Source organism: Mesoplodon bidens (genome assembly GCF_964165515.1).
Source record: "Mesoplodon bidens genome assembly, chromosome: 11".
Classification (NCBI taxonomy): domain Eukaryota; kingdom Metazoa; phylum Chordata; class Mammalia; order Artiodactyla; family Ziphiidae; genus Mesoplodon; species Mesoplodon bidens.
In genome coordinates this window covers 34,965,144-35,109,322 of record NC_138167.1, presented here as the reverse complement: position 1 = coordinate 35,109,322, position 144,179 = coordinate 34,965,144, and the positions used below count along the sequence as shown (strand labels likewise).

The 144,179-nt window shown below is 37.2% G+C and overlaps 1 protein-coding gene across 1 annotated transcript; it reads left to right on the top strand.

Moving 5' to 3' along the window:
• The first annotated feature begins 63,668 nt into the window (after positions 1 to 63,668).
• Positions 63,669 to 131,700, top strand: LEMD3 (LEM domain containing 3). Its single transcript, XM_081249226.1, has 13 exons — positions 63,669 to 65,990; positions 97,740 to 97,777; positions 102,211 to 102,277; positions 104,561 to 104,628; positions 118,155 to 118,234; positions 118,321 to 118,466; positions 119,414 to 119,515; positions 119,624 to 119,726; positions 120,632 to 120,810; positions 126,078 to 126,159; positions 128,984 to 129,089; positions 129,196 to 129,274; positions 129,483 to 131,700. Exons 1-13 carry the CDS (start codon positions 64,037 to 64,039, stop codon positions 129,644 to 129,646), a joined length of 3,168 nt encoding a protein of 1,055 aa, XP_081105352.1. The 5' UTR covers positions 63,669 to 64,036; the 3' UTR covers positions 129,647 to 131,700.
• Positions 131,701 to 144,179: the final 12,479 nt, after the last annotated feature.

Below are 144,179 nucleotides of genomic sequence, written 5' to 3'. Positions count from 1 at the left end.
TGTGAATATTTTAATATTTAATGTAACCTTAAAATATTAATAGTAGCTATCTCAAGTTTTTATTTTCTCCTCTTATTTTAATTTTCTTTTTGCTTGTTTTAATTTTATTTGCTTGTCATTATTTTCTAACATTTCTATAACAAAAAAGTTACTTATATATCGAAAATTATTGCTAAAATAGTAGCTATGGACCCTTGTGAAAGGAATGAAGGACACTAACAGTCACATTAGTCACTTCTATATAAGAGGCATTAGTTTTATTAATTTACTCCTCACAAAAGTTCTGTCAGGGGGTCACTATGCATATTCATATAAGAGGCTCAATGAGGTTAGGTACTGTGTATAAGGTCACACAGCTAAAACTCCGCAGAGCTAAGGAAATACCTCAGGCAAGTTTAACTCCAAGTCTGTGTCCATGTCACATACAGCTTATGACTGTGGCCTTTTAAATTATTAAAGAGTCAGGTCCCAATGAAGTCCCTAATTAAAATTCCTCCCAGATAGTCTAGGAAAACATTCCCTGTATGAGAAATTGTGTCAGGAACGAAGGCATTGAGATATGAAGTAGGAGCTGGGAGTCGACTGAGAGATAGACAGAAAGGTTGGACCCATCCAGTAATGTAATTTTCTCAGGCAAGAGACAGAATTGATGAAAAGGAACTCAGAATACAAATGTGTTGTTTCAACAATAACTGGGTAGTTCACGTGAAAGCACTTTGTAACCTGCAAAGCCCCACTCGTAGCTGGTATTTTATGAGTTCCAGCAGCAGTGGTCTGAATAGCCAAGACTCAAGGCCTGGGTGCAGAGCTGCTCGCTCACCTGTATGTCTGAGGCCATCCTCAGGACAGAGGAGTGGGAGGCTTTTTTTGTTGTGATCACTGATCTCTGAAGTCTCCAGAACACTATGAACCTTCCTCCCTTGATTCTTCTCTCCAGCTTATTTGCTAATCTGAGTTCTAGTCCTTGACCCATTCCTACATCCAGGAAGTCATCACAGACACAGACATCCTAGAACACAGACTCCTAAAGCAATGGAAAATTCCATGGGTAACAGAAATACTATGTGAAGGAGCTTCATTCAGAATAAGCCTCAAAAAAGCAGCAGGAGAGTTTTGACATAGAGCTTTGGTGATGGCCATTTTGCCTAGAGCAGGGGCAGACACACCATTCTCCCTCATCCTTTTGACAGGGTTGTTTGGGGGCCAGTAAGAATGGGGCTGCTACCACCACAAGGTAACCCTCACCCCTTCCTCCCCTAAGTCCTTCTCTATCTGGTGAGGTTGAGGGATGGCAAAGGGGTGACGGGTGGGGGCAAGACATCTACCACGTGGGAAAAGGAAATCTTGCGTGTGATACTTTGTAAACATTTTAGAAAAAAATTTAGGTGTGCATTTGGCAATCTTTCTAAACAAACACACCAAAGATATACAAGGATATATATCATATATATGTACCAAAGACACATGTAAAAGATATATGTACATATATATCTTCATCTTTACAAGGTTTCTGTATGCATATAGATACATATCTCTCTATATATGTATCTATATATCTACAACCATATCTAAATCTGTATCTCAGGGATATAAAAAATATTTAACATTAAAAGATAAATGATATCCTGAGGGAAAATGTTGGGTTAAAATCCTTAATGTAAGACAATTCATGCCAAAATTTTAAAAGAGACAGATATCCCAATAGAAAAATGGCAAATATGGGCAAAGCTCCAGGTAATTGACATACACATACAAATAAATTAAAAACTATGGCCATTTAAAGACATGGAAACAACCTAAATGTCCATCGACAGATGAATGGATAAAGAAGATGTGGTATATATATACAATGGAATATTACTCAGCCATAAAAAAGAATGAAATAATGCCATTTGCAGCAACATGGATGGACCTAGAGATTATCATACTAAGCGAAGTAAGTCAGAAAGAGAAAAAGAAATACCACATGATATCACTTACATGTGGAATCTAAAATACAACACAAATGAACCTATCTACGAAACAGAAACAGACTCACAGACATAGAGAACAGACTTGTGGTTGCCAAGGGGGAGGGGAGTGGGGAAGGGAAAGATTGGGAGTGTGGGATTAGCAGATGCAAACTATTATCTATAGAATGGATAAACAACTAGGTCCTACTATATAGCACAGGCAACTATATTCAATATCCTGTGATAAACCATAAGGGAAAAGAATATGAAAAAGAATATATATATGTATAACTGAATCACTTTGCTGTACAGCAAAGATTAATACAACATTGTAAATAAACTATAGTTCAATAAAATTTTTTTAAAACTATGGTCGTTTAACATTTTAAGATATCCAACTTCACTAGTAATCACAGAAATACCAATTAAAACAATCAGATATTTCCCTTTACCTTTCATTAGAGGGAAATGATTGATAGCATTCACTGTTGTTGAGAGTAGGAATTGGTGCATTCTTTCCAGAGAGCAATATGGAATCTCATATTGATGTTTTAGATAGGCATGCTCTTTTTTTTTAAAGCAGGTTTAAAAAAAAAAATTAATTAATTAATTAATTTTTGGCTGCATTGGGTCTTTGTTGCTGTGCATGGGCTTTCTCTAGCTGGGGCGAGCGGGGGCTACCCTTCGTTGCGGTGCACAGGCTTCTCATTGCGGTGGCTTCTGTTGTGGAGCATGGGCTCTAGAGCGCAGCTCAGTAGTTGTGACGCACAGGGGCTTAGTTCCTCCGTGGCATGTGGGATCTTCCCGGACCAGGGCTCGAACCCGTGTCCCCTGCATTGGCAGGCGGATTCTTAACCACTGCACCACCAGGGAAGTCCCAATAGGCATACTCTTTAATAAAAATTTTTACTTCTGAGAATTTATGAAATAATTAGATATGCGTAAAAGTATATGAATAAGAATGTTCTTGACAAACTTTACTATATTAAAGAATTAGACATAATTCCCATCAAAACTGAACAAACAAGCACACAGTAGAATGCCACGATGTAAGTTAAAATGGGTTCTAATGGAATTTGTTGACATTAAAAGAAATCCTCATTATTTTAAATGAAAAAAGCATGAATGATTGTGGTATAATCAAGAGTATAATTACAGAATGGTTTAAAATATGTCTATGCATGTTAACATATTTGTGTACATCTGGACACTACTTATGTTAACAGTGATTAACTCTATATGATTACATTACTACAGATTTTCACTTTATCTTGTTTAGTTGTATTATCTAAATCTTTTACAAAAAAGCTGTATTAATAAGAAAAAGTAGTAAAGCTAGTTCGCTGTGAAAAATATTTAATGGCTTTTTTTTTTCAAGCAAAGAGATTGAATCAAAATGTCATGTACCTCAATGAATGATGACTGTTTTGGAGTCTGCCATAGCATTATGTGAGGTTAGCTATCAACAATCTTGATTAAAATCAGGTTTTACTAAGACCGCTCTCATTTATGCAAGAATACCAAGGGATTACATGCTGTTTGGAGCCTTGTTTACAATATATTTATAGTTCCCACAAAATTTCACCTTTTCTTTGGGCTTTTAGTGCAGCTTGGGAGGCAATGTAGAGTTATGGAAAAAATGTGGATTGTGGAAACAAGACAGCCTCCTACTTCTCCACACCCCACCAATTGAATATTTGAGGACACTTTGTTTGATTAGCTACTTCAACTCAGATTTAGTTTAAGGAATGCTTCTGGCACTTTAACGCGTCTGATATACAATAGGTACTTCATGAACCTCTGCAAAATATACACTGAAAGACTTAATGCAATATTTGGATCCACATGGCTATGGTTGGTTCCCTCTTGTAAATTACTAGCTTCTTCCAAGTTACTACAGGCTGTCTGCAAAAATGTACTCTTTACAGAAGTTATTCTAATGGCACAAATGCCTTGAATATTTATTACTAATTTACATGAAGCCATATAACTTGTGCCCAAGAGGAAATTTTGCTCTGCGCTTTGGTTATGGCAATAAAAACTTTACCATTGGGCTTCCCTGGTGGCGCAGTGGTTGAGAGTCCGCCTGCCGATGAAGGGGACACGGGTTCGTGCCCCGGTCCGGGAGGATCCCGCATACCACGGAGAGGCTGGGCCTGTGAGCCATGGCCGCTGAGCCTGCGCGTCCGGAGCCTGTGCTCCGCAACGGGAGAAGCCACAGCAGTGAGAGGCCCGCGTACCGCAAACAAAACAAAAAGACAAAAAAAAAACAACCCAACTTTACCATTAATAGACAATGGGGGCGTAGGTCTAGCTTCATCATCTGTGCAACCCTAGCAGCATCAACTAGCATCTTAGAAAACACTGTGACTCTAAAAACTCTTCTCACATATGAAAAAATTATCTTTATAATTTAAAAAAACTTTTCCCAAGGCTTTTTATAAAATATATTGTGGAAGTTGCCTTATTAATAACTGATAATCACAATGAGGGTTGAATTCTTCTATCTTGCACTCATTCTTGAGAATACTCAAGTTTCCTGAGGCATTTTTCTCTGGACCATCTGAACATGATACATATTCTTTCTGTTCATGGGAATAATCACAATCAAACAATGCCAGTTTATGTGACTGGCTTCATTTAGGTAAAATACTGAATAGCATTTGGCCTGTAGTAACCTTTAAAAATATGCACTTGTGAATTTTCAAAAGGACACATTCAAAATTTCAAGGGAGATCAGTTAATTGTGAAAGTAAGACCTAATGAGGGAAAAATTCCTTGGCACAGTTAACACAAAATAGGAAATTAATTTGGGGCAGACAAATCTCAATTTTGTCACTTTCAAGTTGATCAGGTCCTCAGAGTCTGCTTCAGGATAAACAAACTCAAAACAGAAGTGGGATAAACCAAAATGATAATTTGTTAATCTCCAACAGGTGGAATCTATTTTTGGAAACTAGAATGCAAAAGTCAGCATTCCAAGACTTCCCTTTCCTAGTCTGAAGGTATCTGCAGAATTCACTTGGTAATCACAAGATTGGTGAACATTGATCCCAGCTGACAGTATTGGATGGCATGAGAGTTACTTCATCTTGGCCAGTGAGTTTCAACTGCCACCCACTAGGAAGCATTTTAGAAATGCCTTGTGGGGATATTTTTGATTGTTACAACGACTAGAGGGCACTTTGGGCTCTTACAGGGTGTGGGCAGGGATAGTAGATGTCCTGCTATGCACGAGACAGGACCACACATGAATTGTCCCACAGTCTACACATCTTTTGATGACCCCATTGGAGATTCATGTAGATGAAAACCTGTTTATAGTTATATGAACCTAGAAACCTAGCTGCATTTTACATACAAACATACAGTTTTTAATATACACTGAATTTTCCAGAAATGCAACTACTGGGAATAGTAAGATTCTGTGAAAAGTAAGATTGTACTTGGTTTTGCTTGGATCTTTACCAAGAATTATCCACGTTTTGGAAAAATCACATCACACCTCTGCTTTTCTCATTTTCCTGTACTTTTATATATAATAGCTCTGATCTTCTTACTTCCCTTGAAACCAAACTTTTCATTAAAGTAGATGCAAGCATCCATTTGGATTCTATTTAAGGATCATAAAGGGGGAATAACAGAAGGCAGCTTTGGGTCAGTCTGTAAAGTCTATGTACTATGTGATTCCATTTATATGACATTCTAGAAAATCAGGGAATACATCAATGGTTACCAAAGGCCATGGGTTTCCAGGATGGTTTAATTACAACAAGGCATCATGAGGGAATTTCTTGGGGGGCAATGTTAGCTGTTCTGAATCTTGACTATGGTAGTGATTACTATATGACTGCATGAATTTGTCAAACATTATAGACATGTATACCAAAAAAATTGAATTTTACTGTATATAATTTTTAAAATGTTTAAAAACTTGGGGAAAAAAACCACAAATGAAACACAGAAAATAAAACAACCAAAATGGTAGTGTTGGGTCTTAGTGTTGAGAACCACTGAACTAGGCCATAGACACTCTGATGATATTTATGCTCCCACAGTTCACATCTCTAGTGACTGAACTACTCATTCTCATCACTCTCCTGTGAATAGTGTCAGATATGTGGAGAGATATAAGTTCTTTTTTAATAGGATTCATGACAATGAATGAACTATAGCTCAATCAAAGCCAGCAAGTTATTGGCAGTTAGGATTAAAACCTAGCCACTATTTCTAGTGAACATTTACTACACCATACTGCCTCACTAGTTTTGTGCTTAAATGGAAGAATGCTGTGAATTCTTAAGCTTTTCCATTCATTGCTATATTACAACTCTAAAATAAAATAAAATAAAGTAAAATAAAATAAAATACCAGGACTCACATTATACTACCTCCTGAGTTTACTAAGAATGCAAAAAAAAAAAAATGCTTTTGTTTCCTAGAAGAGAAGTGTACTAAAATGTCACTTCTACTGAGAGAAAATACAAGTCTCTTGTATTTTTATAAGGTGTTTACAATTGGTCAGCATTTTGGCTGGGGTGTTAAAGACTTTTTGCCATTTAACAGTATTTATTCTGCAGCCTTCTGAAACTGCTTTGGGGAATTTTAACATGTAGAAATGTTTAGTTCACTTATTGTAGGTGATTAAAATGGTTAAGGAAGGAACATTACCTAATAAATGCCTTAATTTGGATAATATCCAAAGAACAGATGTCAAAATGATGAATTACTAGCTTTTTAAATTTTCTTGCCTAACAACTATTTAACCAATTAAGCTATATGAATAAGTAACAAGAATATAACATGTAGATAATCATTAATTGATACTTGTGCTAAGAATCTGTAATTCATATCCAGTATGCTGGCTTTCTAAAAGAACTAAATAAATGCCACTTTAATAAATTTGCTTCACAATAACTGACATTGGAATTGTGAATTCAAATGACGTAAAAACAAAAACCAAAATGTACCTCTATTGACTGTAAGTTGAACCATGGATTTGAAGTCAAGATGAAGGTTCCAATGCTCACACTGTACATTCTAGCATCTGTGGCACACCATCAACCTTCAAGTGGCACTCCTATTTTAGTTACTCATAATTGTGGTCCCATCCACCATCAACTTAAAATTGGAGGGGTGGGAGTGGAGGTGGAGATATAGACAAAATAAGGTTGACCATGAGCAGATAATTATTGGAACTGAAACTTCCTCTGATGCTATGATGGAGTAAATGGTGCCGAACTTGTCCTCCTATTGCAAACAACTAGAAAAGTGGACAAAATATAAGAAATGTTTGAAGACATTGAATGATAGGAAGTGTTAAAGTTTGTAAATCCTAAAAGAAAGGAGACAAGTTATTTAAGCTCAATGATCACTCTGTTTTTCTGAAGGCACTTTCCTGACTATGGAGTAGGGAGAGGGAATCCAAGCACAGCAAGGTGGTCTCTGAGGAGACAGAGATGGAGGAGGCCGAGGCAGCTGGAATTTGTGAAGCAAAGAACTTAGAAGAAAGATTATGGGGGAAAAAAGCTCAAGAATTCTTCATAGAAGTCTCCTTGAGTAAGTTTCTGAATACTAAGATGAAAATCCATAGGGGGAAACTTCACAAGGCTGGTTAAGAAACTACTCAAAAGCAATAAGCTGAAAAGTTCCCAGAGCTCATGCAAAGCAGGGAGACATTTGATTTCCAACCAACCAAACTGTAGAGACTTCGGTGAACACTGAGGCACTTGGTGGAGACCCCAGAAGGATAATCCTTTAATGGTAGGGTTAAACTAGCTCTAGAATAAAAATTACCCTAGATCGACTCTAATGAAGCTTAACAACAAGAGTCAAAAGGATCAAACTAATCTGCAAGTAAGTTAACTTCCTTCAGAACAGGACTCAACACTCTCTAAAGAAAAAATTTTAAATCCAGACATTTGAAGCCTAAAATTCATAATGTTCAGAATCCAATAAAAAATTACTAGGCATGTAAAGAAGCAGGAAAAGGTAATACATAAACCAGAAGACAAATGAATCAATAGAAAAAGATCAAGAAATGATAGAAATGATGGAATTCACAGATAAGCACTTTCAAGCACTACTTTAAATATGCTCAAGAGTTTAAAGAAAAACATGAATATAATGAGGAGAGAGATGGCAGCTATAATAAAGGTAAAATTGCTGAAAACAAGTGATAAAGAAAAGAATCTTTAAAGCAGGCAGAGAGTAAAAGACACATTACTTATAGAGGAATAAGCTTAAGACCTCTTTAGAAACAATTCAAGGCAGAAAAAAAATGGATTTTACAATGCTGAAAGAAAAAAAGGCAACCTAGAAAGCTATATTCATTTAAATGTCCTTCAATAAATTAAAAATGAAATGAAAACTTTTAAAACAATAGTTGAAAAAATTTGTCATTAGAAAATTTGCATTACAAGAAATAAGAAAGGAAGATTATACAAGATGGAACTCAGAAAAGCTAAATATGTGGATAAAAATAAAATAATATTTTCTTTTAAAAAATTTTCTGGGCCTCCCTGGTGCCGCAGTGGTTGAGAGTCTGCCTGCCGATGCAGGGGACATGGGTTCGTGCCCTGGTCTGGGAAGATCCCACATGCCGTGGAGCGGCTGGGCCAGTGAGCCATGGCTGCTGACCCTGTGCGTCTGGAGCCTATGCTCTGCAACAGGAGAGGCCACAACAGTGAGAGGCCCGGTACCACAAAAAAAAAAAAAAAAAAAAAATTTCCTTAAAAGCAATTAACTCTTTGAAGCAAAAATAGTATTATGAAGTTTATAATGTGTAAAAGTAAAACATATGACAGCAATAGTACAAAGAATGAGAGGGAGGAAACAGAGGTATAGTCTTATAAGGTTCTTCAGTATATGTGAAGTGGTACAATATTGTTTGAAGGTAGACTGTGCTTAGTTATAGATGAATGTTGTAAATGCTAGAAAAAACACTAAAAAATAAAACAAAGAGGCATAGTTAACAAAACAATACTGGAGATAAAACAGAATACTAAAAATACTCAATTTAAAAGAGGGGGGAAAATAATATAGAACAAATATAACAAGTAGAAAACAAATAGCAAAATTATAGACTTAAAGCTAGCTATATCTTTAATTACATTAACTATAAATGTCTAAATACCCCATTTAAATAGCAGAGATTGTCAGATTGGATTTTAAAAAGGAGTATTCAACAATGCTGCTTACAAAAATAGTATTTTAAATATAAAGATTCAGGTGAGTTAAAAGAAAAGGATCGAAAAAAATGTATACCAAGGAAAAACTATTCATAAAAATAGAGGCATTATTAGTATCAGAGAAAATTGACTTCAAGATAGTGAATATTAGTGATAATTGTTGAACCTGGGTAATGGATATATGCCAGTTGGTTATACTATTCTATTTACTTTTGAATATGCTTGACAGTTTTCAAATATAACATTAAAAATTGAAAGAAGAGAAATATGTGTTAAAACAAAGTTTTTTTTTTCTGTGTAGACAATATACCCATCCCTTATTTCACTTACCCATTTTGAAACAAAAATAGCTTATGCTGTGGGTTTGCATTACCAGCTTCAGTACTATAGAGATATACTTCTTCCTTTTTCTATTACTTTAATTTCTCCTAAAAAGATTATAATACATATTTTTGAAATAAAGATACTTAGGGATATTAGAGAAGGTTAATAATTCCCCTGGTGGATGTGGATATTAGGTTCTGGAAAGTTGTGGATGGATTTCACTTTTATAGAGTTCCCAGAGTTACTACATATTTGGAACACTGTATTGCAATGCATATTTTAGAACTATTATCTTCAAAGCCTCTAGAACAGAAAAGAATGTTTTCCATTATTAACAGAATATTTTTCTTTTTCTTTTTTTTTTTGCAAAAAAGAGAAGCAATTTGAAAACTGCCAGATTGAAAATGGCATATAATTTACATAACAATAAAACATTTTACAGAGAATTGCTATAAATGGCATTTAGCCCAGTATAGAAAAGATTTGTCATTTAACTTCCATCTTCTCCATTATTATTTATCATCCTTACAGGAGTTTCAGACAGTTTATCACAGGTAGACATAATTTCCAATCTCAGACAAGATTTTGTAGATAAGCATTAAGCTATTTTTCTCATATTCACAAGTCTATGCATATCCTTCCCTAATTCACTGGGTAACATTCAATAAATTTCCAACAGAAACTGAAGGATAATACTTAACAGAATTTTACCCATATATACCACCTTAAACATAAAGCATTTTTTGTTATAATGTTTATATCTTATATTTTTATGAAGCCATACTTACACATGGTAATACACTAACACTTATTTGTGTCAAATACTTTCATGAACACAAACGTGGTTTTATTCATTTTAATTTATACCCGACTGTTTCAAGAGAGATTTTTAAGTGGTTTAAAAGATACATTGAAGCTTTGTAGTATAGTCTGAAGTCTGGGAGCCTGATTCTTCCAGCTCCATTTTTCTTCCTCAAGATTGTTTTGGTTATTCAGGGTCTTTTGTGTTTCCATACAAATTGTGAAATTTTTTGTTCTACTTCTGTGAAAAATACCATTGGTAGTTTGATAAGGATTGCATTGAATCTGTAGATTGCTTTGGGTAGTAGAGTCATTTTCACAATATTGATTCTTCCAATCCAAGAACATAGTATATATCTCCATCTGTTTGTATCATCTTTACTTTCTTTCATCAGTGTCTTATAGTTTTCTGCATACAGGTCCTTTGTCTCCTTAGGTAGGTTGTTCCTAGGTATTTTATTCTTCATCTTGCAGTGGTAAATGGGAGTGTTTCCCTAATTTCTCTTTCAGATTTTTAATCATTAGTGTATAAGAATACAAGAGATTTCTGTGCATTAATTTTGTATGCTGATACTCTACCAAATCCATTTATTAGCATACTACAAAGCTACAGTAATCAAGACAGTATGGTACTGGCACAAAAACAGAAATATAGATCAATGGAACAGGATAGAAAGCCCAGAGATAAACCCACCCACATATGGTAACCTTATCTTTGATAAAGGAGGCAAGAACATACAATGGAGAAAAGACAGCCTCTCCAATAATTGATGCTGGGAAAACTGGACAGCTACATGTAAAAGAATGAAATTAGAGCATTCCCTAACACCATACACAAAAATAAACTCAAAATGGATTAAAGACCTAAATGTAAGGCCAGACACTGTAAAACTCTTAGAGGAAAACATAGGCAGAACACTCTATGACATAAATCACAGCAAAATCCTTTTTGACCCACCTCCTAGAGAAATGGAAATAAAAACAAAAATAAACAAAGGGGACCAAATGAAACTTAAAAGCTTTTGCACAGCAAACGAAACCATAAACAAGATGAAAAGACAACCCTCAGGATGGGAGAAAATATTTGCAAATGAAGCAACTGACAAAGGACTAATCTCTGAAATATACAGGCAGCTCATGCAGCTCAATATCAAAAAAGCAAACAACCCAATCAAAAAATGGGCAGAAGACCTAAATAGATGTTTTTCCAAAGAAGATATACAGATTGCCAGCAAACACATGGAAAGATGTTCAACATCATTAATCATTAGAGAAATGCAAATCAAAACTACAATGAGGTATCACCTCACACTGGTCAGAATGGCCATCATCAAAAAATCTACAAACAACAAATGCTGGAGAGGGTGTGGAGAAAAGGAAACCCTCCTGCACTGTTGGTGGGAATGTAAATTGATACAGCCACTATGGAGAACAGTATGGAGGTTCCTTAAAAAACTAAAAATAGAACTACCATATGATTCAGCAATCCCACTACTGGGCATATACCCTGAGAAAACCATAAATAAAAAAGAGTCATGTACCACAATGTTCACTGCAGCTCTGTTTACAATAGTCAGGACATGGAAGCAACCTAAATGTCCATCGACTGATGAATGGATAAAGAGGACGTGGCACATATATACAATGGAATATTAGCCATAAAAAGAAATGAAATTGAGTTATTTGTGGTGAGGTGGATGGACCTCACTACACTCTGGACTGTCATACAGAGTGAAGTAAGTCAGAAAGAGAAAAATAAATACCGTATGCTAACACATATGTATGGAATCTAAAAAAAAAAACAGGTTCTGATGAAGATGGGGCAGGACAGGAATAAAAACACAGACGTAGAGAATGGACTTGAGGACATGGGGAGGAGGAACGGTAAGCTGGGATGAAGTAACAGAGTAGCATTGACACATATACACTACCAAATGTAAAATAGATAGCTAGTGGGAAGCAGCTGCATGGCACAGGGAGATCAGCTTGGTGCTTTGTGACCCCCTAGAGGGGTGGGATAAGGAGGGTGGGAAGGAGATGCAAGAGGGAGGGGATATGGGGATATACGTATGCATATAGCTGATTCACTTTGTTATACAGCAGAAACTAACACAACATTGTAAAGCAATTATACTACAATAAAGATGTTATAAAAAAAGATACATTGAATATAACTGGATGGCATACATATTCAAGCCAGGGATTCTTTAAAGTCTAAATGAGAACATATAATTTGTGTCTCCATACAAATTTTAAGATTTTTTGTTCTAGTTCTGTGAAAAATGCCATTGGTAATTTGATAGGAATTGCATTGAATCTGTAGATTGCTTTGGGTAGTATAGTCATCTTCACAATATTGATCCTTCCAATCCAAGAATATGGCCTATCTCTCCATCTGCTTGTGTCATCTTGATTTCTTTCATCAGTGCCTTATAGTTTTCTGAGTACAGGTGTTTTTCCTCCTTAGGTAGGTTTATTCCTAGGTATTTTATTCTTTTTGTTGCAATGGTGAATGGGATTGTTTCTTTCTCTTTCTGATCATTCGTTGTTAGTGTATAGGAATGCAAGAGATATCTGTGCATTAATTTTGTATCCTAAAACTTTACCAAATTCATTGATTAGCTCTAGTAGTTTTCTGGTGGCATCTTTAGGATTTTCTATGTATAGTATCATGTCATCTGCAAACAGTGACAGTTCTACTTCTTCTTTTCCAATTTGTATTCCTTTTAATTCCTTTTCTCCTCTGATTGCCATGGCTAGGACTTCCAAAACTATGTTGAATAATAGTGGTGAGAGTGGACATCCTTGTCTTGTTCCTGATCTTAGAGGAAATGGTTTCAGTTTTCACCATTGAGAATGATGTTTGCTGTGGGTTTGCCATATATGGCCTTTATTATGTTGAGGTAGGTTCCCTCTATGCCCACTTTCTGGAGAGTTTTTATCATAAATGGGTGTTGAATTTTGTCAGAAGCTTTTTCTGCATCCACTGAGATGATCATATGGTTTTTATTCTTCAATTTGTTAATATGGTATATCACATTGATTAATTTGTGTACACTGAAGAATCCTTGCATCCCTGGGATAAGTCCCACTTGATCATGGTGTATGATCCTTTTAATGTGTTGTTGGATTCTGTTTACTAGTATTTTGTTAAGGATTTTTCATCTATATTCATCAGTGATACTGGTCTATAATTTTCTTTTTTTGGAATATCCTCATCTGGTTTTGGTATCAGGGTGATGGTGGCCCTGTAGAATGAGTTTGGGAGTGTTCCTTCCTCTGCAATTTTTTGGAAGAGTTTGAGAAGGTTGGGTGTTAGCTCTTCTCTAAATGTTTGATAGAATTCACCTGTGAAGGCATCTGGTCCTGGACTTTCGTTTGTTGGAAGATTTTTACTCAGAGTTTCAATTTCACTACCTGTGATTAGAGACACAAAAGACCCCAAATATCCAAAGCAATCTAGAGGGAAAAAAACAGCTGGAGGAATCAGACTCCCTGACTTCACACTATACCACAAAGCTACAGTAATCAAGACAAAATGGTACTGGCACAAAAACAGACATATAGATCAATGGTACAGGATAGAAAGCCCAGAGATAAACCCATGCATATGTGGTCAACTAATCTATAACAAAGGAGGCAAGGATATACAATGGAGAAAAGACAATCTCTTCAGTAAGTGGTGCTGGGGAAACTGGACTGCTACATGTAAAAGAATGAAATTAGAACACTCCCTAACACCATACAAAAAAGTAAACTCAAAATGGATTAAAGACCTAAATGTAAGGCCAGACACTATCAAACTCTTAGAGGAAAACATAGGCAGAACACTCTTTGACATAAATCACAGCAAGATCTTTTTCAACCCACCTCCTAGAGTAATGGAAATAAAAACAAAAATAAACAAAGGGGACCTAATGAAGCCTAAAAGCTTTTTTTGCACAGCAAACAAAACCATAAACAAGATGAAAAGACAACCCTCAGGATGGGAGAAAATATTTGCAAATGAAGATACTGACAAAGGATTAATCTCTGAAATATACAAGCAGCTCATGCAGCTCAATATCAAAAAAAGAAACAACCCAATTAAAAAATGGGCAGAAGACCTAAATAGACATTTCTGCAAAGAAGATATATAGATTGTCAACAAAAACATGAAAGGATGCTCAATATCACTAATCATTAGAGAAATGCAAATCAAAACTACAATGAGGTATCACCTCACACCGGTTAGAATGGGCATCATCAGAAAATCTACAAACAACAAATGCTGGAGAGGGTGTGGAGAAAAGGGAACCCTCTTGCACTGTTGGTGGGAATGTAAATTGATACAGCCACTATGGAGAACAGTATGGAGGTTCCTTAAAAAACTAAAAATAGAATTACCATATGACCCAGCAATCCCACTACTGGGCATATATCCAGAGAAAACCATAATTCAAAAAGACACATGCACCCCAATATAATAAGTAATAATGGAATATTACTCAGCCATAATAAGGAACAAAACTGGGTCATTTGTAGAGATATGGATGGACCTAGAGGGTGTCACACAGAGTGAAGTAAGTCAGAAAGAGCAAAACAAATATGGTATATTAACGCATATATGTGGAATCTAAAAAAAATGGTACAGATGAACTGGTTTGCAAGGCAGAAATAGAGACACAGATGTAGAGGACAAACATATGGACACCAGGGGGGGAAGTGGGGGGTGGACGTGCTGGTGGTGGGATGGATTGGGAGATTGGGATTGACATATATACACTAACATGTATAAAATAGATAACTAATAAGAACCTGCTGTAAAAAAAAATAAAAAGTGTAAAAATAAAAAAAGAACATATAATTCACTCTGCTGCACAAAACCTTGCAGAAGCCTCCCTTCTGTCACAGGAAGAAGTTTTCAGTTGCTTACATTATTCACATTAGTGGTTCTCAATCCTGGCTGCATAACAGAATCTCATGGGGCTCTTCTGAAACCTACCCATGCTAAGGTCCTAGCCCAACCCATAACATCAGGGCTGGCAGCATCAAGCTGGGGCTTTCCAGGAGATTCTAACATGCAGTCAGTGTTCAGAACATTTGCTTGTACCCGACACATACACTCTCTACCTCTCTGACTTCTACAACTTTTCCCTAGCTCATTTCAGTCAGCCACACTGATCTTCCAACCCATCCATCACACTCCCTGCTCAAGGTCTGTATATCTACTATTCTCTCTGCCTGAAATGTTTTTCTCCTAGACAGCCACAGTCTTGCTCCCTCCCCTCCTTCAGGCCTTTGTTCAAATTTGTCTTTGCATTGAAGTCTCCTGTCCCCCCTGTTTAAAGCCATATCCTCCTCCACCCTGCTCTGACACTCCCTGCTTCATTTTGATCAGTAGCCTTTATCACCATCTGACATAGCTTATGCACTTAATACACTCTCTCTTCTTCTTATCTCCACACTCCCCAAAATTAAGTTCTGTGAGCAGAGATTTTGTCTATTCTGTTCACTGCTATATTCCCAGGACCTAGGATCATGCCTGGCACTTATTTGGCACTCTATGTGTATTTGTTGAATCAATTAAGAGAGAGAGAAAATAAAAAGCCCTATATAGGAACCCTATGTGTTACATATTTTACAGTTAACCATTACCACAACACTAGAAAATAGATATTGGTAATTTTTTCACAGCTTCCCTCCTTCTAAGGTCACACCCCTATAATATGGTATAGAAGAGATACTTCATTGGACTACCATGTATTTTGCTCCTTGTTGCCACCTGAAACTCCAAATTTATTGTCATTGTCACATGATGCTCTTAAGCTCCACACAAGTATCAGGAAGAAGTGACTATGGGGTAGGCTGCACTTCCTATGCTGGCTTTTTCTTCCCCACTGACTCACTTACATGTAAGAACAGACAGGTCAGACTTCAGTGAAGTCTTGGGGAAGGAGAGGGTGTTTACATCAAAGGAATGCAAACATAGACTTAAATACCAGACATCTCTTTTCCTTAAAGTTCCTTTTGTTTCACCCTACAGTTCCCACTGGCTAGCTTTCTCCCCAGGCTCCAGCCTTGTTCTCTCACCTTTTTTCTTCTCTTCCCTCCCTCATGTTCTCCCTCATCTCTAATCTGTTTACCTCTCCATTAAGCAGAGTTTAGGTAAAATTTCCCCTTTCAGTACATGCTCTGAGATCCCACTTGCACTTCCCAATTATTGTTAATGTATTTTCCTAAATGAAAACAGCTCTCCCCCACCTTGGGAAGAACTATGGTGAGGGCTGTAGAAATCATTTCTCTCCATTAAACATTTTTATATATAATGAAGGGAAAGAAAGAGGTTAAGGACTCATCCAAGGTAAAATATCCAGTAATCAGGATTCAAACCTAGATCGTCTGTGATACCTGTATTTCTTAGTGTTGATGACAAAAGAATCCCGTGTTAGGCAAAGATTAGTGTAACCATTTCACAGAGGAAGATACCATCTCACAGCAGTACTACCTTGTTCATTCAGCCTTGTTTATAAATGTGGGTCAACCCATTATACTTGTCTTTTCATTACACTGTAATAATAGCTGTAATACCTTACATTGAGAAAACATAAGTTTGATTAATATAATTAATAGAACTGTATTAGTTAATATAACTAATATATCTGTAATATTTTATTTTGAGGAACTAAAAGTTTAGGGAGATATATAATTATAGCCAACAATTATATGGTATTTACCAGGTATTAAGCACTCTTCTAAGCATTCTACATGTGTTAGCATATATAACTCATATAATCTTTGTGATGACTCTAATAATAATGATGATTATCCCCACTTGACAGTCAAGGTCACACAGCTAGTTAGTGATAGAGCTGGGATTTTAAACCAAATAGCCAGGCTCCAGAGTGTTTGCTCTTAATCTCTCTGCAGTATAAGGAAACCATCCCTACATTCTGACTCCACCCACACATGTTATTCTACATGCTTTATATATGTTAAAGTTCTCACTTAATCCTTACAAAGTCCAGTGAGGTGGGTACTCTTACCCACATTTTACAAATACGGAAACTAAGGTTCATAGTTAAATTATTCATATAATATCATGGAGGAAATAAAGGGTAGGGCCAAGATTTGAACCCATGTCTTATTTACTATACCATATTCTCTTTTCAGAATATATAGTACATATATGAATGTACTTATACAAATACATACACACCACATGGAATCTAAGTTCTCAATGAGCTTACCTGTTAAGAAAAAAGACAAATATATGAACTTCTGATTTTATTTTTGATTTAAAAATTATGATTGGAACCATGTTTTCCCCTTGACCTTGAGGGCAAAGATGATGTCCTTTTTTTTTTTTTTTTTTGCTGTACACGGGCCTCTCAGTGTTGTGGCCTCTCCCGTTGCGGAGCACAGGCTCCAGACGCGCAGGCTCAGCAGCCATGGCTCACGGGCCCAGCCGCTCCGCGGCATGTGGGATCTTCCTAGACCAGGGCACGAACCCGTGTCCCCTGCATCAGCAGGCGGACTCTCAACCACTGCGCCACCAGGGAAGCCCTTTTTTTAAAAAAAATAATATGCTTTTTTTGGTCACACAGCACGGCATGTGGGATCTTCCCTGACCAGGGATCGAACCCAAACTCCCTGCAGCGGAAGCACAGAGTCTTAACCACTGGACCTCCAGAGAAGTCTTTTTTTTTTTTTTTCGGTATGCGGGCCTCTCACTGTTGTGGCCTCTCCCGTTGCGGAGCACAGGCTCTGGACACGCAGGCTCAGCGGTCATGGCTCACGGGCCCAGCCGCTCCGCGGCATGTGGGATCCTCCAAGACCGGGGCACGAACCCGTATCCCCTGCATCGGCAGGCGGACTCTCAACCACTGCACCACCAGTGAAGCCCCAGAGAAGTCTTGATGTCCTATTTTTGTCTGTATCCCTAACACTAAGCACAGTGCAAATGAGTGAAATAGAAATGTTCATTCCAATGAATAGGGATTTACTTCTTAAATCATGAATATTGGAATAGATGGACTCCTCTAAAAATGACTTTTTAATGCTTTCAGTGTGATGCAAATTGGAAGTGACCATAAGTATAAGAGATAGTGTAATATTTGGCAGATGTTTAGATTCACAAATGAATTAGCTTTAGTTATTCAGTATAGTTCATGGGATTCAGCCAAATGGTAAGTCTGAAGTAAAACAGGCTCTGAATATGGGGAATTTGGTTATAGAAACTGCTCTTTGGGTTATGGAGAAAACTGTCATAGTCAAGAGATACTTTAAGATTCTGTGGGTGATTTACAAAAGAAAGGGGATAATAAAACGGCCTTTGAACAAAAGGTAATTTCAACCTGGAAAGAGTGCCTGGAAAATATTCTTTGAAGGAGAATAAGGGCAATGTACCTAGGTGGGTTTCTACACTGGACCATGCTGGAAAGGAGCTAGAATGGGGTGGTAGGAACTGTGGTCAGCAGAATAATGGCCCCCAAAGATGTCCATGTCCTAATCCCCAGAACCTCTGGATATGTTACCTTACATGGCAAAAGGACTTTACAGGTGTGATTAAGTTAAAGATCTTGAGGTGGTGAGATCATCTTGGGTTATCCAGGTGGGCCCAATGTAATCAAAGGGTCCTTGTAAGTGAAAGAGGGAGGCAGGAGAGTCAGACTTAGAAAGAGATGTGAAAACAGAAGCACAGGTTGGAGTGATGTGCTTTTTTTTTTTTTTTTTTTTTTTTTTTTTGCGGTATGCGGGCCTCTTACTGTTGTGGCCTCTCCCATTGTGGAGCACAGGCTCCAGACGTGCAGGCTCAGTGGCCATGGCTCACGGGCCCAGCTGCTCCAGCGGCGTGTGGGATCTTCCCAGACCGGGGCACAAACCCATATCCCCTGCATCGGCAGGCGGACTCTCAACCACTGCGCCACCAGGGAAGCCCTGGAGTGATGTGCTTTGAAGAGAGAGGAGAGGACCACAGGCCAAGGAATGCAGGCAGCCTCTAGAAGCTAGAAGAGAAAACAAAGTGGTTTTTCCTCTAGAGCCTCCAGATGCAACACAGCCCTGTCTATACCTTGCTTTTAATCCAATTAGACCCATTTTGGATTTCTACCCCCCAGAACTATAAGATAATAAATTTGTATTGTTTTAAGTCATTAATTATGAGGCAGTTTGTTACAGCAGTGATAGGAAACTGATAGAGAATCCAAGCCAAGCCAAGAAGCCAAGTTATAAGGTTAATAAATTTGATGGTGTAAAATTTCCATATATCCAAAATAAAAAACAAATGACAAACTGAGAAAGATACCTGCGACAAATATGACAGGCATAGAAGAAATCATCTTAGTATCGAAAAAGAGCTCTATCGAATTAGAAAATGTCCTAATGGAAAAGTGGACAAAGGACATAAATAGATAATAACTAGGAAGAAGGCAAATGGCAACAAGCATATGTTTTAAAAAAATTATCTCATTTTAAACGAAGAATGCAAATTAAAACACAGCCAAGATACCATTTTAAATTGACAAAACTGGAACAGACTTTTTTTAAAACTCATATTCTGAGTTAGCAAGAATTCCACCAGACTGGCAGTCATAGCCACTGCTGGTAAAAATGTTTAGTTATGAGTACTTTATGAAAAAACATTGCTAATATGTATTAAAAGGAATAAAAATGTTTACCTTTTTGCCCCAGTGGCTCTACGTATAGGGATTGGCTGGTTTTTCTCCTTTGGTCCCTCCATGTCACCACTCCACCCTTTTTGGTCCTACTCTATGTTGTCTAGGGAAAGATCCCTGAGCTCCCGGTGCTTTCTAGCTTCTAGTTGGGTTTAGTCAGTGAAAGCACTGAAAGGAGAAGAGAGGACAGAAAATGAGAGATCTGGGGACATTTATTTCCCACCACCTGATTCCTCATGGCTGCCATGGTTTTGTGGGCAACTTTGTTCCTTAAAGCCAGTAGTTCTCAAACTTCAACACATCAGAATCATTTCCAAATTGGAAGGACAGGGTAAGGCCTGAGAATTTGCATTTCTGATAGGTTTCCTGGCGTTGTTGATGCTACTGGTCCGGGGATCACACTTTGAGAAGTACAGCTTTAAGGCCACGGTTCCTTGTTACCCTAGTTGCTCAGCTGAGCCCTAGTTGCTCAGCTGAGACTTTCTTTGTGAGGCAGTGACACTATAGCCATTTTCTCTCACTGGTTAGGCATGGGAAGGGTGTGTTTGCCAGTCCCTGAGTGCTTCACAATTCCTTGTTGATTCTTTAACCCTGCCCACACCTCTTGTCATCAGTCCCTTCTTGAAAGTTTCTTGAATTAAACATTTGGAATATGCCATCAGTTCCCTGCTAAAACCCTGGCTGATATAGGGATTTATCCTTGAGAAATAATCAAAGGTGCAGACACAGACTTAGGGGCAAGAATGTTATTTGCAGCATAATTTACAACAGCAAAAACATTAGAAACAAGGTGCATGGCCAACACAAGGGAAAAGATGGAATATGAGGCAGCTATGAATGGCTAACTGCATAATTGTACTGACTAACCTAGGGAATGCTCATAAAGCAACGTTTAAGTGAGAATGAGATGTAAAACCATACTTAGTGAATGTCCACAATTTTTATAATTTTGTGTGGATGTGCTTGTATAAGGTTTGAATTGAGATGAAATTGGAGAGAGTAGTTTATTGAATGAGGATTCGATTTGCCAGTATATTTATATTTTTCTGATTGAATGTTTTGAACCACAGGTGTAAATCCAATTAATAGGGGGCCCAGGTTTGATCCCTGGTCAGGGAACTAGATCCCACATGCATGCCACAACTAAGAGTTCGCATGCCACAACTAAGGAGGCCACCTGCTGCAATTAAGACCAAGCACAACCAAATAAATAAATAAATATTTTTTAAAAAATGGGCAGAAGACCTAAATAGACATTTCTCCAAAAAAGACACACAGATGGCCAACAGGCACATGAAAAGATGTTCCACACCTCTAATTATCAGAGAAATGCAAATCAAAACTACAATGAGATACCACCTCACACTGGCCAGAATGGCCATCATCAAAAAGTCTACAAATAATAAATGCTGGAAAGGGTGTGGAGGAAAGGGAACCCTTCAACACAGTTGGTGGGAATGTAAATTGGTGCAGCCACTATGGAGAACAGTATGGAGGTTCCTTAAAAACTAAAAATAGAGTTGCCATATGATCCAGCAATCCCACTCCTGAGCATATCCAGACAAATCTGTAATTCAGAAAGATACATGCACCCCTGTGTTTACAGCAGCACTATTCACAATAGCCACGACATGGAAACAACGTAAATGTCCATCGACAGATGAATGGATAAAGAAGATGTGGTATATATATACAATGGAATACTACTCATCCACAAAAAAGAATGAAATAATGCCATTTGCAGCAACATGGATGAACCTAGAGATTATCATACTAAGTGAAGTCAGGAAGAGAAAGACAAATACCATGTGATATCACTTATATGTGGAATCTAAAATATGACACAAATGAACATATCTATGAAACAGAAACAGACTCACAGACACAGAGAACAGAGTTGTGGTTGCCAAGGGGTGTGGAGGAGGGAAGGACTGGGAGTTTGGGATTAGCAGATGCAAACTATTATGTAGAATGGATAAAAAACAAGGGCCTACTGTATAGTATAGGACATATTCAGTGTCCTGGGATAAACCATAATGGGAAAGAATATGAAAAATATGAAAAAGAGTATATATGTATAACTGAATCACTTTGCTGTACAACAGAAATTAACACTGTAAATCAACTATACTTCAATGAAGTTTTTTTAAAAAAGACACAAAGACCACTGTGGGATAGTGGAAAGAACGCAACTTGGGATTAAAACACTAGAATTTGATTTTAGGCTTTGTCACAACCACAATCAAGCAGTCCATGAAATCTGCTGCAAAATATATAGTAGAACATAAATTATAAAGCTCAATTATGTAATCAGGGAATCACGAAAAGCTTCTTCATCAGAGTCTGAATGCTCTGTGACATGCATAGCAAGTATGTGTTTACTAAGCTGGAGTTAACATTAGTCTATCCTTCTAATCCTTCCCTACTTCAGAACAGACGTGCACATTGTTCTCCCTGCATATGCATAATTATGAAAGTTTTGGCGTATTAGTTACAGTGAGAATGAGCATTCAAAAGCCAGAGCTGATGGTTAAAACAGAAGTGGCATTATTCTTAGACAGGAAAATGGGTATTAAGAGTCCCTGACTCTTAATTACAGTATGTTTCCATAAAGTAAACTGGAAAGGCTGTTTAGGAATCTAGCTTACAGAAAACAAGCAATCCCACAGTTGTATGAGCCAGAGATAAAATTATTTTTAAATTATATTATTTTTTAATTATACAACGGGAAGAAAGACAACCCAATAATGGTCTAATGGCATCAAACTGATAACGACTGAGGGATTCAAATAAAATATGAATGTAGGATAAACCTGAAATGCTGAATTAAAAGGGATATGAGGGCTTCCCTGGTGGCACAGTGGTTGAGAGTCTGCCTGCTGATTCAGGGGACACGGGTTCGTGCCCCGGTCTGGGAAGATCCCACATGCTGCGGAGCGGCTGGGCCCATGAGCTATGGCCGCTGAGCCTGCGCGTCCGGAGCCTGTGCTCTGCAGCGGGAGAGGCCACAACAGTGAGAGGCCCGCGTACCACAAAAAAAAAAAAAAAAAAAAAAAAAAAGGATATGAGCAACTAAGATGCGATCAGATTTCCAGTTCTGACATTTTCTTCTCTGATCACAGCATCCTAATCATCCCATTCTTTCACTCCTACTGAACATCTTATCTGTCCAAATAATAAATTCAAGTTTTACATTTGCCTGTTCTTTCAGCATAGCTACAGGCTGCAGCTTCATTTATCTCCCTACCCAATGTGATGCTACGCCAGTGGTGCTCGTTTGATCACTAGACTGGACTCTCTCATCGATACGTATACTTGTGCCATAGTCTGTTTGGCCAGACCTCGAGCTTAGGAATCTCTAATGTCTGTTTTCTTTGCTCATACTATGAAGCTGCCAAACCCAGCTGTAGAATCACAGAACTAATCTCGCCTTCTGCCTACAATGGTGATAAAGGACACAGTGAAAAATGTCTTCCAAATTCCCTCCTGATTAACCAGGAGAGTATCTTAAATGAGAAAACTCGTCTATGAACATGGTAAAATAAAAGATACAGTCAGATTCTGTTAAGAGAAAAAATAATCCTGCCTAACTTTCTGTGAAGTAGCATTGAAATATAAGAACCTTGTTCTTGCTCATTACTTGTTGCCACAGTGACCATGACTCAGTAACTAAAGGAACTGACGTTCCATTCATTCTGAGCTACCTAGGCCGTTTATTATCAGGTGAGAAAGCCATAGAATGACATTTTTAGGTATCCAGGAACACAGAAGCCAGATTGTCTTCCCAAATAAATGCCCTGAAGGCCTGCTTCAGAACCCTAACATATTAATAAAAATTTAGATTCAAGAAAACAAAAGTGGTGGCTAAAGGAATTGGGGTAATCAATAAGGTATGTTAAATATCTAGAGAGAAGTTGAATTTTTACAAATAGTGTATAAATTCGAAATAAAGTTACTTGAAACAGATGATTTATACTAGTTAACACGAAGACAGTGATGCAGTTTATGACTACAGTCTAAATGAAACCACCCCTCCCCCTACCACCAAAGAAAACACTGGAGAGAAAGGAGAAGCTTCACCAAAGGAAACCAAAGCCCTGGGTTTCACATCCTTCATAATGGGGAGTAAAGTTCTTATGTTGCTCTTGATTTTAATAATTAGATGGCAAAAGTATAAGAATGGTTTAACTGAAACAGGATGCTTTCCTTCTTAATTATTGCAGAGAATAAGAACAAACTAACAATCCATGTCTAAAAGAGGAAAGGGATTAAAACCCAGGAAGTATAAAATAAGATCTTTTAATTTTTCTAACAATTAAAATGGTAATCTACCTCTTTTTCTGCCCAGTACCTCTGCATTTTTCTGAGAAAAGAACCCCATGCCCCCATCCCCACTCTAACCATAGACTCCAAATGGAGATAACATCGTTTTACATGATCTTATGTACCTGGTCTAGATTATGCAGAAGTGAGTATCTGACTTCAGCTGGGTCAATCCTAGAACCTCATCATCCCCACCCACTCACCACCCAGTCCTGTATACTGGTTGAGTTCATAGGCAAATAGATTTTGGCACAAACTGTGAACATCATATTACTTCTCTAGGGTTTGTTCAACAGGACTTGTGCAAATGGTTTTTTTTTTAACTTTGAAGATAAAGCTGGGAAGATGGGTGGAGAAGTATGTGTGGACAAGAGTAGTCAGAGAGGGACTTCCCTGGCGGTCCAGTGGTTAAGACGCTGCGCTTCTACTACAGGGGGAGCGGGTTTGATCCCTGGTCGGCACCTCCAAAAAAAAGAGTAGTCAGAGAGAAGCAAAGAAGGGAGGTGGAGCTAGAAGATGGTGGTAGCCTCAAGTCTCTGGCTCAGGGGGTCTCTAGCTGCACTCTTGCCCTTTCTGGTTATAGGAGCCAATGAATTTCCATTTTGCCTAAGTTAATTCAAGATGAATTTCTACATCTTAAAACCAAATACGTACATGTAAGATTTATGATTATTAATGTAAATGAACTTAATATTTTTAGTAAAAAGTCAAAGACTCAGATTCCAATGGAAAATAAATCCAGTTCTAAGGCCCCTTTCTCACTACTTAACATCTTGAAATCATCTGGAATTCTACTTCTGGAAAATTAACTTTTACATTGTGTATTAATAATAAATTAGTCATAGTGATAACATTTACAGATTCCTTTATTGTGATAATTAAATGAGCTAATGCATGAAAAGTATTTGGCATGATGCTTGGCACATACTAATCCTTCAAGTGTTTGCAATGGTGAGGAGGATTATCAATATTATTATCACTCCACACAGAGCCCTTCTCTCTCTGCAAGCTCTCTTTTCGTGATCTTATCCTCAGCTTTCACTATCACAACTACCTGGATGATTTCCAAACCTATGTCACCTACCTGGACACCACTCCTGGGCTTCCTTGTTTTACTTTCAATTTCTCGTACAAACCACCGCTTAAATATTCCACCAGCACATCGAGCTCAACGCATCCAAATTAAACTATCTCCTAATTTCCTAATTCCTGTTAATAGAACAAGCATTCTCCCCATTCCCTAATCTGGAAACCTTTGGTGCCCCTCTTACCTTGCCCGCATCCCTCAGCAAGATAGTTGAGCCCAGTGCCTGGATCATGTAGCTGCACAGTCCATGCCGGTCTACTTCCCTATCCTCTTTTAACTTTAATACATCGTTAAGCCCTGTAAAAAAAAACTTTAAAAAATGACGCTGTGGGGCTTCCCTGGTGGCGCAGTGCTTGAGAGTCCGCCTGCCGATGCAGGGGATACGGGTTCGTGCTCCGGTCCGGGATGGTCCCACATGCGGTGGAGCGGCTGGGCCCGTGAGCCATGGCCGCTGAGCCTGTGCGTCCGGAGCCTGTGCTCCGCGGCGGGAGGGGCCGCATTAGTGAGAGGCCCGCGTACCGCAAAAAAAAAAAAAAGAAAAAAAAAATGTCGCTGTGTTTACCTTCCTCTTTATGACTCCCTCCTTCCAATGTATTACTTTTCACTAGTATTGAGTTAGACTCCTAGTTTTCCTCCTTATTTTCCAATTTCTTCTCCCATCTGCTATCCTTACAGATTAATCCTCCTCAAACATCGTGCCAATCATGCATTTGTTATATGTTAACTAATAGGTTCCTTGTTTTGAACATAAGTCTAAACCTGTCAACCATCATGCCAGGCTTTCTACTAACATGGGTCTCACCTACATCACCAACTGCAGCCTTTATGGACACTATGGCTCAGTTGACCTGGCACATGGACCTCTCCCTGATAACCCCAAACATTTTTGGAACTCTCTAGTTTTATCCTTGATATTTCTTCTGTCTGGAAAGTGTTCTTGAACCATCTCTGCCTGTCAAATCCTATCTAACCTTCCAGGACTTTGTCAGAAACCACCCTTGTCAAAAAGCCTTGATTCATGCGCCAGCTATGACTTGTTCTTCAAGCCACTGTAGCATTCTGTATGCCTCTGATAGTGATGAAAATGTTTTTCTTTAAAGATTTTCAGGATTTGTTATCTTGATCTTTTACCAGATTGTAAATTGTTTAAAGGGTTTTGTCCCACTTATCTTTTAATTTTCTGTAGGCCCTTGTTTGTATAGCATATTTCACAGAGTTGGTACTCAATAAATATTTGTTAAATTTAATAAAGATTGTACAATTTAAGACAGAAAAAATTATTCTGAAAGCATGACCAAGGTTTCTTAAGCAGACTATGTAAAATAAAGGCTTGTTCAAGTACAAAACCCTATTTACTATATGTAAATCTTTGCTTAGAGAATGAACTAGCTAAATATATCTCTGAACAACACAAGACAAGGCACACACAATTTTTATGGCAGTAGACCTGAAAGAAACATGTACTTTGCAGAGAAACCAGGCCACAGAAACACCTGTGGCATATGAATAAAGGTCTTTCTGAATATTTGATGAAGTGCCAGAGGTGCTCTTTGCACACAGCTTATTTAGAAATATTTGGTTCTCCATGTTACTTTTGTTAATACAGAGATAACAACAGCTTTCAAACACTACACCGTACAGCCTGAGTAGAGGTGAGAAAATAATGGAATATAGGGCTAGGAATGCAGATTGCAGCCGAATTGTGGAGGACCTGGAAGGCTGGTATCAGGATTTTATTTAGTAAGCAACCCATTGAAATTTTTTGTTGTTGTTTCTTATTGTTTGTGCTTGATCCTGTGAGCACCATCATAGAAATGTGCTTCAGGAAAATTAACTGCAGAGCAGAGGGTAGTTCGGATTAGAAAGAGAGCCTAGAGGTAAGGACCTAGCTAGTCTACTTAGAGTAGAAAAAGGTCAAATGCACTGAAGTGGCAGAAGTAATGGACAGGAGGGAAAGGATGCTGATGCAGGAACTATTACAAAGGACTTAGCAAGTGACCTGAAAACGATTACGATGATCAGGGTAAGGAGAAACCAAGAATAGCTCCTCAAGTTTTGACCCGAGAGTACAGACAGACAGTAGTAATGTGGGGAGAGAGGGAGGGGGAGAGAGAGAGAGAGAGGGAGGGAGGGAGACAGGGAACATCCTAGAGGAGCTGGAAATGTTAATTTTATTTCTTTACTCCTGTGAAAACAGGTTTTCTTCTTACTTCCCTCATTGTTCCTTCTTAGTCTTATATGTTGGTTTCTCTTCCTTTGTTTGTCCTTTAAAAGTTAGCATTTCAGACAAGTCACTAATATCTGGGCAATGCAAGCCAGTTAGAAACCTCTTTCTGTGTAGCAAATGGAATAAAATTTTAAAGGATTTATCACCTGCAGTATTGTTATTAGTGTAGGTAAAAGATATGTTAAAAAAAAAGATATGGTTATGTTCTCCTGAGGGAGGGGAGTATAAATTGGGAATTAGATTTTATATTTAGAGGTACATATACTATATACTTCAGGGCTTTACAGTCTAAATCGACTTTATTGATATGTACATATGATAAAATACATTCATTTAAGTGTATTGTTAGGTACATTTTGATGAAAGCGTACTCACGTAACTAGTACTCCAATTAAAATAAAGGAAACTTTGAACAAACCTTGCACCAGCCCAAATGCCTCTCTGCCACTGCTTTGGACCTCTGGCATCACCTCGGCTTGAAATGGACCCCAGCTGCTCCTGTTCCACTGGTGGATCCTGCACCTGTGCTAACTCCTGCAAACTCACCTCCTGCAGGAAGGGCTGCCACTCCTGCTGCCCCATGGGCTGTGCCAAGCATACCCATAGCTGTGTCTGCACAGCAGCACTGGACAAGTGCAACTGCTGCCCCTGATGCCAGGCAGATCCCGCTCCCGGATGTAAACAGCACTGCGTACAAATCTGCATTTTTTTTTATGTTACCCTAACCGGATTGCTGCATTCCTTTTTCTATAAAATATTTGAAGGACAGTAAGCTCATCTAGATTCTTAAAAAAAATTTTTTTATTACCCCCCAAATTCACCCATATCCCTTTGCTGTCATTTTCTCTCTAACGCCCCCCCAAACATAAACATGATTCTGCTTTCTGTCACTATGGATTATTTTTCCTGTTTCAAAATTTCAAATAAATGGAATCATATGGTATGTAATTTTTGTGTCATTTGTAACTAAAGAAAAGATTTCAAATGTCTCCAGATTGATGTACATTAATAGTTCATTCCTTATTATTACTGAGTAGTTCCAATACAATTCCAATTTCATTAGCTCCACTAAAATTTGTTTATATAGTCACCTGTTGATAGATTCTGTTTCCAGTTTTTGCTCATTGTGAATAAAATTATTAACATTCATTTTTTCTATTAACTTTTAAAAAAATTGGAACATAGTTGCTTTACAATGTTGTGTTAGTTTCAATGAAGTGAATAAACTATGTTTATATATATAATCCCTCCCTCTTGTACCTCCCTCCCCCCCCCACCGTCCCACCCATCTAGGTCATCACAGAGCATGGAGCTGAGCTCCCTGTGCTGTGCAGCAGGTTCTCATTAGCTATCTATTCTACACCTGGTAGTGTATATATGTCAATCATAATCTCCCAATTCGTCCCACCCTCCCCTTCCACCCCTGTGTCCACATGTCCATGCTCTACAACTGTGTCTCTATTCCTGCCCTGCAAATAGATTCATCTGTATCATTTTTCTAGATTCCACATATATGCGTTAATATACGATATTTGTTTTTAGTCTTTCTGACTTGCTTCACTCTGTATGACAGACTCTAGGTCCATCCACATCTCTACAAATGACCCAGTTTCGTTCCTTTTTATGACTGAGTAATATTTCATTGTATACAGGTAACACATCTCCTTTATCCATTCATCTGTTGATGGACATTGAAGTTGTTTCCATGTCCTTGCTATTGTAAATAGTACTGCAATGAACACTGGGGTACACGTCTTTTTTTTTTTAATTAATTTTTGGCTGTGTTGGGTTTTCGTTGCTGTGCCAGATATCTCTAGTTGAGGTGAGCGGGGGCTACTCTTTGTTGCGGTGCACAGGCTCCTCATTGCGGTGGCTTCTCTTGTGGAGCACAGGCTCTAGGGACAAGGGCTCAGTAGTTGTGGCTCACAGGTTCTAGGGAGCAGGCTCAGTAGTTGTGGTGCACAGGCTCAGCTGCTCTGTGGCATGTGCGATCTTCCCAGACCAGGGCTCGAACCAGTGTCACCTGCACTGGCAGGCAGATACTTAACCACTGCGCCACCAGGGGAGTCCCCCGTATGTCTTTTTGAATTATGGTTTTCTCAAGGTATACACCCAGTAGTGGATTGCTGGGTCATCTGGTAGTTCTATTTTTAGTTTTTTAAGGAACCTCCATACTGTTCTCCATACTGGCTGTATCAATTTGCATTCCCACTAACAGTGCAAGTGGGTTCCCTTTCCTTCACACCCTCTCCAGCATTTATTGTTTGTAGATTTTCTGATGATGCCCATTCTAACCGGCGTGAGCTGATACCTCATTGTAGTTTTGATTTGCATTTCTCTAATAATTAGTGATGTTGAGCAGCTTTTCATGTGCCGCTTGGCCATCTGTATGTCTTCTTTGGAGAAATGTCTATTTAGGTCTTCTGCCCATTTTTTGATTGGGTTGTTTGTTTTTTTGATATTGAGCAGCTTTTGGAGATTAATCCTTTGTGAGTTGCTTCATTTGTAAATATTTTTTTCCCATTCTGAGGGTTGTCTTTTCGTCTTGTTTAGGGGTTCCTTTGCTGTGCAAAAGCTTTTGTTTCATTAGGCCTTGTTTGTTTATTTGTGTTTTTATTTTCATTACTCTAGGAGGTGGGTCAAAAAAGATCTTGCTGTGATTTATGTCAAAGAGTGTTTCCTATGCTTTCCTCTGAGAGTTTTATAGTGTCTGGTCTTACATTTAGGTCTTTAATCCATTTTGAGTTTATTTTTGTGTATGGTGTTAGGGAGTGTTCTAATTTCATTCTTTTACATATAGCTGTCCTGTTTTCCTAGCACCACCTATTGAAGAGACTGTCTTTTCTCCATTGTATATTCTTGCCTCCTTTGTCATAGATTAGGTGAACATAGGTGCATGGGTTTATCTCTGGGCTTTCTATCCTGTACCATTGATCTATATTTCTGCTTTTGTGCCAGTACCATACTGTCTTGATTACTGTAGCTTTGTAATATAGTCTGAAGTTGGGGAACCTGATTCCTCCAGCTCCGTTTTTCTTTCTTAAGATTACTTTGGCTATTCGGGGTCTTTTGTGTTTCCATGCAAATTGTAAAATTTTTTGTTCTAATTCTGTGAAAAATGCCATTGGTAATTTTATAGGGATTGCATTGAATCTGTAGATTGCTTTGGGTAGTATAGTCATTTTCACAATATTGATTCTTCCAATCCAAGAACATGGTATATCTCTTCATCTGTTTGTGTCACCTTTGATTTCTTTCAACAGTATCTTATAGTTTTCTGAATACAGATCTTTTACCTCCTTAGGTAGGTTTATTCCTAGGTGTTTTATTCTTTTTGTTGCAATGGTGAATGGGATTGTTTCCTTAATTTCTCTTTCTGATCTATCATTGTTAGTGTATAGGAATGCAAGAGATTTCTGTGCATTAATTTTGTATCCTGCAACTCTACAAATTCATTGATTAGCTCTAGTAGTTTTCTGGTCTTTAGCATTATCTATGTACAGTATCATGCCATCTGCAAACTGTTACAGTTTTACTTCTTCTTTTCCAATTTGTATTCCTTTTATTTCTTTTTCTTCTCTGATTGCTGTGGCTAGTACTTCCAAAACTTTGTTGAATAATAGTGGTGAGAGTGGACATTCTAGTCTTGTTCCTGATCTTAGAGGAGATGTTTTCAGTTTTTCACCATTGAGAATGATGTTTGCTGTGGGTTTGTCGTATGTGGCCTTTATATTATGTTGAGGTAGGTTCCCTCTATGCGCACTTTCTGGAGAGTTTTTATCATAAATGGGTGTTGAATTTTATCAAAAGCTTTTTCTGCATCTTCCAAGATGATCATATGGTTTTTATTCTTCAGTTTGTTAATATGATGTATCACACTGAGTGATTTGTGTATACTGAAGAATCCTTGCATGCCTGGGATAAATCTCACTTGATAATGGTGTATGATCCTTTTAATGTGTTGTTGGATTCTGTTTGCTAGAATTTTGTTGAGGATTTTTGCATCTATGTTCATTAGTGATATTGGTCTGTAATTTTCTTTTTTTTGTTATATCTTTATACGTTTTTGGTATCAGGGTGGCGGTGGCCTTGTAGAACGAGTTTGGGAGTGTTCCTCTCTCTGCAATTTTTTGAAAGAGTTTGAGAAGGAGAGGTGTTATCTCTTCTCTAAATGTTTGATAGAATTAGCTTGTGAAGCCATCTGGTCCTGGACTTTTATTTGCTGGAAGATTTTTAATTATAGTTTCAATTTCATTACTTGTGATTGGTCTGTTTATATTTTCTAATTCTTCCTGATTCAGTCTTTGAAAGTTGTACCTCTCTAAGAATTTGTCCATTTCTTCTAGGTTGTCCATTTCATTGGTGTATAGTTGCTTGTAGTAGTCTCTTATGATCCTTTGTGTTCCTGCAGTGTCAGTTGTAATTTCTCCTTTTTCATTTCCAATTTTATTGATTTGAATCCTCTCCCTTTTTTTCTTGATCAGTCTGGCTAATGGTTTATCAATTTTGTTTATCTTCTCAAAGAACCAACTTTTAGTTTTATTGATTTTTGCTATTGCTTCCTTTGCTTCTATTTCATATATTTCTGCTCTCATCTTTATGATTTCTTTCCCTCTACTAACTTTGAATTTTTGTTGTTGTTCTTCTTCTTTCTCTGGTTGCTTTAGGTGTAAGGTTAGATTGTTTATTTGAGATTTTTCCTGTTTCTTGAGGTGAGATTGAATTGCTATAAACTTCCCTCTTAGGACTGCTTTTACTGCATCCTATAGGTTTTGGGTTGTCGTGTTTTCATTGTCATTTGTTTCTATGTATTTTTTACTTTCTTCTTTGATTTCTTCGGTGATGTCTTGGTTATTCAGTAGTGTATTGTTTAGCCTCCATGTGTTTGTGTTTTTTCGTTTTTTTTTTCCTGTAATTGATTTCTAATCTCATAGTGTTGTGCTCGGAAAATTTGCTTGATATCATTTCAATTTTCTTAAATTTACCAAGGCTTGATTTGTGACCCAAGATGTGATCTATCCTGAAGAATGTTCCATGTGCACTTGAGAAGAAAGTGTATTCTGCCGCTTTTGGGTGTAATGTCCTGTAAATATCAATTAAAGCTATCTGGTCTAACATGTCATTTAAAGCTTGTGTTTCCTTATTTATTTTCTGTCTGGATGATCTGTCCATTGGTATAAGTGGGGTGTTAAAGTCCCCAACTATTATTGTGTTACTGTCAATTTCCCCTCTTATGGCTGTTAGCATTTGCCTTATGTATTGAAGTGCTCCTATGTTGGGTGCATAAATATTTATAATCGTTATATCTTCTTCTCAGATTGATCCCTTGATCATTATGTAGTGTCCTTCTTTGTCTCTTGTAACATTCTTTATTTTAACATCTATTTTATCTGATATGAGTATCGCTACTCCAGCTTTCTTTTGATTTCCATTTGCATGGAATATCTTTTTCCATCTCTTCACTTTCAGTCTGTATGTGTCCCTAGGTCTGAAGTGGGTCTCTTGTAGACAGCATATATATGGGTCTTGTTTTTGTATCCATTCAGCCAGTCTGTGTCTTTTGGTTGGAGCATTTAATCCATTTACATTCAATGTAATTATTGATATGTATGTTTCTATTACCATTTTCTAACTTGTTTTGGGTTTCCTTTTGTGGGTCTTTTTCTTCTTTTGTGTTTCCTGCCTAGAGAAGTTCCTTTAGCATTTGCTGTAACGCTGGTTTGGTGGTGCTGAATTCTCTTAGCTTTTGCTTGTCAGTAAAGCTTTGGATTTTTGCATTGAATCTGAATGAGATCCTTACTGGGTAGAGTAATCTTGGTACTCTGGGTAGAGTAAAGTTTTTCCCTTTCATCACTTTAAATATAACCTGCCTCTCCCTTCTGGTCTATAGAGTTTCTGCTGAAAAATCAGCTGATAACCTTATGGGGATTCCTTGTATGTTATTTGTTGTTTTTCCCTTGCTGCTTTTAATATTTTTTCTTTGAATTTAATTTTTGTTAGTTTGATTATTATGTGTCTTGGTGTGTTTCTTCTTGGGATCATCCTGTATGGGACTCTGTGAGCTTCTTGGATTTGGGTAGCTATTTCCTGTCCCATGTTAGGGAAGTTTTCAATTATAATCTCTTCAAATATTTTCTCAGACTCTTTCTCATTCTCTTCTTCTTCTGGGACTCCTATAATTCGAATGTTGGTGCATTTAGTGTTGTCTCAGAGGTGTCTGAGATTGTCTTCAACATTTTTCATTCTTTTTTCTTTATTCTGCTCCTTGGCTGTTATTTCCACCATTCTATCTTCCAGCTCACTTACTCATTCTTCTGCTTCAGTTATTCTGCTATTGATTCCTGCTAGTGTATTTTTCATTTCAGTTATTATGCTGTTCATCACTATTCCTTTGTTCTTTAGTTCTTCTAGGTCCTTGTTAAACATTTCTTCTCGATCCGTGCCTCCATTCTATTTCCGAGATTTTGGATCGTCTTTACTCTCATTACTCTGAATTCTTTTTCAGGTAGGTTGCCTATTTCCTCTTCATTTATTTGGTCTTGTAGGCTTTTACCTTGCTTCTTCATCTGTAACATTTTTTTTGTCATCTCATTTTTTTGATGGGTGGGGCTGTGTTCCTGTCTTACTGGTTGTTTGGCCTGAGGCATCCAGCACTGGAGTCTGCAGGCAGCTGGGTAGGGCTGGGTCTTGGTGCCGAGATGAAGACTTCCAGGAGACCTCACACTGATTAATATTCCCTGGGGTCTGAGGTCCTCTCTTAGTCCAGTGGTTTGGACTCAGCATCCCACCACAGGAGCTCAGGCCCAACTCTCGGCCTGTGAACCAGAATCCCGCAAGCTGCATGGTGCCGCAAAAAAAAAAAAAAAAAGAAAGAAAGAAAGAAAAGAGGAAAAAAAAGAGCAGAACAAAAACAAAGAAAAAAAAAGCCGGAAAAGGCCTTGGCTTGGGGTGGGGGGTGGGGGGCGTGGACTTAGGTGGGGGCAGGGCCTAGGCTCAGGACCTACGTGGCTGGAAAAGGCCCTGGGGGGAGTGCAGGGGCAGTGCTTAGGCTTAGTGCAGATGGAGGGGGCTCTGGAAGGCGGGGGTTCAGGCCCTGGACCCCAGCAGACTCGCCAGGGCCCAAGTGGGCAGGGGAAATACTGGCTGAGTTCCCTTCCAATTCCCCAATCCCCCGAAGGTCCCTCCCTGTCCCCACTGATCCCTGCACTGTGGGTGGTCCCCTCTGATAGTGGGAACCCCTCCCCTTCCCCAGCCACCCCTTAGGGTTGCCAGTCTCATCCCACGTCCACTTTTCCTCCTCCCCTCCTTCCCCCTCACAACCTACCTAATCACATGGGGATTTCTCCTGTCCCTTTAGGTCATTAACATTCATATTTAAATCTTTGTGTGGATATGTTTCATTTTTATTGGGCAAATATATAGAAGTGGAACTGCTAGATTATATGGTGAGTATATGTTTAACCTTATGAGAAACTGCTAAGTTGTTATCCAAAGTGGGTGTACCATTTTACATTCTCACCAGCAATGTGTGAAAGCACTGGCTGCTCCACATCCTTGTCAACACTTGATGTTATCATTCTTTTGAATTTTAGCCATTCTAGTAGGTGTGTGGTTGTATTTCACTGTGTTTTAATTTGCATTACTCTAATAACTAGTGATGTTGTGCCTTCTGCCCTGTGTTTATTGGCCACTCATGTATCTTATTCTGAGAAGTGTCTGCTCAAATACTTTGCCCATGTTTAAATTGGGTTGTTTGTCTTCTTATTGAATTATAACTATTTGAGATACAAGTTCTTTATCAGATATATGTATTTGTGAATACTTTCTCCCAGTCCGTGGTTTGCTTTTTGATTTTACTAAATGTGGTCTTCAAAGAGCAGTTTTTAGTTTTAATGACATCTAAGTTATTGCTTTTTAAAAATATGACTAGAACTTTAGGAACTCCAGCTTAAGAAAATGTAAGCCTCAGCTTCAATTTGCTACCTTTCTGTTATTCACCTGGGATGCTTGAAAATTGCAGAATTAGGTTAGAATCTAGGTAAATCTTACAAAAGTCCATGAATATGACTTTTGTTTATATTATAAACACTTTTGTTTATATGAATAGGTATCATTTGTGGGTGTATGATATTCAATAAGCAGTGTACTAAACACTTCACATATAATGTTTCATTTAATCCTTACAAAAAGCCTTAGTGAAGAGGAAGCTTGGATTTTGAGTAATAAAATAAGTAGACTAAATGCTTAAATATTATCAGTGGCAGAACTAGAGTCTACCTGACTCCAAATCCCTTTGAACCTTAAATACTATGCAGTATCCTGTCTAGGAAATCTTTGTATATGTAAAAGTCATGAAAATATTTTCCTATGTTTTCTTCTAGAAGTATTACATTTTAGTTTTTATTTTTGTGTTTGTGATTCATTTGGGTTCATTTTTGTATATGGTGTGAGGAAGGATTGAAATTCATTTCCCCCGATGGATATCTAGTTGCTCTGTCATCATTTGTTGAAAAGACTATCCTTTCTCCCACTGAATTACCTTGACACCTTTCTGGAGAATCAATTGAGAGTTTGTGTGGGTCTATTTCTGGAACCACTGTTCTGTTCCATTGATCTGTATCTCTGCTCTTATATGGATACCACATTGTATTGATTACTGTAACTTGACAATATATCTTTGTGATATTGCGATATATAATAAGAAATATATATTTCTGGCACGGATCTCCTAAAACCCTTGGAATTACTTAAGTGTTGAGAGTTACAAAGGTGTCTTTTGTTATGTTGATGAGGTGATCTTTGGAATACCCCTAAATTACATAAAAGTGGGGGCTGGTCACCAGAGGAACCAACCAATGATGTGATTACAGGGTTGGAACTTTCAGTCTGACCTCAGGGAGGAGAGAGGGACTGGAGGTTGAATCAATCATCAATGATTTAATCAATCATGCCTATGTAATGAAGCCTCCATAAAAACCCAAAAGGACATGGTTTGGGAGCTTCTGGGTTGGTGAACACATGGAGGTGCCAGGAGAATCGTGCACCTGGAGAGAACATGGAAGCTCCATGCCCTTTCCCTATATCTTGCCCAATGCATCTCTTCCATCTGGATGTTCCCGAGTTATATCTTACTATAATAAATCAGCAATCTGGTAAGTAAAATGTTTCTTTGAGTTCCATGAGCTGCTCTGGTAAATCAATCAAACACAGGGAAGGGGGCCTAGAAACCTCTGATCTATAGCCAGTTGGTCAGACGTATAGGTAGCAACCTCAACTTGTGACTGGTGTCTAAAGTCCAAGGTTGGGGGGAGTCATTGGAACCTCCAATCTATAGCCAGTTGGTCAGAAGCACAAGTGACAATCTGGGCTTGCAATGGGCATCTGAATTGCAGGGGATGAGGGGGCCTGGGGGGTGTTAGTCATCTGTGACTGAGCCCTTTACCTGTGGAATCTGATGCTATCTCTGGGTAAGTAGTGTCAGAATTGAGTTGAATTCCTGGACACCTTGTTGATGCCAGAGAATTGCTTGGTATTGTGTGGGAAATTCCTCCTATCCAGTGAGCATGCACACATATGTCATACATTGGAATTGGGTCCAGGAACCCAAAAGAATCTTGAAGTCAGGTAATGTAAGATATCCACCTTTGTGGGTTTTTTGTCAACATTGTTTTGGCTATTCTAGGTCCTTTGTATTTCTGTATAGATTTTAGAATCAGTTTATTAATGTCTATTTTAAAAACCTGCTGAGATTTTCAAGTGGTGTTGGAAAAGTTGGGCAGTCCCATATAAGTCAATGAAATTAGAACATACCCTCACACCATACACAAAAATAAACTCAAAATGACTTAAAAACTTAAATGTAAGATATGACACCATAAAACTCCTGGAAGAGAGCATAGGCAAAACATTCTCTGACATAAATTGTAGCAATGTTTTCTTAGGTCAGTCTCCCAAGGCAATAGAAATAAAAGCAAAAATAAATAAATGGGACCTAATCATATTACAAGCTTTTGTACAGCAAAGGAAACCATAAACAAAATGAAAAGACAACCTATGGACTGGGAGAAAATGTTTGCAGATGATATGATCAATAAGGGCTTAATTTCCAAAATATACAAACAACTCATAAAACTCAATAACAAAAAAAACAAACAACCCATTTGAAAAATGGGCAGAAGACCTAAATAGACATTTCTCCAAAGAAGACATACAGATGGACAACAGGCACATGAAAAGATGCACACCATAGCTAATTATTAGAGAAATGTAAATCAAAACTACAATGAGGTACCACCTCACACCAGTCAGAATGGCCATCATTAAAAAGACTACAAATAACAAATGCTGGAGAGGGTGTGGAGAAAAAGGAACCCTCCTACATTGTTGGTGGGAATGTACATTGGTGCAGCCACTATGGAAAACAGTATGGAGGTTCCTCAAAAAACTAAAAGTAGAGTTGCCATATCATCCTGCAATCCCACTACTGGGCATATATCCAGACAAAACTATAATTCAAAGAGATACATACACCCCTATGTTCATAGCACAACTATTTCCAATAGCCAAGACATGGAAGCAACCTAAGTGTCCATTGACAGATGAATGGATAAAGAAGATGTGGCACATATATACAATGGAATATTACTCAGCCATAAAAAGAAACGAAATTGAGTTATTTGTAGTGAGGTGGATGGACCTAGAGTCTGTCATACAGAGTGAAGTAAGTCAGAAAGAGAAAAACAAATACTGTATGCTAACACATATATATGGAATCTAAAAAAAAAAAAAGGTTCTGATGAACCTAGGGGCAGGACAGGAATAAAGACACAGATGTAGAGAATGGACTTGAGGACATGGAGAGGGGGAGGGTAAGCTGGGGCGAAGTGAGAGAGTAGCATTGACATATGTACACTACTACCAAATGTAAAATAGATAGCTAGTGGGAAGCAGCTGCATAGCACAGGGAGATCAGCTCAGTGCTTTGTGACCACCTAGCGGGGTGGGATAAGGAGGATGGGAGGGAGATGCAAGAGGGAGGGGATATGGGGATATATGTATTCATATAGCTGATTCACTTTGTTATACAGCAGAAACTAACACAACATTGTAAAGCAATTATGCTCCAATAAAGATGTTAAAAAAAAAAGTGGAAACAACCCAAATTTCTGTCAACTGACAAATGGGTAAACAAAATGTCATATATCCATACAATTAACTATTATTTGGCTATAAAAAGGAAATTCAACAACATGGATGAACCTTGAAAACATTATGCTAAGTGAAAGAAGTCAGTCCCAAAAGACCACATATTATATGATTCCACTTATATGAGATGTTCAGACAGGCAAATCTTTACAGACAGAAAGTATCAATAGATTGGTGGTTTCCACGGGCTAGGGAGAGAGGGAAATTGGGATTGACTGCCACTAGGTATGGAGTCTCTTATTGGGGTAATGAAGATGTTTTGGAATTAGATAGTGGTGATGGCTGCACACCCTTGTGAATATACTAAAAAACACCGAATTGTACACTTTTAAAGGGTGAATTTTAGGGATGTTAATTTTATCTCAATAAAGCTTTTATAAAAAAAAAAGACACAGAAGCAACCTAAATGTCCATCAACAGATGAATGGTACACATATACAATGAAATACTACTCAGTCATAAAAAAGAATGAAATAACACCATTTGCAGCAACATGGATGAACCTAGAGATTATCATACTAAGTAAGTCAAAAAGAGAAAGACAAATACCATATGATATTACTTATATGTGGAATCTAAAATATGATACAAATGAACCTATCTACAAAACAGAAACAGACTCACAGACATAGAAAACAGATTTGTGGTTGCCAAAGGGGTTGAGGAGGAAAGGATTGAGAGTCTGGGATTAGCAGATGCAAACTATTATATATACAATGGATAAACAGCAAGGTCCTACTGTATAGCACAGGCAACTATATTCAATATCCTGTGATAAATCATAATGGAAGAGAATATGAAAAAGAATGTATATAAATATATAACTGAATCACTTTGCTGTATAGCAGAAATTAACACAACATTGTAAATCAACTTTACTTCAATAAAATAATTTTTTTAAAAAAACTGCTGAGATTTTGGTTGAACTTGCATTGAATTTAAAGGTAAATTTGAGGAGTGTGTACATCTTAATATTAAGTCTTCCAATTTGTGAACATAATACAACTCTCCATTTAATTAGGTCTTTTTTTGATTTACTCAGCAATATTTTATAGTTTTCAATGTACAAATGTTACACATATCTTATAAAATCCATCTTTGAGTATTTCATGTTTTATAATGCTTCTATAAATTTATTATTTTTATTATTTATTGTTATTAAAATTTTTAAATTTCCAGTTGTTAACTGCTTACATGGTGAAATAAAATTGAATTTTTAAAATACTGACCATATATTCTGGATCTTGATATATATATATACTTAATAATACTTCTAGTAGGTTTTTTTTTTTTGGTAGGTTCCTGATGATTTTCCTTGTATTAAATCATGTCATCTGTGAATAAGACTAGTTTTACTTCCTTCTTTCTGACTGTGTGCCCTTCATTTATTTTTCTTGCTTTAACACACTGGCTAGGACTTCCAGTACAACATGGGCATGATGTGGTGGGTACAGCACTTGGCATTTATTCCCACTTCCTTCTAGTGTGACCTTCTGTGCTGAGTAGATGGAAAGCTAAATACTAAGTTTCCCAGACTCCCTTGGCATCAGAGTTCTACAGTTGGCTAGATTCCACCAATTAGATACACCTACACACATGAGAAAATGTGAAGCTAAAGTGGAGGTCCTCTTACTGCCGCTTTTGGCTGTTTACTGATGACAAACAGAGTCATGGAACTGTGGGGTTTTCGGCAGTGTCCAGTCTCCAGTTTCATGGCTCTCAAGAGGTGGTAGAATCAGCTTCCTGACCCCTGGATTGCAGCTACAGTGTTTTGTTGGTTGGTTGGTTGGTTTTATTTTGTTTTTAACTTTAATAGTCCTAGTGGCAAACTCCTGATTCCCCACCTTCCTGCTTATGACAGAGGAGGTAATGCCACTGGGAGATCAGTTTTGTGATGTTCAAGGACTCATTCCTGAATCTCAGCTTATAACTCAGTCTTCCAGCCCTTCCAGTGATTTTTTTAAATGATCTAATTCTTTGTAATAACTCCCTTTCTGTTTAAAATACTTCAGGTGGCATCTCTTTCCAGCACTGTGATACACACAGTCAGGAGAGACATTCAGCAAAGGTTTAAACAAACAGTAATCGGCAGATGTGGAAATAAACAGCCAGTTCAGGGACAGAAATTAAGACCCTGGAGAGACAGGTGTGCTAGACGCAGTCTCTATCAAAGAAAACAATGCACTACCCTAGTTATCAGGGAACCAGAATCAACTTCAAGACAGGCTGTGCTGCAATGCAGCATGTGTGTTGAGTTGGTAAACCTCTGCCCTGGGGCTCTTGTGGCCCTTGCCATTCCCTATGCCTAGGAACAAGTTTGATCCCAAATTGCTGGGCAAGATTATACCTTTAGCTCAAGGTGAAGCTATCTCAGCGATAACAATTAGAGAGACGCAGGGACAGGGCAATAAGCAGAGTAGTTTAAAGCTTAAAAGAATAATTTCAAGGTGAATAAAAGGCAAAGGTATTTCATAAAGTATTTAGTATATGTATGGCACTCATTACCCCCAAGATGTGAAATAGATATATATATTTATATGTATTTTTCCTCATATACCATTAAGAATTGTAAGTAGTTAGACAAGTCATTGAGCCCATTTGTCATCTAATTTAGAAATCCCCTCCATGTTACTGACTAATGGTTATCCAGCTCTTGCTTGAATAGTTAGAGTGACAGAGAGTTCACTATTTCACAAACCTGGCTATTCCATTTTTCTAATCATCAGAACTTTATTTTTAATGTTGGATACCAAATCATTTCTCTGTAATTTTTTCTGTCTCAGGGTAAGCACATGGTCTTTTGCTACTTATCTCTGTTTCAAAGTATCTCTGTATATCTCTCCAGAGATAACCATTCCCACTCACAAAAGGCCTCAATTTCCTTTTAGGAAATCATATCTCCTCTGTTGGTGTATGGTTTTTGGAAGAAAAAAACCTGTGTGCCTGCCTCCCACTTTGGAAACAAAGGGCAAATCTTTCCTTTCCTCGCCCTAATAAAACCAGCATAAGTATGTGTCCTAGGTTTGGTCAATTTTTTCTTCAGTTTTTTAATCTTAAGAGAATGTGGCATGAATTAAAAAAAAAGTTAGACATCATTCAGCACAGAGGTAGTATGCCAACTACATGTGCAGTTATGAGACAGTGGCTTTCAGCTTCCAGATCAAGTTGTGTTACCCTGGTTATTGTTCATCTCAGAATCTGGCTCTCTAACCTCAAGTCTAAGCACTGCCAATAGCCTCCCAATGGTTTTATTATCTTTTAGAGTTTCTGTTGCTTGCAAGTCAAATCTCTAACCAAAACACTATATATGAATGAGTGGGTAGCTTTTTTTCCCTGAAGTGTCTAGTCGCTGCTTAACTTAGTTAGGGACAATTTGGTTGCAATAGACAGAACCCACTCCAGCTGACTCAAAAAATGAGTTTTTTTGAAAGAGCACAAAGAAGCCTCAAGGCACTAAGGACAGGAATTCAAGCTGTGTCCAAGGGAACTGAAGCAGGGAAATGGGAAGTCAGGCACTGTGGTTAGTCTTTCCATCTCTCAGGAGTCAAGCGTTCTCCTTCGTATTTGTGCCTCTCTTGTGGCTTCACTGCCATTTTCTACACATGTATTCTGATCTCTATTCTTGCTGGGTTTCTGTTTAATCACCTCATATCGACTGTTCATGATCTTTTAGCTTAACATACAATCAGTGACTACAACCCTATGTCTCTTAGTTCAGATTATCCAAGGGAGAAAAATGTGCTCTCTGGCTGCTCTCTGGCTGGCTTTGAGTTACTCACCTTTAGTCAAATCAGCTAGGGAAGAGGTAGGGGCAGGTTAACTGTATATCCCTGTAGAGGCGGTGGATGTGGCAGGTCAAGGTAGAAGGTACTGTTGGGAGTACCTGATAAATGGAATGATTGGTCTGGTGTGTGTTTGATGGGTAAATGCTCCCCACAAGGTCAGATACTTTGAAAAACTGTAGCCTGGGAATTGGAAGTTATCCTTTCCTAAGAATCATCCAAGATTTCCTACTCATTAAGAATAATCTTTCCACTAAAGGATACCTGCTTGTTTGTTTGTAAGTAGTCATACTGATTCTAGCCACTAGTTGTTGCCCCCGAGAGGCTGACAGAGACCCATAATTTCTTCTTATTCTCTGTCATATTCTAGGATTTCTCATAGTGATGTCCATGGACCATCTGCATTAGAATCTACTGGGAAGTTTGTTTAAAATGGAGATAGATTCTTGGGATTCTCTCTAGATCTACCAAATCAGCATTTCTGCAGGGGTAGGAGTGGAAGGAGCTGGCCATCTGCATTTTAAACAAATTCTCTAGGTGATTTTCAAGTATATTAATGTTTAAGAACCACTGAGCCAGAATATAAATTACTTGAGGACATGGCACAGTTAGTGCATCCTGTTCAGGATTAAATGCCTTACACATTTCCTGGCACATAAAAGACACATACAGATTCAATAAACTATCTCTTACGTCGACAACATAATTCTGATTATATACAAATGTATAATAACAGTGATAAGGCTTAACTTAAAATTACTGATTGAATCATAAACTCTTGATTATATTACAATACCAAAATATTTCTATCAATTACTAAGAATACTTGCAAGGTGTCAAAAATCAGCCAATTATTGAAAAAAACAAAACAAAACAAAAACTCCCTGCAAACAGAAGTCCAGGACCAGATGGCTTTACTGGGGGATTCTACCAAACATACAAAGAAGAACTTATACCAACCTTCTCAAACTCTTCCAAAAAACTTGAGAGGAAGGAGCACTCCCAAAGTCATTCTATGAAGCTGCCATGACCCTGATACCAAACTACACAAAGACACTACCAAAAAGAAAATTACAGGCCAATATCTTTGATGAATGTAGATGCAAAAATTCTCAACAAAATATTAGCAAACCAAATCCAACAACACATAAATAAGGTCATACACTATGATCAAGTAGGATTCATCCCAGCATCACAAGAGTGGTTCAATGTATGTAAATCAATCAATGTGATACACCACATCAACAAAAGAAAAGATAAAAACCACATGATCATCTCAATAGATTCAGAAAAAGCATTTGATAAAATTCAATATTCATTCGTGATAAAAAAACTCTTACCAGGGAACCTTCAAGATGACGGAAGAGTAAGACGTGGAGGTCACCTTCCTCCCCACAAACACACAGAAATACATCTACATGTGGAACAACTCCTACAGAACACCTAATGAACGCTGGCAGAAGACCTCAGACCTCCCAAAAGGCAAGAAACTCCTCATGTACCTGGGTAGGGCAAAGGACAAAAGAAAAAAAAGAGACAAAAGAATAGGCACTGGACCAACACCACTGGGAGGGAGCTGTGAAGGAGGAAAGGTTTCCACACACTAGGAAGGCCCTTCGCGGGTGGAGACAGTGGTGGTGGTGATGGTGGGGTGGAGACGGTGGTGGTGGTGGGGGGGTGGTGGCGGGGGGGGGGAAGCTCCGGAGCCACGGAGGAGAGCTCAGCAACAGGGGTGCGGAGGGCAAAGCGGAGAGGATCGGTGCCGACCAGCACTCACCAGCACAGAGGATCGGTGCCGACCAGCACTCACCAGCCCAAGAGGCTTGTCTGCTCACCCACCGGGGCGGGAGGGGCTGGGAGCCGAGGCTCGTGCTTCCGAGGTCGGACCCCAGGGAGAGGACTGGGATTGGCAGCGTGAACACAGCTTGAAGGGGTTAGTGCGCCAAGGCTAGCCGGGAGGGAGTGCGGGAAAAGGTCTGGAGCTGCCGAAGAGGCAAGAGACTTTTTCCTGCCTCTTTGTTTCGCGGTGCACGAGGAGAGGGGATTCAGAGCACCGCCTAAACAAGCTCCAGAGACGGGTGCGAGCCGCGGCTATCAGCGCGGACCCCAGATACAGGCATGAGATGCTAAGGCTGCTACTGCAGCCACCAAGAAGCCTGTGTGCGAGCACAGGTCACTCTCCACACCTCCCTTCCGGGGAGCCTGTGCAGCCCGCCACCACCAGAGTCCCATGATCCAGGGACAACTTCCCTGGGAGAACACACGGCGCGCCTCAGGCTGTTGCAACGTCACGCCGGCCTCTGGGGCTGCAGGCTCCCCCCGCACTCCATACCCCTCCCTCCGCCCGGCCTGAGTGAGCCAGAGCCCCCTAATCAGCTCCTCCTTTAACTCTGTCCTGTCTGAGCGGAGAACAGATGCCCTCAGGCGACCTACACGCACAGGCAGGGCCAAATCCAAAGCTGAACCCTAGGAGCTGTGCGGACAAAGAGGAGAAAGGGAAATCTCTCCCAGCAGCCTCAGGAGCAGCGGATTAAAGCTCCACAATCAACTTGATGTGCCCTGCATCTGTGGAACACCTGAATAGACAACGAATCATCCCAAATTCAGGTGGTGGACTTTGGGAGCAATGATATATATATATTTTTTCCTTTTTCTCTTTTGGTGAGTGTGTTTGTATATGCTTCTGTGTGTGATTTTGTCTGTATAGCATTGTTTTTACCATTTGTCCTAGGGTTCTGTCTGTCCTTTTTTTTTTTTGGTATAGTTTTTAGTGCTTCTTATCATTGGTGGATTTGCTTTTTGGTTTGGTTGCTCTCTTCTTTTTTTTTCTTACTTTTTAATTTTTTAATAACTATTTTTTATTTTAATAACTTTATTTTATTTTATTTATTTTTCTTTCTACCTTTCTTTTTTTCTCCCTTTTATTCTGAGCCATGTGGATGACAGGGTCTTGGTGCTCTGGCCAGGTGTCAGGCCTGTGCCTCTGAGGTGGCAGAACTGAGTTCAGGACATTGGCCCACCAGAGACGTCCCAGCTCCACATAATATCAAACGGTGAAAATCTCCCAGAGATCTCCATCTCAATGCCAAGACCCAGCTCCACTCAACAACCAGCAAGCTACAGTGCTGGACACCCTATGCCAAACAACTAGCAAGACAGGAACACAACCACACCGACTAGCAGAAAGTCTGCCTGAAATCATAATAAGGTCACAGACACCCCAAAACACACCACTGGATGCAGACCTGCCCACCAGAAAGACAAGATGTAGCCTCATCCACCAAAACATAGGCACTAGTCCCCTCCACCAGGAAGCCTACACAACCCACTGAACCAACCTTAGCCACTGGGGGCAGACACCAAAAATAACGGAAACTACGAACCTACACCCTGTGAATATGAGACCCCAAACACAGTAAGTCAAGCAAAATGAGAAGACAGAGAAACACACAGCAGATGAAGGAGCAAGGTAAAAACCCACCAGACCAAACAAATGAAGAGGAAATAGGCAGTCTACCTGAAAAAGAATTCAGAGTAATGATAGTAAAGATGATCCAAAATCTTGGAAATAGAATGGAGAAAATACAAGAAACATGTAACAAGGACCTAGAAGAACTACAGAGCAAACAAACAATGATGAACAACACAATAAATGAAATTAAGTCCTCTAGAAGGAATCAAGAGAAGAATAACTGAGGCAGAAGAACAGATAAGTGACGTGGAAGATAAAATAGTGCAAATAAGTACCACAGAGCAGAATAAAGAAAAAAGAATGAAAAAATTGAGGACAGTCTCAGAGACCTCTGGGACAACATTAAACTCACCAACATTCGAATTATAGGGGCCTCAGAAGAAGAAGAGAAAAAGAAAGGGACTGAGAATATATTTGAAGAGATTATACTTGAAAAGTTCCCTAATATGGGAAAGGAAATAGTTAATCAAGTCCAGGAAGCACAGAGAGTCCCATACAGGATAAATGCAAGGAGAAACACACAAAGACACATATTAATCAAACTATCAAAAATTAAATACAAAGAAAAAATGTAAAAAGCAGCAAGCGAAAAACAACAAATAACACACAAGGGAATCCCCATAAGTTTAACAGCTGATCTTTCAGCAGAAACTCTGCAAGCCAGAAGGGAGTGGCAGGACATATTTAAAGTGATGAAAGGGAAATAACTATAACCAAGATTACTCTAACCAGCAAGGATCTCATTCAGATTCGAAGGAGAAATTAAAACCTTTAAAGACAAGCAAAAGCTAAGAGAATTCAGCACCACCAAACCAGCTTTACAACAAATGCTAAAGGAACTTCTTTAGGCAGGAAACACAAGAGAAGGAAAAGACCTACAATAACCCAAAACAATTAAGAAAATGATAATAGGAATACACATACCAATAATTACCTTAAATGTAAATGGATTAAATGCTCCAACCAAAAGACACAGACTGGCTGAATGGATACAAAAACAAGACCCGTATATACGCTGTCTACAAGAGACCCACTTCAGACCTAGGGACACATACAGACTGAAAGTGAGGGGATGGAAAAAGATATTCCATGCAAATGGAAATCAAATGAAAGCTGGAGTAGCAATTCTCATATCAGACAAAGTAGACTTAAAACAAAGACTATTACAAGAGACAAAGAAAGACACTACATAATGATCAAGGGATCAATCCAAGAAGAAGATATAACAATTGTAAATACTTATGCACCCAATAGAGGAGCACCTCAAAACATAAGGCAAATGATAACAGCCATAAAAGGGGAAATTGACAGTAACACAATCATAGTAGGGACTTTAACAGCCCACTTTCACCAATGGACAGGTCATCCAAAATGAAAATAAATAAGGAAACACAAGCTTTAAATGATATATTAAAGAAGATGGACTTAATTGATATTTATAGGACATTCCATCCAAAAACAACAGAATACACTTTCTTCTCAAGTGCTCATGGAACATTCTCCAGAATAGATCATATCATGGGTCACAAATCAACCCTTGGTAAATTTAAGAAAATTGAAATTGTATCAAGTATCTTTTCTGACCACAACGCTATGAGACAAGATATCAATACAGGAAAAAATCTGTAAAAAATACAAACACATGGAGGCAAACAATACACTACTTAATAACCAAGAGATCACTGAAGAAATCAAAGAGGAAATAAAAAAATACCTAGAAACAATTGACAATGAAAACATGACGACCCAAAACCTATGGGATGCAGCAAAAGCAGTTCTAAGAGGGAAGTTTATGGCAATACAATCCTACCTCAAGAAACAAGAAACATCTCAAATAAACAACCTAACATTACACCTAAAGCAATAAGAGAAAGAAAAACAACAAAAACCCCCGCCAAAGTTAGCAGAAGGAAAGAAATCATAAAGATCAGATCAGAAATAAATGAAAAAGAAATGAGGAAAAGAATAGCAAAGATCAATAACACTAAAAGCTGGTTCTTTGAGAAGATAAACAAAATTGATAAACCATTAGCCAGAGTCATCAAGAAAAAAAGGGAGAAGACTCAAATCAATAGAATTAGAAATGAAACAGGAGAAGTAACAACCGATACTGCAGAAATACAAAGGATCATGAGAGATTACTACAAGCAACTCTATGCCAATAAAATGGACAACCTGGAAGAAATGAACAAATTCTTAGAAAAGCACAACCTTCCGAGACTGACCCAGGAAGAAATAGAAAATATAAACAGACCAGTCACAAGCACTGAAATTGAAACTGTGATTAAAAATCTTCCAACAAACAAAAGCCCAGCACCAGATGGCTTCACAGGTGAATTCTATCAAATTTTTAGAGAAGAGCTAACACCTATTCTTCTCAAACTCTCCCAAAATATAGCAGAGTGAGGAACACTTCCAAACTCATTCTACGAGGCTACCATCACCCTGATACCAAAACCAGACAAAGATGTCAGGAAGCAAAAAAACTACAGGCCAATATCACTGATGAACATAGATGCAAAAATCCTCAACAAAATACTAGCAAAGAGAATCCAACAGTACATTAAAAGGATCATACACCATGATCAAGTGAGGTTTATCCCAGGAATGCAAGGATTCTTCGGTATACACAAATCAATCAGTGTGACACACCATATTAACAAACTGAGGAATAAAACCTATATGATCATCTCAATAGATGCAGAAAAAGCTTTTGACAAAATTCAACACCCACTGATGATAAAAACCCTCCAGAAAGTAGGCATAGAGGGAACTTACCTCAACATAATAAAGGCCATATGTGACAAACCCACAGCCAAAAAAGTCCTCAATGGTGAAAAACTGAAACCATTTCCACTAAGATCAGGAACAAGACAAGGTTGCCAATCTCACGACTATTATTCAACCTAGTTTTGGAAGTTTTAGCCACAGCAATCAGAAATGAAAAAGAAATAAAAGGAATCCAAATCAGAAAATAAGAAGTAAAATTGTCACTGTTTGCAGATGACATACTATACATAGAGAATCCTAAAGATTCTACCAGAAAACTACTAGAGCTAATCAATGAATTTGGTAAAGTAGCAGGATACAAAATTAATGCACAGAAGTCTCTTGCATTCCTATAAACTAATGATGAAAAATCTTAAAGAGAAATTAAGGAAATACTCGCATTGACCACTGCAACAAAAAGAATAAAATATCTAGGAATGAACCTACCTAAGGAGACAAAAGACCTGTATGCAGAAAATTATAAGACACTGATGATAGAAATTAAAGATGATACAAACAGATGAAGAGATATACCACGTTCTTAGATTGGAAGAATCAACATTGTGAAAATGACTATACTATCCAAAGCAATCTACAGATTCAGTGCAATCCCTATCAAACTACCACTGGCATTTTTCCCAGAACTAGAACAAAATATTTCACAATTTGTATGGAAACACAAACGACCCTGAAGAGCCAAAGCAATTTGAGAAAGAAAAACGTAGCTGGAAGAATCAGGCTCCCTGACTTCAGACTATACTACAAAGCTACAGTAATCAAGACAGTATGGTATTGGCACAAAAACAGAAATATAGATCAATGGAACAGGATAGAAAGCCCAGAGATAAACCCCCACACATATGGCCACCTTATTTTTGCTAAAGGAGGCAAGAATATACATTGGAGAAAAGACAGTCTCTCCAATAATTGGTGCTGGGAAAACTGGACAGCTACATGTAAAAGAATGAAATTAAAACACTCCCTAACACCATACACAAAAATAAACTCAAAATGTATTAAAGACCTAAATGTAAGGCCAGACACTATAAAACTCTTAGAGGAAAACATAGGCAGAACACTCTATGACATAAATCAGAGGAAGATCCTTTTTGCCCCACCTCCTAGAGCAATGGAAGTAAAAACAAAAACAAACAAATGGGACCTAATGAAACTTAAAAGCTTTTGCACAGCAAAGAAAACCATAAACAAGATGAGAAGACAACCCTCAGAATGGGAGAAAACATTTGCAAATGAAGCAACTGACAAAAGATTAATTTCCAAAATTTACAAACAGCGCATGCAGCTCAATATCAAAAAAAAACAAACAACCGAATCCAAAATTGGGCAGAAGACCTAAATAGACATTTCTTGAAAGAAGATATACAGATTGCCAACAAACACGTGAAAGACTGCTCAACATCATTAATCATTAGAGAAAAGCAAATCAAAACTACAATGAGATATCACCTCACACCAGTCAGAATAGCTATCATCCAAAAATCTACAAACAATAAATGCTGGAGAGGGTGTGGAGAAACGGGAACCCTCTTGCACTGTTGGTGGCAATGTAAATTGATACAGCCACTATGGAGAACAGTATGGAGGTTCCTTAAAAAACTAAAAATAGAAGTACCATACAACCCATTAATGCCACTACTGGGCATATACCCTGAGAAAACCATAATTCAAAAAGAGTCATGTACCACAATGTTTGTTGCAGCTCTATTTACAATAGCCAGGACATGGAAGCAACCTAAGTGTCCATCGACAGATGAATGGATAAAGAAGATGTGGCACATATATACAATGGAATATTTCTCAGCCATAAAAAGAAATGAAATTGAGTTATTTGTAGTGAGTGAGGTGGATGGACCTAGAGTCTGTCACACAGAGTGAAGTCAGATAGAGAAAAACAAATACCGTATGCTAACCCATATATATGGAAGCTAAAAAAAAAAAGACTGTCATGTAAACCCTAGGGGCAGGACAGGAATAAAGACATAGACCTACTAGAGAATGGACTTGTAGACACGGGGTGGGGGAAGGGTAAGCTGGGACAAAGTGAGAGAGTGGCATGGACATGTATACACTACCAAGTGTAAAACCGATAGCTAGTGGGAAGCAGCTGCTCAGCACAGGGAGATCAGCTCCGTGCTTTGTGACCACCTAGAGGGGTGTGATAGGGAGGGTGGGAGCGAGATGCAAGAGGGAGGAGTTATGTGGACATATGTATATGTATACCTGAATCACTTTCTTATAAAGCAGAAACTAACACACCATTGTAAAGAAATTATAGTCCAATAAAGATGTTAAAAAATAAACAACAAAAAAGAACTCTTACCAAAGTGGATATATAGGGAACATATCTCAACATAATAAAATCCATTTGTGACAAATCCACAGCCAATATGATACTCAACAGTGAAAAGCTGAAATCCTTCCCACTCAAACCTAGAACAAGACAAAAATACCCACTCTCACCACTTCTATTCAATATTGTTTTGGAAGTCCTAGCCACGACAATCAGATGAGAAACAGAAATAAAAGATATCCAAATTGAAAGGGAAGAGGTAAAATTGCCATTATATGCAGATGACACGATACTATATATAGAAAACCCTAAAGACTCCACACAAAAAGTGCTAGAACTGATAAACGAATTCAGCAATGTAGCAGGATACCAGTTTAACATACAGAAATCGGTTGCATTTCTTTACACTAATGATGAAATATCAGAAAGGGACAGTAAAAAAAGCAATCCCTCTTATTTTTTAAAATTAATTTTTATTGGAGTATAGTTGACTTACAATGTTGTGTTAATTTCTGCTGTACATCAAAGTGAATCAGTTATACGTATACATATATCCACTCTTTTTTAGATCTTTTAGCCCAGAAATAAACCCACACACCTATGGTCAATTAATCTTTTACAAAGGGGGCAAGAATATACAACGGAGGAAAGACAGTCTATTCAGCAATGGTGTTCAAAAAGCTGGACAGCCGCGTGTAAATCAATGAAGTTAGAACACTCCTTTGCAGCATACACAAAAATAAACTCAAAGTGGCTTAAAGACTTAAATATAAGACACGACACCATAAAACTCCTAGAAGAGAACACATGCAAAACGTTCTCTGACATGAACCATAGCAGTGTTTTCTTAGGTCAGTCTCCCAAGGCAATAGGAATAAAAGCAAAAATAAATGAATGGGGCCTAATCAAACTTACAAGCTTTTGCACAGCAAAGGAAACCATAAGCAAAACAAAAAGACAACCTACGGACTGGGAGAAAAATATTTGCAAACGATATGACCGACAAGGGGTTAATTTCCAAAATATACAAACAGCTCGTACACTAAAAGCAAACAACCCAGTCAAAAAAACAGGCAGAAGACCTAGACATTTCTCCAAAGAAGACATGCAGATGGCCAAAAGGGGATTATCAGATACAAACTACTGTATATAAAATAGATAAACAACAAGACAACAAGGTCCTACTGTATAGCACAGGGGAAAAAAAAAAATATATATATATAGCAATCACTTTGCTGTACACCAGAAACTAACACAACATTGTAAATCAAGTACACTTCAATAAAAAAAATCAGCCCATTATTGTGATACCTTTACTAGTTAAGAGTCCTCCTTTGCTTTTATGTTAGACTTGCTTTCAGCCCACATTTCAATTCTTCTTCCCCAAATGGCATAGGTATGGTGTTCACGTCCTATGAGTCCAATTTCAATTACTTTTACATCAGACCATTTTGAAGTAGAAATATTCGTCTATATTTAGCCTTGCTGTTCATTTTTCTATTAGTCACTTTTTTTTTTTTTTTTGGCTGGGATTTTAGTTCCCCCACCAGGGATTGAACCTGAATTACAGAAGTGAAAGCACTGAGTTTAACCATTGGACAGCCAGGGAATTCCCCTATTAGTTACTTCTTATGTTTCATAGTTGTAGAGTGCAAAAAATGATTGTGAGATGAATGGGCGTGTGAGGTGGTGATGGTCATGCAGATAACTTGTTATTAGTAATTCCAAGTGACTCTTTAAGAAAGTGGTGGGTCATAGTCTTTCTTCTCCTTTTATATTTTGTAAAAAATGTATTGTTTTTACACTATTGTGGAACAAATATAATAGCAGTTTTGCTTTGCAATTTATATTGCTAATTTCATGAACTTTTTGAAATTCTATAATATTTCTCACAGCTATGAATGTTGTCTCCCTCTGTGACACTGAGTCAAAATGCTATGACATTAGAGGGAGAGACTCATGTTCCAGCTCTAGCCCCCTTCCCACTTCTTCTCTCTGCCATTGAAAAGTCTGTCAATTGGCAAATCCCGTCCTCCTGCTCCCGTTTCCCCTCCCAACACCATCCATGGATCCTGGTGATTATCTTCTGGAGACACAGAGATTTAAATTAAGTTTAACCTAAAAAAAACCTTCACATATATGAAATATATCCCAAATTCAAAATATATCCTAAATCCAATCACTTCTCTTTTCCTCCACTGCCACCACTCTGGTCCAAACAACATCAGCTCTTGCCTGATTATTTCAGTAACCTGATTTGTCTCCATGCTTCCACCCTAGCCCCACCCCCAACAGCCTATTTTGCAACATAACTCCCAGAATGATGCCTCAAAAACACGTGAGATACAGTCACTCCTCTATCTAAAATCCTCCACATGGCTCCCCAACTCACGCAGAAACTAGACAAGGTCTTTGCAGTCACCTAAAAGGCCCTACCTAATCTGACATGTAGTAAGCACTCAATAAATTTTAGTTGAGTGAATGAATAAATTTAGAGAACCCTTAATTCTCCTTATTTTCAAATTAATGCCCTAGTTCCTAAAAAGTTCCTCAATGGCTCAAATGGCTTCCAGACTTCCATTCTGGTCAGCCTCTTATACAAACTTTAGGTTTTTAGTGTCCTTCTTAAAATGTGGCACCAAGATTAACATGGTGATACAATTTTAGCATAAGCAGCGAATTTTACTCCATACATCCTTTTATCACTGTCACGTAGGGTTACAATAGCTTTTGTGGCAGCCGTGTCATGACATTGGAGCCATTCTGTTTTTAATGAACGAGAATTCCCATGTCTTCACCCAGAAACTGATGTTAATTCAAATCTACTCATCTTTGCATTTGTGCAGTTAGTATCTTGAAACAATGTAATGACTGACCAAAAATTAGTTCTTTCATAGAATTTGATTCTTTTTGTTCAAGGACATGTGCATCGATGCTTCTAATTGCTCAGTTTTGCTACTATGGCAACACTGTTAGTTGTTACTATTTTTTCAGCCGTTACATTTTCCAGCATCAGCCTGTCCCCCTCGTCTTCCAACTGGTATGCACCTCAAAAGTGTTGTTGTTGTTTTGTTTTGTTCTTTTGCTGAGATTATTTTGCTAGATATTTAAATATTTCTCCTGATATGATTAATTATAGAAAGAAAAATTAAATAGAATTCAGAAGACCTAGGTACTATCACGTCTACTAGCTTTGTGATCTTGGAGAAGTGAATGAAACTATGCCTCAATTTCATCACCTACATAAACTGGGAATCATAATAACTTGCTTCTGCCATTCAATAGGGTTGTTCAGTGAGATCATGGCAGTGACAAAGGAGTACTGATATAAAATAAGAAAAATGGCCAAAGACCCTTAACCAAGTTACAATCAGACAAGCGTCTTCTCTTTTTTATTTAATATAAATTTATTCATTTATTTATATTGTATTTTTGGCTGCATTGGGTCTTCGTTGCTGCTCATGGGCTTTCTCTAGTTGTGGTGAGTGGGGGCTACTCTTCGTTGAGGTGTGTGGGCTTCTCACGGCGGTGGCTTCTCTTACTGCAGAGCACAGGCTCTAGGCACGCGGGTTTCAGTCGTTGTGGTACACGGGCTCAGTAGTTGTGGCTTGCGGGCTCTAGGGCACAGGCTCAGTAGTTGTGGTGCATGGGCTTAGTTACTCCACGGCATGTGGGATCTTCCCGGACTAGGGCTCGAACCCGAGTCCCCTGCACTGGCAGGTGGATTCTTAACCACTGCACCACCAGGGAACTCCTAAGCTTCTTCTCTTATCCTGTTACTTTTTTCCCCTTAAAATATAGCTCCATAGTATAGAGAGCTGGTCTGAAGTTAGGATGCCTGTGTTCTAACCGTCATTTTCTCACTAACTAGTTGAGGCACCTTGGACAAATAATATAACCTGCTAGACATTTTTTTTTTTCGGTACGTGGGCCTCTCACTGCTGTGGCCTCTCCCATTGCGGAGCACAGGCTCCGGATGCGCAGGCTCAGCAGCCATGGCTCACGGGTCCAGCCGCTCTGCGGAATGTAGGATCTTCCCGGACCGGGGCGCGAACCCACGTCCCCTGCATCGGCAGGCGGACTCTCAACCACCGCGCCACCAGGGAAGCCCTAGGCTTTATTTTTTTAACCTAAAACCAATAGGATTTGCCTACCTACTTTCTAAGATCCCTCTCAGCTTTTGAATTTTTGAAAAGCTGTCATGCTGGCTCACACTCAAGAATAACACAAATCTTACTTGCACATTTGTCTTCATTAAGGTACATGTCTGGTGGCTTTTATAATGACTAAGATACTCATGCTGCATTTCAAATAGGAACAGAGGTGCAGGGCCTATAAGAGCTAAAGCCTTTTAACAGTCCTAAAACACCAAATTGAAACCAAGAAGTTTAGGTAAGTAATTAAAGAGCCACTTGGGCTAAACTAGAAAGAATTTTCCACTTACTGAATATAAGTTTTGTAGCTCAGACCCCACCCAAAACCCATGGGTACTAAAGACTTTAATAACAATAATGCATCTTATTTAAATAAGAATAGTTAATCTTTTTATAAGAAGTTTAAATGATTCAGACATTAGCCATCAATTACTTCTTTCCTTTAGAAAAAATGCACCACTTGGACTTTTACACAAAAATGTCAAAATGCTAAGAAGGGAACATAAGTTAATATGAACGCAGAAGAGAAAGATGAGTTGGGACCTTACCTCAGATTCTTTTACAAAGCTAATTTTTATTAAAAATGTGATTAAACATTTAAAACGATGAAAGCAAAATTCATATTATATTATTCATAATCCCACTACTGTATGAAACTTTATAAACATTTATTAGTTTTTAATTTAGTTTTACTTAATTTAGTTTAATTAGTTATAAATTTACTCAGATTTATATTTGAGTTCCTTAACTTTGGGGCAATAATCAACTTTAGGACTTCATGGGAAGAGTCCATTATCCACAGGGAGGGTAGATGAGGAGAATCTTCAGAAATTTGGCTTAGCACCTTCCAAGACATCACTTTCTTAGTTTTTCTCTATCTCACACACCACCAGCTTGTTTTTAGTCTCCTCTGCAGGTTTCGTGTTATCTTCTCATCCCCTAAATGTTGCAGTACTTCAGGGCTCAGTTCCCTTACATTTTCTCTTCTCTATCTAGTTATTTTCCATGGCTTTAAATTCCATCCATATGCTGCTGATACTCATATTTATAACTTTAGCCCAGACTCATAATACATCTGTTTATCAGACTCTTTTACTTGGAAATCCCAAACATAACATATCCAAATGAATCTCTTGACTCCCCCCGAAAAATATTGTATCTCCAGGCTGCCACATCTCAGTAAATAACAACTCCTTTCTTCTGGATACTCAGCCCCCAAAACTTGGAGTCATTCTTGACTCCTTTCTCTCATATCCAACATCCAATCTGTAAGTAAATCCTGCTTAGTTCTACCTTTAAAATATATTCAGAATCCCAATGCTTCTTACTTCCCCCTACTACTATGTTCCAACCCGAAATCTTGTTCACCTGGATTTTTGCAATAGCCTCCTAACTTACCTCTTTTCTTTCCCTTTTCCTTCCTAAAGTCTATTCTCAACACAACAGGTCTTACAAGTAAATTAGATCACATTGCTCTGTTCCTCAAAACACTACTTTGGTTTCTCATTTCACCCAGAGTGAAATCCAAAGTCCTTACCATCACCTAAAAGGCCTTACAAGATCTCCATTCTTTCTCCACCGCTGTTCTGACCTCATCTTCCATGGCTCATGCCCCACCCCACCCCTCTTCACCAGCCATGCTGGTCTCCTTTCTGTGAAAGCAGGATCCCACCTTGCACATTCTCACTCTGGGTTTTTGTCCTTACCATTCCCTTCAGATGCCTACACAAATGGCCCTTTATCAGAAAGGTCTTCCTAACCACCCACATGAGATAGCATCGTCCACCTGTCACCTTTACGCCCTATCCCATTTACCTTGTTTTGTTTTTCTTCTTAGCACCTATCATTAACTGACCCATTACATGCTATTTGTTAATGTCTATCTTCTTGAGCTAAAATGTAAGGTCTATGATGTTATTTTGTTCACTGTAGTGTCTCCATCACCTAGAACAATGTTTGGCCCACAATAAGCACTCAATAAATATTTGTTGAACAAGTGAATGAACAAACCCTGTAAGACCCTGTAGTCTTAATTAGAGACTTGACCCTGTAGTCTTAATTACAGACTTGACAAAATACACACGAGCAACTGAAAAGTCAGCATGACATTCATTGATTTGATATAGGGAAAATGCCTGAATTGGAGTTACATACATCTGAATTGCACAAATGGAGTACTGATCAAAAATGTAAGTTGCAGGGCTTCCCTGGTGGTGCAGTGGTAAAGAATCCGCCTGCCAATGCAGGGGGCACGGGTTCAAGCCCTGGTCTGGGAAGATCCCACGTGCCTCAGAGCAACTAAGCCCGTGTGCCACAACTACTGAAGCCCATGAGCCTAGAGCCCATGCTCCACAACAAGAGAAGCCACCACAATGAGAAGGCTGCCTACCGCAATGAAGAGTAGTCCCCGCTCACCGCAACTAGAGAAAGCCCGTGCGCAGCAACGAAGAGCCAATGCAGCCAAAAAAAAAGAAGAAGAAGAAGAAGAAGAAGAAATGTTCCTGTTGTATGGGTGGCCAGAAATGATCTTATTTAGAGGCAAGCAGGGGTCAGGAACAAGTTTCAGTCATGAGTGATGGGCGACAAAGCTTTGCATCCCATCAACAAAAACTTAAAGTGGTCCTCTCCCCGTTATCCCTTCTCTCCATGCTTAAGCTTCTGGGAAGGATGGATAAGAAACATCAAAGGAGACATAACCCAAAGTTTGAAAGTATTATAAAACACAAACCTCATGATTCTCTATGCCTATCTCCTATGAAGCTCCTGTATAACAAATAAAACGACACTTAAAGGATTGCACTGAAAAGAATAGATAATCATAAACTGAGGCGTTCAGATCTCTTTACACCATTGCTTATATGATGTGGGACAGAAAACTTTGGTGTTAAGATGCCTTTTGCTGCTTAAGGAAACCAAATCTCTAGAGCAGCCTGGGTCATAAGCCTCTTTACAGGTGTATTCCTTAAACTTCATGCTGAATTTGTAGACTCACATTTCTCTCCTATTTCTAGATAATCCTATATGAGTCTTATCCCTAATATATTTCTTCTTTGTGTGTCACCTGAAAGCCTTTCTAATACTATTTTGTGACATGTGGTATCACTTAATAAGCCAGGAGCTTGGAGGGATGCAAATTTCAATCAGACACAGATCCTTATCTCAAAGAACATGAGAAATAAGGCAAGTATATAAATAAGTCTAATAAAAATGTACAATAAGAAGTATTATACGAAAGTACTTTCAGAAATTTTTGAATTTGTAAGAGACCTTAATGGTCAAGTATTCTTACTTCTTCATTTTACAGATGAAGAAACTAAAAGAGAAAAGGTTAAATGACTCATTCTGTGAAGTACAATCAACTCATATGAGGCATTGTGGTGGGCTGGAAAGAACAGTGAACTTAGGGTGAGACAATCTAGGAATGATTTTGGATCTCATCTAGTAAGCTCTCATAAAGAACAAATGATCAAACTTTCTTAAGCTTTAGTTTTCTCCTCTACAGAACAAGGATTATAATTGCTTTCCTATTAGGGTTGGTGGAAAGATCAAATGAGATCATGAAAAGGTGCTATTGATTATGAGGCGATTTAAAAAATGTAAAATATTACTACAATTAATTAACTGCAGGACTGGAAATAGAACTCAAATCTCATAACTTTTAGGCCCTTGTCCCTCACATATTAATGTGAAATACTCTCTATGACTCCCAGTACATGATTTAGCAATTCACCTTCTTGCACAGAGTAGATTATAATTATCAATCATATGTATGTTGTTTACTGGAGTTGTATGACTGTTCCTTACCTGTTTGAGTTATATACAGAAAAGTAAAACAGATGCTCTTGTTATGAAACTTTCTTGGTTAATTCTCACAACAACATAGGATAAGAATTTTATCTAACATTTCTCAATACCATGTTGTATTTTCAGCCTGTTTATTCTGGCTTCTTCCTTAGAATCACTGCTATTGTTGAATAAAAGTTAAGCAATTAAAAAGAAAAATAAACATCAGGAACTTTGTCGATCGAACTAGTGAAGACATCCTTGAGGCATTTTAAGAGAAGTTAAGTGATACCATCATTATGATATTGTGTTACTTCTTTGATCTGCTAAAAAGTTAAGTGAAATAATCAGTTTATATTTCTGAGTTTTCTTTCCAGTTGCTGCATGTAGAAATAAAACTAAGAAATAGGTCAACTGTAAAAGCTTTTTCCTCTTCCTCACCTCATTACAGACTACTCCCTCTTTAGGATGGGTGAGAAAAGAGGGAACTAAGTTTATTTTTACACATATTACTGTATGAATTAAGAAAGGTATTCAAGAAGTGGTGTGCTATAGTGGAAAGAACATGAAATTTGGACTCTGAGGTCATAGGTTTCAGATTTCCATCTGGTTCTTGAGACGTGAATCAAGTAACTTTTCTAACCTCAGTTTCCTTATTTGTAAAAGATGAAAACTAATAAAACCTACCCTTTGGATTGTCAAAGGAATTATATGGTATTCCCCAAATAATTAAAAGACAGCTAAAAAGATGCATATCATCTTTGGAAGAGAAAATAAATTGAAATCACTTTTTAAAATGAGGCACATGAATATAAAGTCAGAAAATTTAGATGGCATCAGCAATGGGATTAATTTTTAAAATATATGCCATGGAGCCCTAAACACTTCCTATAGTTGGGACACAAATTTGAGTATGAACTTCCTAGCTGTCATCTCAAACAGGGAAACATGGCAAGTCAGCAAACCAACAGCATCCATCCATAAGGTTAAAAACAAATTAGTAGGGCTTCCCTGGTGGCGCAGTGGTTGGGAGTCTGCCTGCCAATGCAGGGGACACGGGTTTGAGCCCTGGTCTGGGAGGATCCCACATGCCGCGGGGCGACTGGGCCCGTGAGCCACAATTACTGAGCCTGCACGTCTGGAGCCTGTGCTCCCCAACAAGAAAGGGCGCGATAGTGGGAGGCCCGCGCACCGCAATGAAGAGTGGCCCCCGCTTGCCACAACTAGAGAAAGCCCTCGCACAGAAACAAAGACCCAACACAGCCATAAATAAATAAATAAATAAATTAAAAAAAAAAAAAAAACAAATTAGTAGTTTTGTGTTTCCTCAAAAAGTGAAATATACAATTACCATATGAACTGAAATTCCTAGGTACACACCCAAAATGATTGAAAACAGGTATTCAAACAGATACTTGTACGTCAGTGTACATATTGTACATCATAGCAGCATTATTCACAATAGCAAAAGGTAGAAACCACCAAAATTTCCATCAATGGATGAATTATCTACAAAATGTAGTATATCCATACTAGGAAATACTATGCAGCCATAAAAAGAAATGAAGTACTGACACATGCTAAATCCTGATGAATTTCAAAATGCTAAGTGAAAGGAGTCAGACACAAAAGGTCACATTATTGTATGAGTCCATTTATATGAAATATCCAGAATAGTTAAATCCATAGAGACAGGAAGCAAATTAGGTTGCCAGGGGCTGAAGAGGGGGAGAAATAGGGAACGCCTGCATAATAGGTATGGGGTCTCCTTTGGGAATGTTGAAAATGTTTTGGAACTAGATAGAGGTGATGGTTGCACAACTTTGTAAATGTACGAAATGCCACCAATCGTGCACTTTTAAATGGTTAATTTTATGCTATGTGAATTTTACCTCAATAAAAAATAATGATAAATAGATTAAACAAAGCAAAACCAATCCAAAACCCAACAAATGAGTTGTCTGGAAAAGTACAACTATTTCTAATACTGAGGCCTGAAAGGACATTCTCTAAGGAATAAACACTTAACAATATCTCTGAACATAATGCTGAGTGTCATATCATTCTTTAGAAGGTCCTTCGATAAAGGCTGATGTCCTGACTATGAAGGGAAGTATGGCAATAGGTATTTTAACTGGGAACCAGGGGGAGTATGGTGTTAGCAATGTGGCCCAAGCTTCACTGGTCTCTGACCAGCAGGCTTAAGGCAGAGATAATATTAAAAACATATAGAGGAAGAGATAGACTGCCTATCCTGCTATAATCCTTCATAAATGTTTCCCTTAGTCAAAATTTTGAAAGCTGTAGAGGAGGAGTGAGTTTGAGATTGCATTCCCTGTAGACCATGGGTGCAGGTTGCTAATTTAGAGGCTTGTGCTTTAAAAGTTAGCCAATCTGGAAACAGGAGTAAGATCCACTGGTAAATGAGGAGAACTTTGGAAGCAGGTAGTGACAGTGCTGAGTCAGTGAAGGTTCTCCTGAGAAAGTATAAGATCTGCTCAAACACTCAAAGAGTAATTATAAGCCCACATAGTTCCATGCAATAAATCATGCCCTCAGTATCTTTAAGGAGAAAAGGTTTCTTGTAGACTCCATGAGACCATGTATATAAAATCTTTTTGTAAAGTATAAAGTTTATACCAATTGTAGTTTTCATCGTTGTGACTATCTGGCTATAATACCTAGCATGTAAACAATGTATTTGAACAGAATTTTCACATACATTCATTCATTCTTCTTAACAGATACTTATTGAATATTAATTCTGTGCCCAAGAAGGATAGACAATATTATCAGCATTTTAGAAAAGAATAAATTGAGGTTCTGAGAACCTAAGATTTTCCCTAAGTCCCATAACTTGGAGACTCCAGACCTTTGGTTCCTAGTTTATTCCAAAACTTTCTGCCCCCAAGGGCAAAAACAACTATGGTCGCCAAACCCCTTTGTCTTCATTAATTACTAAATGTGATTATTTGATGCCTTGGGCAAAGGTTCACCATTTCTACTTCTGTCTGTGCAGTGGTATTTTCCTTAACTGCTGTTACATGGAGTTCTCTCTCAGAAGCCATGCTACCAAACACACACACAATGCTTAGCTGTACATTACTGGCTAACATTTAAATGTACATTGTGTGTTAGGTGTGGTGCTAAGAATTCTGCAGACATATTCTCATTTAATCCTTAAAATAGCCTTCTGGGGCTTCCCTGGTGGCGCAGTGGTTGAGAGTCTGCCTGCCGATGCAGGGGACACAGGTTCGTGCCCCGGTCCGGGAAGATCCCACATGCCGCGGAGCAGCTAGGCCCATGAGCCATGGCCGCTGAGCCTACGCGTCTGGAGCCTGTGCTCCGCAGCGGGAGAGGCCACAACAGTGAGAGGCCCGCGTACCGCAAAAAAAAAAAAAAAAAAAAAAAAAGCCTTCTGAGGAAGGTTCATCATCTCTTTTGTTTATATAGAAACTAAGGCTCAGAAAGATTAAATAACTTGCCCTAAGTCACAGGCAGAAATATAAATGGTCTGCAAATCCTTATAGGATATCAAAAGATTTCTGAAAATCAGAGGCTGACTTCTATGATTCCTACCTGGAGAGCCAGTAGGGTGTGGAACAAATGTTGAAAGTAAGCGACAGGGCTGGGTCCCCATCCAGTTTTGCTTAACTTCAGACTCACAGCTTAACTCCTCTGCTATCCTGAGACACAGGTCTAATACGTTTGTAATCATTTGATTCCCCACCGAGACAATTATGGTAATAAATTTGGGGTCATTATCATCGTAGTGGCTAAAATTTTCTATGTCAAGCACTTTTTAAAGTACTTAACAGTCCTAGAATTCAGGAATATTTGTAGATTTTAAAGTCCTCTGATAAAGGACAAGGAAGTGCCCATCCACGTAAGAGTATTTTTGAGGAGACAGCAAGCTTTTGCTAAGAAAAGTCAAAAGTCAAAAGTTCAGGTTACTGAGTATTATTCTGCTGTTGGATTCAGGATGTTGAAAAGCTAGTATCTATGCTTTTGACTAACATATTTTTCCATTCAGATGTGTATAATGTAATAGGGCAAAATAATTTATTTGACAAAAATTATCATAGCGTGCCAGATATTGTGCTAGGTGCTGCCATGTAGCTGCTAGGGTTTAAGTATTCAAGAAGTGTCAGCTCTGCCAGTGTTGGAGGAAAAGGGAAGCGATTTTTACCAAACTGGGAAAATTTCATCTGAGATTCATTTCCCAGTCTATAAATGAGCAATCTTTACCAAACTGGGAAAACTTCATCTGAGATTCATTTCCTAGTCTATAAATGAGGGGGTCGGATATCCAGGTCTTAATCGTTTCTGTTTTTTTGACTGTGTGTGAAGGTTTCTCCTCTTCATCTCTCACTACTCCCATGTCAAAATATTCATCTCACACTATCCTAGCTTTGCAATTCATTAATTAGTTCAACAAACGTTTACTGAACGTTCCTGAAGTGTCAGGCACTAAAGGGGTGAAGCAAGGTTCCTCTGCTCATAAAGCTTACAGTTCAAAGGGATAAGACAATAAATAAATTAAAAAATAGGAAAACAAATGCATAAAAATACTCATTAACAATAAATAAATAAATAACTATAGGTTGGAAAGGTCTTAAGAAGGAAATAAGCAGGATGGCACGTTCTCTTTTTTTTCAGTCATATAATGTGATTGGCTCTTTCAATTCCAAAAACAACGACCTATCAAGGTTATCAGATTTTAAAAGGGGAAAAACGATAATACCTTACAACTAACTAGGGAACGAATAGCCATTACTCTTCAAGAAAACTGTATAGGGGCTGGCTTACTCTACCTTTTCCTTGGAATGTTAGAGGAGAGGCTTCTCAAATGAGCAGCGAGAGTAACTCACTTTTTTTTTTGGTAAGTCAGTCGGAAAGACAAAGCGAAAAGAGGGAACCAGGAGTCAGGGAAATTACCAGTCGTCTGGCAATCAAGATTTCTTTAAGTCTCTAAGCTCCCCTTGGCAGCGGTAATCAAGATGAAAGAAAACCACTGCCATGAACTTCAGTTTTTCCCTTCAATATTACTGCCCGGTGGCAGGAACCTGGGAAGAAGAGGTCAAGGTGTGGTTTGGCAAGAGGCAGTTCCCGGGAGAGGCGCTGGGAAGGGCAGGGCGGAGAACAGCCGGAGAAGGTGGCAGAATGGGAGGGGAAGAAGGCGCTGGCACCCCGAGGTGAAAGCGCAGAAGTCTCTGCCGCGCGCGACTCAGGTGGCCCTTTCCCGCTCAGGTGAGCTCCTCCCGCGCCTCCCATTGGCCAAGGCGCCAGTGGCGCTTGGGAGGGCGACGCAGTCCGGTCTAGTTCAGGGTCTAGGGCGGCGCGTCACTTCCGGTAGCGCGGAGCTTGTAAAACACCCTGGAGAGAAAATGGCGGCAGCAGCGGCTTCGGCGCCTCAACAGCTCTCGGATGAGGAGCTTTTCTCTCAGCTCCGCCGTTACGGCCTATCTCCTGGCCCAGTGACGGAGAGCACCCGCCCGGTCTACCTCAAGAAGCTGAAGAAGCTTCGAGAGGAAGAGCAGCAGCAGCACCGGTCCGGGGGCCGCAGCACCAAGACGCGGAACAGTAATAACAATAACACGGCAACCGCCACGGTCGCCGCCGCGGGAGCAGCGGCGGCGGCCGTGGGGATGGGGGTCCGGCAGGTCTCAGGCGACCTCTCCTACTTACGGACTCCTGGGGGCCTGGGCCGGATCTCGGCTTCTGGCCCGGAGAGCCCCTTGGGAGGGCCCGGGGGCTCCTCGGCCGTCCCCACGGCTGGCAGCAAAGTACTGCTGGGCTTCAGCTCGGACGAGTCGGACGTGGAGGCCAGTCCCCGGGACCAGGCCGGCGGCGGCGGGGGCGGCGGCGGCGGCAGCGGCGGCGGCGGCGGCGGGAGGAAAGACCGGGCTCCGCTCCAGTATCGCGGGCTCAAACCGACGTCGGCGCCCCTGGCCTCTAGCGAGGTGACTAACAGCAACTCGGCCGAGCGGAGGAAGCCCCACTCGTGGTGGGGGACCAGGAGGCCGGCGGCTGCCGAGCTGCAGAGCCCGTCGGGGAGAGATGGGGCGGCGGACGACGGGGAGCAGGAGGGAGAGGACGGCGAGGATAGGGACCCGGAGGCCGAGGAGCCGCTGTGGACCGGCCGGACCGTGAATGGCAGCCGGCTTCTCCCATACAGCTGCCTGGAGAACTATTCGGACTCGGAAGAAGAGGAGGACGACGACGTGGCCTCCAGCCGACAGGTATTGAAGGACGACTCCCTTTCCCGGCATCGGCCCAGGCGGGGCCATAGTAAGCCTCTCTCTCTCCTGCCTGCGAAATCGGCCGGCGGCCGACTGGAGACCTCAGTTCAGGGAGGGGGAGGAATCGCGATGAATGACAGGGCGGCGGCCGCCGGGAGTCTAGACAAGAGCCGAAACGTCGAAGAGTCGGCGGCGGCGGCGGCGGCAGCGGAGCAGGGAGGAGGGTTTGATCCCCCGGACTCCAACCCCATTCCTAGATACCGCGTTAACGCTAAGAAACTAGCCCCTCTCCTGCAGCCACCGCTCGCGGACGTGGACTCAACCTTGGATTCGTCCACAGGCTCCCTTCTTAAAACTAATAATCATATCGGCGGTGTGGCCTTCGGCGTGGACTCCCCCAGGATTTTTTCCAACAGCCTCCCTCCCAGTGCGGCGGTGGCCGCCCCTAGTTCACTCAGGATCAATCACTCCAATCATACGGGCTCCAATCATACCTACCTGAAGAACACATATAACAAACCGAAGCTTTCCGAACCTGAGGAGGAACTTCTTCAGCAATTTAAACGGGAGGAGGTGTCCCCAACTGGGGGTTTCAGTGCCCACTACTTGTCGATGTTTCTCTTAACTGCTGCCTGCCTATTTTTCCTCATATTGGGACTGACTTACCTAGGAATGAGAGGGACAGGAGTCTCCGAGGATGGAGGACTTAGCAGTAAGTATTAAACCCCGTGGGGAAGGCAACAAAGGGAATGTTGTTAGTGGTCGGCTCTCACCGCACTGGGCGTTTTACCCGAGGTGACTTCTGTCTGCAAGAACATGGTTTAATAGTGAAACACAACAGATAGAGTGCATTCGTATCATCTTTCTTTAAGAAAGAACATGATTACCATGATAAGAATGATAATCCGATGGCTGGTTTTAAGATTTTTCTGTATGAAGTATTGGGAAATTCAGAACATCTTATAAAAGAACAAAATATTACAAGCAAGTCTGTTAGTAAAATGCATTTATTTATACATGTGACTTAAATTTTCTTTTGGCCTTAAATAACCATATGTGGAGATGCCAATCCAATTACTCAACAGTTTGGAGGTATTTTGATTGTTCAGGGGCATCATATATGCAGTGGGTTTTTTGTTTGTTTGTTTTTGTTTTCCCAAATTGAGTTGTGGTTCTAAAAGTCAGTGTAAGATCTCTTGAAATTCTGGTTAAATGTTTTGTAGTATTAAGTATATGTGTAGGTAGTTGTGTAATTTTTTAAAAGTGAATGAATACAGATAGAAAGTAGGAAGGCATACCTCTACATTGATTTCCCAGCCCGAAGCACCTCCCCTTCCACCAGTGAAAAAAAATAGTGGTAGGGAACTGCAGGGGTTTGCAGTTAGATTAATCTGGATTGGTCTCCAGGCCCTGCCTTTTACTTGCTAAATGTCTGTAGGCAGGTGTGTTCACTCATTCATTAAGCCAGCATCATCTGTGCTGTCCTTCAACACAGGAAGAAGATGAATACTGATGGTTTTGTGCTCTATGAAGGAAATAAGGATGGAGTAATTGGTGTATTCAACTTTAGAGGTAGAGTAGGAACTATTTGAAGTGAGCCCTGAAGCAGGAGAAGGCGACGGCCTTGTAGGAGACAGGAGAGCATTCTGGGCAGAGATTACAAGAGGAGGAGGAAAGGCCTTGAGTTGAGCAAGAGCCTTCCTGTAGGTTATAGTACCTTGAGCAAGGGGGAATGAGCCAGAGTTTAAGCTTCCCTTGCAAAATCTGTAAAATGATGCTAATCTTGATTAGAATGATGCCTGGGAAGATTAAAAGAGAGAAAGTAAATTTAGTGCATGATGGACTGCTGAATACATAATTTCTCAATGTTAGGTCCTTCTCCCCTCCCCCTGCCCCCTGAAACTTCCTGCCCTTTTCACCCAACATGAACTCGCTGTATCATGATTTGTATTTATAAAATTGGCTTACTCTTATTTTATTTCAAAATAGTGAATGATGCAGTTAGCAGACTTAAAGAGTGGAGTGAAAATAGTGTAAGCTTTGGTTTGGTATGGCCAATTCTAAGATAGTCAAATAATAGATTATGATATTCCTTAACTAGAGGATTTAGAAGGATTTAGAAGAGGGCTGAAATTGGTACCCTGGGAGCAAGAGTGATATATTGTATCCTGCCCCAGATATTGGAGAGAGACAAGAAATAAGGTCACACTAGAAGTTACAGTAGTAAAGTTCACATAAATGACATTACCCATGAGCAGTGCCTTCCTGCATGTTTGTTTCTCCAACAGAACCTGGTGTGTTCTGGCCCTTTTCTAAGAACTAAAGGCTTTGCACATATTATCACTCAATCTGCCCAACTCACAGAGGTAGATGGTGTCATCGTCACTCTAGAGATGAGGACAGTGAGACTCAAAGAAGTTAAGAAATGTACCCACAGTTGAACAGCTAGTGAGTGATAGGACTAAGATTTGGTTTCAGATTTTTTTCAACTGTTAAGCCCATACTACTTTGGGTATTGTTTATAGAGAGCTTTCTAAATAAGAGGATACTTTTATTAGAATTAAGAAAATAATTGAATACTTGGTAGGATTTCATACAGAATTACTGATGTGCACAGGTCTCAACTAAGGTGACTTGTCACATCTTTCTTGTCACTCTTAAGAGGAATGGCTAATATTCTCTTACGTACTAAACTTTCAAATGGAATAGAAAGGGATAGGATTGCTAGGGCTTAGGTACCTGCCCTCCCCACTTCCACCATTGTGGAAGGAAGGAAATTATAAAGTGGTTTGCACTTTAATAAATGGTAAATATGAGGTAGCTTGGGTGATGGAAAGAACAGTGGCTGAGAGGTAAAGGATCTGGGTCCTAGGACTTGTCAAAATGACCTTAGTCAAGTTAACTTCTGAGCCTCATTCTTATAGACTAAATGGGAGTAATAATTTCTGCTGTCTATCGGGTTGTTGTGAGGATCAAATGAGATAGTTGGTAAAGAAGTTCAAAGTGATATTCAGAAGTTTAGATAAAATTTGTTATATTCCTGGTAAACTACAGTATATATGTAAAGAGAAATAGTTAAGTCATTTCTGTAAATACTTAGTAGTGTATTTCTTACCTATTCAAAATTTAATTTTTATTAAATTCTATTAAATACACATTGTAGACATTGATACAGATATTTGAGTCAAAGTGCGATGAATCCTTAAATGTAATATATACTTGACCTATTGTGTATCCTGGTAGAAAGAAGTGCCTGTTAGTTCAGTTAGTTTGCACACCTAATGGTGAATAACTTCACTCCCTATATTTATGTATTCTGAATCCTTTGTCATATTATAATGGTTAGCCAGTGCTTAACTGTAGGGTTCATTGGTCAAATAGTGTGCTTAAGGAAGTAGTTTTACTTTGAGTAATAATTTCGCCAGAAGATTGTAGATTATATGTGAGAGTAAGCTTTAGTAAGCTTTCATTAGTTATCATTGAAATTATGTATAGCATATAATAGATTAGCCTTTTAAATAGTTCCTAATCATTTGTTCTTTAAAAACTTCTCATCAGTACCCTAATTTTATTAATTAAGTTACCTTTTATTAAATTACTATGAGTGTCTGCTTTCTCATCTGTAAAACTAGGTGGTTGGCTTTGATGATGTCTACGTTCTTTCCAGCTCTAAGGTTTAAGATTCTGACTTTGAACTGCCCTACCAAAACAGCTCAAGGATCAGCCTGCAGTCAGATTAGATCAAGACAACCCACCAAAGGAAAATAGAGAGGCAGAATAGATTAACTTTCTTAGGCTCATCTGATCATTATTAAAAGTTGTTTTTCAATTACAAAAGACATGATTTTTGTAGAAAATTTGAATAGAGATCTATGAAGCAAAAAATGAATCAGTATTGTTTACCTCTCCTCCTAGTCTCACACTCACCCCTGGCATAAATAAGTTCAAATAATAAATTAGAACTTTCTTTATGCTTTTCATGTAAATACATGCATTCATATATATGTATGTGTGTGTGCACATACACATTTTCATTCAACAGTAGAGTGCCTACTATGTGCCAAGCACTATTTTAAGCAGCAGGAATATGTGGAGAACAAGGCAATGAAATCTCTCTTCTCATGGAGCTTACATTCTAGGGGGGAAGATAGACAGCTAAACAAATAAGAATTTCAGATAGTTGCTAACACAAGGTAATGATAGTAACGTGAAAGGCATAAAACAGTCTGAATTTTATTTTAAGTAACATTCTACTATACATATTCTTCAATTTCTTTTTTCACTTAGTATTGTATAATGGGTAACTTTCCTTATAGTAAGTTTAAGTACAAAGGCATAATTTAAAAATCTCACATTTCACTGGTCCCTTTCTAGCCCTATAAAAATGCTAAAATCTCTGCCATCCTGAAAATGTTCTTTAATCCTCTGTTCTCCTCTCGCTCTTAGTCTTATCTCAGCCAAGATTACTCTCTCCTCCCCTGCCATTCACTCAACCCGTCTAGTTTAGCTTTTTTTTTTTTTTTTTTTTACCATCCATTCCTCTGTAACCTCTCTGTCACCAGTTACTCAATTGCCAACGGAGAGAAGCTTTAAAGTTCTTCTCTTCACCTCTTTGATACATTCAATACATTGACAATTCCCTTCTTCGTGAAACTCTCTCCTTTCCAAACTTCTGTATCACCACTCTCTTCTACTTTTCATTTATTTGTCTGCCTGTGTTTTAAATATTGGTGGTCTCTGGAACACTTATCCTTTTGTACAGTTTTCCTAGGCAGTTTCATCCACTCTACTGGCTAATACCTCCCAATTTTATATTTTCATCTTAAATTTTTCTCTTTTGGGTTCTAGACTTAACAATTTATTAGACAATTTCTTCTGGATGTACCAGAAGTACTAACACCATCTGTACTCATCAGCTTTACTTCCTTTTACCTTGTTTCTCCTGTTTTGTTCCCTGTTTTAGTTAATGGCATTTCCATCCACCCAGAGCTCAAGCTAAAAACCTTGAATTTGCCTTGATTCCTTCCTTTCCTCCATCTTCCTACCAAACCTCAAACCACAGTCTATCTTGTTACCAAATCCTGTAGTTTTACCTGCTCCCTATCTTTTGACTCAATCTATTTCTCTCCATTCCCCACTGCTCTAGGCTAGTCTCTTGCCTGAACTGATTTTAGCAGTCTTCTAACAGTTGTCCGTGCTTCTCGGCTGTAGCTCTTCCCGTCTGTTTTTCAGTGTCAGAGCAATATTTCTAAAACAAGAATGCAGTAATTCATTCATGCTTAAAATTACTCAATGGTTTTCCCTTACTCATTGGATAGAATGTAAACTCCTTGGCTAAACTGTTCATGATCTAAGTATGCCTGCTCTTTCTAGCTTCATTTCTTAGCAGTCCCTGTTGCGGTACGCGGGCCTCTCACTGTTGTGGCCTCTCCCGTTGCGGAGCACAGGCTCCGGATGTGCAGGCCCAGCGGCCATGGCTCACAGGCCCAGCCACTCCACAGCATGTGGGATCTTCCCGGACCGGGGCACGAACCTGTGTCCTCTGCATCGGCAGGCGGACTCTCAACCACTGCGCCACCAGGGAAGCCTAGCAGTCCCTGTTATCACACTTTACTTTCTGGAAAACTGGAACTTTCTGGAACACTACTTGGTGTTCACTGAATATGTCACTGAGATTTTTGTGCCTTTGTGCATGTACAGGTTGTTTCTTCCTCTCTATTAACGGCTATTCGTTCTTAAAAGTCTCACCACTGGATGTCTTCTCTGTCTCCCTATCCTCTTTACCCTAGAGTTTGGCCCATCATTCTCTACTCAAAGAAGATCTTATGCATCCTTCATAGCATTTATTTCATGTTTATAATTGTGTATGTCCACTGTGCCAGATAGATTACAGCTCCTTGAGGTAATGTTCCTACAGGAGGAATTGAGTACACTGGAAAAGAGCACAGGGTCTTTCATTTCTCTCTCTTGACCACAGGGTCATGAGCCTGGATGACTGAGAGAACAGTAATACCACTGACAGGAATTAGAGATGTTGAAAAGGGATCTTTTTGGGGGGAAGGTGGCATAGAGAAAATGAGTTTATCTGGGACTTATTTTTTGAGTTATTCAAGTAGCAATATCTTGTAGGCTATTGTAGTTATATAACTGGATTAAAGATAAGAGACTGATGCTTAATGTGAAAGTAAAGTACTGTTTACTAAAGGAATAGATACCTTTTTAATATTTGTTTCTTCTTTCCGTGTGGGTGTTTTGTTCTTAAAGACAAGACTGAGTGCTGCAAAAGGTACCATAGTTTTTAAAAAATTATAGTTTTACTTTTTTAAGTAGTTAGACTAGCCAAAAGGTCAAAACTTTGAATCTGTAATGAAATGGGCATAAGGATTTTGAAAAGTAGTTTTTGCCCTCATTCTTGAAGAATGAAAGCTGAGTGAGAAGTTGACTACTTTGTAAGAACAAAAAATTTCTTAGACCTCTAAGAATATTCCTGGGAATACCAGGGGATTGCATATCCCAGTCTGATGATTTGAGAAATTAAAATCTACTATGTAAAAATGTCTTTCATCTGAAAATTATCTCTAGCATAATTTAAAATAAAAATCATCAGAGTGAAAACATGTAAGTTCCCTATGAGTGTATTCATGGAGCCTAGTTTGAAACATTGGCATAGATATCAGGGCTTGGATCATTGAAGAGGCAACCTGGGTTTGAATTTGGGCCCTTCCTCTTGTTAGCTTTTTTATTAAAGGCAAGTTGCTGAACCCCTGTAAACCTCAATATTCTCATCTGTAAAATAGAGTTAAGTGAGAATTAAATGAAATAATGCATGTAAAGTACTCGACTCAGCACATGACACATAGGAATAATAATAACAGCAGCTAACCCTTATTTAGCACTTTGTGCCAGGCACTGAGCCTAAACAGTTATAATTGTCAAGTAATCTTCATGAGGCAGATACTTATCCCATTTTATAGATAAAGAAACTGAGACACAGAGAAGTTACATAACTTGCCTAGGGTCATGAGTGCAGAGGCAGTATTTGGACTCAGATAGTGGCACTTAAGCACCCTGCTAGATTGCCTTTTAATATGTGCAAGTACATAAGGGCTCTGTATATGTTCTCCACTATTATTATTATCTAGGAAATTATGAAAGATATAGATGGGTGAAGCTGCTTAATGCATGAAATCCTAGAAGTGCCAAGGATAATCTTTGAAACCTAACAACGTTAGTACAAGAAAGTACAAATTTGTACTCACTTGACAATTAGGAATCATGTGGAACTGTTTATCCTTCTATAAGGTTTTAGATTAATTAATTCATTGATATATGAGGAGGGCAGTCTGCTATAATATAATACAAATTATATAATATGTAAAACTATAAGGCATATGATACTATTTCTAATTTTTAAAAGATTTGCATAGTCTCAAAACTGGTGGGGATAGTGGTCCTCTGATTTGCATTACCATTTTTTAGTTAAACTTTTTAAAAATTATTTTATTTTTATTTTTTGGCCACACGGCATTCCCTGACTAGGGATCGAACCCGCGCCCCCTGTGTTGGAAGCACGGAGTCTTAACCACTGGACCACCAGAGGAGTCCCCTACATTACCACTTTAAAACTTAGGTTTTCCATTGTTCATTTTCAAGATGTAAAAGTCTTTTAGTACATTTGTTCTCCCTTTTTTTGCACCTTTTAAAAAAGCTTTGAATGTATTTTCCCTATGCGTATATTTGTTTCAGTGGGAATGAAGCATTCTGTAATTTCAGGGATGTTTTAAAAAATTAGATATTTTTATGATTCCTCAGTAGAGTTATGAAGTTTTAAAATAGCTTCTCCTTGCTCACTAATCATTCTATATATTTACCTATCTGAAAAATATTTTGTATAAATAAAAGGAACCTCAGAGCAAAGGGGTTATAACGTCAGTGCAAAGAGATATTTAGTTTATAAGAGTATAAAAATGAAGTATACCTTGGACTTGCCTGCTGGCGCAGTGGTTAAGAATCCTCCTGCCAATGCAGGGGACACGGGTTTGAGCCCTGGTCTGGGAAGATCCCACATGCTGCGGAGCACCTAAGCACGTGCGCCACAACTACTGAGCCTGTGCTCTAGAGCCCACGTGCCGCAACTACTGAAGCCTGTGAGCCTAGAGCCCACGCTCTGCAACAAGAGAAGCCACCACAGTGAGAAGCCTGTGCACTGCAACAAAGAGTAGCCCCCGCTCGCCGCAACCAGAGAAAGCCCATGCGCAGCAACGAAGATCCAACGCAGCCAAAAATTAAATAAGTAAATAAATAAATGAAAAATGAAGTATACCTTAAACTTTTGGAAATCTGTAAAATATATGGTAAGCAAGTAGTAGTAACTTCTTTACGAAAAGCATATTACTAATGGTATATCTTTATTCTAATCCTGTATTAATTTATTATACACTAAAAATTGCTACTATTTAATTTGGGAATCCAGCACAATACTAATTGTAGAAATTATTATAACATGTATTGTCTCATAACTTTATTTTTTTAATTTTCTCATAACTTTATATTTTGGCTTTCATACTCAGAATTTATTTTTAACAGATTTTAAAGTGAAACAGTAGCAGTATATTTGGATTTTGCTGTTTTATTAATGCATGTTTTAACCTGAATCACACAAGTGATAGTTAAAAAAAATTACGTAAAATTTGATCTAATTAATATTCCTTATTAGCATCACTGTCAAAAATAATTTTTAAACAAGAGTTGAACATGCCGCAGAGCAACTCAGCCCGTGCACTGCAACTACTGAGCCCAAGTGCCACAACTACTGAAGCCCGTGTTCCCTAGAGCCCACATGCTGCAACTACTGAGCCCGTGTGCTGCAGCTACTGAGGCCGCATGCTGCAACTACTGAAGCCCGCACTCCTAGAGCCCATGCTCCGCGACATGAGAAGCCACCACAATGAGAAGCCCATGCACCATAATGAAGAATAGCCCCCACTTGCCACAACTAGAGAAAGCCCGTGCACAGCAATGAAGACCCAACACAGCCAAATAAATAAATAAATAGATAGATAGATAGATAGATAGATAGATAATATGTGTGTGTGTGTGTGTGTGTATATATATATATATATATATATATATATATCTTAAAAAACAAAACAGAACAAGAGTTGACCAGGGAGGAAGTGTTTAGGTTTTAATATTTATTTATCGAACATTTTATAGTTAAATTTTACATGTTTTACATCATTCTTTTGAAAATATATTTCTAAGGAAATTAGCTTTTTAAAAAGATTGTAAAAATTTATACCAACAGGTAATATCTGAAAATAGGATAAGTCTGTCACATTGAAGCCGTCATTATTATTTTTACAAGGTCTTAATTTTTTTTCTTTATTTCTAGAGGTATAGAGTTTAATATTATACCACTTGTTTTGCCTGGGTAGCAGAGTTATTGCTCTATGTCCATAGTTTTTTGCTTAAAATGTTTTTGCAAGATGACTTCTAAATTCATCTTTATAAATATGTTGATATCAAATGGCAAGCTAACATTTAAAATAAGGCTGGGTGCAAAACTGCAAGTTGAGTGATAAGTGATTAAGTATACACCAACAATTGCTCTCCTGTCCTGAATATACATGAATGGAAAAAAATCCTTTAGGAGCAGTGGGCATTTTAACACATAGTACATCAATTTTGTTTTGCAGTTAGAGACCCCTTTTATGTGTGTATATGTGTACAAAAGGAATTTGCTGATTGTGGCTAATTCTTGAAAGCACTTTATACTTATAAAGGAAGCTTTTGCTCTGTAGGAATTCACCTAGGTATAATTTTTTTTTAATGTTAATTCATTTTTTATTTATTTATTTTTTCTTATTAGTCATCCATTTCATACACATCAGTGTATACATGTCAACCTAGGTATAATTTTTTAAACACATATAAAGAGGGTCATTGAAATTAATTAGCAGGAGGAAATCTTAGCATATTTGTTTCTTCCAGTCCCTGGGCTATGGCTTAGAATCTTGGTCAACCTTGGTAATGACTTCTGGGTTTAGAAGGACGCCTACTACAGTAACACAAATGCTTTCTTGCTTGATTTAGTTCTCCTGTTCATTCATCCATTTACTCACTCATAAATGATTTATTGAGCGCCTACTATGTGATACCAGAAGATGAGTATATACTTTTTAGAATTGTAGGAGGGATACTGTTTCCCCAGCACACCGCCTCCCTCTCCCTCCCAGCCCCCCCATTCTCTTCTTTCTCCTAAAATGCACTAGCTAGCCTTCAGAACTGAGATTTGGTTACTGTGCAACATTGTTTCAGATTTGTCTATTGTGACTCTGGAAACATGACTTTAAAAATTAGTTTCTGCAAATTTGAGTATGCCCTATGATAAAGTTTACTACAAAAGAAATAGTTTCATTTCTTACAGGATTTTAGAAGTAATTTAAGAGCAAGAAAGGAAGAGACATGAAGAATGAATTTGTCAAAAATGAAAATATTATCAATTTGAAATGTTTATGATTGTGGTTTAAGATGTTCTAGAAATGTTCTTATGCTTATGACAGAAGACTTACTTTGTTTTTTAAGATAAGAAAATCATCTTTAAATGTCCCTTCTTTTAGATTCCAAAGCCTTAAATGATAAAAGCATTTATTGAGGACTTTCTATGTGTGAGCACCTTTATATTAATTTCCATGAGCGAAACTATTAATATTATCTCCATGAGAAAACTGAAATATAGAGGGGATAGGGTTAGGTGTGACTTATCTTAAGATCCCACAGCTACTAAGTTTTAAAGCCAGCATTTGAACCCATGATCTGACTAAGGGTCCACAGTCTTAGCCACTGGGAAGCCGTAGATTTTCTTATGTATCTTTTCTCACCTACTAACTTTATTTGGGCAGGTAAATTGCTTGTGACCTCTGGGCTTTGGTTTTTGCATCTGTCAGATGAGGGGATAGTAAAATCAGCTCTTACTTCCAGCCAGTGACTTTTGTAGGGAACTGATGTGATAATGTTTATGGAAATGCTTTGGAGAAATTAGAAGTGATGTATAAATGTATATTTTTAATGCTGTAAGAATTTCCCAGCTATATTAGTTTAATTTAAGCAGCACATGTTCAGCACTATGACATGTCCTGTCCGTAATGTTAATAAGTAATGGAAGAATTGGTTAAATTTATAGTTCTTATCGGTATTTTTTTTTTTTTTTTTTCTTTTTGTGGTATGCGGGCCTCTCACTGTTGTGGCCTCTCCCGTTGCGGAGCACAGGCTCCGGACGCGCAGGCCCAGCGGCCACGGCTCACAGGCCCAGCCGCTCCGCGGCATGTGGGATCCTCCCAGACCGGGGCACGAACCCGTATCCCCTGCATCGGCAGGCGGACTCTCAACCACTGCGCCACCAGGGAGGCCCCTTATCGGTATTTTTAAAAACTTTCTCTCAAGTTGTCTGAGCAGATAAAAGGAATCATCTTTTTACATTACCTAGTTAATGCCTTATCTCTAGATGCTGAAAAAGAATTTTCTGTCTTTGCAGTTATATTAATGTAATAGATTATGAAGCACAATTTGAAACTAGATTTTAGCCTCCTGGACTGCTAGAAGGTAGACTTGCTGATAGGAAAGACAGAGATGGGATACATTGCTTTAATCCAAAATATAGCAGTGAATTTGAGACAGAAAAACATTTCTTAGGAATATGGATGAGTCTTCTGTTAACATTATCTAAGGACAGACAGTACTTGCAGCTGATAGAGAATGGCCTGTCACATGCTGTTCTTCATCCAGTTTGTAAGATACCTTGAGTACTATTATTGGTAAAGTGGGAAGGTGAGGTGTGTCCCCATGAATAGGCAATAGATTGAATGGGGGTAATCAAGAAATTGGGGGGGATGAAATAATAAAATGAATTTGATAAACATTAAAATCATGCTAATTAAATTATAAGGAGTTTAAAGTACATTAGGATCTTCAGTCTCCTAGATAATTCATATGAAGCACATAATAAAATTTTCATCTCATTTTGCATTTGAAATTGTATCAAAGATGTGGTTTCAGACCAGAGCTGTCTAATAGAAATATAAACCACATGTGTAATTTTAGTTTTTCCAGTAGCCATATTAAAATGTAAAAAGAAACAGGTGAAGTTAACTTTAATAATAGATTTTACTTAATCTGGTAATCTAGAATATTATCATTCCAACATAATCAGTTTAAAAATTATTGAGATATTTTACATATTTTTTTGGACTAACATTCTATTTTATACCTACAGCCTGTCTCAAATCAGACTAGCTAAATTTCAAGTGCTCAGTGGCCACATGTGGCTAGTGGCTACTATATAGGATAGCGCAGCTCTAGACTGCCCTGAGTTATGGAGTTATATTGTTGATTTAATGAGATCTAACAGCTACTGATTTTGAATCTTACAATGTGCCTTGCCTTGTGTTCTCTATAATATTTTCAGTTAATCTTTATAGTAACTCCATGATGCAGATTTTACTCTTCTCATTTTATAAATACAGTGATGTATAAGAGATGTTAATTTATTTAAGGTCTAGTCTGTAGGAGAGCAGGGATTTAAAACCAAGTCTGACCCTAAAATTCTTGTCCTTTTCATTGTATTGCACTGTTTTAAAGCATGGCCACTTACCTAAGGCAGGTTGGTGAATGAGATTTAGTTCTTCCACTGCTCAGTTATTTTTGATTCACTGCAGTGACTTTTGATTTAATTAGTCCTTATTTTAAAATATAAATACAGAGCATTTTTAGGTTAAAGTGGAAGAGGTATCCCCTAAATTCTTACTTATATTTCTAATTGGGAATATTCCTTTATATTCTTTTCACCATGTCCTGTTGTAAACTGCTTTGTATAGCTCTTCAAAGTAGACATGTAGGAGGGAGGGATGACCTTTTGATTCTGGCACATGACTCTTTGGGGAGATAAGGGAAAAGTCAGCTACTATTGAGAAAAATGAAAACAGGATGACTAATATAACTTTTGTTGTAGTAAAAAAAATTTTTAAGGTTTCAGTACCTCACTTTGAGAAAGATTTTGGGATGATCTTATTCATCATGCTCTTTGAATTATAAAAATTATCTCAGTTCTTTTGCATGGGGTTATTTTATGATGGATTTATACTTAGCAACATTAATGAATTTGAGTAATTTCTTTGAATTACATTTAGATTCATAGACAATGTTTGCTCACAAAGACAAGCTGTTTACTTCTAAAAGAAAAAAATGGACAGTCCTTAATTTTTGAATGGTTGTCTTCCAGATCATGTGTAAAATAGTTGTTTGAACTTGGAACATATCTAACTACACTGTTTCTGAGTTCCCAGGCTAGCCCATAGAAGCCTATTTAAAACCATATCCTATTTTAAAAACACTAATTCAAAAAGATACATGCGCTCTAATGTTCACAGCAGCATTATTTATAATTGCCAAGATAAACAACCTAAGTGTCCATCAACAGATAAATGGATAAAGAGGGTGTGGCATATATGTATATATACAATGGAATACTACTTAGCCATAAACAATAATGAAATTTTGACATTTACAACAACGTGAATGGACTTGGAGGGTATTATGCTAAGTGAAATCAGTTAGAGAAAGACAAATACTCTATGATATTACTTATATGTGGATTCTAAAAAATACAACAAATTAGTGAATATAAGAAAAAAGCAGACTCACAGTTACAGTGAACAAACTAATGGTTACCAGTGGAGAGGAAAGGGAAGAGGGGCAACGTAGAGGTGGGGGATTAAGAGGTACAAACTATTACGTCTAAAATAAGCTACAAGGATATATTGTACAACACAGGGAACATAGCCAGTGTTTTATAACTGTAAATGGAGTATAGCCTTTAAAAATTGTGAATCACTGTATTGTACACCTGTAGCTTATATTGTATAGCAACCATACTTCAATTAAAAAAAACATATCCTGTCTTAGTACTAGTATAGTATTGGTATAAGTTTTAGGTCCTCAGAGTGTGGGTCATGTTCTGTGGGAGCTGGATTAGGAGGAAGCAAGTTTATTTTTGGCTTTTTATGTTTTCTCTTCTTATACTTTTCTGTCTCTTAATTCCTGTTCTTATGCTGGCCTAAGCTTCTTGGCGTTCTGCTGTGATCTTGGTTAAACATCTAAGTGCTCAGTACTTCAAATTTTTTTCCTTTTTTAAAGAAATTGAGATATAATTGACATATAACATTGTGTTAGTTTAAGGTGTACTACGTAATGATTTGATATATGTATGTTTTGTGAAATGATTCCACAATAAATTTAGTTAACATCCATCACCATATGTAGTTATATTCTTGTAACAAGAACTTTTAAGACCTACTCTCTTAGCAGCTTTCATTTATACAGTACAGTATTGTTAAATAGTCACCACACTGTACATTACATCCCCAGGACTTATTCATCTTATAACTGGAAATTTGTACCTTTTGACCACCTTCACCCATTTCACCCACCTCCCTACCCCCCACCTCTGGCTGCCACCAGTCTGCTCTGTTTCTACAAGTTTGTGTTTTTTTTTAGATTCCACATACAAGTGAGATTGTATAGAATTTGTCTTTCTCTGTCTGACTTATTTCATGTAGTATAATGCTCTATAATAAATAGTAAGTCCACTTACTGGGTGCTTGGCAAGTATAAACATAAATGTTTACACTTAAGCATTTAAGTCTTAAGAATTTTTTACATGATTTGATAAATGAAGAATCTGTAATGAAAGATTAGGCTAATCACGCTGTCCAAGGTTATAGGTCAGAGAGGGGAGTTGTGGCGTTATGTTGTTGGTTGAACTGTGGCAGTATGATTTGAAAGCTCATTCCCTAACCATTGTACTATACTGCATTTCTCTCTCGCATTCCCTCTTCCCCTTTTACCAAATTGGAACTCTTTATTTTCTCAGTTCAGATACTTTTAGCTAAATTATAGAGAAATCCATTTGATTGAATTAATTCACAATATTATAGAATTCTGATAATAAAAATGATGTGATTTTATGACAAAATTTGATAATGTGATTATCTTTAGTGAGGATTGAGCCAATATGGAATCAGAACTTAACCCAGCTTCCCTAAATCATCCTTCATCCTTATATGTATAGTTAGTTGGGTTGCCTACTTTTTTCAGTTAGAAGTTAGGTCCATAGTGCTCAACTTATGTGCTGAAAACATTTTGGGAACACCACCCATTACAAGGTATTGTCTGAGGACCTAACAAATGATTTGCCCTTCTCATATTGTTCTATTATTTTTCAACTACGTATCAATACTGATATGATTAGAATACAAAAAAATTACATATTCATGGTAGAATTTTGTCATATTTTCTTAGTATGTGAATACTAAAAATACTACTTTGGGGATCTGAACATCTTGATATAAATGAAGAAGTCCTTTTACTTAAAAAGTGAAGAAACACTGCTTAAAGCATGCTATAAGGAAATTGTATATACTGGTTATATTTTAGAATTTGTTTTCAAGACAATCATAGTGAATGTTGGGAAATCAGTTGTAATGTTTTAAATGACTGACTGACCAACCTGCCAACTGGTAAAAGCCCTTTAATCGTCCCAGAGGTGATTGCACTTTAAATACAGGATCTTTGTTAACCCAGCTTCTCTCTCTGATTAGTGAAATTTTTGGCATTTAGTGTAAAACTCAGGTATTACAAGAAGGTTTTTGGCAGGGAGCCTTGCCTTGGGGTCTTCCATTTCATCTCTTTCTAACTCACAGATTTTCTGAGAACGCTGTCATTTCTTCTCAGTACCTCCATGGCAGAGACAAATGAGGAATGGAGTAGTGGTATATTGTGTTATTTTGTAAACTGAGTGCCGTCTATTTTTTAATTTCATGCGAGGATTGGGAAAAGAAAAAAAAGCTAAGATTTATTCATCTCTTTCCTCCCCATATTGGTATGCATAGTCACAAAACATCCCATTTTATGTTAGTTTACTAGATAGAGTCTCAGAGAGGGTGACTTGCCTAAGGTCACAAGTCATAAACTTTGGAACAAGTATTCCTTGCTCCAGAGAGTTTTTTTTTTTCCATTTTACCTCACTGCCTTTCAGTGTGAAAAGATATTTTTCATTCATCTAAATGACTTAACTTCAAAAGTAAGCATTACTTAGTGGAAAGTTTTATTTAAATTTAAAAAATTTAATTTGTGTTTTAAAGTTTAAAGATTATACTAGGTTGAAATTAATTTATTAAAGTTTTAAATTATATTAATACTGTGTCATCCAAGAAGGAAAAAGGATAATCATCCAATTACTTTGAAAATATTTAGTACCTTTAAAAAAAATTCTGTAATATTTGAGTTAGAAAATGAGAGAAACTAGAGTGATTCAGTGTCCTTGCCTGAATTTTGTTGTAGGCGGAATATCAGTCCAAATACATTAAAAAAAAATAGGAATACAACATTCTGTTGGGTTGGTTTAGACTGCTTATTTTATTTTTTAAGCAAACACTTCCTATCTTCTTTAAAATTCTTTTTTGGTAATAAATTTTGTAATGGATTTTGTAAATCCATAGTGTATGAATTTTGATGTTTAAAAAGCAAGATTAAGTAGCCTATAGTAGGATGTACAATTTGGGAAAAGAACAGCTTAAAGTAGTAAATCAAAATTCTGGCAAGTCAGTTTGCTAACTAGAGCAGACATAATATGAATGTAAATAAATATGTTATCTTGTGCTTTAATTTACAAGACTTTTTTTCTACCAGTTTACTACAGGGTTGTTGCCATACTTTTTTTTTTTTTTTGGCTATTTTTGTTAATAAATTCTGGTTCTGGGGAAAGGAAGAAGGAAGGTTACACTGAATAAATAAAAGTAGATAAAGTCAACATTTTTGCCATATACGATCACCTTAGAGTTTAAAGGACTTTTAGAAGTCACTTTTAGAAGTCACTAGCTACTTTGTGCAGTGGCATTTGAGAGAAGATGATGTTTTAGCTGGGCTCTTTTGGACATAAAGACAGTCTTAAGAAACTGAGTGAGGGTTTACTCTGAGGATGTGTGTGGGCTAGTACTGTAAAGACTTTAGGAAATCAATTCATCTCAAGGAGCTCTGGGTCTGTACTTGTGTGTGTGCCTCTGTCTTGGCACTGTCCTGAATTTTGCATGCAATTATTTCACTTAATTCTTAAAACAATCCTAAGAGCCAGGTATTATTAGCATTCCCTTTAGATGAGGAAACTGAGGTTTAGGAGAAACTTGTCTAAAGTCAGTAAGTAGTAGAACCAAGATTTGAATACCGATAATCTGACTTCCGGTATGGGATCTTTGTCCCTGTACTATACTCTCTACATGATTCTGTATCATCTCCTGTTTTTGGTTTTTGATTTCCTTTGGAATTATCCTCACCACTCCCCAAAAAAGTCTTACATTCTACTAGACCAGGAGTTCTTAACCTCAGTAGTCCCTGAATCTTAAAGAAGCCATAAATGGCCTCCAGGTGAACAGTAACTCCTTGAACTTTTACGCAAATTTTTGAAAGTGTATTCACTTTTCTGGGGATAGGGTCCATAGATTTTATCCATTTCTCAAGGGTCTCTGATCCTCCAAAATAGTGAGAATCACTGCACTGTCAGCTGCTCTGGGGAAGGTAGTATGAGTTTTCATCTTTGTCTTCCTTAGCACCTGGTTTTTGATTGTTCAAAAATATTTGTTGAAGAGAATTTAACAAATAAGAGATGGTATGTGGGGAAATAAGCTTAAAATTAGTCATAATATGGGAATCTTAAGATACCTTGAAGTTTACTAGATGGGTATGAGAGCATCAGTTTTATTTACTTGGTTCAGAAAATTGTTTTGTTACTGACAGGTTCAAATTTCCAGCTCTAGTATATAGTAGTTCTATGAAGTTAGGTTTTTGAAATCAGAGCATAAAGGAAAATTTGTGTGTTCAAAACTGCTGTTGAGGGCTTCCCTGGTGGCGCAGTGGTTGAGAATCCGCCTGCCGATGCAGGGGACACGGGTTCGTGCCCCGGTCTGGGAAGATCCCACATGCCGCAGAGCGGCTGGGCCCGTGAGCCATGGCCGCTGAGCCTGTGCGTCCGGAGCCTGTGCTCCGCAACGGGAGAGGCCACAACAGTGAGAGGCCCGTGTATCACAAAAAAATAAAATAAAATAAAATAAAAACTGCTGTTGAAAAGTCCCCTAGATATAGAGGCTGCCGTGTGATCTCTCAAGAAGGCCAAATTTCCCCCCCCCATCCAGTGTAAGAATAGACCGTTTTAGTACCTGATGGAGCACTAAGGAACATAGTACATCTTTAAACATTAGAATCATACTCAGTGTTTGAAGTATTCTTAGTTATGAGAGCCACGTGGAAATTGAGAGCAGCTGAGGGAATGGCAATATTGCATCTCCCATCTCAGGCTTTGTCTAGGGCACATGCCTATTGACTGTAACAGAGTTACAGTTGTGGGGAAGTGCATGCATTTTTTTCCCCCTTAAGTATTTGTTCACACACATTTATTCCTATTGTCTCTTTCTGCTACAAGTAGAAGTTAGAAGTAGACATTAGGTGAAAATCTGATGATTCCAGCATATGTTGTACTTTCTGTTCATTGTGTTCATGTGGAAGCATGGGTTTTACTCTTAAGGTTTCATATAATATATTTTAACCAACAAAAAAGTCTCATTTAGCCTAGTTTACCACGTGTCGTAACTGCTTATATTTGTTTTACCCAGTGTGTTGTTTTTGTTTTTTTTAACCTAATGATAAATTCCTCTATTCCCCAAATGACTTTTCATTTCTGTCTGGTTTCTTCCATGGCTAAAAGTCAAGATGTAACTTTTAAGCTTGTTGCTCACAAAGTCAATGTTAGGGATATATATATATATTTTTCTTTTAGCTCCATATTCAGTTTATATGTTAGTTTTGGTCATACTTTAATCTCTGTTCTTTGTCTATGCATATAACGCCTTTTTCCCTTTTATCAGAGCTATGCTCCTTATCCCTGTTTGATGAATGGAATAAGAACTACTGTCTTTTTTTTGTTTTTGTTTTTTTCATTTCTGTTCACCTTTTCATTGAACTGTAGCTTTTCTGTCTCCAGTTATCTCATTTGCATAATGTCTCTGCTACACAAAACTAAAGTGGTGGTAGTGTTTATCTCTAGTCATTTAAAATGGTAAACACACATTGTAATTGAGAATGTTACTAAGTAGAAGACCTCATGAATTTAATTCTATGGGAAATGCATGTTTCTTTATTGTATTGTGCTGGAGATGGGTTGCACGGTGTATCACAGATCCCTTTTGGATCTCTAAATTCTCTTTTAGCAATATTCTTTCAGAACAGCCCTCTTTATAACACAGTTTCTCTTGTATTCTTGGCAATGTAAACCTTGAGGAAGTGTTATAGCTAGTCTCTAGTGTATAACAGTTAATGTTTAAAATCTCTTAATGCAGTGAGCTGTCACCATGTTTAATAAACTGCAGCATTGCATTAGCATAAATTCCTTTGGGTGCCAAGATACCTGTTGCACAGATGCTTGCTATTATTTATAGGTTTGTTTCTAACCTTTGTGGGTTGACTTACTTTTATTTTTCTATTCATTTGTCACCTTGCAGTAGTATAATTCTTTAACTGACATATATGCAAAATAGTTTTCAAGAAGAAACTATGAAAGTACTGAAAAAGCAGATCACTCAAACTTTCGGGCCTTGGGCAGTATAAAGCTCCCATAGGGCTTCCCTGGTGGCGCAGTGGTTGAGAGTCCGCCTGCCGATGCAGGGGACACGGGTTCGTGCCCCGGTCCGGGAAGATCCCACATGCCGCGGAGTGGCTGGGCCCGTGAGCCATGGCCGCTGAGCCTGCGCGTCCGGAGCCTGTGCTCCGCAACGGGAGAGGCCACAACAGTGGGAGGCCCGCGTACCGCAAAAAAAAAATAAAAGCTCCCATATTTTAAGTAGACATATTGCTTTGTCTTTATTTGAATGTGTTCTTATACTGCCTTTCCTTCCAATATTGGATAAACTGCAGGAGTGTCTTTGGCTGATGAAATTAGATGGAGGCAGCAGCCTAATCATTTCCCTCTGGTTTTGAGCCGATGAGACTAAGGGTGTGTGTGTATGTATGTTTGTTGACGTGAGGAGAAATTCATTATTATCTTTATAGTTTATTTTAGAGTAAGCTGTTGATATTAAAGTCTAAGTCTTCTTTTGGATTAAACATTTTTTGAATGGGAACTTCACTTTTATTTGCTAGTCAGATTCAGGAATCAGTAACTCTATCATATATTCTTTGAGTTATGGATGCTCTATTAAGATAGGATTAATTTTTAGAAGGAATAGACTGACCCATTAAAGTCTTTTAAATGTAATATTTTGATATTTTGATTTGCTAGTGATCTAATTTGCTAATTTATTGGAGTGCCCAAAAAGTTCCTTCAGGTTTTTTTTTTTTAATATCTTTATTGGAGTATAATTGCTTTACAATGTTGTGTTAGTTTCTGCTGTACAACAAAATAAATCAACTATATGTAGACATATATCCCCATATCCCCTCCCTCATGAGCCTCCCTCCCACCCTCCCTATCCCACTCCTCTAGGTCGTCACAAAGCATCGGGCTGACCTCCCTGTGCTATGCAGCAACTTCCCACTAGCCATCCATTTTACGTTTGGTAGTGTCAGTGCTACTCTCTCACTTCATCCCAGCTTCCCCTTCCCCACCTGTGTCCTCAAGTCCGTTGTCTACATCTGCGTCTTTATTCCTGCCCTGACACTAGGTTGATCAGTACCGTTTTTTTTAGATTCCATATATGTGCGTTAGCATACGGTATTTGTTTTTCTCTCTCTGACTTACTTCACTCTGTATGACAGACTCTAGGTCCATCCTCCTCATTACAAATAACTCAATTTCGTTCCTTTTTATGGCTGAGTAATATTCCTTTGTATATATGTGACACATCTTCTTTATCCATTTATCTGTCAATGGACATTGAGGTTGCTTCCATGTCCTGGTTATTGTAAATAGTGCTGCAGTGAACATTGTGGCACATGTATCCTTTTTGAATTATGGTTTTCTCAGGGTATATGCCCAGTAGTGGGATTGCTGGGTCATATATGGTAGTTCTATTTTTATTTATTTTATTTATTTTATTTATTTTTTATTTTTTTTGCGGTACATGGGCCTCTCACTGTTGTGGCCTCTCCTGATGCGGAGCACAGGCTCCGGACGCGCAGGCTCAGCGGCCATGGCTCACGAGCCCAGCCACTCCACAGCATGTGGGAACCTCCCGGACCGGGGCACGAACCCGTGTCCCCTGCGTCGGCAGGCGGACTCTCAACCACTGCGCCACTAGGGAAGCCCTATTTTTAGGTTTTTAAGGAACCTCCATACTGTTCTCCATAGTGGCTGTATCAATTGACATTCCCACCAACAGTGCAGGAGGGTTCCCTTTTCTCCACACCCTCTCCAACATCTGTTGTTTCTAGATTTTTTGATGATGGCCATTCTGACCAGTGTGAGGTGATACCTCATTGTAGTTTTGATTTGCATTTCTCTGATGATTAGTGATGTTGAGCAGCTTTTCATGTGCTTCTTGGCCATCTGTATGTCTTCTTTGGAGAAGTGTCTGTTTAGGTCTTCTGCCCATTTTTGGATTAGGTTGTTTGTTCTTTTGATATTGAGCTGCATGAGCTGCTTGTATATTTTGGAGATTAATCCTTTGTCCGTTGCTTCGTTTGAAAATATTTTCTCCCATTCTGAGGGTTGTCTTTTCATCTTGTTTAGCGGTTCCTTTGCTGTGCAAACACTTGTAAGTTTCACTAGGTCCCATTTGTTTATTTTTTATTTTATTTCTATTACTCTAGGAGGTGGGTCAAAAACGATCTTGCTGTGATTTATGTCATAGAGTGTTCTGCCTGTGTTTTCCTCTGAGAGTTTTATAGTGTCCGGCCTTACATTTAGGTCTTTAATCCATTTTGAGTTTGTTCCTTCAGTTTTTAAGTGGAAATAAGAGACACATTTTTCATTTTCACCAAGAACTTTATTGAACAATGTATTCACCCTTTTGTTCCACTACCTTCTGCCATTTTTCAGGCATCTTCATAGTTGCATCTTCCCAAAACTTTTTATCTTTTTGAGCAAAGAACTGTTCCAGGTGCCTTTTACAGTCTTCTGGGGAATTGAAATTTTTTCCATTAAGAGAATTTTGTAAAGACTGAAATAAATGGAAATCCGAAGGTGCAATGTCTGGTGAATAGGCGGATGAATCAGAGCTTCCCAGCCAAGCTGTAACAGTTTTGTCTGGTCATCAAAGAAACATTTGGTCTTGCGTTATCCTGATGGAAGATTATGCATTTTCTGTTGACTAATTCTTGCTGCTTTTCGTCGAGTTGGTCCAACTGGGAGCAGTACTTGTTAGAATTAATCGTTTGGTTTTTCTGGAAGGAGCTCATAATAGAGGACTCCCTTCCAATCCCATCATATACACAACATCACCTTCTTTGGATGAAGACTGGCCTTTGGTGTGGTTGGTGGTGGTTCATTTCGCCTGCCCCACGATGTCTAACGTTCCACATTATTGTACAGTATCCACTTTTCATCGCCTACCACAATTTGTTTTAAAAACAGAATGTTTTCATTACTCAGTAGAGAACTGCATACGGAAATTCGGTCAAGAAGGTTTTTTTCATTTAATTTATGTGGAACCCAAACATCAAAGAGATTAACGTAACCAAGCTGGTGCAAATGATTTTCAATGCTTGATTTGGATATTTTGAATATGTGGGCTATCTCCCGCATGGTGTAACATTGATTGTTCTCAGTTAATGTCTCGATTTGATCACTATCAACTTCAACTGGTCTATCCGACCGTGGAGCACCGTCCAGCGAGAAACCTCCAGCTCAGAACTTTGCAAACCACTTTTGCCACGTTCGATCAGTCACAGCACCTTCTCCATATACTGCACAAATCTTTTTTTGCGTTTCAGTTGCATTTTTACCTTTCTTGAAATAATAAAGCATAATATGCAGGAAATGTTGCTTTTTTCTTCCATCTTCAATATTTAAAAAAATGACTACACAAAAATTCACCAATTTTCATAAGTTTCTTTTTAAATGCACACTGATATGACAGCTGTCACAATGCAATCTAACAAAATTGTTTCGAATGAAGTTAAAGACAACTAAGAGCCGCTAGAGCCATCGTATGAGAAAACTGAACGAACCTTTTGGCCAACCCGATAGTATTAATTTTATTTTTGGTAAATGAAGCCAGTCTTGTAAAATCATTGGTAGATGAATTATCTCCAACTCAGTAGGTTAAGCGTGTTAGAAAATAATCGTGAATGTTTGTCAAACATTTACTTTTTAAAAATTACTAGACACAGGCTCCTACATTTTGGCTACTTCCCTATCTGCCAACTTTATGACACTATTTTAGTAAAAAAGACAAATTCATATTTGTAAATGTAAATTATATGAATTTTTAAAACTAAGACTATAATAGCCAGGTCTTTCTAAAACAAAACAAAACAAAAAAACCCTTATGCTACAGTAACTCTTCTAGTTTTTTGTAAAAGAAGAGGAAATTTTCTTTTTCAGTTTTCATTTTAAGAATTTAGACTGATTTGTAAGGAAGAAAAATTTTTTTCTTGTACAATAAGCTGCAGCTTTTAAAATTGGGGTTTAACCTACTCTATCTAGGAATTGAAGTGACCTTTTACCAGTTCTCTGATACGATTTTAGCACCACCAATGAATATTTATCGTTTTGTTTTTTTATACTTTTCCTCCCCTACCATTTTATTATGAAACATTTCAAACAGAAAATTTAAAGAATTGTGCTGTGAACACTCATATCCACACCTAGTCTACTGTTTACACACTTTCTATATTCACTTTATTATATATCTTATTCATCACTCCATCCACCATTCTGTTCTTTTAAAAAATATATTTGAGTAAATTGAAGATACTAGGATATTCCACCCTTACATACTTTGTGTATATTATTAACTAGAGTGAGGTGTTTTTTTCTTTTTAGGTAAGATTTGCATATAGTCAAATGCACAAATCTTTAATGTACCATCAGATGATTTTGACAAACTCTTCCAGCTGTGTAACTTAAATCCCTACAGATATAGAACATTAACCGTCACCTCTGTAAGTTTCCTCCTACCCAGTCAATACTCCATCACTGTTTTGATTTTTTGACCATAGATTTGCTTTGCCTGTTTTAAGATTTCATATAAATGGATTCATAGAATACTCTTTTGTGAGGCTTTTTTCTCTCAGCATGATATTTTTGAGATATATTAATGTTGCATTTTCTAGTACATTCCATTTTGTTACTCTTGGTTTATTTTTAAGGCTCAGACCTATTTTACACAGAAATTATTTATCCCCTTCTGAATTCTTAAAGCACTCTATTCTAAACTCTAAGGTATTGATTATATTATAGCTATTTTTATTATATATATTATAGCCATGTATATATAGCTGTTATATCATAGCTACTCATTTATCTCCACTACTCCGTATGCAGCATGTTCTCAGAACATGGTGTATAGAATATGCTCCATTAATACTTGTTGAACAGTCTATGGTTAGAAGTCTTTCTTATAGCTTTTGTTACAGAGATCCCAAACTTGGGGTACAATTATAACGTGAGATTAGTGCTTGAATGAAGATTAAATAAAAATTTAATAACAATTTCAATTGCAGTCTGTTATCAGTTTTTTCCAAGGAAGTCTTCATTTTTACGGTGAGCAAATGTGAGACTTTCAAATGACGACAAGGTTGTAAGAGATCATAATGTTCCTTATCATATAGGGATGAAGAATAAGGACCAATCAAATAGGGCTTCCCTGGTGGCGCAGTGGTTGAGAATCTGCCTGCTAATGCAGGGACACGGGTTCGAGCCCTGGTCTGGGAAGATCCCACATGTCGCGGAGCAACTAGGCCCGTGAGCCACAACTACTGAGCCTGCGCGTCTGGAGCCTGTACTCCACAACAAGAGAGGCCACGATAGTGAGAGGCCCGTGCACCGCAATGAAGAGTGGCCCCCACTTGCCACAACTGGAGAAAGCCCTCGCACAGAAACGAAGAACCAACACAGCAAAAATAAATAAACTAATTAATTAAAAAAAAAAGCAAACATTAAAAAAAAAAAGAAGAACCAATCAAATAATAAGGCTATTGCCAATTTAATTATGAGTTTTGACCTTTTATTTCCTTGGATACATTATTTCAGTTTTCACTATATTCTTAGTACTTTGATAACCACATTTAAAACCCTTTTTATTTTTATTTTATAAAATCACTCTGTGTATTCTGTTATTCTTTAAGAGAACTTATTTGGAAGCAACACAGGATTGTTGCCTCTCAAAATAGCGCCAGTGAAAAGTCGGGAGTCCTATAGGATGTGAGAAGTAAAGAAGTATTTGCGTTGTTGCCCTCCTCCCCTTCTCTTTCACTGATTATCCCCATCTAGGTCTGTACCTCTGTAAATCCAGATAGATAAGTGTGGTAAACATGGAAAGGTTATTTATGAGTAAAACAAGGTGGTATAAAAGTTTACCTTAGTCAAGTTTTATAGTAGACAGTTCTTGTCCATATAATTTTGTCTATTTTGATTGCTGATTTAATCTCAATATTCACAGTAGTTTACTAATAAGTACACTTCAAGTGAACTGTTCCTGTGCTTTAGAATGACCACATATTTGGCAGACCATGAAACAGTAGGTGAACTTTCAGAGAACAAACGGGCAGCGTGCTGTGTTGCAAAAGAATGTACTGCCTTGTTCACCCTGTCCATATTTAGATCAGTCTGGCTGGCAGTGAAATGCAGAAGTGTTGGCCATACAGGTGCAGTGTTCTGCAGCTGTTGGAAACATTTGCCCTCCCCCCACCACTTCTTCACATATAATTATGCTCTGTTTAAACCATTAATGCTAGAAGATGGGATTTGAGAATTTGAATGTCGTTTTACAAAAAGGTACAACTCAGAGAGATAATTGGTCATTTAGGCAGCTGAATTTAATTGCCTAGATGACTTGAAGTTTCCAAAGACTAAAACCTAGCCTTAAGTTTCCAAAGACTAAAACCTAAAAGTCATAGACTTTTAGAATTATAAGAGACTGCCTTTGAAAGAACATGTCTGCAGAGTTACTGCCCTCCAGACTGAACCTCTTGAGTTCAGGGCTTACATATTTTCATTTTTTAATATCCTGCAACCAGCATAATGCCTGACACCTAGTAGGCAACTTGATATATGTTTGTATCTTAGGTTAACAGATGAAGCCAAAATATTGTTTAGATGTGGTATGGTACTAAATTAGAAAATTATGGTTTTTTCTTTAAGCCGATGCCTTGTGGTAAGTTTTTTAGCAGTCTTAAAAACAAAGTGCCATGGCAGCAGAGAGAAGGGCAGTGATGAATGCTGCCCGTGGTGGTCATCAGACACTTTATGTTTTGACAGGTCATGGAAAATCTTTTCTAGACTACAATTAGAGAACTTGGTTTTGAAGAGTTTTCCTCATCTAAGAGACATCAGTGTATTTTCCCAAAAGCAGTGTCTTTTCCTCCTTATCCCGATTTTGGGCATTTTTCATGCATTACATCATAAAGAGATTAAAGTTTAATGATTCCAAATCTGAAAGTTTTAGAGAAGAATGTTTTCCTTAAACCAAATAGAATAAATATTTTCTTTTCTGTAGTTTTTTCTATAATGAAAAGAATGTTGGCTTTGGAGGCAGACATAGGTTTGAATCCCAGCTCTTTAAACTGCATTTACCTGAAGGATCATTCATCAGTTTCTCTGTCCATAAAAATAGGGGTAATACCTGCTGTAAAATAGTGGTGTAAGGATGAAATGAGCTACCTCCTAAAAGCGTGGCATCAGTATTCCTGGAACATATCAAGAGCTCAAGAAATATTATTTCCTTTTTATTCAAAGGAGAATCTTGTAGAGTAAGCAGGATTATAGTACCCCTCTGGTATTGGTGAAGCTGTTATTCTAGGAGACTGCACTGTGCCTTCAAGCTTCTATTCTTTCGGCATATATTTAGCACCCAGTATCTGCAAAGCAGGTAGAGATTTTGCAGTCTTGTTGGTGGAGAAAACAGCAACAAATAGTTAAGGTAGTGGGATACTGAGAGTAAATACATGGAGGTTCTGAGAAGAGGAAGGTCCTGATAAGCTGCAGTGGTTAGGCATCCTTCCTGGCTGCAGGAGAGCTGCAAACTGGACCTTAAAGACAGAATGAAGGAGAAGGAAAAACATTCAGGCTTGAAGAAGATCAGAAAGATCAAAAGCTCAGAGCCTTTCTGGCAGAAATTTTTTTCCAGCTTTATTGAGATATAATTGACATATAACATTGTGTAAGTTTAAGGTGTACAGCATATTGATTTGGTTAATTTATATGCTGCAAAATGATTACCACCATAGCATTAGCTACCACCTCCATCCTGTCACATAATTATCATTTCTTTTTTGTGGTGAGAACATCTAAGAAATACTCTTTAAGCAACTTGCAAGTTTATAATACAGTATTATTAGCTATAATCACCATGCTGTACATTAAATCCCCAGAATTTGTTAATCTTACAACTGGAAGTTTGTACCCTTTGACCAGTATTTCCCCATTACCTCCACTGCCCAGCCCCTGGTAACCACCACTCTACTCTCTGTTTCTCTGAGTTTGGTTTTTTAGATTCCACATGTAAGTGATATCATACCGTATTTGTCTTTCTCTGTCTGAATTATTTCACTTAGCACAATGCCCTTAAGGTCCATCCATGTTATTGGCAATGGCAGGATTTCCGACTGTCTCGTGGCTGAATTGTATATACGTACTGCATCATCTTTATCCATTCACCCATCGACAGTTAGGTTGTTCCCATATCTTGGCTGTTGTAAATCACACTGCCATGAATATGGGGATGCAGATCTCTCTTTGAGATCCTGTTTTCATTTCCTTTTGATGTGTACCCAGAAGTGGGATTTTACTGGATCATATGGTAGTTCTATTTTTAATACTTTGAGGAACTTTTATACTGTTTTCCATAGTGACTGTACCAATTTACATTCCCACCAACAGTGTACAAGTGTTCCCTTTTCTCCCCACCCTCACCAAACTTGTTATCTTGTCTTTTAGAGGATAGCCATTTTAACAAGTATGAGGTGATAATTCACTGTGGTTTTGATTTCCAATTCCCTAATGATTAGTGATGTTGAGCACCTTTTCATGTACCTCTTGGCCAGGTATGTCTTCTTTAGAAAAAGGTCTATTCAGTTCTTTCTGACAGAATATCTTTATATGACTGGTAATAGTTTCAAGTATTCAGAACAGAAAAATGTTGAGGCTGTCTGCAGTTGGCTGTGCTGATGTAGAGAAAGCAGGACGAAAGTATCCTGAATGTACTATTTCCTCAGTTTTCCTGGATGTACTGTTTCCTCAGTTTTCATGAAGAGCAGATCATTCTTATCTAAATGTTTAGGACTCTTAAACTTAATCCAGAGTGGCCTGTCACTTATTAAATGTGTCTTTCTTTTAAAGCGTAAGCCGGATAACATGTTTCCAATTCTCTGAGGTTTCTTGCTCAGAGTAATATATAACAAGTCTTCAAGGTTCTACATTATCTTACCTACCAACTCCCTTAAATAACTTTACCAGTTTGCCTTCGTTTCTTGCTACTTGCCCTCTCATCCACACTGCTTTATTCCCAGGAGTAGTATGGCAGGCATGCTGCCACTTCACAGCCCATACACTTCCTGTTCTTTCTGTCTGTAAATCTCTTCCTTCACAGTCCATGGCTTGTTCCCTCAGCTCTCTCAGGTTTCTATTCAAATGCAATCTGAGAAAAGGGGAGAAAAGGGAACCCTTGTACACTGTTGGTGGGAATGTAAATTGGTACAGTCGCTATGGAAAACAGTATAGAAGTTCCCTCACATGTCAAGCACCATTCCTGCTGTTTTATTTCCAAAGCACTTAGAACCATTTGACATACTATATATTTTAAAAGTGTATTTGCTCATTGTCTCTTCTAACCCCTCTAAAATATAAGCTCCTTGAGGGCAGAGATATTATTTATTTTATTCACAGCCACATTTCCAGTGCCTAGCACAAACTATTCAATAAATACTTATTAAATGAATAAACTTTCTCTTTCTTTTGAGTTGTAAAAGAACTTTGGTCACCACAGACTTTTATTCCCTTTATTGCCACTGAGTGACCAAAATGGGGCCTTCCTGAGGAGGACATCAGTTCATTTGGTCAACATTAAACATATACTTTGCGAATACAGGCATACCTCGGAGATATTACAGGTTTGGTTCCTGACACTGTAATAAAGTGAATATTGCAATAAAGGGAGTCACAAGAGTTTTATGGTTTCCCAGTGCCTGTAAAAGTTATGCTTACATTATACTGTCCATTAAGCGTGCAATAGCATTATGTCTAAAAAAACAATGTACGTACATTTATAATATACTTCATTTTTTTCCTTTTTATCTGCGAATTCATAATGGTTGACAGTTTGATCTCAGCCTAAGAGAATGGAAAAAAGTTTACACTTGATAGAAAGGATCAGTAAAACTAGTAACTTTTTTTTTTTTTTTTTGCAATTTATGTGAGAGAAAGAGGCTTAGAGAAGGAGAGGAAACAATGTGTCTTGAAAGTAAGTAGGAAAGTATCACAAGATTAGAATTAGTTCCTTGAAGCAAAATGTGATGAGAAATCATTGGACGATTTTGAGGGGTCTAGTAGTATAATTAAAGAAATATTTTTAGGACTTTGATTTTTACAATTATTAGGATAGTCCGAAGAAGAGAAGTCAAAATTTAAGGACATTTATTTTAAAAAGTTTGGTATATTTGAGGTTTGGAATAATCTGAACAAGAAAAATGAAGGAGAAATGGCCACACCAGGAGAATTTGAGAAAAAGCAGTAATGAGAAGCTGTTCGGGGTGTAGGGGATATAGGAGGACAATAAGTTTGAAATACTAACTTGGCATTATCATTGCTTTAGGATAAGAGATAAGAACTATAGTTTACTCTCAGTTTCCATCCCTAGAAAAGAGGCTAAAAAATGAGGTGGCATTTTGCTGTAGATTGCATTTGGAATATGGTTTCTTCTCTACAATTGCCTAGTTAGCAGGGGGAGGGAGGAATGTTTTCACTAGGGGTAACAATATTTGTTGTATCCATTAGAAATTGTAGGTAATGTGGATGAGATAAAAAGTACTGATGTAGTTTTAGAAATACTGAAATGATTTAGGGGAATAAAAGATGCATAAAAATGCATTTGGTTTGCTAAAATTGCTGTTTTTAGATGGAGTTTCCTTTTTAAACTTAACCTCAAGACTACATTTACTTTTGTTAATTTAATAGGTCCATCTGTTAATTTAATAGGTGACAGTTGTCACAGGAAGTTGGGGAACATTTTTTTTATCAGTAGGTATGTATATTGTTGGCTTTCAGATATGTTATACTCTCGGGTATCTAAACCTATTAGACAAGAGGCAGAAATTTAGAAAGATACAAATGGCAGAGCAATGTTTTTCAACAGAATTACTGTTCTGCTCTTTGGCTTTCCCTTTGTTATCCTATTCCTCTCCCTTCCCAGTTGCTCAGAACGTACCCTTCTCCAGCTTCCTGCAGAGTTTAACACTTTTGCTTCAGTGTTAACACATAGAGTAGAATAAAGAAGGGCAGGTTTAGCCTAGACAGCTCAAATAGTACTTTTCAAACACTGACTGTATGTTCAGTACTGTGCTTGGCTCCAAGCGTATGAACGTGAATATATGTGATCCCTTGTCATGAGAAACTCATAGTAGAGCAGTCTAGTGGCAGAGCATCCACAATCTACAGTAATACTTTCATAGAGATACTTGAAGAGCTAGTTTTCCATTTAATAATTTTGACAGAAACAAATTTGTAAGCAGTCAAAAATGGTCCTCTCATGGCCTTTCTTCATAGATATTAAAACCTGTTTTTAGAATTGCATGTTTTAATATTTTTTAGAATTACTCTTATAGAGGGCAAATAAAATACTCATTGTTTAGTATTGTTTGACCAATTTATTTTAAGTAGATTGACAAAAGCATTTTTGGTAGTATATTGAACTAAATATGGCTTTATTTTAAATTGTTCAAATTTTACATTAATTAAAATTAGTGTTATTAAAAAGTATCTTTTTAGTCTAAGCATGTTCTGATTCTTAACATTTTATTTAATCTTTAAGCTATATTCCTCTTCCTAGTCCCTTACTGAGTACTTTTGATCTTCTGTTTTTCAAAATTTTTTCTTTCTCAGCATGAAAACCCTATTGCTTTATAGAAAAATGATGTCTGAAAATTCATTACCAAATCCCTTTAGATGATAGCAGAATACATTTTTGCCTTGTTTTTTTTTTATTGTACCTTTTAACTTAAACTGGTCTCACACATGAACTTTCTTAGAATCAGGCAGTTCCTGGTTCCTATGGGACTTCCTGTTTTCTCAAATAAAAATAGAAAAGCACCTCAGAAAGGAAACCTGGTCAGTGTGAACTACTTTTTAGGCTCAGTTAGTCTTAGTTGTGACCTGGCCTATAGAGATCCAGGTATCTGAAAGCTTTGAATATTTTTGCATGCAATTTTAAAATAGAGGAAAAGGAGGAGATTCTAAATAATAACCAGAGAGATGCTACATAATCAGCCATGAACTTGTTTGTATCTTTTGGGGGAGGGTGGGTGTATGGAGGTTGGATAGAAAGTGGTAAATCCTTTCTTTATAATATTTATTAGAAGTAAGAAGTTGTTTAATACTGAGACTTTATTCTTAGCCACTTTGATGTGTATATTTGTTTCATGCCACTTTTCCAGATGTTAGCAAGGACTAGGAAGTTTTGTTTTTTAATCATTGGAAGTAAGAATTCTAAATGAATTATTCAGTTTTAAAGCATCTTGTAGATTTCCTCAAGTAGTAACTGCCTTTAGTCTATATTTTGAAGAGAAACCAAGTTAAGGTGAAGAAATGATAGTCATTAATAGTAACGATAATAGGTAACATATATTAAGTGTTTGACACTATGCCAAGCATTTTGTATGGTTTATCTCATTTAATCCTCACAACTGTATAAGGTAGGTATCATCATTACATCCTTCCATTACAGAAGAGGAAACTACATCTTAGAGTGGCTAAATAGATGGTAGTTCAAGGCCACGTTGCTAGTAAGTAGTGGAGCTAGGACTTGAACCAAGTCACTCTAAGTATTATAGAGCAAACCACAAAATCATAGTGAGAATGGTAAATATATTAAGTCTGAAAAATTAGTTTCCCAACCTTTATTATCATCAGTTTGTTTATATATTGTTTGCATGTTTACATTCAGTTTTAGCATAGTACATGTTGGCATTTCCGAGGACTTGTTTAGGGAGATTCTAATTCTCATTCTTAAATGATGCTAATAGTTCTCTCTTTTTCTTTCCTTGATAGTAAAAAACCCCTTTGATGAAACATTTGGAAAAATGAAAGTAAGTAAAAAATCTTAATACTGATACTTTGTCTTACGTTTTATATGATAAAGGTAGTAGGATGACTATCACCTAAAAAGTAGTAATTTTAAAGGCAATAAATTTTCTTATTTTTGAGTATTCCTTGACCACAGTATAATTAAATCTGACACCAATTTCCACCTAAGAGCTGACCTGTTTATCACTTTGAGGTAAAAGCCACTGCCAAGTAAAATGGCAGTGGCATGTCATCTGGGGATCTGGTCTTACCCTTAAAAGTATGCCTGTTTTCTTAATTGTTGGGTACCCTAGCAGTTTTTGTCTTTTTTGCCCTCCTTTTGTTCTCTTTCGATTTTTTGCTCATTGGCATGCCTTTTCAACTGTCAGGAAGGCAAAGGATTTAGAGTCTTATGCAACTTATTTATGATTCCTTGTATTTTTAAAGGATTTATAATATTAATTTTAACCTAAGTTTTACTCACATGAAAATATTTTTCACTTATCATTCATCATTATAGGCACTCCAAAGATTATGATATTTGAGTTTATATTATAATACACAATTAGTTGTTAATTTTTTTTTATTATAGGAACTGACAGTAATACAGACCTGTACGGAAAACATTATTTGTTGTACTAAAGGATATGTAATAATTTATAATCAGATCCATCGAATGTTACTTTAGATTGTTAGTAATGATTATTTTCTGTAGTATTCTATTGTGGTGATATTGTTTTTTGTAAAAAGTTGACTTTATCATATTAAGTATAACATTGCTGCTGGCATCATAATTTAAATTTGCACAATATACTCACTGACCATTGAAAAGACAAGACTTTATTTTCTTCTGTATAATTTTCCCCTTGGGGGGACCTGAGGTTCCTAATCTCTAAATAATAATAATAACTGTAATGAAGATAATGGCAATTAACTATGTTAAGTGTTTATTCTGTGCCAGGCACTATGCTAAGTGTTTAAAATCCATTAATATCATTTAATCGGACTTGATACAAAAATTGAAAATATCCTTGAGGAGAAAATTGGCTGAGATACAAGAGGGAAATATTTAAAGGTGATAATATGTGAGAAAATTTGGTAGAGTCACCCTACAGTTTGGTTTTTCCCCCAAGAATGAGAACTTTGCTTCAGAGAATGATTTGTGTTAGTAAAAGAAAATCTGGAGCTTACCAAAACACACAATTAGAAGGTAGCTATTTCAAATTAAAAAATTATTTTTTTTTAATGGAAGGTTACTTGAAAGCTTACTTGAAATATGGATTTATTTGTAGATCTTTAACTTGTTTTCAGGGTGATCAGTAGACACATTTCAAGCTGAATATTAGGAGGCAATCTGAAAAGCAGACAGAATGGAAGAAGTTTGTAATGAAACTATAAGCCAATATAAGTTTCTGTAAGAAAGTAACTTTAACATTTGATGTACACCCTTTTCGGATTTAGTTCTAGTTTAGCATATTGGTGCTAAAGATTATTGAAGCTTTCTATTTCTCAAAATTGATTTGTTCCCATTAATAAAACGTTCCATAAAAACTATTTAGATCGTAAGTTAGTTGATCATTTGGATGGCACTTGACACCCTTGTAATATACAGATGGTCATTTTGAATGAGTTGCTGTTGGAAAAATAATTCTTGAAAAAATTATAGCTGAGCTTTTTGGGCGTTTAAATGCATTGTATGCGAATGGAATAGCATGTATGTTATCCAGTATGAGATCCAGTTACATATGATTAGGTTTTGTTATTTCTTCTACTTGTCTAGTCCAGTGTTTTTTGTTGTTGTTTTTAATGTATTTATTTATTATTTATTTTTGGGCTGCATTGGGTTTTCGTTGCTGCACAGAGGCTTTCTCTAGTTGTGGTGAGCAGGGGCTACTCTTCATTGCGGTGCGGTGGCTGCTCTTCATTGCGGTGTGGTGGCTTCTCTTGTTGTGGAGATGGGTTCTAGTTGCACAGGCTTCAGTAGTTGCAGCATGTGGGCTCAGTAGCGGCACGCAAGCTCTAGAGCGTGTGGGCTCAGTAGTTGTGGTGCGCAGGCTCTAGGGTGCACGGGCTTCAGTAGTTGTGGTGTGTGGGCCCAGTAGTTGTGGTTCATGGGCTCTAGAGTGTAGGCTCAGTAGTTGTGGTGCACAGGCTTAGTTGCTCCATGGCATGTCAGATCTTCCCAGACCAGGGATCGAACACATGTCCCCTGCATTGGCAGGGAGATTCTTAACCACTGCACCACCAGGGAAGTCCTAGTCCAGGGTTAATATATGTGAATCAAAAGATGAAGTTTAGGGCTTCCCTGGTGGCGCAGTGGTTGAGAGTCCGCCTGCCGATGCAGGGGACGCGGGTTCGTGTCCTGGTCCGGGAGGATCCCACATGCCGCGGAGCGGCTGGGCCCGTGAGCCATGGCCACTGAGCCTGCATGTCCGGAGCCTGTGCTCTGCAGCGGGAGAGGCCACAGCAGTGAGAGGCCCGCGTACCGCAAAAAAAAAAAAAAAAAGATGAAGTTTATTCCCAGGCCTCTGATGTTCATTAAAGATGTAATCACAGAGGACAGTGTCAAATTTTTGGATTTAGTTTTGGTTTTGAAAGGGGTGTGGGGATAGGCGTGATCAGGACATGCAAAACGAAAAGGGAATCGGTCCCTTTTCCAGTTAAGGAAGGAAACAAACTTCAAAACTGTCAACCACTTTAGTCCTGAAGCTTAATCAGATTTACCTTGGTTTTATACGTCAAGTCCACAACCTACACTATCATTGGAACTCCTCATCTTGTTATATTGAACATATTTATTATTTTGTGGTTTAATCTATCACAGATGCATAGCTTTCAGAATCTTGAATTTCAGCCCCTGCCATTACTTTTTGATGTCTAATTTTTGCAGTTTGGATTTTTAAGCTTATGTGATAAGGACTGGCTTGATTCTGAATCAGGTTGAGATAGAGTTGAGGGGGTAAAAAGCAAATGGGTTGTAAGGCAAGTAGTCAGCTGAAGGAATGTCACTTATCTTTATCAACCATCTCACATAAAGCCAGGGACCCTGGTGGTAGGATTGTGGAGGCTTTGATGAGTTTTTCTCTTCCTAGTACCACTCATTAAAGCTGCATTGATAAAAGCATGCTATCCATAGTGTGCAGACTTGTCTCTTCTGTCCTTGAACATATAGCGTGAAAACAAATGGATGAGATTACATGTCACTGGGCATATGAATTTTACTTTCCCAGCTTTTTTACTATCCTGTCTGAATTTGTTCCTGGTCATATTCATACAGTAATCCTATTTTGTTAGAAACTTAAGGAGAAAGGAAATAATAAAGACATTAGCCCCCTCATAAATCATGAGTTTATTTCAAATAGTGTGATAAGCTATTCTTACCCCCTCTCCTAACCTACCCTCCCCCGTTGCTTGTATCAGTTTCTCTTAATTGTGATTGCTCTTAAATTGAGGTCTCATTGGTTTAGACTACTTGTCAGGGTGCTTAGACATTGCAGTAGTCTCCACTCTGGTTTCCTTTCATATGGTCAGAATAATATTCCTGATGCACAGTTCTGTTTTACTTTTCTTGTCCTAAATGTTCAGAATGAAGTCAAACTCTTTGTCTTGGTATCTAGAGCTCTCTAGCCATTGACTCCAAACTGCTTTTCTAGCAGTTTGCTGAGTCAAAGTAGGCTCTGGTTATGTAAGAAATATAACCAAAGGTTTTATTCCTTCAGGCCCATGCTGTTCCTTCTGCCTGGAATGCTGGTCAATTCTGTTCTTTCTGTGAAGCCCGATTCAGATATTCCCGCTTCCATAAATGGATCTTCCTTCCCCTCCACCTTCTGTATTTACATTGTACCTTGTTTGCAACTATAATATAACGTTTAGTATGTATTTTGCCCTTGAGAACAGGAACCATCTTGTTCCCTGGGTTTCTCGCTTTGCTGAGAACAGTTCTTAAGTCGTAGATGCTCATTAAATGTTTGTTTCACTTTAATGGTTCATAAATTTATACAGGGCCACTTTGGGACCTAGGAGGGGTTGAGGGTTAATTTAATTGAAGTGTCATTACTCATTTCCTTATTATGTGGTTGAGGCAGGTTAAAACAAAACATGAAGAAAACAGTCTCATAAAAATACACATGGGCGTGCATTGTATAGAGGGGATTGGGAGCATTGTTTTGGTGGCTGGGGGAGTTTGTTGTATATGAGACCTTTTCTAGCACTAACCTTAGTGCCGGTTTCCCAATCATCCTCAAGAAGCTAAAATATTTAGAGTGATAGTTTAGATTCTTAGATTAAGGTTTCTTTAAGATATGGTAGCCATTGGTTAAATATGAATTTGTCTTTCAGATTATGTAGCTTCTATGGTTTTTAAATTCATTCACTGTTTTTTTTTAATAAAAATTATTAATTGGTGCATTTTTCCCCCCAGAATTGGATATTTTATAATAATTTCTTTTAAATTTAGGAAAGTAAGAAAAATCTTATGATGAACACTTTATACAAGCTTCATGATCGATTGGCACAGCTTGCAGGTAATTGTTTTAACATTCATAGTCTCTAAAAGTGTTTTAAAAATTAATTTGCATATATAGCATGCAGTATCAGTAGAAATGGTTTTTCCCAAGTTCAGTGTTGTTATGTTACATTGTGGGGTGTTTTCTCTTTAGAAGTTTTTAGTCCTTATATGGAGTGGGTTTTTATCTGTATAGATACGTTTAATGAAGGCCTTTTTCCTGCCTGCCATATGTATACAATGAAATATAGATATATACTCTATGGTAAAAGTCATCACATTTTTTTATTGCATTGATAATAACAAAATTCTGAAATCTTACATATCAGTTAAATTGGGTAAGCAGAGGATTAACTAAAATCCTCGATTAAATATAAAAGTGCGGATTTTCCTTTGGTGATTGTATAGGTGTCATTTCCTTGGATAAAGTAAATATATTACAGAATTTTTTTCTCCTGAAACATCACATTTTCCTCATATTCTGGTCTTAGTAAAACTTTGAGAATTCTCAGATATGCAACATATCTGCAATTAGAATAATATAGGTGAATTGGCATGAAGTTTAGCATTTATAAAAGCTGTAGTAGCACCTTATCTATTACCTTTTAACTTTTTTCAGTTATTTCACATATAATCTGAAAGAAGAGACTTTGGATTCTCTTCATATAAACAGTTACAAGAAAAGAAAAATGTAGTGTTCCAAACTTTTGTTTGTAGCAGATCCTTTTGTAGAAACTAGATCATTGGTAGAAACCTAGTAGGTGAATGTGGAACTTCTCTGGTCGAATGGAAGCATTGAGAATCCTGACAGTTCCCCATCCTCTCACCAATTTTTGGTTTTTTTGGGGGGGGGGTCCTTAATTCTGGTCAGATTTTTTTGGCTAATAATTGTGTGAATATCACTAAAAGTCTTCTTTGCATTGACTGGAAGACTGTTATATACATATGCTGCAAACTGATGACATTTATTTGGTATGCTGTAGCACCCAGAAATGAAGTATATAATCTACATGGAATTCCTCATGTTGCTGCTACAAGCTTCTAGAGCTGTCTCTATAGCAGTGTTTTATGAAGTGTGTTAGATCGGCATAGTCTGGGGTGCTTTTAAAGATATGGATTCCTTCTTCTACAGCAGGGGTCTGCAAACTTTCTTCTGTGAAGGAGCCAGATAGTAGATTTTTTAGGCTTTGCGGGCTAGACTGTCTCTGTCACAACTACTCATTTCTGCTGTTAGAGCCTGAAAGCAGCCATAGATAATACATGAATGAGCGTGGCTGTGTTGCAATAAAAATTCATTTATAAAAACCGGTGGTAGGCCAGATTTGGTCTGTGGGTTTGCCAACCTCTGCTGTAAATCTGTGGAATCGGAATCTCTGAGGATGGATTATAAAATTTGAAGACTTACACGTTCATCTAATAGGTATTTCTACCTGTTTTACAACCATGACCATTAAAATCTGGCTACTTGAACAAAACGATAAATAGGAACGTGGTTGCTTTTATGATAGAAACATTTGCCAAGGATTTTACTTTAATTATTGTACTTTTATGTTAAATTTTTTTTTAAAAAGTACTTGAAAGAAACAAGTAGGAGAAACTTAAAATTGAAGTTCATTGTAAGGATAATTGATCTCTAATAACCACAGATAGCCTGAAAAAGAAAAAAAGGCTTTGGATTCTTTTATAAATAGTTACAAGAAAAGGAAAATGTAGTTTTCCAAACTTTTGTATGTAGTACACGTATTTGTAGAAACCAGATTATAGGTAGAAGCTTCTAATTTCCCTATTGATTTGTGTTATAATAATTTAAGTTATGCATACTCCTTGCTAAAGATAGGCTTAGTAATACTCCGAAAATGTACATTTTAATTCAAACTTACTTGAACTCTTGAATTATTAGCTTTAGTTAATAGATGTATGAGTTAGCACAGTGAATTTTCCCCCTTGAAAAATAATACATCTGTAGAGGGCTTTCTTTGTGCCAAGGTCTATGGATAGGCATCAGCATGACATGATTCCTACCCCTGGCTAACAATTTCATTGGGAATGTAAGAGGAATGTATGTTTCTATCTAGACTGAAATACATTTAAAGGTTGCGGTTGATATAAAAATATTTGTTTATATTGCCTATTGGAATTTATTTCTAGAAAATATAAATGAGTGTTTATCTTCTTTCTTTACTGATTATAATAATATAATCTATAATTGTGTAATTTGTAAAACTAGTTTGATTAATCATATTTGTTTTCTTCTGTTTAACATAGTACTGATTCAAAATTAATAATATGCTAATCTTTCCAGGAGATCATGAATGTGGCAGTTCTAGTCAGAGAACACTTTCTGTCCAAGAGGCAGCTGCATATTTGAAAGTAAGCAGTGAAATTAGAATTTTAATAGCTCTATTCTTAAAATTTATGTAAATCATCACAACTTATATCTACAGTACCATGCATTTGATTACTTTAATTGTACTGTTACAAGCTTGGGCCTGCCGTTTGGTGTAATGTGAGCAGATAGAGAAAGCAAAATTACTCAACATTTTTTGTTTTAGTTTGTTTTAGAACATTCTCTGTGAGAGAATGCACATTAGTTTGGAAAGGGTGCAAACACCATTGGTGAGAGAGAAATTGAGATAAGTAAGTAGCATATAAGAAAGCAAGTAAGCGTCTAACTATTGTCATTTATTTCAATTCTTCTGCCCCGGGATAATTTTATTTCAGGGTTCTAAGAGAATTTGCAGATGTATTTTCTGTACCACTGTAAGTAATCTAGGAAATCCTAGATAAAAGGAAAGGTACTAGAAGGTTAAGATGGACAGGTGTCACTCTGATTTCCAAAAAGGGGATAGTGGATTTTGAAAACCATATTGGGGAGCTTGATGTTAATCCAGTTCCGTAAAGATAATTCCATAAAGATGTGAGTACTTGCAGATGGAAATGCTGATCCCTAGAAGTTGGCATCCATTCATTGTGAACAAGTCATGTCATACAAACTTCATTTCCCCCCTTTTTGTGGTAAAAAAACATGTAACATGAGATCTACCCTAAAGTGTACAGTATTATTAACTATATATGCATCATTGTGCAGCAGATCTCTCAAACTTTTTCATCTTGCATTACTGGATCTCTGTACCCATTGCACAGCAACTCCCCCTTTCCTCCTCCTCCCAGCCCCTGACCACCACCATGCCACTTTCTGCTTCTGTGAGTTTGACTACAGTAGATACCTCATAAAAATGGAATCATGCAGTATTTGTCCTTCTGTGACTGGTTAATATCTCTTAGCACAGTGCCCTCAAGTTTCATCCATGTTGTACTATATAACAGGATTTCCCTTTTTAAGGCCGAATAATATTCCACTGTATATACCCCACATTTTATTTATCCATTGATATGCTGGTGAATATTTAGGTGTTTCCACTTCTTGGCTATTGTGAATAATACTGCAGTGAACATAGGAGTGCAAACATCTCTTAGATCCTGTTTTCAATTCTTTTGATAGATACCCAGAAGTGAGATTGCTGGAACATATAATAGTTCTATTTTTAGTAATTTGATGAACTTCCATACTGGTCTCCATAATGGCCACACCATTTTACATTCCCACCAACGTTTACAAGGTTCCCTTTTCTCCATATGCTTGAAAACTCTTATTTTGTTTTCTTTTGGTTCTGGTTTGTATTTTAATAATGACCATGCTAACAGGTGTAAGGTGATATCTCACAGTGGCTTTGATTTGCATTTCTCTGATGATTAGTGATGTCAAGCATCTTTTCATATACTTATTGGACACTTGTATGTTTTCTTTGAAGAAATGTTCATTCAGGTCCCTTACCCATTTTTAAAATCAGGTTATCTGATTTTTTTTGTTATTGACTTGTAAGAGTTCCTTATTTACTTTTGGATGTTAACCCTTATTAGATATTTGGTTTGCAAATATTTTCTCCTATTCCACAGATCCCGTTTTTACTCTGTTGATTGTTTCCTTTGCTATGCAGAAGCTTTTTAGTTTGATGTAGTCTCACTTGTCTCTTTTTGCTTATGTTGCCTGTGCTTTTGGTGTCATATCCAGAAAATCATTGCCAGGTCATATTTAAAAAATCATTGCTAAGGGCTTCCCTGGTGGCGCAGTGGTTGAGAGTCCGCCTGCCGATGCAGGGGACACGGGTTTGTGCCCTGGTCCGGGAAGATCCCACATGCCGTGGAGCGGCTGGGCCCATGAGCAATGGCCGCTGAGCCTGTGCATCCGGAGCCTGTGCTCTGCAATGGGAGAGGCCAAACAGAGAGAGGCCCGCGTACTGCAAAAAAAAAAAAAAAAAATCATTGCTAAGACCAATATCATGAAGCTTTTCCCCTGTATTTTCTTCTAAGAGTTTTGTAGTTTCGTGTCCTGTTTAAGTCTTCAATCCATTTTGAGTTGATTTTTGTGTAGTGTAAGATAAGGCTTCAGTTTCATTCATTTGCATGTGGAAATCCAGTTTTCTCAACACCATTTGTTGAAGAAACTATCCTTTTCCCATTGTGTGTTCTTAGCACACTTGTTGAAGATCAGTTGACCATATATGTGAGACTTTCTCTGTTTTCTTACATTGTTCTATGTGTCTCTCTTTACATCAGTACCGTACTGTTTTGATTACTGTACTTTTGTGATATGTTTTGAAGTCAGGAAGTATGGGGCCTCTAGCTTTGTTCTTCTTGCTTAAAATTGTTTTGGCTATTCAGGATCCTTTCTGGTTCCATATGAATTTTAGAATTGATCTTTCTGTTTCTCAAGAAAGTGCTACTGAGATTTTGATGGGAATTGCATTGAATCTGTAGATTGCTTTGGGTAGTATGGACATTTTAACAATATTAAGTCTTCCAATCATGAACACAGGATGTCTTTTCATTTATTTGTGTCTTGAATTTCTTTAAGCAGTGCTTTGTAGTTTTCAGTGTATAAGTCTATCACATTCTTGGTAATGTTTATTCCTAAGTATTTTATTCTTTTTGATGCTATTGTAAATGACATTTTCTTAATTTTCTTTTCTGATTTTTAATTTTTGTGTATAGGAATGCAACCTCTTTTTTTATACCAATTTTTTTATCCTTCAGCTTTGCTGAATTGCTTAAATTGTAATGATTTTTTTTTGTGGAGTCTGTAGAATCTTCTATGTATAAGATCATGTTTCTGCAAACAGATAATTTTACTTCCTCCTTTCCAATTTGTATGCATTTTCTTTTCTCACCTAATTGCTCTAGCTAGGATTTCTAGTACTATATTGAATAGAAATGGTAACAATGGACATCTTTGCCTTATTCCTAGTCTCCAAGGAAAAACTTGCAGTTTTTCACAGTTAAGTATATACTAGACATTGGCTTTCCATATGTGGCCTTTATTATTTTGAGGTAATTTGCTTCTGTTCCTGATCTGTCAAGTGTTTTTAATAATTTAAGGTGTTGAATTTTGTCAAATGCTTTTCCTGTATTTATTGAAATGATCATGTGATTTTTAATTTTTTTTTTTTTTTTGCGGTACGCAGGCCTCTTACTGTTGTGGCCTCTCCTGTTGTGGAGCACAGGCTCCAGACGTGCAGGCTCAGCGGCCATGGCTCAAGGGCCCAGCCGCTCCGTGGCATGTGGGATCCTCCCGGACCCGGGCACGAACCCGTGTCCCCTGAATCGGCAGGCGGACTCTCAACCACTGCGCCACCAGGGAAGCCCAATTTTTTGTTCTTTTAATGTGGTGTATCACATTGATTGGCTTTTGTATGTTGGACCATCCTTGCATTCTTGGAATAAATCCCACTTGGTCATGGTGTCTGATCCTTTTAATGTGTTGTTAAAACTGTTGAACTCAGTTTGCTAATATTTTGTTGAGGATTTGCATCTGTATTCATCAGGGATATTGGTCTGTATTTCCTTTCTTGTAGTGTCTTCGTTCAGCTTTGGTGTCAGAGTAATGCTGGCCTCATAAAATGAGTGTGGAAGTGTTCCCTCCCCTTAAAATTTTTTGGAAGAATTTGAGAAGCATAAGTGTTAATTCTTTTTAAAATGTTTAGTAGCATCCTCCAGTGAAACCACTGAATCCTAGACTTTTCTTTGTTGGGAGGTTTTTGATTACTGATTCAGTTTCTGTATTAGTTATAGGTCTGTTCAAATTTTCTCTGTTTCTTCATTATTTAGTCTTGATAGGTTATATGTTTCTAGGAATTTATCCACTTTTTTTCTAGGTTATCCAGTTTGTTGTTGAGTAATTGTCCGTGGTAGTCTGTTATGATCCTTTGTATTTCTCTGACATCAATTTTAATACCTCCTCTTTCATTTCTGATTATGTTTGAGGCTTCTCTCTCTTTTTATTAACTAAGGGTTTGTCAATTTTGCTGATCTTTTCTAAAAACCACCTCTTTGTTTTGTTGATTTTTTAAAATTTTATTTCTGCTCTAATCCTTATCATTTCCTTCTCTTAACTTTGGGTTTAATTTATTCTTCTTTTTCTAGTTCTTTGAGGCATAAAGGTGGGTGGTTTATTTGAGAGTCTCTTCTTTTTTAATGTAGGCATTTACCACTATGAAATTCCCTGTTAGAACTGCCCTTGCTGTATCCCATAAGAAGCTGTTGGACTTCTTGAACCTGAATGTCCATTTCTTTCCCCAGATTTGGGAGTTTTGGGTCATTATTTCTTCAAATAAGCTTTCTGCTCCTTTCACTCCTCTCCTTCTGGGACTTCCATAATGCATGTAATGATCTAACTGATAATGTCCCCGTAAGTCCCTTAAGCCTTTCTTCATTCTTTTCCGTTCTCTTTTCTTTTTGTTCCTCTGGATAATTTCAAACGACTTATCTTTGAGTTCCTTGATTCTTTGTTCTGATTGATTTAAGACTGCTTTTGAACCCATCTTGTGAATTTTTCAATTCAGGTATTGTATTCTTCAGCTTCAAAATTCCTGTTTGGTTCTTTTTAGTGTTTTCTCTTTATTGATATTCTCATTTTATTTATGCATTCCTGAGCTTGTTGAACATCTTTATGACAGTTATTTTTAGATTTTTATCAGGTAATTCATATAGCTCAGTTTCTTTAGGGTCAGTTCCTGGAGATTTATTTTGTTCTTTTAGTTGGGCCATGTTTCCTTGTTTCCTTTGTGTGTCTTGTTACCTTGTGTTGGGATCTACCATTTGAAAACACAGCCACATCTGCCAGTCTTTACAGACTGCCTTCATGCAGGGGAAGACCTTTGCCACTGAGCTCAGATAGAGATTCTGGGGTCCCCTCAAACCTTTTTTGTGGATGCATCTTTTCTGGACTTGTGGGTATATATTCCCAGCTAGAGAGATTTTTGCAGGTTTCTTTTTATAGGAGCTTGTAATCTCTTGCTCCCTCTGGTGTCTGTTTGCTATACTGCGGGTTCTCTGGAACAGCAGGAAGCTGTCCAGCTCTTTCTTATTTTCAGCAACCCCCAGGCATCTAGACTGTGTCAGATCTCAGTGCTCTGAAACAGGTGATACAGAAACCAGTCCCTTGGGCAGCTCCCTGAGAAACTGAAACATTGGACACATGTTCCAACTCTTTCCCTCCTTGGGGAGAAACCAGGAGTTGGGGGTTTTCTGCCACTTATTCTGCACTGAGCTACAGGGAGGGGCAGTGGCAAGTGAGTGTGTATTAGTTCATTGCCTTTGTTCTTGGCAGCCCCCAACCTAGTGCCCTTACCTATTAGTGCTAAGATTCAAGCAAGACAGAAGCCAGTCCCTCTGGTGGCCCCTGAAAAGTCTGAACATTGGGCATATGTTCCAGTCTTCTCTTTCCCTCCTCAAGGATAAGCCAGGAGTTGGGAATTTTCTCCAGATCACATTATGGTATGCCAGGGGAAGGGGCTCTGGTGAGTGAGTGTTATGAATTTTCCTACTTTCATGCAGCTAGTTTTGCACATGCTTGGTGTGCAGGAGGCTCTTAACCGGTTTCTAGATTTCTTACAAAGGGAACTGGTCTGCGTATTGTTGGATTTGTGTCTCCATGGGGGAAGGAGGGTCTGGGGCTTCCTATTCTGTCATCTTGCTGACATCACCCCCTCTTTTTTTTTTTTTTTTAATTTAGAATGTAGTATAGTTAAGGCTTTCAGCGAGGTTTTAGTGACAATTTGCCATGATATGCTCGTCAAAAAAGAGAAATATGGACTCAGTTTTTAACTTAATTCATAACTTATATGTAGATACTTAAAAGATGTTGAGACAGTATAATATGATGGAGAGTTGATGTTGATTCCCATTCTAGCACTGGCACATAGAAAATGTGTGTCTTGGTAAAGTCCCTTCACATTTTTGTACCTGTATCTCAGTGTGAAAGTGGGACTGTTCTTATTAATGCCTGTCAGAGTTGTTGGGAGACTTATGAGAATATAAAGTACCTAGATCAGTGCCTGAAGATTATAAAACTTCCAATAAATTTTACTTCTTTTTTTGTGTGTTTCCTAACCAATTAAACCAGTGTCACTCTGAAGAGAGTTTTCTAATAACATGCTGCAGGATTTGTCTCTCAACCTTGTTCTTTTCTTCATTTTCAGTTTTGACCTAGATGAGAACATTGATGACAGGCAAATTCGTGGATAGTGTAATAGTTAATAAATTGGATACCTAAAGGATTAGGATCCCAAAATCCTCTAAATAAGGAGGGCTTACGATTATGGGACTTTGTCTTAAGGGATGGAAAAATTGCTAGATGGATTATTGGGGTGGGGGCAAAGAAGGGATTGGATTGAGTAGGCTAAAGGGAACATAGAATCAAATATTCCAGGAAAAGGGCATAGCATGTGGGAATCCAAAGGCAGCAAGCCATTCGTTATGATTTGAAAGTGTTTTTACTTTTAGCAGTGGGAAAAACTGATCCCAACCAGTGATTCCCTCCTGCTTTCTCTTCTTTTTTTTCCCAGTTGAATCTCTCAGAGAGGTAATGGCACAGATACCAGATATCTGTTATCATTGGTCATAAATTCCTGGAGCAGGATTAATTTACATTTCAGACAAACCTCAAGACTCTTAAAATCTACTGACTTGTATTTGAAGGAAGGACTAAAGGGTTGGATGGGATAGGGCTTGGGAACAGGATAGGGCTTGATCAGTAGTTAAGCTGGAGCTGAAGAAGAGTCGAGTTGGTGTGGAAGGATGATTAACTGCCTCTCTTTCCTGTCCCCAGCCATTTGACTGGATAAGGTAAAAAGAAGGACACAGAACCAGGGTTGGGACAAGTTGGAGTCTAAGCCAGGCAGCAGTAGGGTACAAGAGATTAGTTCAATTGAAGACTGGCAGCAAAGGAGTTAATGGATACACCCATGCATGAGTTAGTTGGGAACTGCCTGTATTGAATTTAAAAAAAAAAGAGTGATGTTAAAGAATTCTGGTCTTAAAAGATTTTAATATCTTTTCTCTGGGACTATTTTATGTTTCAGGTTGGGTTTTGCCCCCCCGCTTTTTTTTAATTCAGTAGAATTTCTAACGTATATTTTTACAAGAGATTTTGGATTCATTTCTTAATTAGTTAAGTGAAGTTACTTTATGTAGGTAATATCCTTCTTATACATTTAGGGGTGTGTGTGTGTATGTATGTGTGTGTGTGTGTGTGTGTGTGTTTGTGTGTTTGTTAGTGTTAACCTTTTCTTTTTGGAGTCCCATTTTTAGCTTTTCAAATGCTGTGAAATCTGGTATGGCTTGTTACCACCAAAGATGCAGTTTGGACTGCTACTAAAAGGAAAAAAAGCATTAAACAGGGTTTTTTCCAAAAAAATAAAGTTTTCAGGTTTAGATAAATGCTTTTAGGTGCTGTTTTTAATAATGCTTATTTTTTCAGTATAACATTAACCCATGCTTATGATTTAACTCATACAGAAAATAAAAGGAAAATTGCATTTCAAATTCACCACCTAAGGTTAGCCACTCATTTTGGTCCATGTTTCTCTAGTCTTATATTTTTTCCCCCAAATTAGTATCACTATAAATATTATAAATGTCATATTGTAAATATTTACATATTCTTTCCTTAAAGTTGTTAGTGTTTTCCCATGTCATTGTTCAGGTTTTTAAAAATTATTTCTTTTTTATCACTGGATAATATTTCTTTACATGATTGTATTGTACTGGTTTGTGGGTTTTTTTGGTATTATGAAAGCACCTTAATTTTTGCATTATAGTACTTGATTTTGTGATCATTTCCTTAGGAAATAGTCCTGCAAATGAAATTACTTGTTCAAAGAACTTTTGTTAATGCTTTTGATACATGTTGCCAAATTACTTTCTAATTTTTAATGATAATTTTAGCACAATCTATCCAAAATTGATATTTTATTTTACCCAAGTTCTAGAATAAGTATGGAAGAACCCCACTACGAAGCTAGTATCAAATAATGATGACCATATATATATTGTAGGCTTTCTGCTTGTGGAGAGGGATCTATTGTACCTTTTATGTATTTGTACTGTGGTTTCAACTGCAACACAATTAAGTTTTTGCATTCAGGAGTAAATGAGCCAGAGAATATGTAGCACTCCTACAGTATAAGCTAATTTTTTTCCCAACTTCTAGTGCATTTTAAGCACAGTATTACTAAATGTTTGATGGAGTAAAATGAGTGAATAAGCCTCAGTAAAAATGTTTAAAATTTTTCTTCAATTTGATTCTTTACATTCTGTTTTTATTTTATTGCTCCCACTTTCTCCTTCAAAGGAAATTTAAATAAATGTGACAATTAATTTAAATAACTTAAACACGTTTTCTTACTTCTCCAGTGTTTTTCTTGAACTTTTTATTCATCATTTTTGAGATTGAAAGCTTGTTTTGATTTGTAAAAAGTTAAGAGGTCCCTCTGGTGGAACATTTAGGAAACACATGGCACTATATTTTCATGAAAAGACAGATTGCTTTTTAAGTTAGATGGTGGGAGCTTTGTATGATAACTTAACAGTAGAATGATGTAATGGATGGTGGTTCATTTCCTAGGTCACTTTCAAGACCTGTTTAATTTTTAACCCAATATGATTAAGGTTTGTGAAGAATATAATAGGAAAGAAGATAGCTGCAAATGTGCCAAATTATGTGCTGGAGAGATTTTTTATGAACTAGCTTGGAATGCTAATCACTGTTAATAAAATTGTGTCTTTGTGGAAAAATAGGTATTCTAAGAAATGAAGTGAGGGATGCATTTCATAATAATTATAATATTTCAAGTATAATTTATCTTAGTACTTTCTGTATGTTACCTTTGATTTCACAATGATCCGGAAAGGTAGGTGGTATCAGACCCACTTTATTAAGAAACTAAAGCTCAGAGAGGTTTAATAACTGGGTCATCCAGCAAGTAAGTGATGGAACTGTGAATAGAATCAAAGTATTTGCTGTTTTCACTGTATTGTTCTACCTCTTAGATGGAGGGCCTGGGTTTATAGCCCCTACCCTCATCTACTGAGTGGTCAAGGGACTGACCCTGAATAGGGTTTAGAATCTGAAGAATTGATCAAAGTATATGCATCTGCATAAATGACTTATTTTCTCTTATTTCCGCTTAAGGTTATACACATAGCTATTCAGTAGTGGAGTCATGATCTGATTCCAGGCCTCTTTGATTCTAAGGACCATGTTCTTTCCATTATTCTTGGAGGTGAAATATCAAGTTTCCGCTGAAGCATCAAGAATTAAATCATACTCACTATTGATTTCTGTGTGTCGTATTTTACGTAAAGGTAGCATCTAATGTATGGCATGTATCATCTCACAATTAAGCAGAATATTCACTAACTAGAAAGCCACATAGCTTATTATTACCATGTAAATTATCCATTTGTGAACTATATCCAATAGATTTTTAATCTTAACTTGACTTCTCCCTGTACCAGTATCATTTTCCCTCCTTACAAATGTTTTGTTACTTTATTTAATGAACGGAATCTTTTACATGAAACAGTATTATTTTTGTACTTTGTAATCCAAGTTCGAAGCATCTGGTACAGGTTTTTAAATACACATTTTTGGCTAGTTATTTTGAAAATAAGTAAATTTGTAATTGGGAATCATGGGTGTTTGTGTATGTGTACACATATAGTGTATTAAAATAGATTTGTTAAAGATTTGGGAAAACATGCTTTGAATTTAGAAAGATTTCTATGAAGCAATCAGCAGTGTGTTAGCAGAACTATTGCCTATAAGTAACTAGTAATAAGCAATTATGTTAATAGTAGACCTGCTTTTAAAATTAAAAACTTAGTTTCCTCCTGAGTTTTGTCATCAGTTATTAGAAAATGGGTGTTTTATGATACAGGGATGTCTTACCTCAAGGGCTGGCAAACTGCAGCCTGTGAGCCGTTTTTGGGTATGGCCTGCTAGCTGTGTTTATACAACAATTTTAAAGGTCGCTTAAAAAAAATAGTGACAGGGACCAGAAGTGTATACTGCTGCAAAGCTTAAAATATTTATTCTCTGGCCCTTTACAAAAAAAGTTGGCCTACCCCTGCCTTACAGCTTTCCAGGTAGCTCCAAAAAGTGAACAATAAAACACTTCAGACTCTTATAATCAGGTAGATGCTGTGTATGCTACAGTGTTAGCATGAGCTACTTAATTAGCATAAGCCAGAAAAAAATTCAACTTCTATGTCTATAAAAATTCCATTTTATGATACTGTAGAACTCTAAGTACTATGTAGAATACTTGTGGAAGTAATAGCTTATTTAAGAACTCAACACCCTTTTAATCTTTAATGAAGTTTTAAATAAATTATCATTTGTTTTTTGAAAATCTGTATTCATAAAGGAACATTCCATGGTTCTATTGTATTCCAGGTAGTCATTGGATATCCAGGGGTATTAACATAGGAAAGGAAAACAAAAAATGGGAAAAATAACAACGGATGCCCTTTTCTATCCTTAGTGTTTTATAAACTAGAAGTGTTAAGCTCTTTGTCCCTCCACATACTTAACTTATTAGAGTAGGTGTCCTTGTTAATTTGAACCATTATGTACATTTTTAACGATAATTAATGAGGTTAGTAATTTTGTTTATAATGTTTTTAGCTTCCTAAAATTTTTATATTTAAACTATATAACTAGTAAACTTGGAAATTTCTTTGTTTTTACATTGTTTGACATATGTTTATAGTCTAGCCTTCTAAGTTCTGTGTAATAATGCAAACATGTCGTAATATTCTGCATACTGTATTAATACAAACTGAAGAGCATATATGTAAATACAGGTTAAATACAATGTATGTATTTCATTGATTTTTTAAAAATATCCACGTCTTTCAAGGGTGCTATCATGTCTTTGTCTTTGAAGGATGAAGTCTTTGAAAGAAACTGAATGAGTACAAAATCATTTTTAAAAACCAATACATTACAAAGAGGAATCAACGCAAGGTCTTCAGCTCCCATATTAATAACCCATATTAATATTGCTTTATGGATTTTCAAAATCCTGTATAACTTGTGCTTTATCTAATCCTGATCCATGCCGTGTAACCAGAAGTATGTTCTATTGGTGTTCCTTTATCAAAGCTTGAATCTGCTCTAATTTTAGAGTATGTGAATGTGCATTGTTTGATTTTTAGTTATATACAAAGTGATTTCTAATTTTATAACAATTAAAACAGTAATTGCCTGAAATTGTTTTGTATAATCGCATAACATCTTAGGGAAATATTAAACAAAATTCATTTTTTCTTCGTTATTTTCTAGTTCTTACTCAAATGAGTATATATCTTTTATAGTTATAAATAAGTTGAATGTTGTATTTTACTTTTTAAAGCATATAGCTATTTAGCTCTCATCATGATCATTTCTAAATTCATAATATTCCACTGAAATGATCTCACATATAAACCATTTCTCAATAATTAAATACTAACATTGGCTACAATTTTTTGATATTTATAAATATTTGCCAAAATTATCACACTTAAAAAAATAACAGATAGCCTATAGTTATATTCAGCATCTGAAAATCCTAGTAGTAGTTACAGATAAGTAATGATGCCTAGCAAGATTAGTTCTGCTTCATAAAATTCTTTACTATACTTTCAAATTTGATATATTAAAATAACTGCCAGTTTCATATTAGGAAGGAAACTGATCAAATGAGAACCTTGTAATTTCCAAAGCTGTTGAAGAATATGTTGTTAAAATTCAATAGTTATTACTTATAAACATTTTTAAGGGATTTTAAAAAGTGATTTCTTATTTCTACTTTTAGAAATTCATTTTTTGCACTTCCAAAAGTACATGAAGACATACTTTTTGAGTAGAATGCAAGCTCCATGAGCACAGGGAATTTCGGCTTTTTGTTTAGCGCTACATCTCTAGGTCCTGGAATAGTACCTGGCACATAGTGAGCCCTCAGTAAATATTTTGAATGAAGGAATTTTCAAGGATGTTTATTTACAGTATTATTTGGTATACTAAAATTGGAAACACTTCATGTTCATTAATAAGGGGATGATTAGTGTAAAATAACCACACAATGGAATATTATCTTGCTGGAAAAAATTGAGGTTGTTCCATGTGTACTGACATTGACATTCATGCCATCTCATTTTGTGAAAAAAGCAAGTAGAAAAACAGTATGTGTAATATAATACCACTTTTGTTTTTAATATTTTGATTTAAAAATACATAATCCACTTATGCTCAGCAATTCTTAAACTTTTTGCACTCCTAAAATTACTGATGATTCTAAATGACATCTGTTTGTGGGCTAAGATATGTATTTATTTATATTTAGATATATATTTGCCATGTTAAAGTTGAGACAACATTTAAAAATTTACTTATTCATTTAAAATAAGAATAATGAATTTATTACGTTAACATAAATACTGTATTTTTATGAAAAATAACTATTTTCCAAAATAAAAACATTTAGTGAGAAGTGGCATTGTTTTATATTTTTGCAAATCTCTTTAATGTCTATCTTAATTAAAAATAACCGACTTCTCATATCTGCTTCTTCATTTAATCCATCGTGATGCTGTTTTGGTTGAAGTACCTCAAGAAAATCTAGCCTCACTCAGATACGTAGTCAAAACAAGGAAAAGTATTTTAATTCTCTATTCCGATAATTGTAGATATTCTTCAATACCAATACTCTACAAGTAGTAGTTTCTTAAAGATTAGCGGCAATGTAGAATTTAAAACTATATCAGCGAACTTTTCGTACTCATACTTTTCATACTAAAGCCCTTTGGTTTGTTTTGCAGTTAGAATGGATCTTTTACCCATGCAAGATTTTATAGCTCATGATTGTTCATTTGGAAAATATTGGTTCACTGGTTATGCAGATCTTCCAAATGTTGACACATTTTATTATGCCATGCTCAAAAGTCACATTTGTTAATATCACGGCATAGTCTCATTGCAAAGGTTTTCAAGTATTGTGAAGTTGTTAGGCTCATAGTAATGGATGAGCATTTTTCGAAATTCTACTTTTCACTTGAAAGTTTGAATTTTATCATTGATAACACAATCAGTTGTTTTTCTGGAGTTGATGGGCTTAATTTCATTCACTTGTTGAAAAAATGGCTGTTAAACATCCAAGTCTGAATAATTGTCATTTGTTCATCTACAGATAGTGTTCCATTAAAAAGGGGGGGGACTAATTTACTCTTAATCACAATGATACTTGAAAAGAAAATTATTTTTTTTAAATCTGTAAATAAAAAAATGAAAAGAAAACATGGCACAATGTTCAGTGGTTATCTTAGGGTGGTGGGGAAATGGTGACTTTTTTCTTTTTTCTCCTTTCATTTTTCTGTAATGAGTAATATATTTTTATTATGTTATATAGTTTAAAGTGTTATATAAAGTATGTTATTTATAGGACAGCTTACACATAACAAGTGGATGTGAATTATAAAGAATAGTTAGTTATTTTCTCTATTTTTCTTATTAGGATTTAGGTCCTGAATATGAAGATATATTTAACATCTCATTGCAGTGGATTTTTGAAAATGGAAAAGATGTTGGAATAAGGTAAAGGATTTGGTTTCCACTTTGTCCATTTTGTAGTCTAAGAAGTGATTTTGACTCTAAACTCTCCCTTAATTATTTTTAAATAGGTGTGTTGGTTATGGCCCTGAGGAAGAATTGACAGATATAGTTGATGTACAGTTTCTACAATCCACAAGACCACAGATGTCCTTCTGGTGTCGTTTTCGACGTGCTTTTATTACTGTCACCCACAGGTTATTGTTATTATGCTTAGGTAAGTTGTGAGGATGAGAAATTAGATACATTGTAGTCTAGAATTTTTGTGTCTGTATTTCACCAAATGCCAGGATTGAGAATATACTTCTGTGATAGTTGTCATTATAAATCACATCCAGAAGTCTTCAGTAAGGTATAATAATATTGAGGGTTTCTATTATGTCCGTATCAATCTAAGGGCTTAGAAAACAGTGCTGTGAGGAGAGGTGGGAATCAAACTTTGTCATGTGAATGTCACAGAAAAAGCAAATTTAGTGCATAGATAGAAATCTACTTTAGGAAATAGAACAGGAAGATACAAAAATTAAGCTTATTTTTAAAATAATATATTAGAAATTAACTTCATTAAAATTATTTTTAATTAAAAAATACCATTAAATGAATTAAAATTTTCATTCAGATTCCTAGATTTTATGTGACTATTTTGATTCATAATAGGAATTTAGGAGATACTCATTTTTTTTTCTTTTTTCTGCCCAAGTCCTGTAAAAATAATTCAGGTTACTTAAAGTTAGAGGTAGTTTGTTTACAGTCTCATAAGACTCACTTTTCTCGTAGCTTAATGCTGAAAGAAAAAAGTTTGTGAAACATAGTTATGTTACTTTGTTTTTTAAAAAAATAATAGAATTTAAATGTTCAGTTGTCAGCGTAATGAAGAAACGGTTTTTCTGGAGATATTAAGTGACACTCTGGGAAATGTTTAATATTAAATTTTTCTATGTAATTTGATCATGTAGCTAATTCAGACCACTGTCTTGAAGGCTTATTCCATTATCCCATTATGGCAGTTAAAATAGTCACTGTAGAAACTGTCAAAATGGCTTTTTTTTTGCTTTATTTTGTTAATACCACATTTAACAACTGATAAAATAACTTCAAGTTGCAGTGAATATTATTGAATGCCATTGACCACAGTTTTAAAAACACAATATATAAATATTGCAGGTGTAGTGATGGTTTGCGTTGTTCTGCGTTACATGAAATATCGCTGGACAAAGGAGGAAGAAGAAACAAGGCAGATGTATGATATGGTGGTAAAGATTATAGGTATAGTATTTGTAAAAATCTAAACTACTTCTAGAATAGTCATTATGTGATAAACTACGTGATGTCCAGTGATTGCTTCATTTGTAAATTTGTTTGATTTACTTTCAGATGTTTTACGAAGTCATAATGAAGCTTGCCAGGAAAATAAAGATTTACAGCCTTACATGCCTATTCCCCATGTGCGAAATTCCTTAATACAGCCTCATGACAGGTGTGTTCAACACATTATGAGTTGAAGTAAATGTTGGTATCTTCTGCAGTCATGAAAATTACACTGAGAATTGTGACCCTTCTCAACTAGACCTGTTTTATTGTACAGGCTTTATTTTTTTTTTTATTTTTTTATTTTTTTTGCTGTACGCGGGCCTCTCACTGCTGTGGCCTCTCCCGTTGCGGAGCACAGGCTCCGGACACACAGGCTCCGCGGCCATGGCTCACGGGCCCAGCCGCTCCGCGGCATGTGGGATCTTCCGGGATAGGGGCACGAACCCGTGTCCCCTGCATCGGCAGGCGGACTCTCAACCACTGCGCCACCAGGGAAGCCCCAGGCTTTATTTTTGTACTTTAAACTCTTTTCTAAATTTTCATCTATTATCTTCCTGATTTTGAGTGGCATAATAGACAACTGGATTTCAAAATACACACTTTTGATTCTTTGTTGTCAGTCTCTACCTTATTTCCTTCAATTCTGTCTTGATAAGGAAACAGAGACAGAGAATAGCCAGAGATGTTTTATTAATAATGTTTTAGAATACTTCCTTTTGTTGTTAATGAAGCTTTTTAAATAAAAGAATTAAGAATAACTTCTTGAAAATAAAAGATGATTTCACATTCTAAAACAACATTCTTACCCTAGCAACACATCAGAATCACCAGTGGAGCTTTTGTGCGGGAGGCGGCGGGGGGCAGGGGGGGTGCGGAATACCAGTGCATTGTTCCAAATATAGTCAATCTGAGGTGAGGTTCAGTCATCTAAATCTTTTTGGAAAAAACTTCTCCATAAGCAGTGATAAGAACAGCCCACGTTAAGAGTAACCACTACCTTCAATGACTAATATTTGAAAAAGATGACAAGCCAAGATGATAGTAAAGTTGTCATTTTCCTTCAAATGATAGGAGAAAAATGAAGAAAGTCTGGGATAGAGCTGTTGACTTCCTTGCTGCTAATGAGTCTAGAGTTCGCACAGAAACACGAAGAATAGGTGGTGCAGATTTTCTAGTTTGGCGGTGGATCCAGCCTTCTGCATCCTGTGACAAAATATTAGTAATACCTTCTAAAGTGTGGCAAGGTCAAGGTATGTATTTTTTAACAACAAAAAATATATAAATGTAATTTTTTCAAATGCAAAAGTCTTACGTATTTAAAGTAAAATAGTATAACTGAAAGATGTATGAAGGCAGAGCTCCCTTCCAGTTCCATCCCATAGAAGGAATCAGTGTTAGCTTCTTACATGTCCTCCCACTTTTCTCCTTGCTAATATAAACAACATGGTTTGTCTTCACTGTGATAGAATTCTAGATACATTACTTTGATTTTTTTTGCATTCTTTTTCCCTGATTTTTTGTGCCAATAAGACACATGTAATTTGTTTTGTATTTAAAACGTGTAAGTGGAATTATAACTTTTAACTGCTCTTTTTTCAATTTTTGCTTGCCTTTCTCTTTTTCATTAAGAGTCTTCCACCTGCATATCCCATGCCAAGTAGCTTTTGTGGGTATCGTTCCATATTTTTCTTAATGTTTGCATAGTTGCAAAAACAGGTATTTGTAAGTTTATAAGAGGGTTTGGTGTTTGGTTGCCTTACGCACCCAAAGTGATAACTGTTACCTCATTTGAATTTTTTGTATCTTAATGGTTATTTGCAAAAAGAAATCTCATGGCTAGTTTAATTTGTATTTCAGAACTAGTAATGAGTTGAGTTTCTTTTAATCTTGTTGGATAAAAAGCATATTTATCAATGCTTGCTAAACATAGACTATATGGGAAAGGTAGGTTAATTGTTTTGAAATTGAAATAAAATAAAATCCAATCTCTTCCTGATTTTCTGTAATTGATTTTCACTTTCAAAGAGCTTGAGTAATAGTTTATATAATCGTGGCATAAAAATAAAGTTTTTATGTTGCCAAAATGACACTAAACCATAAACTGTTTGCTTTAGGGTACATGCAGAAGGGTCCTATGAAACCATAGGCTGTCAGTCAGATCTGATTACCCTAGTGCCTTATAATGATGTATGTGGAGTCTCAGCCTAATTTCATCATAGAGCTAACAATTGGTGCTCATGTATGCATCTGAAGTTCTAGGCCATTGTTTTTGTTCATATGAATTTTTTTTTATCATTATAGTTGTCTTATTTTAAAATAAGATATTTAAAATAAGTGAGATTTTCAAGATGAATCCAAAGGCAATTTTCAACTAGATAATCCATGTTGTTCTTAAAAATTAGTAGTGGTATGATTTATTTAAGTGTGTTAAATTGGACACTTTATAATCTCTAGGATTTAAAACCTCAGACTATTATTTTCACTTTATCATCATCTTTAGCTAGGAAAAGACTGTGCAAAAATGATAAAATACAACTTTAGGTCAGTTATAGTAGTAGTTAAAACTCAACCTGAATTAATACAATATTTTAAAAATCTCCAGCTACTTTTTTAAAATAAATTTTTTAGAAGTTTTATAGTTTTATTTTTAAAATTAATTTATTCATTTATTTTTTAATACATCTTTTTGCCTCATTTAAGAACATATAGCTCTAATACAGAGGGAATTTAGTTTTAATATTACTTACATGTTTATGCTATTAAATATATAGTCTATTTAAATGTAACTAAATGACTCTGACCTAGCTTTTTAAAATGATTAATACATAAAATAAGTTTTGCTTTCATTTAAATATATCTGAGCACAAATGTTGTACTGTATAAAAATGGGCGTATACTAGAGGGTTCTGATGGTTTTTTATGTGAACAGATAGTTTACCTTACTAACAAGCTTAATGTTTCTCCCTTTATAAATGCAGTGGTTTAAAAGGTACATGTCTGGGGAGTTTCCTGGTGGCCTAGTGGTTAGGATTCCGAGCTTTCACTGGATTTCAATCCCTGGTCAGGGAACTGAGATCCCATAGCCGTGCAGCATGGCCAAATAAATAAATGGTACATATCTGGAAGGTTGGTAATTACAGTAGTCTTTTGAGTTCACTACCACTACAAGCTATTGTCATTTAATGATACTTTTCCCAAGTAACTGTTAAATAATCAGCCTTATTGAATTTTTAGTTCAATTTCTAAAAAGTAGTTAAATATAAATTCAGTGATAATATAACGTTAGTATCTCTAAAGGTATTTTATTTATTTATTTTTATTTTTAAAAATTTTAATTTAATTTTATTTTTGGCTGCGTTGGGTCTTCGTTGCTGTGCGCGGGCTTTCTCTAGTTGTGGCGAGCGGGGGGCTACTCCTTGTTGCGGTGCGCAGGCTTCTCATTGTGGTGGCTTTTCTTGCTGCAGAGCACAGGCTTTAGGTGTGCAGGCTTTAGTAGTTGTGGCACACGGGCTCAGTAGTTGTGGCGCACGGGCTTAGTTGCTCTGCGGCATGTGGGATCTTCCCGGATCAGGGCTCTAACCCGTGTCCCCTGCACTGGCAGGCAGATTCTTAACCAGTGTGCCACCAGGGAAGTCCCTAAAGTTATTTTAAAGTACCAGTTTGCTGGGGAGCCAGAGAATTATTTATGCTTCTGACAAATGTAGTGTTTGGTATAAACAACATTCATTTGAAGGACCCAAAGGTAGTTCCTGAGGTACTTGAAATGTATCATTCAATAACTACTGTATCTTTACATGGCCATGGTAATTAGGGTTTAGTTAGGGAGATAAAGCTTATATCTTAAAAATCAATTTGATCTTTTGGACTACTTTCTGACTAGAGTTGGCCAGGGATGGTTTCTCCCAGGTCTGTTATTTTGTGGAAACTTGGGTCTAGGCTAGGATAAGGTGGTATGAATGCTTCTGTTTTCTCTGGTGCATCCCCTGCTGGCCCAGGCCGTTATTGGAATTTCAAGGAAGTCAGATTGTTTGCAGCTAAAAGGTCATCTAAGAACAGAATCTGTACACTGGTAGAGAAGTTCGGAAGGTACTAGATGTTCACAAACCTTCTTGATCTGAGATTTGGCAAAGATTTTTCATGTCTAGTGACCATTCCTCCACCCCATATCAGGCCCTGTTCAGACATGTATACTCCAGATGTTTCTTATCACTGACAGTTCTGAAATCTTTAATTGATACTCTCTGGTCTTTATCATAAACTCACCCTTTCAACTTTCCTGCTTTATGTATTTGGGAACTCCAGAATCTGATTCTTCAATGCACCTACTCTCTTCAGTTCTTCAGCATTTCTCCTATCTTTACTTCTTTTCCTGTGCATCTTAGTTTTCATGATCCATCTTTTCAATCACTCTCTTGCTAGTACCCTTAAGTGACCACTTGTCCTTCATCTTACCCTGGTATATTCCAACCAAGGATGAAACTGTTTATCTGTGCCTGTCTATATGCTAATGGCTGAGCATAGCAGGAGAAAATCATGCAACTTGGCAGACTGGTACCTTTATAACCAATCAACCTCAATTAGGTCTTCAGTACTACCTGCCTTTCTTATTCTTATCATTTTTTTACTAGTCACTTCACTTACCTACTCTACTCAATAACAATTTTATATTTCTTCCCCTCTTTTCAAACCTTTTGCCCTTCTTCTCTGTCTTCTAATTCTCAGCTGATGACTCAAATAGAAGCAGTCAGATTGTACCTGCCTCAAATTTCCACCACCAAATTCATAGAATTACCAAAATCCACACTCATCCTCACCTCCTCTTGCAGTTGAGGAGCTGTCTCACTTAGCAAAGATCTGAGCCCTTCTCTTCAGAGGATCCCTCTGGATCCCATTCCCTCTGGTCTTCTCAAGTGTCTTCCCTTACTGTGTTTTAAATTCCTGCCTCTCTTGGATCTTTTCATCAGCACTTAAACATACTATAGTCTCATCTTTAAAACACTGGTACACTATACATTGTTCTATAGCTGTCTACCTATTTATAGCCAAATAGCATTAAACAATTTACTCACTGTCTTTACTTTTTCACCTCCCATTTATTCTTCAGCTGACTCCAATCTGTTTTCCATCCCCATCATTTCAAGGAAACAGCTCTCAGATTTCAATATTGCTAAAGTTAGTGGACATTTTTCTTTCCTGTCCTTATTTTACTGAACAGTATTAACAATTGAGCCTGCCTTGGAAATTTCTTGTTTTGGCTTTGTGGTTGCCACTTTCTTCTGGTTTTCATCCTACCTCTTACCCTTTCTTGAATCTTCCTTTCTAGATTTTCCTGGACCTCTAGGTGTTGGGGTTTTTCCAGGCCATCTTTCATCATTCTCCCTGTCTTCCCAGATGATCTTATGCTGCAACTTCATTTTTTATATATATGTTGATAACTTTCAAATTTATATCTTGCACTAAGTCTTCTGTTCGTTTTCAGATTTTTATACCCAGCTGTATACTTGTCTTCTTTACTAAGAAGCACTGGAAATTCAACATGTGCATGAACCTAATGTCTTCTCTCTCCAAACTGACCTTTCCTCCAGTGTTCCTGTCTAATTAATGATACCTACCCCTCCTCAGTTGGTTCTATCATAAACCTGGGAGTCATCCTTAATCTCTCCCTTAGCCCCCACATGTGCAGTCTTTAAACAAGTCATGTCAGATCTATTCCATAATATGTCCTGATTCTGTCCAGTTATTTCCATCTGCATTGCTGGCCTGTCTTATCCACATTACTATCATCTCCCTCTTAGACAACTCTAATAACCTCCTAACTGGTGTCCTTGCATTCACTTTTGCTTCTGTCTAATTGATTCTCCACATAACACTCTATTTAAAAATTTTATAATTTTAAGAGATCTTATCATACTGTTCCTCTCCTTAAAACATTTGAGTGGCTTCCCATCACTTTTATGGTAATGTCTAAGTGCTTTAATGTGGCCTACATGGTCCTCCATAATCCAACATCCCCTTCTTCAGGTTTATCTTTCTATTGTCCCCACTCTAGTCACAGTGACTATCTTTTAGTTACTCGAATATACCAAGTTCCTTCTTGCCTTGGGCTTTGTACAAGCTGTCACGTTTGCTTGAGGTGTCCTTTACACCTCTCTTTACTCTGCCTATTTATATTGTATTTATTCTTTAGGTCCCAGCATAAATTATACTTTCTCCTTGAAGTATTACCTGATATCCTGATATTCACAGATTAGCTTAAGTTATACTGAGAGCTTTCTGTTCTCTTATTTCTTAGGATTTACCACAATTATGATTTCTTGGGTGACAGTTTTTCATCTGTCTCCCCCACTAAACTAAAGTCTTTGAGAACAATGACTGTGTCTGTCTTATTCACCTTGATCCAGGGGTCTGGCTCATAATAAAAGTACGCAGTGAATATTTTTTGAATAAACTGAGTGGCTGAATACTTTTCAACAAAATGGAACAATGGAAAATAGTAAAACTAATTTGTTTTTTATAGCATTTCATTTAGATAGAAGAAATTCACCACCAAATAGTTTGACGCCATGTCTAAAGATTCGAAATATGTTTGATCCAGTTATGTAAGTATTATGACGAAAGGTACATGTAATTTTTATTTGGAATATTTGGCTGAAAAATGCATGATACTCTTATAATGCTGTCTGTAATTGAAAAATCTTCTACTTCTGAATCTCTAACTACCGAAATGTTCTGTTTTTCTCATTTCTTCTTTTCTGTTAAATTTCAAGCAAAGGTTTCACCAAAAGACACAGATGTATAATGATTTGTAAAACTTTTATAAATCTTTGCATTCACTGGGAATCCATAGCAGATAAATGCTTGAGTCAGATTAATGACAGATATGATGACAAACAACAGTACCCTTTATTTTTTTTTTTTTTTTTTTTTTCTTTTTGTGGTATGCGGGCCTCTCACTGTTGTGGCCTCTCCCGTTGCGGAGCACAGGCTCCGGACGCGCAGGCCCAGCGGCCACGGCTCACGGGCCCAGCCGCTCCGCGGCATATGGGATCCTCCCAGACCGGGGCACGAACCCGTATCCCCTGCATCGGCAGGCGGACTCTCAACCACTGCGCCACCAGGGAGGCCCAGTAGTACCCTTTATTAGATGTATAAGTCGTGTCTGCCACCGTTCTTTGCCTCAGTAGGCAATATAGATAGAAATATCTGCTATTTTAAAATTTCCAAATCCTACTCGTAAAAAGTTTTCTACAAAAATGTACATACCTTCCCCTCTACAAGACTTGTCCATTTACTGTTTGAGAAACTTTTCTGTCTATGTAATTACAACAACACATGCATCCAGAAAATAGCACAGTCAAAAGTTATTGCCTTAGAATCCATAATATTTCACATGTAAGCTGTAATAATCTTTAGAACTTGTCTCCTAGAGGTGACTACTTATCTGTCCAATGATAGGACAAGTCAAATTCTGTTTTTTAAAAAAGCTGACAGTAGAAATTGTATTACATATAAAATACCCATAAGTCCCATCTGATAGCTCATTTATTTCAAGAAGTAGTTGATATGGTAAGATTCCAAATAAGTGACAGCAAAATTGTAAATGTGACAAAGCACTGTCAGTACACACACACACACACACACACGCACACGCATCCCCTCCACTTTGCAGAGGTAGAAACAATTAACGGTGTGGTGATCCCTCTATTTGGAATCTTACCTCATACCTTAGGGATTAGGAAGTCTCTGCCAGTCCAGTATTTTATTACCTGAGATGAAGATTTACAATTTGAAGTGTAACAGCCTTTTCCTCGGACCCACCATCTATATCTCACAAAAAAAAGTGTGTGTTACTGTAGCGGGAACTCTTTCATAATAGTAAGGTGACTTACGTCACCTTACTTAGGTGACTTAGGTACAAGGTGACTTAGGTACAAAATGTTTGCCCTATATTCACACTTCTATTATTTTGGAAAAAAAGAAGCTCAGAATACACTATATACTAAGAATTTTCCTTAAGTTTAGGAATTTGAAAATGTCATTAAAAAATAATACTTTTACAAGTTTACTGTAACTCATTAAAGTGCTTATTAACATTTGTCTAGATAGAAAAGAGAAATGACTTTAAGTACGTAGGATTTTAAACGTAAAAATAACAGCACATTTATTCTGCTATAGTAGGCTGATCCTTCAGTGCCTCAGCATGTGCATTCTTAGACTGGAAAGTGAGAGCAGGGCTGGGACTTCTGAATGCTAATTATTTTTTAATCTACCTACTGTTAGTAACAAGCATTTATATACTGTTAATTCTAACTATATGGTTTTTAAACTATCCCCATTCTAGTTGGGTATATATATTGTAAAAAACAAAAGACTTCTTCTGAGTAGGAATATAGCTGTTGATTTTTTGTTTTTTCCCCCAGCTGTATTGAGGTATGATTGAAAAGTAAAAGTTTTATATATTTAGGTTGTACAACAGACCTTTTGAGGTTTTTTTTTTTTTTGCTCATTCTTTAAAAAAATTTCTTTTTATTGAAGTATAGTTGATTTACAATATCATCTTAGTTTCAGGTATACAGCACTGTGATCCAGTTATACATATATATGTGTGTGTATATATATGTATATATATATTCCTTTTCAGATTCTTTTCCCTTATAGGTCATTACAAAATACTGAGTGTAGTTCCCTGTGCTATGCAGTAGATCCTTGTTGTTTCTCTATTTTACATCTATTTTATATTTACTTTATGTATACATTATATATATAAAATAATGTGTATAAGTATATAGTGTATATAGTGTGTGTAAATTAATCCCCAAATCCTAATTTATCCCTCTCCCCTTTTCCCCTTTGGTAACCATAACTGTTTTCTTTGTGTGTGAGTCTCTTTCTGTTTGTAAATAAGTTCATTTGTATCATTTTTTTAGATTCCACGTATAAGCAATATCATATGATATTTGTCTTTCTCTGTTTGGTTTACTTCAGTTAGTATGATAATCTCTGGGTCCATCCATGTTGCTTCACATGACATTATTTCATTCTTTTCTATGGCTGAGTAATATTCCATTTATGTATATATACAACATCTTTATCCATTCATCTGTCGATGGACATTTAGGTTGCTTCCATGTCTTGGCTATTAATAGTGCTGCTATGAATATTGGATGAATATTGGGGTGCATATATCTTTTTGAATTATGGTTTTCTCCTGATATATGCCCAGGAATGGGATTGCAGGTTTATGTGGTAGCTCTATTTTTAGTTTTTAAGGAACTTCCATACTGTTCTCTATAGTGACTCTACCAATTTACATTCTCACCAACAGTGTAGGAGAGTTCCTTTTCCTCCACACCCTCTTCAGCATTTATTATTTGTAGACTTTTTGATGATGGCTGTTGATTTTTGTTTTCATTAATTTTTTAGGGAAATAGGGGATCAGTGGCATTTGGCAATTCAAGAAGCAATTTTAGAAAAATGCAGTGATAATGATGGCATTGTTCACATTGCAGTAGACAAAAATTCACGTGAGGTAAAGTAACTTTTACTATTGAATTCTACGTTTTGGATTTGTTGCTACTAAACTAAGACTATTTATTTTCTTTCTTCCCTTTTTATTTTTTTAAAAAATATCACAGGGTTGTGTATATGTTAAATGTCTGTCTCCAGAATATGCTGGGAAAGCTTTTAAGGCATTGCATGGCTCTTGGTTTGATGGTAAGAAATTTGAGTATGACAAACATTTTGAAAAGATAAATTATGGTTTACTGTTAAACTATACCAGATTTTAAATTAAAGAATCTTAGGTTAGCATTTTTAGAGTAATAATTTTAGATTATTTTGTGTTCATATATCTTTTACCACAGTTTGTTTTCTATTAAGCACATTCATACAGATCTAAAATATTATTTTTATCTTGCAACAGGGAAATTGGTTACAGTAAAATATTTACGACTAGATAGATATCACCATCGCTTTCCCCAAGCTCTTACTTGCAACACTCCCTTGAAGCCATCAAATAAACATATGAACTCTATGTCTCATCTTCGTCTTCGGACTGGCCTAGCCAATTCTCAAGGAGGTTCCTGAAAAGACTTTGTTCCACTCCTAGGACTGTTCTTTACAATAGGAAAATTCCTGTTTGGCTTCGTCTCCCTTTTTAAATGCTTTTTGTATGTAATATTTTTATTGAGTACAGACCTGTTTGAACGTTCCAGAAATCTTAAGGTTCCAAAGGGACTTAGCAGTGAAGCAGCAATGCTGAGTAGATAGAATAATTGTTTCATTCACTTTTTGGAGCTCAGTTAAGCCAATGCACTTAAAGTTTTGCATGAGGAACATTGACCTTATTAAGCATTTTCAGATGTGGTGGTTGTTATCTTTGCACCAAGGAGTGTTTGGATAACCACACAAAAGCATGGTGAAAAGGCTTCTTGTATTTCCATAATTTCCTGTAAACTAATGTTGTGAATTTTTGTATACAGTCACCTACATAGTTCCTTACAGGCTAATGTGGTAAAACTGTTAATTTCCCAATTTAATCTTAGGTTTCTATTGCTTGTAAGAGATTCATTTGCTATAGCTGGAATATGGGAAAATCAGTTTGGGTTTAGTGGTTACATATAAGTATAAGTGGATGTACATGTACTTAAACTGGCTTTTGTATATATGTATAAATGCTGGTGATGGCGAAAGTAGTCTTGTTTTGTGAGGATGTCTGCATTAAAGCAGTAAAATAAGCTTCCTATTTTATTCATAATCTAATGTATATATATACGTATGTGTATATATGTGTGTATGTATATATATATGTATGTGTATATGTGTATATATACACACACATATATACATATGGCTGTACTATCATATAGATCAAACAGCCAAACACCTGGAAGTATTAGATAAAAGTTTAAAATATCTTTTATAGGTTTTATATAAAAATGTCTGAGTATGATATTGTGTGAAAGTTCTGATACCAGTTGTAAGGGATTCAAATTTATGTGAGCAATAAAAAAGCAATTGGCAGATATTGGAAAAGTATTTTGTGAAAAACTGTATTTATTATAAATACTAGGGCTATGACATAGTACCATTGGGATTAAGTCATTTTCCCAATCTATTTATAATTTAATGAGATGTTAGCTTCCCTGTTGTATGTCAAGTTTAAAGCAGGGCACATTGTTGCAGCAAAATGTGTATTTGAGAAATTATATTTGCAATTTTGGGTCATGAAAGTTTGCAGTATAGTAAATGCAGGAGTGATGGTTGCTTTGTGCCTCAGTATTTACTTTGTTTCAGTGAAGTTACCTTATTACTGTTTATGATTTCAGATTAAAATAGTTACAGAGCAAAGTTTACTTGTAATGTAACAATTGGCTTTTTAAAAATAACCTGTTGATATGTCATTGTCAGTCCAAACGAATATGTGAAACAGCTGGAATTGTACCAATTTTGATTTTGTTTAAGGCTCAGTTTTCTTTTTTTTTTTTTTTTAATTGTATATGTGTTGGGTTTGCAGCATGAACTTGCACAGTTAATGCACGTTTTCTGGTTAAGTAAACATGATGCACACTGTTCTGTAACAGAAAACCCTATTGTGCCTTACCTATGTGCTTTTGTGGGCACCATGTTTATGAAGAATAAAAAATGATTTGTTATCTGAAGAGAATAAATTTTAAATTCTCAGTTTATGTCTCAGATGCTAAAGTGTGAAAATATAAATATATATATAATATATAAAATAACCAATCTTTGTGTATTTTATGTGCATCACAGTGATTTATCTGTGCTTAGTGACCCCATATTGTGACCTGTTATAAGAGTGAATGTAAAAAATAGTTGTGGCATTTTAAGAGGTCGCCTTTTGATGCAGATGCATCTTTTTCTTGCTTCTAAAACATATTCCATGTAAACATTGTACATTTATTATTGTAATATATACTTTTATGCAGCTTATTTTACCTGAAACTGTTAAGCTGACCAAGATCCCTCCCTTCAAGACAGATGGGAATGTGTATAATAACTAGATATTTGAGAAGTTCTGAAGTTTGATGTAATCTGTTACTTGTCCTGTTTAAAAAAAGGAAAAAATTCTAATTAAAAATTTATTAGGTTTTTTTTTAAATGCGTCTTGGCTTTTAAAATTTTTTTTAAGTGCCCTGTGTCTTTATTTTATTTTTTTTACCAGTGAAAATAGATGCCTTTATTTTTAATCTTTTTTGGTATCTGTAAATATATGTATGATTATAAAAATGGATGAAGACCCTGAAGTTAATTTTAACCATCCATTCCTCAGCATCTTTTCTTTATGAAAATGTCTTTGTCTAACTTTCAAGTGTTTGGCTTAAAGTGGGGCAAGAATGTAAATCAGATGTATCACTAAAGCTCTACTTAGTTTAGCTAAATTTTTTTTTTTTTTTTTTTTTTTTTTGGCTATGTTGGGTCTTTATTGCCGCACGTAGGCTTTTTCTAGTTGCGGCAGGCGGGGGCTACTCTTCTTAGCGGTGCATGGGCTTCTCATTGCAGTGGCTTCTCTTGTTGCGGAGCATGGGCTCTAGGCAGGTGGGCTTCAGTAATTGCAGCATGTGGGCTCAGTAGTTGCAGCATGCAGGCTCTAGGGCACGTGGGCTTCAGTATTTATGGCTCGTGGGCCCTAGAGCACAGGCTCAGTAGTTGTGGCGCATGGGCTTTGTTGCTCCGTGGCATGTGGGATCTTTCCGGGCCAGGGATCGAACCCGTGTCCCCTGCATTGGCAGGTGTCTTCTTAACCACTGTGCCACTAGGGAAATCCCAGCTAGACATTTTTTCATAGCAAGACTTTCTCAAAGGAAGCCATTCTTTTACACATTCTAGCTCAAACTCCTTATCATAAAAAAATAGTTTATGGGCTAGCTACTTTGAGTAGCATTGGTTTTGATTTTTTGATGGTTTAATCAACTAAAAAGAAGACTTGACTTAGTTGGTAGACTTTTATTGATTGCTAACAAATGTCAGGCACTGTTACATATTAGGGATGCAAAGATGAAAAAGACATGGCAGTCTTCAAGATGGTCACAATCTAGAGAACCTAGGGCAGCTAAGTTAAAAGATAGTGTGGAAAATATAGTGAGAGAAGAAAGCAGAATAAATTCTGGGAGATTAGGGCTTCCCTGGTGGCACAGTGGTTAAGAATCCGCCTGCTAATGCAGGAGACACGGGTTCAAGCCCTGGTCCGGGAAGATCCCACATGCCACAGAGCAACTAAGCCCATGCGCCACAACTCCTGAGCCTGCGCTCTAGAGCCCGTGTGCCACAACTACTGAAGCCTGCATGCCTAGAGCCCTGCTCCGCAACAAGAGAGGCCACCGCAATGAAAAGCCTGCTCACTGCAACAAAGAGTAGTCCCCACTCACTGCAATTAGAGAAAGCCCACGGGCAGCAACAAAGACCCAAAAATAAATAAATAAATAAAATTTAAAAAACTTCTGGGAGATTAGAGAGGTAGCTTATGCATCTTAATAGATTGAGAAGACATCAGGGCAGATGAGGTAAAATTTATCAGACACTTCTTAATTAGTATAGGTACAATGGTAAGTCTCTTTTCCTGTGAGCTCTTAGGGAAGCTTCTGTTCTTGTGATGAGCTCATAAAAATTAATATGTTGAAACCTGAGTTATTATAAAATCCATTTTCATGCTCATTGGTCGGTAGAAACCTGAATATCTTGTGAATATAGAAGCCTGATATTGCACTTTGTTATATTTTCCTTGTGTGGATGACAAGTTGTGATTTCCAAGTGAACAGTGTCTTGATATATCATTTGCCCAGAACATTTCCTTTAATAAGATTGACCTTGCAATTCTCATTCCCTGCTCCTAGTGACATTACATTACTGTAGGTCATCTACATGGCTTCTTCGCCCTTTTTTCCTAGACATCTTGGCAAGTCACTTCTTCCAGATGACTCAACAAAAGATGCTAAATCAAGCAGAATTTTGGCAGCCACTCTTTTGGAAAGGATGCTCAAGAACAGGTACTTAACTGAAAATTAGAAACCAGAAGTTGTGCTTTAAAGAAACTGAATGTCCATAATGCTCATTCTACTGGTCTAGTGAGCATAACTAGCTACTGCCTTTAAGCCCCACTGGAGAAACTTTATGACTAGGAATACATCCTGATGGTAGATTTCTGTACCCAAGAACCTCTACCAGGGGCAGCAGGATAGACTCATTTTGTTGATTCTTAGACTTTAATGCCAGTAGAACCTGAGTACTTAGATTTACCGTTTCTTCCATGGGTAGACATTGGAGACCTGCACATGCTCCTTAAAGTTGGAAGGAAGTCTGTCTGGGCATAGAGAGCACATGAAAAAAGATCGATGAGAAACAACCTAGTGCATGTATAAACTACAAGCAATTTCTTATGGTTGAATTACTCAGTACAAGACAATAAATAGAGAGAGGAAAGGTAAGTAATGATCAGTTCATGGAAAGCTTTGTAGGTCACATTCTGAAGTTTGGATGTGGGTTGTTAAAGGAAGATCAGGTGAGGATTTGTCGGGATGAAAAATGGAGAAAGGATTTGAAAAATAGAGATAAAATGGGAAGGACTTGATTAATTGGATATTGATAGAGAAATTGATGTCCAGTTTTCTAATGTAGGAACTCTGACCATCCCAACATTTGGAGAATAGGTGGTAAGTAACAAGTTGGACGGGAAAAATGATCAACTGAATTTTTGGATACTTGGAGATTGGGATGGAATATTCATCCATCCCAGTATTCAGGTGGATGTTTCTAGTAGGTGATTGGATTTCCAGTTCTGAGGTATTTTGAGAAAAATCTGAGCTGGAGATACAATTTGGGAGTTAAAACCACAGAGGTGAATCAGATGACCCAGAGGGAGAGAGTCCATATAGAGACAGAAATTTAGTTTAATCCTAATTCTGCCATATTTAGCTATGTGGGCCTCAGGTGGAGGTTTGGGTTGGGGTGAACTATTAAGAAAATTTCAAAACAAATTAAGAAGGTGGAATTTGAAAAGGTCTTTGGGGTGAAGTTGAAGTAGAAATTTAGTATGACTATCACATTTCTGGGTTGGGCAACTGGTTAGATGGTGGTGACATTCCCTAAATTATGGATGGGCAATTGGCGGGAGCCAGATGCTAGAGTGCTAGATAAGACTTCCCAGAATTGCGAATGTTAGGCAAAATAATCCTTCTGACTTTTATTTTTCTGTTGTAGGACATTGTTGGAGGATGAATGATAGGGGACAGTCTTTTTTTTTTTTTTTTTTTTTTTTTTTTTGCGGTATGTGGGCCTCTTACTGTCGTGGCCTCTCCCGTTGCGGAGCACAGGCTCCGGACGCGCAGGCTCAACAGCCATGGCTCACGGGCCCAGCCGCTCCGCGGCATGTGGGATCTTCCCGGACCGGGGCATGAACCCGTGTCCCCTGCATCGGCAGGCGGACTCCCAACCACTGCGCCACCAGGGAAGCCCAGGGGACAGTCTTTGAGAATCTCTCTCCAAAAAAACAGAACTGTTAACTTACATAATGTTCTAGCATTGTCTTTGATTCTCTGGTATTCATTAGAAATTTTCCTGATTTGTAGAAAATGAGATGTTGTGTAGATCTGTAAACCTGTGACTGTCAAGGAATAAATACAAAAGTTGGTTTTTAACTAGGACTGTTTATAAACGGTTTGCCATGCACCCAAAGCTAGGAACTTTGTTGATGTGTGTTATACATTTATAAAGCCTTTGTAAACTAGTCGAGTCTTATGGGCCTGGAAACCACTTTTTTTTCTTGGCGACTTCATTTCTCCTTTGATTTATTGAGTGAATTAAAAAATTTAACTCCAGAGGGCAGTTTTATTTTTATAGTTCCAAATGCTACAATATTTCCTTTTACTTAAAAAAAATTTATGTGGACATTTTGAGATTTCAGTGGCACTTTATATCCTACTGAGTAATAGCCAAAACTCAAGTTGGTCTTCAAGGCTTGCCTTTATCTAGACCAGTGCTGTCCAATACTTAATATAATGTCAGGCATGTGTAATTTTTATTTTATTTTATTTTATTTATTTATTTATTTATAATAAATTTATTTATTTATTTTTGGCTGCGTTGGGTCTTCGCTGCGGCGAGTGGGGGCTACTCTTCGTTGCGGTGTGCCGGCTTCTCATTGCGGTGGCTTCTCTTATTGCGGAGCGCGGGCTCTAGGTGCCCGGGCTTCAGTAGTTGTGGCATGCGGGCTCAGTAGTTATGGCGCATGGGCTTAGTTGCTCCGTGGCATGTGGGATCTTCCTGGACCAGGGCTCGAACCCGTGTCCCCTGCATTGGCAGGCGGATTCTTAACCATTGCACCACCAGGGAAGTCCAGGCATGTATAATTTTAAAATTTCTGATGGCCACATTAAAAAAAGTAAAAAACAGGTGAGATTAACCTTAATACATTTAATTTAGCCTTATATATACAGGATATTATTATCTCAACATGTAATAGAAGCTTTTATTAATGAGCTATTTTACATGCTTTGATATCTAGAATATAAATTACTCTTACAGCTAGGGTGACCCTGTGTTGTGTGACTTACAGTGCTAAAACTTGTACAGATGGTCACCTTATTTACAGCCCATCTTAATTCAGATGCTGCATTTTTATTGAAAATACTTGGTCTATATTTAGGTTACATAAAATCTACTGTTTGAAAAAAAGTTTATTCATATATGTAGGTTCTTCCAAATATACTTCAAAGTGTTCCTATAACTGAATCAGGTATCAGTTGTTAAATTTACATTAATTCAAATTAAACCTTCAGTTCTTCAGTTGTACTAGCCACATTTTAAGTGCTCAGTAGCCACATGTAGCCAGTGACTACCATGTTGACAGTGCCAGTCTTGAACAACCTGTACCTTTCTAGCTAAATCCTAGTCTTCACACAGCCACCATGCTCCAGCTAGACTGCACTGCTTGCCCTTCTCCTTCATATCTAACTTTTGTTTGATTCTGCCTTTACTGGCATTGTTCCTGTTGTTCTTTTTGCCTGAAACATCCTTCATTTCCTGCTTCTGTATACCCAAATGTTGCCCATCCTCTAGAATCCTATACAAATGCCTCTTCCAGGAAGTGGAAGATCTCTGGTTGGAAGTAATTCCTATCATGTACACTCCTGAAATATTGATATTCATATTCACTTCTCGTGGTTTTGGCAGTTTCTATCTTGTATTATGGTGTTCCCAATCCATTCTAGTTTGGCTTCTGTCCTCATTGCTCCTCTGAAATCACTTCTAGAGATCACCACAAATTTCTTTTTGCCAAATTCAATAGTCTTTTCTGTGTCCTCACCTTTCTTTGAACTCTCGGCACCATCTGACATAGCTGATCATTATCTCCCACTTTACTTAAAAATTTTTATTATGAAATGATTCACACATATTAGAATATATATGAAGTATATATTTTACTTACATTTTGAAGTACAACATCGTTTAAGATATAGAACATTAACTTTGAGGCACCTCTGTGTGTCCTTGATACTTCTCTCTCTTTCCTGACCACTATCCTGAATTTTGTATTAATAATTCTTTATTTTTCATTATAGTTTTACCACTTATTAATGTTGGTATTTATCCATTCAACTACAGACATTTAGATTATTTTCACTTTTTTACTATTATAAACAAGGTAGTTATGAACATTCCTTCTTGAATGTGATTCCAGCTGCACATATTCAAGTTTCTCTAGGTCAGTGATACTCAAAAAGTATGGTTCTTAAATCAGCAGTATGAACATCACCTGGGAACTTGTTAGTCCAAGCAGATTTTGGGCCCCACTCCAGCAAATGTGAATAGACTAAATGCTCTGACCAAAAGACACAGGCTCACTGAATGGATACAAAAACAAGACCCATATATATGCTGTCTACAAGAGACCCACTTCAAACCTAGGGACACATACAGACTGAAAGTGAAGGGATGGAAAAAGATATTCCATGCAAATGGAAATCAAAAGAAAGCTGGAGTAGTGATACTCATATCAGATAACACAGACTTTAAAGAATGTTACAAGAGACAAGGAAGGACACTACATAGTGATCAAGGTATTAATCCAAGAAGAAGATACAACAATTATACATATATATGCGCCCAACATAGGAGCACCTCAGTACATAAGACGCATGCTCACAACTATAGAAGAGGAAGTGGACAGTAACACAGTAATAGTGGGGGACTTTTAACACCTCATTTACAGCAATGGACAGATCATCCAGACAGAAAATTAATAATGAAACACAGTCTTTAAATGACACAAAACACCAGATAGATTTAATTGATATTTATAGGACATTCCATCCGAAACAGCAGACTACATTTTCTTCTGTGTACATGGAACATTCTCCAGGACAGGTCACATCTTGGGTCACAAATCAAGCCTCAGTAAATTTAAGAAATTGAAATCATATCAAGCAGCTTTTCTGATCACAATGCTATGAGATTAGAAATAAATTACAGGGAAAAAATGTAAAAAACAAACACATGGAGGCTAAACAATACATTACTAAATAACCAAGAGATAGATCACGGAAGAAAGCAAAAAATACCTAGAGACAAATGACAATGAAAACACCTCGATCCAAACCTATGGGATGCAGCAAAAGCAGTTCTAAGAGGGAAGTTTATAGCAATAGAATCCTACCTCTAGAAACAAGAAAAGTTTCAAACAATCTAACCTTACACCTAAAGTAACTAGAGAAAGAAGAACAAACAAAACCCAAAGTTAATAGAAGGAAAGAAATCATAAAATCAGAGCAGAAATAAATGAAATAGAAACAAAGAAAACAATAGCAAAGCTCAATAAAACTAAAAGTTGGTTCTTTGAGAAGATAAAATGGATAAACCTTTAGCCAGGCTCATCACAAAAAAGAGGGAGAGGACTCAATAAAATTAGAAATGAAAAAGGAAAAGTTACAACAGGCACTGCAGAAAGACAAAGCATCAGAATACTACAAGCAACTCTGTGCCAATAAAATGGACAATGTGGAAGAAATGGACAAATTCTTAGAAAGGTATAAACTTCCAAGACTGAACCAGGAAGAAATAGAAAATATGAACAGACTAATCACAAGTGACGAAATTGAAACTGCGATTAAAAATTTTCCAACAAACAAAAGTCCAGGACCAGATGGCTTCACAGGTGAATTCTGTCAAACATTTAGAGAAGAGCTAACAGCAAACCTTCTCAAACTTCCAAAAAATTGCACAGGAGGGAACACTCTCTAACTCATTCTACAAGGCCACCATCACCCTGATACCAAAACCAGACAGAGATACTACAAAAAAAGAAAATTACAGACCAACATCACTGATGAATATAGATGCCAAAATCCTCAACAAAATACTAGCAAACAGAATCCAGCAACACATTAAAAGGATCATACACCACAATCAAGTGTGATTTATCCGAGGGATGCAAGGATTCTTCAGTAAACACAAATCAATCAATGTGATGCACCATATTAACAAACTGAAGAATAAAAACCATATGATCATCTTAATAGATGCAGAAAAAGCTTTTGACAAAACAACACCCGTTTATGACAAAAACTCCAGAAAGTGCGGATAGAGGGAACCTACCTCAACATAATAAGGCCATATATGACAAACCCACAGCAAATATCATTCTCAATGGTGAAAACCTGAAAGCATTTCTTCTAAGATCAGGAACAAGACAAGGATGTCCACTCTCACCACTATTATGCAACATAGTTTTGGAAGTCCTAGCCTCGGCAATCAGAGAAGAAAAAGAAATAAAAGAATACAAACTGGAAAGAAGTAAAACTAACTTTGCAGATGACATGATACTATACATAGATAATCCTAAAGATGCCACCAGAAAATTACTAGACCTAATCAATGAATTTGGTGAAGTTGCAGGATACAAAATTAAAGCATAGAAATCTCTTGCGTTCCTATACACTAACAACAAAAGATCAGAAAGAGAAATTAAAGAAACAATCCCATTCACCATTGCAACAAAAAGAATAAAATATAGGACTTCCCTGGTGGTGCAGTAGTTAAGAATCTGCTGCCAATGTAGGGGACATGGGTTGGAGCCCTGGTCCAGGAAGATCCCACATGCCGCAGAACAACTAAGCCCCTGTGCCACAACTACTGAGCCTGCGCTCTGGAGCCCATGAGCCACAGCTACTGAGCCCATGTGCCACAACTGCTGAAACCCCCGCGCCTAGAGCCTGTGTTCTGCGAAACATAAGCCACTGCAAGGAGAAGCCCGCGCACCACAATGAAGAGTCGCCCCCACTCGCCACAACTAGAGAAAGCCCATGTGTATCAATGAAGACCCAACACAGCCAAAAATAAATAAATAAAAATAAATTTATAAAAGGAAAAAAAAGGCATAAAATACCTAGGAATAAACCTACCTAAGGAGGTAAAAGACCTGTACTCAGAAAACTATAAGACACTGATGAAAGAAATCAAAGATGACACAAACAGTTGGAGAGATATACCATGTTCTTGGATTGGAAGAATCAACATTGTGAAAATGACTATACTACTGAAAGCAATCTACAGATTCAGTGCAATCCCTATCACATTACCAAGGGCATTTTTTACAGAAGTAGAACAAAAAATCTTAAAATTTGTATGGAGACACAAAAGACCCTGAATAGCCAAAGAAATCTTGAAGGAATAAAAAACGGAGCTGGAGGAAACAGACTCCCTGACTTCAGACTATACTACAAAGCTACAGTAATCAAGACAATATGGTACTGGCATGAAAATACAAATATAGATCAATGGAACTGGATAGAAAGCCCAAAGATAAACCCATGCACCTATGGTCAACTAATCTATGACAAAGGAGGCAAGGATATACAAGGGAGAAAAGACAGTGTCTTCAATAAGTGGTGCTGGGAAAACTGGACAGCTACATATAAAAGAATGAAATTAGAACACTCCCTAACACCATACACAAAAATAAACTCAAAATGGATTAAAGACCTAAATGTAAGGCCAGACACTATAAAACTCTTAGAGGAAAACATAGGAAGAACACTCTTTGACATAAATCACAGCAAGATCTTCTTTGACACACCTCCTAGAGTAATGGAAATAAAAATAAACAACTTTGACCTAATGAAACTTCAAAGCTTTTGCACAGCAAAGGAAACTATAAACAAGATGAAAAGACAACCCTCAGAATGGGAGAAAATATTTGCAAACAAATCAGTGGACAAAGGATTAATCTCCAAAATATACAAATGGCTCATGCAGCTCAATATCGAGAAAACAAAGAACCCAATCAAAAAGTGGGCGAAGACCTAAATAGACATTTCTACAAAGAAGACATACAGATGGCCAATAGGCACATGAAAAGCTGCTCAACATCACTAATTATTAGAGAAATGCAAATCAAAACTACAATGAGGTATCACCTCACACCGGTTAGAATGGGCATCATCAGAAAATCCACAAACAACAAATGCTGGGGAGGGTGTGGAGAAAAGGGAACCCTCTTGCACTCTTGGTGGGAGGGTAAATTGATACAGCCACTATGGAGAACAGTATGGAGGTTCCTTTAAAAAGTAAAAATAGAATTACTGTATGACCCAGCAATCCCACTACTGGGCATATACCCTGAGAAAACCATAATTGAAAAAGACACATGCACCCCAATGTTCATTGCAGCACTATTTACAAATAGCCAGGTCATGGAAACAACCTAAGTGTCCATCAACAAACAAATGGATAAAGAAGATGTGGTACATATATACAATGGAATATTACTCGGCCATAAAAGGAATGAAAGTGGGTCATTTTTAGAGACGTGGATGGACCTAGAGACTGTCATGCAAAGTGAAGTAAGTCAGAAAGTGAAAAATAAATATTGTATATTAATGCATATATGTGGAATCTAGAGAAATGGTACAGTTGAACTGGTTTGCAAGGCAGAAATAGATACACAGATGTAGAGAACAAACATATGGACACCAAGGGGGGAAAGTGGGGGTGGTGGGGGCATGGTGGGATGAATTGGGCGATTGGGATTGACATATATATATTCTAATATGTATAAAATAGATAACTAATAAGAAACTGCTGTATAAAAAATAAAATTTAAAAAAAGTCTAATTTCTTTCAGCAGTGTTTTATAGTTTTCAGGGTATAAGTTTTATACTTCTTTTGTTAAATTTATTCTTAGGTGTTTTATTCTTTTTGATGCTATTATAAATGGAATTTAAAAAAAATTCCTTTTTTAGATTGTTCATTGCAAGTATATAGAATACAATTGGTATTTGCTTATTGATCTTGGGTCCTGCCACCTTGTTGAACTTATTTATTAGTTCTAATTGGTTTTAGTGAATTCTTTAGAATTTCCTATATATAAGATCATGTCATCTGTATAAAACGTAGTTTTAATTTTTCTAGATGCTTTTTTTTTTTTTTTTTTTACTTACTTGCCCTGGCCAGAACTTCCCATACAGTGTTGAACAGATGTGGGGAGAGCAGATATACCTGTCGTGTTCCTGAAATTAGAGGGAAAGCATTCAGTCTTTCACCATTAGGTATGATGTTAGCTTTCGGTGTATTGTGTCTTCATTTCACTGACCTCAAAGTATTTACTCATTTTCTTTTTTCAAGTTGAGGAAGTTCCCTTCTATTTCTAGTTTGTTGATTGTTTTTATCATGAAGTGATGTTGGATTTTGTCAAATGCTGTCTCTGTGTCTGTTGAGATGATCATATGATTTTTGTCCTTTATTCTACTGATAACAGGGATTAATTTTCAAATGCTAAACCAATCTTCCATTCCTGGGATAACACTCAAGCCATAATCATGGTGTATAAACCTTTTAATATGTTGGTGAATTTAGTTTGCTGGTATTTTGTTGAGGATTTTTGTATCTATATTCAAAAGAGATATTTGGTCTGTAGTTTTCTTTTTTTGTGAGGTCTTTGTCTGATTTTGGCATCATGGTAATACTGGTCTCAGAATGAATTGGGAAGTGGTCCCTCCTGTTTTTTGGGAGAGTTAGTGAAGAACTTGTATTAATTATTTTTTAAATATTTGGTAGAATTCACTATTGAAGTCATCAGGCCTTGGCCTTATAGGCAGTTTTTTGATTACTAAATCAGTCTTTTCATTTGTGATAGGTCTATTCAGATTTTCCATTTCTTCGAGTCAGTTTCAGTAGTTTGTGTCCTAGGAATTTTTACATTTCATTTGTTTTGTAATTTGTTGGTATATAGTTAGTCATAGTATTCCCTTATAATCCTCTTAATCTCTGTAATGTCAGTAGTAATGTCCCTTCTTTTGTTACTGATTTAAATAATTTGAGTTTTCTTTTTTTCTTGGTCTGTCTAGCTACAAGTTTACCAATTTTGATATTTTCAAAGAATCATCTTTTCCTTTGTTGATGTTGCCTATTGTTTTTTTTTGTTGTTGTTGTTTTTGTTTTTGTTTTTTTGTTTTTTTGCAGTACGCGGGCCTCTCGCTGTCGTGGCCTCTCCCGTTGCAGAGCACAGGCTCCGAACACGCAGGCCCAGCAGCCACGGCTCACGGGCCCAGCCGCTCCGTGGCACGTGGGATCCTCCTGAACCGGGGCACGAACCCGCGTCCCCTGCATCGGCAGGCGGACTCCCAACCACTGCGCCACCAGGGAAGCCCGCCTATTGTTTATCTATTCTCCATGTCATGAATTTCCACTCTAGTCTATTATTTCTTTCCTTCTACTTGTTTTGGGTTTATTTTGCTCTTCTTTTTCCAGTGTCTTTAGGTGGAAGTTTAAGTTATTGATTTGAGAACTTTCTTTCTTTAATATGGGCATTTACAGCTATACATTTCCTTCTAAGCACTCCCTTAGCTGTGTCCCATACATTTTGATATATATATATTGTGTCCTCATTTTCATTCATCTTAAAGTATTCTAATTTCCCTGTGGTTTCTTTTTTGACCCATTGGTTATTTAGAAGTTTGTTGTTTCATTTCCACATATTTGTGAATTTCCCATATTTCTCTCTGTTATTAATTTCTAATTTCATTCCATGCAGTTGGATAACATACTTGTTTGATTTCAATTTTTTTTAACCTTTGAAGCTTGTTTTATGTCCTAGCATATAGTCTATCCTGAAGAATGTTCCATGTGAACTTGAGAAGAATATATATTCTGCTGTTAAAAACTCTAAGTCACAAGGGTTCAGCTGGTGCTCTTTGGGTCACCACTGGCTCCCACATCTGATTATATCTTTGATTTTCTGCTTTTGTTTCACTTTTGGCCTCTAAGGATTCCTCTTACTTTACTGCCAGATCAGTAATTCACTTTAAAAGATGTTTTTCATGTTTAATCCAGTAAAAAAGATGTTTTATTTTGGGAGGTTTATTCAGGATGTCTTATTCCATCATATTGCTGGAAATAAGTTCTGTTATGCTATTCATTATTGTCCCCATCTTTGAAAATCATTCATGCTCTTTACCAAAAACAATTCCTGTCTTGGGATTGGTGCCTGCATGTTGAATAGGGGTATTCTGTTTTAGATGGTGATTTGATGGATAGGTACACTGTTATCACCTATGAATAAATTCAACAAGTAATATATAAGATGTATGTGAGGAAAACTTTTCTAAAA

What these genes read in the sequence shown, in the direction of transcription:
- LEMD3 (XM_081249226.1), top strand. Translation starts at nt 64,037, where the DNA reads ATGAAAGAAAACCACTGCCATGAACTTCAGTTTTTCCCTTCAATATTA. An exon ending in CGAGGATGGAGGACTTAGCA is followed by an intron (nt 65,991 to 97,739) that starts GTAAGTATTAAA and finishes TTTCCTTGATAG; the next exon opens with TAAAAAACCCCTTTGATGAA. An exon ending in AGGCAGCTGCATATTTGAAA is followed by an intron (nt 104,629 to 118,154) that starts GTAAGCAGTGAA and finishes TTTTCTTATTAG; the next exon opens with GATTTAGGTCCTGAATATGA.